Source organism: Bubalus kerabau, chromosome 1 (genome assembly GCF_029407905.1).
Source record: "Bubalus kerabau isolate K-KA32 ecotype Philippines breed swamp buffalo chromosome 1, PCC_UOA_SB_1v2, whole genome shotgun sequence".
In the NCBI taxonomy this organism is placed as follows: Eukaryota; Metazoa; Chordata; class Mammalia; order Artiodactyla; family Bovidae; genus Bubalus; species Bubalus kerabau.
In genome coordinates, this window is record NC_073624.1 from 67926366 (window position 1) to 68070544 (window position 144179).

General features: G+C 40.1%; 1 protein-coding gene and 1 long non-coding RNA gene across 3 annotated transcripts; one reads left to right on the plus strand and one right to left on the minus strand.

Moving 5' to 3' along the window:
- Nucleotides 1–22307: 22307 nt before the first annotated feature.
- Nucleotides 22308–73239, minus strand: LRIG3 (leucine rich repeats and immunoglobulin like domains 3). 2 transcript variants are annotated; one of them, XM_055579007.1, is made up of 19 exons: nt 72749–73239; nt 66834–66905; nt 66466–66540; nt 42709–42840; nt 42081–42224; nt 40911–41054; nt 40462–40605; nt 39888–40031; nt 38571–38651; nt 37170–37241; nt 34908–34979; nt 34236–34399; nt 31336–31656; nt 29080–29361; nt 27452–27904; nt 26316–26474; nt 24546–24689; nt 24179–24454; nt 22308–22965 (listed from the first exon to the last, which is right to left on the minus strand). In XM_055579007.1, exons 1-19 carry the CDS (start codon nt 72982–72984, stop codon nt 22721–22723), a joined length of 3360 nt encoding a protein of 1119 aa, XP_055434982.1. In that variant the 5' UTR covers nt 72985–73239; the 3' UTR covers nt 22308–22720. The 2 variants fall into 2 exon arrangements, with proteins under 2 accessions (XP_055434982.1, XP_055434991.1); XM_055579016.1 differs by lacking the exon at nt 72749–73239 and adding an exon at nt 68317–68355.
- A 100-nt stretch (nt 73240–73339) lies between these two features.
- Nucleotides 73340–74695, plus strand: LOC129650485 (uncharacterized). Its single transcript, XR_008713793.1, has 2 exons — nt 73340–73553; nt 74168–74695. It is a non-coding gene; the product is annotated as an uncharacterized LOC129650485 (long non-coding RNA).
- Nucleotides 74696–144179: the final 69484 nt, after the last annotated feature.

Consider the following 144179-nt stretch of genomic DNA (forward strand, 5'->3'; position numbering starts at 1 on the left):
AAGAGAGAGATGGCTAGTTGTTTGGACATTGATGCAGATAGATGTAGTGGTGGAGTTTGTGAAAATTCTGTTTGCTTCTATTTTCTCAGTAAAGCTAGCTGAGTTGAGAACAGGAGATCAGGAGGTTTGGGAGTCTTGTGGACAAAAGAAGTTAAAATGATCATTTAGGAGAATGGGAGGACTTGTTCTGTCCATAAAAGCTTCCTGGGGAAGGGGATCTTGAAACTGAGACCTTAAGAATTATCTGGAGTCAACAGAACAGACAGAGGACTTAAATTCTAAAAAAGCGAATATAGAATGTGCTAAGACCTAGGGACTAGGAAAAGCATAGTACAGTTGGATGTAAATATTGCTGAGTGTAACACATGATGAGGAAAAAATAAGAGTTTGTTGAAATAGATAGGTGGAAGATTTACTCTTCCTTCCTTATATTTCATGGGATTATATAGATAATATCCACAATAAGGAAATATTAAAATATATTAACAAATAGATAATTATTCTTAACTCCTTAATCACTCAAATGGGTAGGGATTTGGTCTTGTCTGACATTGGTAATAAAAATACTTGGTGAATTAGGATCCTTGAAGTGCAAGTCAAGAGTTAAGGAATTTATAAATACTTAAGAAATTTAGATACACTGGGAATTACTGATATCCTGAATTAAAGTCATAGTTAGTCTCATGAATGGAAAAGTAAGTATGACTGTGAAATACAAATATGAAAAGTATTAATCACTTCACAGACAGTAGACTTTGAAAAACTTGGCTTAAAGCTCAGCATTCAGAAAACTAAGATCATGGCATCTGATCCCATCACTTCATGGGAAATAGATGGGGAAACAGTGGAAACAGTGTCAGACTTTATTTTGGGGGGCTCCAAAATCACTGCAGATGGTTATTGCAGCCATGAAATTAAAAGACGTTTACTCCTTGGAAGGAAAGTTATGACCAACCTAGATAGCATATTGAAAAGCAGAGACATTACTTTGCCAACAAAGGTCAGTCTAGTCAAGGCTATGGTTTTTCCAGTGGTCATGTATGGATGTGAGAGTTGGACTGTGAAGAAAGCTGAGCACCGAAGAATTGATGCTTTTGAACTGTGGTGTTGGAGAAGACTCTTGAGAGTCCCTTGGACTGCAAGGAGGTCCAACCAGTGCATCCTAAGGGAGACCAGTCCTGGGTGTTCGTTGGAAGGACTGATGTTGAAGCTGAAACTCCAGTACTTTGTCCACCTCATGCGAAGAGTTGACTAATTGGAAAAGACTCTGATGCTGGGAGGGATTGGGGGCAGAAGGAGAAGGGGACAACAGAGGAGGAGATGGCTGGATGGCATCACTGACTCAATAGATGTGAGTCTGAGTGAACTCCAGGAGTTGGTGATGGACAGGGAGGCCTGGCATGCTCCAATTCATGGGGTCGCAAAGAGTCAGACACGACTGAGCAACTGAACTGAACTGAACTGAGACTATATTATCTTCAGCTCTGTAATATCTTTATAGCTATTACATCAGAGAGGAATTTAGTGGTATACTTGTAATATTTAGTATCATTAGTAGAAGTATCCTAAGAGCATACTCAGAATTCCACAAACACACATCTAGCAGATAGATAAGTTTGGCAGGGAACCTACATAAAATATGAAATGGAAGACCATTAAAAAAAAACCAATTACAATCTTGGCTATAGAGTTATTTTGCTCTACTTAGGCATCTCTGAAAATAAGAGTATGCATTAACATCAATTCAGATAGTAATATGTTTTGATACTTATATCTCTAAAAGTGTTTTATTCTTCTCATAAATAATCAAAATATACTCGGACATAATGACATCTAAAACTATAAAGAATTAAGATCAAATCTGACAGAATAATGAGACTCAGGCAGTTTAAAAAAGTCATGCTTGGGGTATGTTCAAATTTTAGGTGTTCAACTAAACTTGCTAACACTGCCCTACTTATCTTGGGTGTCCTGAAATAATGCATCTTTGAGGACACTCCTTTCATTTTATTAATTATTCCTTGTAGTATTTTTGTGTCTACTATGCACTCAACTTGTGTCGTGCTTAGTCCTGTTTGACTCTTTGTGACCCTGTGGATTATAGCCTGCCAGGCTCCTCTATACATGGGATTTTTCAGGCAAGAATAAATACTGGAGTGGGTTGCCATGTCCTCCTCCAGGGGATCTTCCCGACCCAGGGATCGAACCAGCGTCTCCTGGGTCTCCTGCACTGGCAGGCAGATTCTTTACCACTGAGCCACCTGATAAGTCCCTATGAACTCAGAGTTATAATGGCAAATACTAAAAGAAGTATCTACCCTTGGGGAGGTTCACAGAGAAAATAGGTGAGAACTACCATTCTCCCTCTATCCTCCATTCAGATAAGTTGATTGGCTTAAATCCATGAGGCCTCTCCAAGTGGACGAAGGGTCAGGTATGACCACATGAATCATGCGTGTGTTTATCATTAGCCATTAAAACACAGTGGAAAATTTTAGTCACAGAATGCATGATATGCTGTGGTCCACAGAGGGGGAGAAATGGTGTGCCTCCTTTAATTATTCCCATGGAAATAAGCATATGTCTAGCCATGGTCTTTTCTTTTACTATTTTTCAAATAATGAGTCCTCTGATTGCTTCAGCTGGAGCAGCCTTGCTCATTTTAGTACTTGGCTGGCAGTGCTCTTTTCCTTTCTTTCTCCCTCTATTCTCCACGCACATTCTCCTCTCCCTCTCCCCCGCCCTTTTTTGCTCTGAATTTGAGGAAGGTCTGGTTTTTACCCCCTGAAAGTTTAAGTGGTTCAATTAAATCACAACTTGCTTTGGTTAATCATTGAGGGAGCTCTTTAGGAATTGGGGAAACATTTTATTTATGACTCAGCTTTCCACGTGTGCTGACACGGCATGGAATTTACAGCTATATTGAAAGCATTATAACCAGTACCTCAGAAATTCCACATTCTCTTGAGCTGCATTATTATGAAACATTTGTCAGGCAGCCAATTGCTGTGTCAGCCCCTAACTGATTTATATTAGCATCTGTAGGAAGGAGGTGGAGTGAGGGTCTGGGGGAGCCTGGGTCCACTTCAGATTACCCAAGTCCTGAATTTCCTGTGGACATGAGAGGTTTGCAAACAAAATTGAACATAGCCACCGTGTTTCTCTGTTTTATTTTTACACGACATGTTTAAAATTATAGGCATTAACCAAGCCAGTATAAACTTTTATAACTTTGTAAACAGTTGATGGAGCTTAGCCTCTTCCTGCCATGCTATCACTTCACTGAAAAGAACACCTGGTCCTAAAAGGTGGGCTTCATTTTTCCCTGAGGGGTGAGGATAAAGAAACCAAGAAATTCCTTCAAAATGTTTTCCTCTGACAGACTTCATTTACCAAAAAAAAAAAAAAAAAAAAAAAGAGTAGTTAGTTTTAATAGCTCTTTTTTATACTTAGATTCCACTCTTCCTGGATTAGAAACATAAATCTATATTACTCATTTAGAAACACCTGGTCTGAGGTTGGGTCCAAGTTGAGAGCAGCTGGAGAAATCAGACAAAGGGGATCGTGGTGAGAATGCCCATGGCATTCTACTCATTGCGACACTTGTTTCTTGGGCGCACACTGTTTGTATAAGAGCTCCCAAATAGTGCAGTCTCCAGACTGTCTTGGTCAACAAGGCTTTAGCTGCTTGCATCCTTGATGGACACCAGAGTCCTTCCCACAGCCTAATGTATCTTATCTGGCTCAAGCACACATTTAGGTTATGTGCCTGGACTCTGTTGGTATGTGAGTTTGCAATGATTTATACACCTTTCCTGGAGAAGGAAGTGGCAACCCACTCCGGTGTTCTTGCCTGGAGAATCCCAGGGACAGGGGAGCCTGGTGGGCTACCGTCTATGGGGTCACACAGAGTCGGACACGACTGGAGCAACTTAGCAGCATAGCATACACCTTTCCAGGTGGTGAGAGTGGTAAAGAACCCGCCTGCCAAAGCAGGAGATGTAAGAGACAGGGGTTCAATCCCTGGGTCAGGAAGATCCCCTGGAGAAAGGCATGGCAAGCCAGTCCAGTATTCTTGCCTGGAGAATCCCATGGACAGATGAGCCTGGTGGGCTATGGTCCATAGGGTCACAAAGAGTCGGAAAGGACTGAAGTGACCTAGCACATACCCACACAAACACTGCCATCTTGAAACTTCTGCAGGAGATGCATTTCAGGGGGTGGGGATGAAAGGAGATAGGTATGGCACGAGTGTGGAGACTCAACAGCTCTATGATGGAAGAAAGAAGCTACTTGGGTTTACCTGGGCCTCTAGCTGGGTGGCAGCCACAGATGAGAGTAACTTTACAGAAGGGCCCTCTTTCTGCTGCTCCCAGGGAACTACTGGCTGGTCAATGGGGTCCTGGTGGCAGGCTGGGTGGAACCAAAATAGCTCAGTTGGGAGACCGTTAGACTGAAGACCTTAAGGTCCCTGGTTCAATCCTGGGTTTTGCCAGTCAAACACCTTCTGGGGCTTCCCTGTTGGCTCAATTGATAAAGAATCTGCCTGCAATGTGGGAGACCTAGGTTCAATTCCTGGGCTGGGAAGATCCCCTAAAGGAGGGCATGGCAACCCACTCCAGTATTCTTGCCAGGATAATCCCATGGAGAGAGGAGTCTGGTGGGCTACAGCCCATGGGGTCACAAAGAGTCGGACAAGACTGAGTGACCGAGAACAGCACAGGTGGCAGGCTGGGAGCACAGTGGTCCTGAGTCACAGAACTTCTGGGCCACAGCAAATTGGGGTTACAGTGTCATTTGATCCCCATGTGCCTGGGTTACACTGGGAACACTTTGTTCACAGTATCCTGGGTCACAGTGCACCTTGGGTACCGTGTACTTTGATTGCCAACTTGCTTCAGTTACAGATGCCTTAGACCTGCCATATCTTTAGTCAGAATGCATTTTTTTTGGTCATTCTGGGCTTGGGCTACGGTGCTTTTGGTCCTCATAGGACTTGGTCCTAGCATATTGGCACAGAGCTCCTCTGACATGGTACGTCTTTGTAATGGCACCAGTGTGCTTTGGTTGTACCATATTTTGGCCACAGTAGGCTTGCTTTCTCATGCAGGTATCTATGTGGATGGGGCTCACTGGCCTTGGTTATTGAGGGCTTCTGTCTCCATGTACTTGAGTTACAGAGTGACTAGCATGCCTTGGTCACTGCTTACACGATGGTCACCATGTACCTGGGTCACTATGTGCCCAAATCATAGGTCATCTGGGTCACAGCATGATATGGCTACTATGTGACTTCTGTTTGCAAAGTAATGGTGAAAAGTGAAAGTGGCTCAGTCAAAAAAAAAAAAAATCAGCTCAAATACAATAAGAACATGAAATCCATTTTAAACTGTGGGGTCCTGAGCCCTTATACTCAACCTTTATATAGGGCACCATAGTCTGAGTGTTTCCAGATATATCATTTTCCTAATCTCCATGGCATTCCTGTGATAAATACTAATTTTAAAAACAACATTTAAAAAGTGAGGAAATGAAAACTAGTTCCCCCAAACACTCAAAGTCGTTTCAGGTCAAATGGAGAACCGACTCTTTGGGACCCCATGGACTATAGCCAGCCAGGCTCCTCTGTCCATGGAATTTTCCAGGTAAGAATACTGGAGTGGGTAGCCATTCCCTTCTCTAAGGGATCTTCCTGACCCAGGGATTGAACCCAAGTCTCCTGCACTTCAGGCAGATTCTTTACTATTTGGCCATTAGAGAAACAAAGTAATGGTAATTACAAATAATCTCTTTCTTAGAGCATGGAGGTGAAGTACGATTCCAGAAGTGACAGAGATGTCATATAGCCAAGAAGATAGATCTGACTTAAAATCAGATTGCAATACATAGTGAGAGATATGTAGTATCTAAGTTGATACATAGTGAAAGAATTTGTGTGCATAATGTTAAAATGGGCACTTTGGAAATATGTCTGCATATACCCAGAAGCAATGGCACCCCACTCCAGTACTCTTGCCTGGAAAATCCCATGGACGGAGGATCCTGGCAGGCTGCAGTCCAGGGGGTCACTAAGAGTCGGACACAACTGAGCGACTTCACTTTCACTTTTCACTTTCATGCATTGGAGAAGGAAATGGCAACCCACTCCAGTGTTCTTGCCTGGAGAATCCCAGCGATGGGGGAGCCTGGTGGGCTGCCGTCTATGGGGTCGCACAGAGTCGGACACGACTGAAGTGACTTAGCAGCAGCATACCCAGAAGACAGATGCAAGATTTACACCTAAATGGTAACAATTAGTTCTCTGGGGAGTAGTATCACCTCTTTTATTTTTTATTCTTTCTCAACTTTTTCTTTTTAAAATCCTTGTAATTAATTTACTTTTAGGAAAATAAATCCTTTTATTCTTCAAGACCACCTCCAGTGTGACCATCACTGGAAAATCCTGCCAGATGGTTACCAGTCAGAATCAATCTCTTCTCCTTTTGGCTTCCAGACACTGGCTCTGCCATTGTCATGGATCACACTGAGGCAGTGGTGGAGATGGGCAGGAATCTGTCCCTTTGTCTTATTCATCACTGAAAGTGAAATCACTCAGTCATGTCTGACTCTTTGTGACCCCATGGACTGTAGGCCATGGAATTCTCCATGGCCAGAATACTGGAGTGGGTAGACTTTCCCATCTCCAGAGGATTTTCCCAACCCAGGGATCGAACCCAGGTCTCTTGCCTTGTGGGCGGGTTCTTTACCAGCTGAGCAACAAGGGAAGCTCAAGAATACTGGAGTGGGTACCCTATCCCTTCTCCAGTGGATCTTCCTGACTCAGGAATCAACCCGGGGTCTCCAGCATTGCAGGCGGATTCTTTACCAACTGAGCTATTCATCATTATCTCTTAAAAAAATCCACCTTTCCTTTGCCAACAGAATGTGACAACACATTTCTATTCACAAAGCACTCAGTGAATCTTTGTTAAATTATCTGGAGCTCACTCCACTCTCTGCATTCCTGTATAAATTCTATAAAGCTTACAATAAAAGTATAGAGATCTTTTCCTCATTTTTCTTCCTTCATGTTGAAATGAGACTAAAGCCTTCTAGAGAGCACACTTAATGGTTAGTCCATTGGACTAACATTACTTAGTCCATTACAGTTGAAAAAAGCTTTTCACATCCAACCCTGGGTCCTGTTCTCCAGTGGATGCCTTAACTGACCCTAAGAGCAATGAAAGGATCTGCCTCAAAATCATTCAAAAAAATATTAGCTCAGGGACTTCCCTTCTGGTCCAGGGGTTAAGACCCTGTGCCACCAAAGAAGGGGGCACAGGTTCAATTCCTGGTCAGGGAACTAAGATCCCACATACCAAAAAAATTTTAAAAGTATATCAGTTTAAACATAATGAGAACATGGAATCCATTTTCAGCAGTGGGTCCTGGGCCTTTACACTCACCCTTTATATAGGGCACCATAGTCTGAGTGCTTTCAAATATGTCATTTCCCTGATCTCCACAACATCTCTGTGATAAATACTTTACACATTTTATTCTTTTATTTATTTTTGTTTGTTTGTTTGTTTTTAATATTTTATTTTATTTTTTAACTTTACAATATTGTATTGGTTTTGCCATATATCAACAGGCATCCGCCACAGGTATACATGTGTTCCCCATCCTGAACCCTTAAGCATTTTAAAAACCATATTTTAAAAGTGAGGAAATAAAAGATAGTTCCCAGAAACACTCAGTATAAAGTGTTAGTTGCTCGGTTATGTCCGACTCTGCGACCCCATGATTTTATGTAGCCCACCAGGCTTCTCTGTCCGTGGAATCCTCCAGGAAAGAATACTGGAGTGGGTTGCCATTTCCTTCTCCAGGGTACCTTCCCAACACAGGGATCAAACCCAGGTCTCTTGCATTGCAGGTAGGTTTTTTACCATCTGAGCCACCAGGGAATGTATAGTTTCAGGTCAAATGGAGAACCCAAATCTCTGTCTCAAACATAGGGTTTTTCACTTACATCTACAATTTCAGAGTGAGATAAGTATAGGAGCAGGTGTTTTTTCTTTCTTTCCACAACAGAGAATTTGTCCAAGATTTTCACTGACAGAAATGAAGCCAGGTTTCCTATCTGCTCTATGTTGTTCAATAATAGTAAGAGTAAAATGAATAATAATAGTAGATATTTTTATTTAACCAGGTGCTTGGAACTATATTCTTTTGTATTACTTATAGCCTTCACAGAAACTCTAGAAAGTAGGTGTTATCACCAGATGACATATAGGGAAACTGAGGCTTGGAAATGTTAATTTCCATCTTAGGTAATTAGACCAGGGATGTCTGACTCCTGAATTTAGGACTTCACTAAACTGACATGTCCCATTTAATTATGAATACTTGTTTTATTTCTATAATAGTCTTACTGCTTGTTCCACAAATAAGTACAAGTCACTGATGAGGTTAAATCTAATTTATTTGTATAGAAAGTTTCTCTCTTATTCTCACCCCTTTCACACACTTATCACTCATTCAACAGTGAATCTGGCCAACATATCAGTATTTTTTTCCCAAAAATATGGCCTCCCTGAAAATAAATTGAACGTGAATACTAAAACATTAGGTAGGTTTCATCCATACATTTCTTTCCAAATTTTCCCTCAGAAAGTTGTTGAGATTTGATTATGGAAACATAATTTGATTATGAGACCACATTGTTCATACTGCTTTTCAGGTCGACTATATCTTTCTAATTTCCTGTCTACTCATCCTATTAATTTTTGAGAGTTTGCTACTGAAACTCCAACTAAAAATCTCAATTTATCGAAATAAAAAATAATTTTAATATATAGTGGAACTATATGTAACTTTGCTTTGTATTTTCCAAGTCTCCTGTAAATGTATTATCATACTTTCATAATTTAAAAAATAAAAAAATAATTTGACCACATTTACCAATATACTAAACTGGTCACAAAATAGTAATTTAATTATACAACAATTACATCTTTAAAGAGTTAGCATACCCTCTCACTCATGAAGCTTTAAAATGTGGTCAAGCGGAATCCAGTTTATAAGCCATCACTTCAGGTTCTTAAAAAGTGTTGTGTTGGTATACATGTATTGTCTGAGATCAAATTGGTCTCTAACACCTCCTTTATTTCAATCTCAGCCAACTCCTTGTTCACTGAGAAGTTAGAAGATATCAAAAGAGAACTCCCACTATCTTCCACCACCATGTACCCACCTTCCAGTATCAGTGTCCACATGGTCCACCTTCCCTCCTGATACCAGTCTGAAACTGTCACCCATGCTCATTGTTAAGGCTGCCCACTGGTCCAGTGAACTCTGATCCTGAGATTCTCTCTATCGCCCTCTCTCTTTTGTGCATTAGCAATTTTTAATTCTCCACTAGCAATTTTTAATTCTCATTAGCATAAAATGTACTGGGACAACATCAACCATATTATAAAACAAAATCAAACAAATAAAACTCTCTTCCTGGCTTTTCTCTTGAAGTAGTTGCCCTACTTATCTTCCTATTACAGAAGGACACCCTGGAATAATAATTTATGCTTTCTATGTCTAAATTCTTTCTTTCCATTCTCTCTTGAATCTACTCTAATCGAGTTTTCACATACATGACTCCACCAGAACAGTTACTGTCAAGGTTACAAATGATCCCCATGTTACCAAATCCAATGATAAATTCTCAGTCCTGCTCTTTCTTGATCTGTGTTAGTAGATTTTACATGGTCAGCTATTCTCTTTCCCTTGACATAGATTTTACATGGTCAGCTATTCCTCCCTTTTGGAGAGGTGGGAGGGCTTGGCTTCCAAAGACACCGTCTTTGTCTCTTTTCCTCCTACTTAACTATTGGTTTCTTCTTAATTGGCACATATGGATTCTTCTTATCTCCCAGACCGCATTATTGGAGAAATCCAGAGCTCAGCCTTGGACCTCCTCTCTATCTATGCTTACTCCTTAGGTGAACTGCTTTGGTCCAAAACCTTTAAATGCTATCTCTAGGTTAATTAATTCTGAATTTGTAAATTCGTCCAAGACTCATTTTCAACTCCCAACCTGACATTTCCACTTAGTCACTCAGAGTTCATGGATCTACACAAGCCCCAGCTGATAGTCTCTAGCCTGATCTACCCACAGTCTGAGAAAAGAAAATTCCATCCCTCAGTTGTTTTCACCAAAGTCCTTATGGTCATCTTTGTTTCCCCTTTTTCCTCTCACATGTCACATCCAACCCACCAGCAATTCTGTTGACTCCAAATTCACAATATATAAACAATATTATCCTTACTTCCTTCACACTACAACTTTAGCCCAAAGGACTACCACATCTTGTCTGGATTAATAAAATGGTCACATCATTAGTCTCTTTACTTCCAACATGCCCTCTTTAGTCAATTATCAACACAGCCCTGAGAGCAGTCTGTTAACATAGAAGGCTTTCCTCTGATCAAGGCTCTTTGAGGTCTTTGCCTGCTCCACTGAGAAAAGACCAAAGTCCTTGAAATGGCCTTGTGATCTGAGCCATGTGTTACCTCCCCAGCATCATCTCCTACTCTTTTCTCCCTTTCCCCTCTATCCCTACTCATCACCCCAAAGTCTCCTGCTTCAACACCTTTGTACTTTCAGTCTTTCTGCTCTGAGTGGTCTGCTCTGACCCAAGATATCAACATGGTTGGATCCCTCACTTTTTAAGACAACTCAAATGATAGTGAATTTTCTTCGGCCACCCAATATAAGGGCTTCCCAGGTGGTGCTAATGGTAAAGAAACTGCCTGCCAATCTAGGAGAGGTAAGATATGCAGATTAGATCCCTGGGTTGGGAAGACCCCTGGAGGAGGGCACGGCAATCCACTCAAATGTTCTTGCCTGGAAAATACCATGGACAGAGGAGCCTGTCTGGCTACAGTCTGCTACTGCTGCTGCTAAGTCGCTTCAGTCGTGTCCGACTCTGTGCGACCCCATAGACGGCAGCCTACCAGGCTCCTCTGTCCATGGGATTCTCCAGGCAAGAACACTGGAGTGGGTTGCCATTTCCTCCTCCAATGCACGAAAGTAAAAAGTCAAAGTGAAGTCGCTCAGTCGTGTCCGACTCTTAGCGACCCCATGGACTGCAGCCTACCAGGCTCCTCTGTCCATGGGATTTCCCAGGCAAGAGTACTGGAGTGGGGTGCCATTGCCTTAGGTTGCAAAAAGTTGGACATGAACGAAATGACTTCTCATTCTCACCCCATGACAAATATTAGCCCCCATCCTTGATTCTGCTAAATACATTTGCTTCATTTTTCTTTTTAGTATTTTCACTATGTAACATAGTGTATATTTAACTTATTTTGCTTATTGTCTGTCCGTCACATTAAGTTCAATGAGGGCAGCGACTTTCATTTATTTTGTTTGTCCTCATATTCCCTGCAAGTAGAATAATGCTTGACATACAAAATTAGTCAATACACGCTTGTTAAATAAATGAATGAATATTGGCAATTAATGCATTTTAGGTCTCCTCTTTCTCCTTTATTTTTCTTTCATCTTTGTGAAAACTCTTCCCAGGCTTCATTGCTAATTCCACTTCATTGATTTGTTCCCTATAATTTTGGCTGTCTTATCTACTCACCCTATTAGCTTTCTTGGTCTCATCACCTCTCAGGGCTGAGACTAACTCATGTGATAATGATTCACACTTCTAAATTAGGAGCATTTTTCAGATTGATTATATTATTTGCAACCAAAGATGGAGAAGTTCTATAGAGTCAGCAAAAACAAGACCGGGAGCTGACTGTGGCTCAGATCATGAACTCCTTATTGCAAAATTCAGACTTACATTGAAGAAAGTAGGGAAAACCATTAACCATTCAGGTATGACCTAAATCAAATCCCTTATGATTATACAGGAGAAGTGAGAAATAGATTCAAGGGATTAGATCTGGTATACAGAGTGCCTGAAGAACTATGGATGGCAGTTCGTGACCTTGTACAGGAGACATGGATCAAGATGATCCCCAAGAAAAAGAAATGAAAAAAAGCAAAATGGTTGTCTGAGGAGGCCTTACAAATAGCTGAAAAAAGAAGAGAAGTGAAAAGCAAAGGAGAAAAGGAAAGATATACCCTTGTGAATGCAGAGTTCTAAAGAATAGCAAGGAGAGATAAGAAAGCCTTCCTCAGTGATCAGTGCAAAGAAATAGAGGAAAACAACAGAATGGGAAATACTAGAGATCTTTTCAAGAAAATCAGAGATACCAAGGGAAAATTTCATGCAAAGATGGGCACAATAAAGGACAGAAATGGTATGGCCTTAACAAGCAGAAGATATTAAGAAGAAGTGGCAAGAATACACAGAAGAACTACACAAAAAAGATCTTCATGACCCAGATAACCACGATGGTATGACCACTCTCCTAGAACCAGACATCCTGGAATGTGAAGTCAAGTGGGCCATAGGAAGCATCACTACAAACAAAGCTAGTGGAGGTGATGGAATTTCAGTTCAGCTATTTCAAATCCTAACAGATGATGCTGTGAAAGTGCTGCAATCAATATGCCAGAAAGTTTGGAAAACTCAGCAGGGGCCACAGGACTGGAAAATGTGTTTTCATTCCAATCCCAAAGAAAGGCAATGCCAAAGAATGCTCAAACTACCGCACAATTGCACTCATCTCACATGCTAGTAAAGTAATGCTCAAAATTCTCCAAGCCAGGCTTCAACAGTATGTGAACAGTGAAATTCCAAATGTTCAAGCTGGATTTAGAAAAGGCAGAGGAACCAGAGATCAAATTGCCAACATCTGTTGGATCATCGAAAAAGCAAGAGAGTTCCAGAAAAACAACTACTTCTGTTTTATTGACTATGCCAAAGCCTTTTACTTCGTGGATCATAACAAACTGTGGAGAATTCTGAAAGAGATGGGAATACCAGACCACCTGACCTGCCTCTTGAGAAATGTGTATGTAGGTCAGGAAGCAACAGTTAGAACTGGACATGGAACAACAGACTGGTTCCAAATCGGGAAAGGAGTACATCAAGGCTGTATATTGTCACCCTGCTTATTTAACTTATACGCAGAGTACCTCATGAGAAATGCTGGGCTGGAAGAAGCACAAGCTGGAATCAAGATTGCTGGGAGAAATATCAATAACCTCAGATATGCAGATGACATCACCCTTATGGCAGAAAGCGAAGAGAAACTAAATAGCCTCTTGATGAAAGTGAAAGAGGAGAGTGAAAAAGTTGGCTCAAAACTCAACATTCAGAAAACTAATATCATGGCATTTGGTCCCATCACTTCATGTGAAATTGATGGAAAAACAGTGGAAACAGTGACAGACTATTTTTTGGGGCTCCAAAATCACTGCAGATGGTGATTGCAGCCATGAAATTAAAAGATGCTTGCTCCTTGGAAAAAATGTTATAACCAACCTAGACAGTATATTAAAAAGCAGAGACATTACTTTGCCAACAAAGGTCCTTGTAGTCAAAGCTATGGTTTTTCCAGTGGTCATGTATGGATGTGAGAGTTGGACTATAAAGAAAGCTGAGCACCAAAGAATTGATGCTTTTGAACTATGGTGTTGGAGAAGACTTTTGAGAGTCCCTTGGACTGCAAGGAGATCCAACAACTCCATCCTAAAGGAAATCAGTCTGAATATTCATTGGAAGGACTGATGCTGAAGCTGAAACTCCAATACTTTGGCACTTGATGTGAAGAACTGACTAATTGGAAAAGACCCTGATGCTGGGAAAGATTGAGGGCAGGAGGAGAAGGGGACGGCAGAGGTTGAGATGGTTGGATGGCATCACCGACTCAATGGACATGAGTTTGAGTAAACTTTGGGAGCTGGTGATGTTTTGGGAGGCCAAGCAGGCTGCAGTCCATGGGGTCGCAAAGAGTTGGACATGACTGAGCGACTGAACTGAACTTCACTCTCCTGAGCTATATGGTCTTTCGAACAGCCTCTTGAAGTTTTCACTTGTTTTTCTGGTTAAGTTCCACCAAATAGTATAAAAGAAAACTCATTACCTTCTCTCTCCAAACTTCCCACAGTCTGTATCTTGGTTAACTGTGCTTTGTTGTGTTCAGTTGCTTAGTCTCGTCTGCCTCTTTGTGAACCCATGAACTGCAGCACACCAGGCTTCCCTGTCCTTCACTGTCTCCCAAGGTTTGCTCAAATTCATATCCACTGAGTTGGTGATGCTATTTAACAATCTCATCCTCTGCTGCCCTCTTCTCCTTTTGCCTTCAAATGGACAAGATACACCATTATTTTATTTTTACAAATAAAAAATGTAATTGGTGTAGTCTAGACAGATTGACATTAGGTCCTCCAATCAGGTCAAGCCTGAGTAGCATTTTTTTTTTTCCTTTAAAAAAAAAACACACTTTAAATTTTATATTGGAATATATCCGATTGACAATGTTGTGATAGTTTGTGGACAGCAAAGGGACTCATCCATACATACAAATTTCCTTTTAAACAGGAGCCTTTCTTTTTTATCTTGAATCTCCTAGACATTTAGCCCATGCAGTACAAAGTTCTGTGAAGAGTGACGAGGAGAGAGTAAGATGCTCAACGTCACTTATTATTAGAGAAATGCAAATCAAAACTACAGTAAGGTATCACCTTGCACTGGTCAGAATGGCTATCATCACAAAATCTACAAATAACAAATGCTGGAGCGGGTGTGGAGAAAAGGGAACCCTCTTGCACTGTTGGTGGGTATGTCTATTGGTACAGCTACTATGGAAAATAATATGGAGATTTCTTAAAAAACTAGGAATAAAACTACCATATGGCCCAGCACTGATTTTTAAGGAGTGGGTCAAGAGAGAAGATTCAGTGAAAGAGACCAAGAAAAACTGATCAGCAAAACACATGTAGAACTAGAAGAATGTAGTGATTCAGAAAGGAAGAAGCATACAACAATACATTGGTCTGGTCAATAAGGACTGTAAAGAAGATATCAAATTTGGAAGTTGGGGTATTGGTGATCTCGGCAAAGGCAAATTCAATTAAAGATAAGCAAATTCCTATCTCCCAAGTCAAACAGGAATTCTGATTTTGAGAAGTTTGAGGGAAAATAGGAGAGAGGACTACCTAGAGGTGAGGTTAAGAAAGATGAATATTGTTTTATAATAGGACTCATGTAACTATAGGTTGAGAATGAACAGATCAAGTTGGTAGCCCTTTTCAGCTACCTCTCATTAGGCCCCCACATAAATCACATTCTCTTTAACATGAGGCCTCGCACTGGTCCCTGAATAACCTTATACCTTCACCTCTTTTTGATACTGGTTAGTTTCCAGAGCCTTGAATTTCCTTCCCTCTTTTGCCAGTTCTAACCTACTCCATTTATTCTTGCCTGGAAAATTCCATGGTCAGAGGAGCAGAGTGGGCTCAAGTCCACAGGATCGCAAACATCTGGACATGACTGAACACATACACACACCTACCCCTCTAGACTCAGCTCAAATATGCCCTCCTCTGGTAAACTTCTGACCTCTCATAAGGGAAAAAAAAAAATCCTCCTTCTATTGTATCCATTAAGTTGGTAAAAAGGGTCCATTTTTCTATAGCAATGTAAGATATTGTTTATAGATGGGATAGGAAACATCCTATCTATTATGTTTATGTGTCATTTCTAGATATGCTTCAAGCCATGGATTTCCCACCTTATAATGAGTCATATTTTCCTGCTTCTTTGTATGCCTGGTAAGATTTTATTGTATATCAAATAGCATGAATTTGACCATGTTCAGTGCTGGATATATTTCTGAATTCCTGTAAATATTCTTGAGCTTTGTTTTAAAATACACAAAAGTTCCTTGGAAATAGGTTGATCCTTTCAAGGCTTGCTCTTGAAGCATTTTTAGGTTGAACAAGAGCAGTCTTCAGCCTAGGGTTAATTGGGTCCCACTCCTGATGCAATGTCCTTAGTACTCAACTTGCTGCCCATTGAACCATGAGATTTTCCACTCTGGTCAGTGGGAACAACTACTGCCCCTGTGGGAGCTTCAATTGTTTCTTTTAATCCTTTCAGATGGTTCTTCTTTCCCTGGTAATAGGTAGTTGCCTCACATACAGATTCTGATTGGAATTCAACCAAATACTCAAGGGAGACCCTCCACAGACCTCTGGGATTGCCTATCTGTGCAGTTCTCTCTTTTGTCGTGCCGTAGTGGCTCTGGCCTTCTCAGACTCCAGCTCTGCCTCCTTGACTCAAGATAGTTTTTTCCTCTTCCCTGTGCTACACCCTGGTACATGGGGTTCACCTGGTATCAAGGGCTCATCTCATTTGTTTCCCTTTTCTTGGGTATCACTGCCCTGTGATGCCTGATGTATAAAATCTGAAAACAATTGTTTCAGCTGTTTTAATAATTACATTTTAATGAGGAATATCAGTGGAGGTCTAGGAGTTGTTTTCAGATAATAAAAAATGTCAATTATAAAGTAAAGTTATAAATATATAAAGTTTAAATATTATGGAGAAAATTCTAACTTTTGATCACAAGGAGATTTTGCAGATTAATGGTTTTTCTTTTCCTATACTGCTGTTACTACAATCAGAGTCGAGTTTCTTAGATATTAGTATCCATGAAATACATGTGAATTATAAGGCTACTTAAAGGAACTATGCTGTGTGGGCAACAGCACTTTTAATTTTTACTGTTTTTTGGGTAGTGATCAGTTGTGTCATAAGAAAGGCAAATCACAATCACTAATTGTTGTTTAGTTGCTAAGTGGTGTCAGACTCTGCAACATCCACTAATAAACTGATTATATCAGTATCTTTACTATATTCATATCTGGCTCTAATACTTTGGCCACCTGATGTGAAGGCCTGACTCACTGGAAAAGACCCTAATGTTGGGAAAGCTTGGCAAAAGGAGAAGAGGGTGACAGAAGATGAGATGGTTGGATGGCATCACTGACTCAATGGACATGAATTTGAACAAACTCCAGGAGATAGTGAAGGACAGAGGGAAGCCTGATATGCTGCAGTCCATGGGATCGCAAAAAGTAGCACATGACTTAGTGACTGAACAACAACATCATCTTTTATTGTGAAAATACAGCTGTTCAGTAGACCTTTAGTAGATTGAATGTAAGTTGATTTTCCTGCTGAGTGATAGACCAAAATACCTTGTGATTTTTTTTGAAAAATATCCACTGATCTTTCCTTTCTTCCTAGAAAATGTCCTATTGACAGACAAGTTAGCTGTTCTTAGTATTTCCCATACAATGACATCACAGTTGGCTCTGTAATTAACAGCTTCCCTGTGGTTTTATCAGGATGGTTCATAGAAAGTCCTAAGGGAGTAAGTTGCTATGCTTGGGATGAAAGGAAATGCTTGGTTTGGGAAAGGAGCTGGATTCTGCCAGATAAGAGAGAAAACATTTCAAGGTGGTAATTTTGCCATCTGTCTAGGAGCTTCTTGGGAGAAGAGTTTGTTTTAATGGTGTTACATACAGCTCAAGCATCTAAGACAGAGCCTCGTGTAGTAGCCACTTAAAATTGCTGAACCAAAGATAAAATATGCACAAGGACAACTGATAATTGTCTAAATTGTATTGTTACTAAATTCCAAATCTGAGCTGTACAGATGTCAAAATAAAGCCACAGAGGGGCATGGGGGCTAGTCACAGGTATGTACTGTACAAAAATTGGGAGTGGGGAGGAGTCACGGTTTGACAGGTGGGCTGGGATCAATGTGTAAAAGGTCTTATACATTGTGACTAGGATTGAAAGTTTAGCCATCAGAGGTTTATAAACAGGAAAGTGACGCTTTCAGATCTATTTTAGAAAAATACTTCTGATAACAGTGAAACAATGAATTGGCTAAGAGAGAGACAAGGGACAAGAGGACACTGCTGCAAGAGACAGATAAGGGTCTGAACTTGGCTGTGGCAATGGCATAAGAGGGAAGATATATACACAGCCTTGAGAAAATTCAGGTGTGAGACAACAGGAATGACGACTGAAGATTAAACAAGAAGAAAGAGTATGGGATCTGCAGCTGTTCTGGGACGCAGGTGGAAAAACCCAGTAATCAGCTTGTTCTGTGGCGCTGAGACTGCAGGTAACGTGTTGCAGTAGCTCAGTTAGAATTAGTCAGTGCCTGTGCCAGGTGTCCTGCTAACCCACAGCATTCAACAGCATTCAACACACTGAATTGTAAGGATGTATTTATGAATCTGCTTCCTGTCCCACAGGTAATTAGGACGAGGATCATTTTTATCATTTTATATCACCTGTGCAAAATATACAGCTAAATATGTTAAAAAAAAGTTTGACAGTTAATACTGCATTGTTACCAAATTTCAACTCTTTGAGTTGTAGATAGGTCCAAATAAAGCTATATGCAGGGGTGGAGGAGGAATAAATTAGGAATTTGGGATTAACATATACACACTACTATAGATAACCAACAAGGAACTATGATATAGCACAGGAAACTATACTCAATATTTTATAATAATGGGAAAAGAATATATGTGAATATAATATGAAATAAACATATGTATGAGTAAATCACTTGCTATACACTTGAAACTAACACAACACTGTAAGTTAACTATGCTGCTGCTAAATCGCTTCAATCGTGTCCGACTCTGTGCGATCCCATAGACGGCCGCCCACCAGGCTCCCCCATCCCTGGGATTCTCCAGGCAGGAACACTATAGTGGGTTGCCATTTCCTTCTCCAATAAAAAATTAACTATACTTCAATTAAAAACATTTTTTAAGAAGATGGAGTTATAAATGATACATTAGAAAATATGGATACATAAATCTATTATATGTTGTTTTACTCTGTACTATTATTTATATAAAAATACAGATAGAAGATATAATGAGTGGAGGGAAAGCCATATGCAGAGATACTATAAAACCACCACCAAATCAATGACAATACTCTCATGAAAGCAGTAGGTGTTATATTCAAACATGCTTTAAGAGAAAAGGTAAACTTATTTTTTAAAAGCCAGAATCAACCATGAAGCCCAATAAAGACAGAAGAGAAAAATCATTGGAGAAGAAATCCAATAATGAAATTGTATACATTATGCTTTAAAATGTACTCAAAATTCTTTAATTAAAAAATAATCCTAATAAAAAGCTACATATGAATATTAGTTATAATTTCTGTGTTCACAGGTATCATACATCATTGCATGGAAAGATATGAAATTCAGGATATAGAATTCAGATCCTTGATACTAAATAGAACAGAAATGGGAAACAGAATTTGCAATTTTTGCAATAGTAAGAATGTATTTGATAAGATATATACAAAAAATTTAAAACATTAAAAAAACTAAGATCATGGCATCTGGTTGCATTACTTCACGGCAAGGGGAAGGGGAAAAAGTGGAAGCAGTGACAGGTTTTATTTTCTTGGGCTCCCAAAATCACTGCTGACAGTGACTGCAGCCATGAAACTAAGACGTTTGCTCCTTGGAAGGAAAGCTATGACAAACTTGGTGGTGGTTTAGTTGCTAAGTCAAGTCCAACTCTTGTGACCCCATGGACTGTAGCCTGCCAGGCTCCTCTTTCCATAGCATTTTCCAGGCAAGAATACTAGAGTGGGTTGTCATTTTCTTCTCAAGGGGATCTTCCTGATCCAGGGATTGAAACCAGGTCTCCTGCATTGCAGGCAAATTCTTTACAGACTGAGCTACCAGGGAAACCCTAGTGACAAACCTAGAGAGTGTTATTAAAAAGCAGAGACATCACTTTGCTGTTGTGGTTTTTCCAGTAGTCATGTATGGATGTGAGAGTTGGACCATAAAGAAGGCTGAGCGCCGAAAAATTGATGCTTAATTGTGATACTGAGGAAGACTCTTCTGAGTCCCTTGCACTGCAAGATCAAACCAGTCTAACCTAAAGGAAATCAACCCTGAATATCCATTGGAAGGACTGATGCTGAAGCTGAAGCTCCAATACCTTGACCACCTTATGTGAAAAGATGACTCATTGGAAAAGACCCTGATGCTGGAAAAATTGAAGGCAAAGGAGAAGGGGGCGGCAGAGAATGATGGTTAGATAGCATCACCAACTCAATGGACATGAATTTGAGCAAACTGTGGTAGATACTGTAGGACAGGGAAGCCTGGGGTGCTTCATCCACTGCATACTCCAAGAGCAGGAGACAGAGCAGGCATTTTGCAATGACATTTGGTTCTCATTCTCTTCGAAAAATACCAGGATAATTCATCTATTGTTGTAATGTTGGTTATAAAGTACTTCCTATCACATTAAATCAAAAGGACTAGAACCCCCCCAAGTGTGTACAAATACCAAATCACTCTTTTTTCTATCAAGTTTTTCAAAGGGTACCTACCATTGGCTTTATTCTGAGAAGTAACTTTTGGTTTCTTTCTGTAGGAACACTGTGACAATAGATGGTGATGCTCCACAGGAATTTAGTATTTATAAATGTTCCTACCACAATTAAGGAATTTATCCCTCAGTATCTTAAAAAAAAAAAAAAGGTAAGATTATACCCAGTAACTGTCCTTTCATTTTGTGTCAAAGGTGGAACTGAGGTAAAATATACTAAAGTTGTGAGAGTATCTATAAAGATGTGTTATAAAAGAAATTAGTTTTGTATCAGAAAGCATGGAAAGATTAAACTGAAAATTTTAAGCATTCTCTCTCATAAATAAGGCAAGTGATTTGATATTTATATACATCCTCTAATGAAGTCTGTGTTTTCTTAGGATATCTTAATACCTACTAGATTCACTTTGTTAACTCAATCTGGAGTCTCAAAATTATATATATATATATATATATATATATATATATATAGTTTTTTTTTTTGCAAATGTCAAAGAGAAACTAAGCTTCTGCTGTTTCTCCAGACCACTAAGATTATATGTAATCCCTAAGTTAGCAGCATGCAAGAAGAGTAAGGAAAAAAAAAACAAATAATGTGAATGGAGAGTGAATCTAATTGTTGGATTTCAAGTGTGAATGATTTAACCTTTGCATTTAAGTCCAGAAAAAAGAAGTTCATAATCCTTGAGACCCCTTATTGCTGCTTGGATCACATCTCGTAATTATGAAGACAAATTAACAAGATTTTGAAAATTTGGCCATATGATAAAGCCAAAGCATACGAAATCACTTTTCTGCTCTTAGTCACTGGTTGTCCCAGGAAGGATCAACTTCCTGTCTTGGACTCTGGTGTCTAAATTAAAGGAGGGAAGATATTATTGCAGTCTGGGTTCCAGGCTTCTGGCTCACAAAAAACAAAACGCAAAACTCACTAAAGAGGGAAACTTCACCCCCAACATATCCTGTGAGATGAATCTGCTTTTCTAATATGTGTTTTTAAATTTAGTTCAAAGAACTGACAATGACAAAGTCATACCTTCAACAGGTTAGTAGACTTTAAAGTTTAATGTACTATATTAACTTCTTCAATGCCAATCTTAAGATTTGCTAAGGGGAAAAACAGTTTGATCATCTACATTATTAAACTTAATGCTTGTTTCAATTCCTTCAAACTACATTATTTAATTTTGGAAATGTGTAATTTTCTGTATGTGTGTGTATATATGACAGTTACATAACATTTTCACCTAAACACTGCTTAAAACAAGTATTTAAAATAATTGTATATGTTTAAGTAACAGATTCTATACTGAGTTTTTAACAAGTAGAGCCATGATGACCAAATTAGAAAAGTATTTTAATTCTTAAACAGTGTTGCTGGATAGCTGAAGAGTGCCTTTTCTGTAAGAACTGCTTGTCCAGCAGAAAATCAGTAAGAACAGGAAAGAATTCCACCAGCATCCCATTACAACCTGGAACAGACGATGAAACGCCACATCTGCTACAGACATTTTAACTCTAGAAATGGGCAATAAACCACTGTCTTGTTATAATTAAAGGGATGGGGTATGTGAAACTATCTGGAAACGCACAAAGCATTAGACCGCATAAAGTATTATGATAATTAAGGAAACATGGCTTGAGCAGTGATTTAAGCAATGGTGGTTGTACTATATAACACTGGACTGCAACAACATATCTTTTTGTTTGTAGAGTTAAGAAATAAATGCATATACCTCAAACCTTCGTAGCTCCCTCTCATTTTACAATGGGCTTTCACATACACTAATTTGATTTGAGTCTATAATACAACAACCCCAGGAGGTATGCAGAATGATCATTTGCTCATATTTTAATGTGCTGAATGTAATTTCCACCAATGTGAGACATGATAATATGAACTAATTATGCCTAAAATGTGCTGAAAACAATGAAGATTGTTATTGGATAGATGGGGTTTGGGATCAAAATGAGACATTTTATTAAGAACATGCAAAATAAAATGGAGTGACCGCTATTCAAAAAACGTACAAGACAGTTATTGTTTAAAATGCTTTAGTACTCATTTTCGATAAAAAGGAATCTGGCATTATAAAAATACATAAAATAGTCATGGATTTATACCATTAATTTACATTAAGATATTTTCTGCATAAAGCAAAGTTATAAAATAGTAAAGGTATTCCTATATGAAAGATACTCCCAGTATAAAATTTTTATGCCTTTTTGTAATTTTTGTCTATCTGTATAAATAAGACATTTTATCCTTTTAAAATTCATAGTTCCATTTAAAAACATAGGCTTCTCTCTCTCTTTAAATAAAAGTCCACTTGAGGTAGTATGTTAGAACTTGTCCTTGGTCTCATTAGTTTATGTGTCCAAGTCAAAAGACTGAAAATTTGAAGTCCTGTGGCTTTCTAAGGTCTGTTTATGGGTATATGTGTGATTTTCTTGCTGAAAATCTGTCCTTTCTTTCCCATCTTCCTCTGATTCATAGTCCAAGTTCGGGGAAGAACGAGCTTTCAAGTGAAAGGCTCTTGGCTGACAATCCGATGACTGCCCAGAGCTTGAAAAGGCATCCAGGTGAGGTCTCCTCAGAGGCTTTCCAAATGTTCCTGAAAAAAAGAAACCCCTTGAGCACAGGGCCCTTTTGGAGCAATCAACAGAATGCATTTCAAATGAAGGGGCATCTTTCCCTGTAAATATGGGCAGAACTTTCAAGTCCATGTTATGGGATTCAGGTAGATGGCTATATTCTTGTGCTATGGAGAGAGACCTTATAAAGTGGGGCTGAAGGCATGTGCACCCCTCTGACACATACATCCACTGAATACAAGCAGCCCTTCTTTTCCACTTTCATGACCTATAGTAATATTATCAGCAGCAAGTTCCCCGATAGAAGTTCCAAATCCTGTATTCACTAAAAGCCCACCATTCTCCACCATGTACAAGTAAACTGTGCCTCAGTATAGAAAGCTTCTCTCAAAATAACCCGTATGTCTTGCCCTTTCTTCCTCAGTAGCAAATAATAATTCTATTGACTCAAATTCTCTCCTAGGCCCTATAAAAATTATTATTCATTTTTTAAAAAAGGAATATAAATAATTATACCATGAGAAAACATGACATTTCTTAAAGTTGGGTAAAATCCTTAAAAATTCTATTTTTTTTTTTTTAGAAGTTGTGGTTCATTTTTCCATATTTCAATGCAGCAAAAAGATGATCTCAGTTCTTCCACTCAATCGTCCTCATGCACTAGACTAAAAACTTCAGAAATGAATCTCGGTGTCAGCCAGTGTCCACGGCCACCCCTGTGGGCTTTAGGATTCCAACAGCCTCCTCTGTAGGAGGCAGCCCAGCCTGGCTGACGAGCGGCTGTTGCCAGGTAGGACGCCGTCTGCACTCTGACTGTGGGTTTAGTTATAAGCCAGCAGACATCCCAAACCGCAGTCATGCCATGCACACAACTCCACCCCAGAGGCTGCTGTAGCCTAAAACCACGTTTTCCACATGACTGACAAACTGCGATCCTTAGTCACTTCCAAAACTCTTGTCTTCAAGGCGATGCCACACACAGAGTTGCCCAGAAAGTTCCTAAGGCTTAGTGTTGGATTAAATACCTAATCAAGTAAAATCCCCATGTCTGCCTCTGCTTTTAGAAACAAGGATACTAATTAATAGGATGTCACAACAGCACCATTAAAAAAGATACATATACACACCAGAAACTATTCTTCACGTCTGGCGTTTAAAACTCTCATGGCTCTCCCCTGTGCAACTTGCAATGTGGGTCTGGAGTCAAGGTATCTAATAATTTAATAAACTTACCCATGAAAGAATTACTCAAAGTAACTGATGGTGGCTCTGGACTTGGACTAAAATCTGCAGAAGACTTGTTCAGACATAAGTTGTTCATTCCAGGTCCTTCATGTTGAGAATAAGAAGAGCTGAGTAACTTCTTCGCATGAGAAGGCCATCCTGTATCACTGACGCTCTGCTCACAGGATTCCTCTGAAGGATGAGGACATGGGTAGCATTCCTTCTTCTTTACGTAACTGGGCTCATAGTGGTCCATTAAAGCTGATCTCAGGTCAGGACCACAACCTTTTAAAAATGGGGACAATATCGGGAGACAGAGTTAATGCTTCTAGAGGTCTCTCCAGGAAACAGAACTCAAGAAATGAAAACCACATACCTGTATGATAGGCTTCAAAAGGATCTGAGCCATACATGCTCCCCTTCAAATACATAGGGCCTGAGGGTCCCAAAAAGGGACAAAGGAACGGGTCTGTGGCAGCTTCCACATCGGCTTCACTGCTGTTGTCAACGTGGCATGTTCCTTTAAAACACATGTCTTAATCACTGAACCGGTTCAATTACCATTCAGCCGTCTCTTCACTTTTGACAGTTTCCATATTTATAGATGAAAAGTTCAGACAGAATATTATACAAAGGAAATACTGCAGAAATTTACAGAAGGGTTTTTTCAAAATTTAATGATGCCTATAGATTAGTGATTAAGTAAGTTTATGATATCTTACTAAAAGAGAACTTGATGAACCATTGAACTGGATGTGTTAACCTCATTGGTGACCCCACCCCCTGGTTTCCAAGAGAAACCGATCTATGCATGGACACTGCGGCTGAAGCAGCGATGGTTTGAGCCACATGATGCTACCAGCACTGCCTGCTTCCTCCACAAAGTCACTGATGACCAGGATGAGGTACTGGCACTTAAGCAATGACCTCTTAATGCCCGGCTCAAAGATGAAGTCAGCCAAAAAGAAAAAAACAAACAGAAACCTATCATGAGTTATCTGTGCTAAGCAACCCAGAAATGATATTCTGGTTAGCAGGGGACCCAGCAGCTGAAGGACAAGAGACATCATGAGGGTGAGAGATGCCACAATGGACCATGTACCCGGGCAGCAGGAACTGGGCAGTCCTTGTCGGGTGTGGTCTCAGCGAGAAGCAAATGTGTAGAACGTGATTCAATACCACTGGCCATCTCTAGGGCTATTCTGAGAGAGGCCTGACCTCCAGCCCCAGCACCCAGCAGACATGGCACTATCATGCTCCAGTTCTGTCCCTTTACTTTTTAAAATCCCTTTTCAGTAAACCTGGCTCTATTCAAGTGAGCTTGGGCTTCTGCTCTTTGCAAGCAAATGAGTCTAATCAGAACAACTGCTTTTATGCTTCAATCTTCTCTTCTATCTCTATGCTCTCTATCACTGCCTTGTCAAGCTCTTTGCAATTATTTGTTGAATTTTTTGTCTCACTGCTGACTAAACTGTAAAACTGGAAACATTCTTCCCTCCAAACTATGGAGTCCACCACAGAGCATGTACTCAATCAACACTTGTGAGAAAAGATGCTAAAATGTCAATAGCTTCTACTAAGCACTTAATATGTGCCAAGCACCATATACTATCATTTTATCTAGTGTTCACAACAACCTAATAGGGAAGAATTATAATTGCCCAAGGATACACAGGGAGTAAGTGTCAGAAGTGGGTCTTGAACCAAGCTGATGCTCTTATATTATGCAGCCTCCATTATAGTTGTTTATACAGTTCTTAAAGTGCGAGTCAGAATTATAAGTCTCTAACAGAATGATTTTAAATCATTTGACTTTTGAGACCATGCAAGACACCAGTTAGTGTCACTGAAGTAAGAAGAACATTCAGGGCCAAAGAACATTTATGACATAAAGGAAATACTACATTGCATGGAGGAATTAAATTTTACCTAAGCTACTTGTCTTCTTTTATTGCTAGAAAAAAAGATTTTTCTAGTATTTAAGAGAAGGGCTTAGAACTATTTAATATCAGCTTTGCTAGTGATTTTGGGCCAGGTCCTAAATATATGAGTGTATCAATTCCCTGTGGAAATTAACATTGTATTTGAACTTTTCAAAGGGTTATTTCAAAATGCCAATAGCCCATGTTCCATTTTAAACACGTACCATTACTATCGTGCTGTGGTAAGAAAAATCCGCCTCCAGAAGAAGTGACGAACTGGTGGTGGCTTCCGTTTTCCGAGGAGACGTACCCGTCCTGTCTGTCCGCTAATGTTCCCTGAGATGACAAGTAACTCGGGATATCAGCTGGCAAGTTGGTCTCATCTGTAATCAACAACAGTGTTCTATGAACCAAGAATGGTCACAACTGCCACACAGGCTTCCCTGATGAATGGTATATACCCTTTTGTTTTGTTTTCTGTTTAAATCAAATCAATCTACCCTTGCAAAACCGTCTTGATGGACAGCACACCAGGGCTCTGCTGCTCTGGGGCACCTCAGCTGATTTTCTGCTTTGTGGCCTGTGGGATCCTCCTCTCAAATTTACTTCTATTTTTATTTTTTTAAATTTTTGTCTGCACTGGGTTTTCGCTGCGGTGCACAGGCTCTTCGGCGCGTTGCCCAAGCTTCCCTAGTTGTGGCACACGGGCTTAGTGGCCCTGCGCAATGTGGGGATCTCAGTTCCCCGACCAGGAATCAAACCTGAGTCCCCTGCACTGGAAGATGGATTCTTAACCTCTGGACCACCAGGGAAGTCCCACTCCTCCCAACTTTCAAAGACAACAAATGCTTACAAAGATAAAAGATAATTTTCATGAGACAGTATTTTAGATACTATCTAAGCTTGATTTCTGCCATATTCCTGACTTTGTATTATTCAGTGATACAGGAGTTTGCCTATACAATCAAAGTCCCTTTCTCCTAGATGCCTGCACACACACACATGCACACGTGCTCACAAGGGCCAAGACAATGGCCGAGTGTAAGCCTCATGACTGAAGGCTGTTTCTGGCCCTCCACCACCATCTGAGGGTGTGCGCTACCCGAAGCTCTGCATGGTCTTTCACAGCCAACATGCTGTTCTGATGAGGTTCTGACAAAAAGCACTCATCTTTAACCATCAGCTTTATTCTGGGCTGGGGTGTTATTTTTAGCTAACCATAGTTGCCCAGCTTGAAACAAATGAGTCACCCTTGTGACGTGGCCTCAGATTGCGACAGACACACTCAGAAGCAAATCTCGGCGGGACCACAAACACACACACGCCTCCTGCGCCCCGTGCCAGGCTTCTGTGGACACACCTGTGTTGGTGATGCTGCAGTCTTCGTTCCTCCGCCGTGTGTGGTAGATGATGACCACCCACACGAGTGACGTGCCCACCACGCAGCAAACCACCGCGATGATCACGATGCCCACGGTGGCCCAGCCGTCGTCGTCCAGGGACGAGGCCGTCATCTGAGGGGAGTCGCAGGTTGGGGTGGGGATCACGCTGAGGCGCACGTGGCCTCTCTCGGTGCCCAGGGTGTTAGACATTTCACACGTGTACTTCCCGGCATCGCTGATGTCAGAGTCCACAATGATTAGTAGCTGGTTGCCTGCTGCAAAAAAGTGTCTTTCGGTGACCACCAAGGGGCTGTCATCCTTGGTCCAGTTCAGTCTCGGGGGAGGGCTCCCCCCTGCAATGCACTGCAGGACGGCCGTTTCCCCCTTGGTTACAGTTCGATCTAACAGGGGCCGTAAGAATGACGGTGTCTCTGAAATGACAAGTTATGCTTTTAATCTCTGACATGAAGTTAGGGTTTACACAGCATAAGACCTCGTGCTTCGATTTATTCAAAAGGGAGCTGAAACTGGATTCTCCCACAGCTTCACGCCCATGCCTCTTTAAAACCTTGAACATGGATATGACATCTGGGTTTTCATTTCATCACTTGGCTGTCATCTCCTTATAACACCAGTTAAGGATAATATTTACTGTTTCTCTCACCTAGTCTCCCTCATTCTTGGCAAGGTTGGGGAATGATGGAAGTCAGGCAAAGCAAAACATTTTAGACATATTTTAGAAATAGAAAATGCATAAAAATAATATTAAGCACAAGGGTGTGTTGATGGATGAAAAACATCAGAATGTTTAAATTTTTAAAGGGAAACTTCCTAGTGCTAAGATGTCCCCACCTGTATTAAAATTCTGAAAATAATTTACTTTTATTATTTGGTGTTCATAAGGTTACCCTGATTTACTCTTTCAAAGATATACATATATGATTAACATGCTCACATTTTTAGAAGGCATCTGTTTAGGTAAATGATCCTGATGCTGGGAAAGACTGAGAGCATGAAGAGATGGGGAAGACAGAAGATGAGATGGTTGGATGGCATCATCAACTCAATGGACATGAGTCTGAACAAACTCCAGGAGGTGGGGAAGGACAGGGAAGACTGACGTGCTGCAGCCCATGGGGTTGCAAAGAGCTGGACACAACTGAGTGACTGAATAACAACAAAGTAAATGATGAAGGATGAACTAATTTCCAGACTGGTATGGGAGGCTGAGAAAGAGAGGCCCCTCTGAATTTATTCAGATACTTATTTTTTTTTATATTCTTTATACTGTTAAGACTTTAAGTACAGATTGTATAATGGAAAGAGTAGAGAAAGGTAATTCCAGAAAAAAGGGAGAGCATCAAAGCATTACTCTTCCCCCTCCTCAGAAGGGAGGGGGCAGATTCATCTCACTGCCCACAGATCTGAAGGTGTGATGTATTCCCCGACCTGAAAGCTTCTGAGAAGCCAGTGTCACCCCCAGGAAAGGGCACTGTCCTACAGATTAGTCCTCACCTTCCTGAGTTCTGGCACTTCTTAGGGCCTTTGGGTGAGCTGGTATCCTAAGGACTAACATGCATCACAGAATCTGAAAGCACCCACTCACCGAGGACAGTCAGAGTTGCATTTGCGGAAATGCTGCCGGCACTGTTTTGGGCGGTGCAGCTGTACACCCCGATGTCCTCTATCTTCACATCCACAATGAAGAACACATCATCCTCAGGCATCACGTGCATGCGTCTCTCCCTCGCGGCCGGGAAGTCTGTGCCCCCGTCTTTCTGCCAGGCTATCTGAGGGGCTGGGTGTCCCAGCGCAGCGCACTCCAAGCGCGCCATGGCCCCGGCACGGATGGTGAGGTCCATGGGGGTTTTGGTGAACGAAGGAAGCACTGAAATAAGAAATACAACATGGGGGCATTAGCGTTCTGGAGTTAGGAGGTCCATTTTCATCCCCCCCTCCACCCCCGCTTTTTGGGGATACTTGCAAATGTCCCTGACATAGTAAGGCAGGGGTTGTTTCCAACTGCAAGAGATGGAGTGATCAAGAAGCTCCTCAAGGTTACACAGGTACAGAAATGACTGAGTCAGGATGAAACAGGTCACCTGAGCTTCACACTGATGGTCTTTCTGCTATTTTCCAGTCACTTTTTAGTTTCCTTAATAATTATCTATAAGACCTTAGGCAAATCAGTTCATCTGTCTATACCCTAGCCACTCTTTTTTTTTTTTTAAAGTTCCTCCTGGCTCTAACAGTCTATGACTTTAGACATGCGTTTTGCCCTATAATTTTCTGTTCTATGTGTCAGGCCTCAGCAGTTATTTGTGGAATGAACACATTAATGAGCCATATCTTCTACCACGGACAATAAAGACAATGAACTGATAAACTGCAAAACTGTCTACTTGCCACACAAGCACAGGCTGAGACACCTCATCAGCAGCAGCTAATTGCTTACTGCATCTACTGAGCACTTACTCTATTCCAGGAATTCTGCTGAGTCCTTTACACAAATTAGTTTATTTCACAAGTATACCTCTGTAAGGTAGGTATTATTATTCCTATTTGAAAGATGTAGAAATGGAGATACAGAGGGGTTAAGCAACTTGCAGAGAGTCCCACAGCTGACAGCAGGAGAGGCAGGACTCAAACAGAGATCTCTAAGCTAAAGGTGGTGTGTTCTGTTGATGGGAATGTAAACCGGTACAGCCACTACAGAACACAGTATGGAGGTTTCTTAAAAAACTAAAAACACAGTGACCTTATGACGACCCAGAAATTCCACTCCTTGGGCACATGCCTAGAAAAGACAAAAATTCGAATTCTGGGGAGGGAGGAGGGAGGAGGGTTCAGGATGGGGAACACATGTATACCTGTGGCGGATTCATTTTGATATTTGGCAAAACTAATACAATTATGTAAAGTTTAAAAATAAAATAAAAAATTTTTGAAAAAGTTAAAAAAAAATAAAATTGGGCAAAGCAAAAAAAAATAAAAAATAAAAGATACATGTACTCCAATGTTCACAGCAGTGCTATTTACAATAACAAAGACATAGAAACAAGCCAAGGGCCCTTCAGCAGATGATTTAAGAAGATGTGGTATATACATACAACGGAATAGGAGTCATAAAAAAGAAAGAAATGTCATTTGCAGCAACATGGGTGGGACCTAGAAATTCTCATACTGGTGAAGTAAGTCAGACAGAGACTATATCACCTACATCTGGAACCTAAACAAATAATACAAATTAATCCATGTATACAAAACAGACAGACTCACAAACACAGAAAACAAACTTATGGTTACCAAAGGGGAAAGGGGCTGAGAGATAAACTAGGAGAATGGGATTAACAGATACCAACAGCATAAAACAGATAAGCATCTAGGATTTCCCATAAAACACAGGGAACTATATTCAATATCGTGTAATAACCTATAATAGAAAATAATCTGAAAAAATATACATATAACTGAATCACTTTACTGCATACCTGAAACTAACACAATACTATAAATCAACTATATCTGAACTTAAAAAAAAGGTGATATCCTTTAACTGTTCTTCATGGTCTTCCTCATCAGACCAAGCACACCATGAACTCTCAAAGAACAAAAAGTGTCTGGTTTATCTGGGTTACCCACTATGCTAAGCATGGGGTCTTCAATACAAGAACAGCTAGCTCAGGCACACATACCAAGAATATTAATAATGTGGAGTGAGAGGTAGGGAAAGGCAGGGTTTAGGTGGAGGACTCTGAGAGCAGAGGACAGGGTTGGCAATAAGAGAAAGAGAAGAGACCAGGTACTTTCTGTTTCATAAAAACATATCTTTAAATGCAAGAGGAAAAGTCAGATCACATACTATTTACTGTGAGCTTGGCTTTGACAGAGTAGGATGAACCGAAGTGATTGGAGATGACACACTGGTATTTCCCTTCACTGGTAAATCCCACGTTACGGAGTCGAAGAATGGTGGTGTACTCCATCACCTCGCCGCCTTGGGCCCGGAGGTGTGCATAATTTTCCATTTCAGCATCGTGCAGTAGTTCATTGTCTTTTTTCCAAGCGAAAGTCATTGGGGAATCACTGCTGCTGGCAGCCGAGCAGATAAAACTCAAATTGGAACCTTTTATCGCCGACTGTGTTTCTGGCTGAACCGTGATCTGGGGTTTAGGAAAATCATCTGTTCAAAATGGAGAGGAAGAAACAAAACAGCTTTAAAGCTTGAGAGTCCAAATGCTACTCAGATTGGAACACCAAGAAACTCAAAACAAACAGTGGCTTAGGTTTTACACTTCGTGTATGTTTCACAGATGGACTAGCAGTCCCAGTGTTGAAACAACAGGCTGGGAGAGAGTGTATAAAGTCAGTCATTCATTCCAAATAGAAACTGAGACCTATTTGCACATCACTAACTGAGAGGAGACTGATATTTTGGAATACAGTTTACTCCAGATCTCCTGTCTTTTTTTTTTTTTTTTTCTTGCAGAAATACAAGAAGAAATTGGTTAAGACACGTTCAGGCTCATGGATCACCTTTAAATGCTACTATCAGGAACTGCATTTTCCCCCATGTTCTTCACAAATAAGAAGCAAAAAAATAAGAAATCTAATGTCAGTAATGATAATCTGTATCACTAAAGACAGCAATAAACATTTCATTTACCAAAACTAGAACTCTTATTAAGTGTTAGTCACTCAGTCGTGTCCAACTCTTTGAGACTCCATGGACTGCAGCCCGCCAGGCTCCTCTGTTCATGGAATTCACCAGGAAAGAATACTGAAGTGGGCAGCCAATCCTTTCTCCAGGGGATCTTCCTGACCCAGGGATAGAGTCTGGGTCTCCTGCATTGCTGGCAAATTCTTTACCATCTGAGCCACCAGGAAACCCAAAGAGCAGTCATTTTTAGGTAGAGCAGGAGAAAACAAACCTGCAGTGAAAGACAAAGCATCCCTCAAGCTCTCTGTGGGCCCCTGGTTCCAGCCTGGAGTTTAGGGTGGACAGTCCATCAGGCCACTGCGCTGCACTGTCAGAGCTATATTAGAATTACGGATAAGCAGCTCTGTCATTACAAACAGTTATATTTAGTTCTGTTCCTTTTTGGAAAAGTTACCTTTCTGAACTTCAGTTTCTCAGAGATGGTCTATACCCAGAAGGAAGCATCTTAAATCAACCAAATATATTATTTGGGTGCACTGAAAAAATGATGCACACGCACGTGTGTGTGTGTGTGTGTGTGTGTGTGTGTGTGTACGTGTGTGTATGAACAGGGTATGGAGAACCCTTTGACAACTCCAATGCAGCTAATTTCCAATGCCACACCTGCATGTTGTAACCAGGATGGTTTCTTTTTCTGTAGGACTGTTCTAGAATTCTCATCTGGTAAATCAAGGTTCAGATTCACAATGGAGGGAGTGAAAAATCCAGGGATGTGACACACACACAAACACACACCTACACCTATGTATTTCTCAAAGTAATCGAGAGTTGTATCTTGAGACTAGAGAACTCAGAAATAAAGACCACGGAAAAGGAATAGCTTAGGCCCTTACAAACGAATGCCAAATGATTATTTAGATCCAAAAGCTACATCAGATATTTTATTTGCAGAAACTGTTGGCACCACTTAATGAAGCAATGTAAAAAAAAATGTTTTTCTTGTACTTAACTAAACAATTGTAGGCAAAGCAGTTTTAAATAAAATTTAAAGGCAAATGAGTTGACTCATTGGAAAAGTCTCTGATGCTGGGAGGGATTGGAGGCAGGAGGAGAAGGGGACGACAGAGGATGAGATGGCTGGATGGCATCACTGACTTGATGGACCTGGGTCTGAGTGAACTCCAGGAGTTGGTGATGGACAGGGAGGCCTGGGGTGCTGCGATTCATGGGGTTGCTAAGAGTCGGACACGACTGAGCGACTGAACTGAACTGAACTGAACTGAATGCAGTAAACAGGAGACTGCACCAGAGAGACGGAAACCTGGGTATCTGAGCCAGATCTGCTAACTAGCTCTCTGAAGTTGGGTAAGCAGACATCTATGCTAAGAGGCTTAGATGTGTAATAAAACAATGGACCTTAAATTTATTTATAATAAACTCAAACTTTCTGTTACTTGTAATGTTTTACTCACCAACAGTAAAATTTTAGATAGCAACAGTGACTCAATGGACATGAATCTGAGCAATCTCTGGGAGACAGGTGAGGACAGAGGAGCCTGATATACTGCAGTCCATGGGGTTGCAAAGAGTTGGACTCAACTTAGCGGCTGAACAATGACAATAAAATTTTTAGTCGTCTATAAATCACTAGCTAATAATTGTCTCTTTCTATTCCCTGTAAACAGCATCTGCACAAGATTCAAGTCAGTCTCTTCACTGAACTCAAGAGAACCTCTCAACAACCCCTGGATCTGGGGAGGGCAGACAGCAATATTCCCATTTCACAGATTAGAAGACTGAGATTTAGGGCCTTGCAATTACATAGCAGGACTGCTGCTATCCTCCAATTCTCTCAAGATAACGTCACTCTCTTTCCACCAGACCACCCTGATGCCAACACAAAGAGGAAGAAATTACAGAAAAAAAATATTTTCATCAGTAAAAACTGCAATCATCAGCAAACTACAGATCCACTCTCATCTGCCTCAGCAGAAATAAGAGCTCATTTAGGGTATATAAATTTATGCAAATCCATTCTTTGGACAAATGGGAGAAAAAAAAAAGAAAAATGAATAAAAGGCAAAGACCACAGTTCCACTCACCACACACAAAGCCATCTGGACTAACAGCAAAAATACTTCTTCCCTTCAACAGCTGAGGATGGGCACAACTGGCATTTACGAAGCTCTGAAAGTTGTTTTCCGCCACCCACTGTGGGAGCCATTTCAGTTGGCAATCGCACAAAAGGCTTGATGTATTTAAGTGCCTGAGGAGAGTAATTACATTCAATCTGTTTTGTATGAAATGCAGATTTCTACAAGTAAACTAAATTCAAGTAAATATTAACAAAGCATTGAATGGAGAAACCAAATACACACATCCCATGGAATAAATATTCTATAGTGCATCTTAAAATGCAAGACAGGGAACTAGCACCATTTTGTTGTTGGTGGTGGTGGTGTTCTTATTGATGGGAGAGACAGAAGTATAGCAATGCTGAAAATATCTCAGTACTGAAAACTGGTTACAATGATGAGGCATTGCCCTATACTGGGTCTCACAAATTTAAATCGTGTATCTAAGAAAAAGAAACTCCTCTTTGCAACAAATGGAACAAAAACCCCACTCCTCCTGCTTTCTGGTAATAAAAGTTAAGTAATGTGATGAACGTGCCACATGCTTTCTACAAATACATAATCCAGGATGCCCCATCCCTTGACAGTCGGCCCCTCAATGCTTTATGTGAAACTCTTGGAAAGAAAAGAAATGCTTACAGTTGTTGAAGCTTCTTCATTTGTGAAAAAGCATTGCCTTGTAATGACATGATTGCGTTGTCACTCAGGTCTCTGAAAAAGCCACCAAATCAAATACATTAGAGGAAATTACAGTTGCTGTGTGCCTGCAGGCACAGGTTGGGCCCATGTTGCCTACCCCCAACCCACCCCCAAAATACTCTATGTGCTGAAATGCACAGATAGGGTGATCTGAGGACTCATCAGGAGGCTTGTGCTCAAGAACAAGGATATCTGATTCAGAGGCAGATTCCGTTACGGTGAGAGAGATTTTATATCACCATATACAGATTTTTTGACTCTTAAGGGCCTAACCTGTTCTGCCGTGTTATTTTCTTGTATTTCTCATTATTCAAATTAGTAAACTTTAGAAACTTAAATACACATTTAAAATTCCTCATAATTATGCTTTTAAAAAACCATCATGTATAGAATATCTTCTATGACATGCAACCATGTTAAGTGATTTTTGTTTACACATTATTACATTTTATTCCTCACAGCAACACAAAAAAGAAGATGGTATAAACCACCTTGGCTCGGCATGAAAGGGGCAGATAAGATTTGAACTCAATTATTTTCAATTTCAAAACGGATGCTCTTAGTCACTAGCCTCTCCTGATACATAACAACTTACTAATGGGGAGACAGGTAGGTGTTCAGACAAGAGGTACTTACTAAAACAAACAAACCAACAACCAACCACTTCAGGCAGGACATTCATAAAATGAGAGAATATTCTGGGCTGATTTTTTTCCCACTGGTGCTAACAAGCAGTCTGAATTAAAGTCCTCCCCGCCTGTACTACTCTGTTTTCCTTTACAGGATTCAGAGTGGACAAAGGGGATTCTGAATGAGATGAGGGGCAAGAGAAGACAGAACCAAGGTCCCAAACGTGGGCAAAGAAAGACGCTGGGAGAGTTATGAAGATTTAGGAAACTGAAGGAGAAGTTAATGCTCCACAGATCCACTAATTTCACTTTCCCAAAAGTGCAAGGCTCAGATGACAAACCCTTTTGGCTAGTTTCCCTTTGAAAATAACTTGTTTCAGGAAGCCCAGCAATACTGGCCCGCCCTTCCAAATTTTGCTCTGCACAGTCACCCCACTGTAACCTGGACTGTGGCACTGCTGCCATGGCTGGCCGTCCAGAGCTTTCTGCAACCCAGGGCTCAGGGGGAAGATGACAAGAAAGCGGTGCAGATAATAACTATGCACACAGCACCAGTGACGGTACAAACCAATTGTGTATTTTAAATGATAACGTCTACTGTCCAGGTTAATAGATAATAAAACCTTCGGCTATAAACATTAAAAGTCGGGCTGGACACACTGTATACTGCTCCAGACTCCCACTGTACATATCAATATATACATTCACCCATGGTTATCAGAAGCTGGCTGGCTCTGTGCTCCTGCAGGTGCTGACTCCCACTGAGGCTGGCTGGCTTCCGCTCTTCGTACCTGAAAACACCTGAGTCCCTAACTGTCATTTCAGAAATGTGTGCCTCCAGCTCCCGGGCAGGCAGAGGTTGTGAAGGAGACAGCTGCTGTGATGGGAGAGGCTGCCCTGGTTTCAGCCCTGCTCCTGCCAGCTGCGAACTTAGAGGTCAGTAGCAAAAGAGAATGAGAAAGAATAAAAGGAGGAAAAACAGGCTGCATGCTTTTTATAATTAAACAACAGCAACAACAAACAAAAGTTCTCCAAGTAGTGTTACAACTCTCCAGTCACTCGCAGGAACTGGGGCTGGGGGGGTGGGAATCGTCTTTATTGATCTTGCAAGTCACCCTCTTAACTCTTCAATTTAAGCAAGGAACTCTTAGAACCTCCATGTCTTAACTTAAAAATTGAAATAACAATAGCTATTAAATAGTTTCTCGTGAGGATTGAGAAATATAAATAAATACCTGACATAATGCTTGAAGTGCAGTGGGTACATAAGAAATAGTAGTTTTTAAAAAAAAATTAAATACGCCACTGCTTGAGAAACATAACTAAAGAAAACTCCAAAATGATGGAAAGAAACACCCTAAAATGCAAAAGAAACATGTATCTGTGCACTTACACTTTCATGCAGGTATAGACAGACAAGTAGGTAGGTAGATAGACAAAGGATGGATAGATGTGTACATTTTATGAGAGGATACCAACAAAATTACATTCTAGTTTGTGTTATCTTCCATGACAAATAAGGGGATAACCATTGCAGACTATCTTTTAAGGTAACTAAACTCCTGCTACTCACAGATGTTCTAATGCATCCAAACCAGTGAAGGCTTTTTTGGTAATAGATCGAATCCGGTTTCCCTGGAGTATTCTTTAAAAAAAAAAAAAAAAGTTATAATAGAACAGTTAATAAAAAGCCATTTTGGAGTGCAATTCTCATGAAAAGAACTGCTTTTTAAACCATTTGTGAATATTCTATTTTCTTCAATTAAACAATACATCCTTAAAAAACATATCCATGACACTGATTTCAGTTCAGCATGGTTGCAAAGCATTTGACAGAGAATACGAGACAGCAAAAGAGACACTGATGTATAGAACAGTCTTACGGACTCTGTGGGAGAGGGAGAGGGTGGGAAGATTTGGGAGAATGGCATTGAAACATGTAAAATATCATGTATGAAATGAGTTGCCAGTCCAGGTTCGATGCACGATACTGGATGCTTGGGGCTGGTGCACTGGGACGACCCAGAGGGATGGAATGGGGAGGGAGGAGGGAGGAGGGTTCAGGATGGGGAACACATGTAAACCTGTGGCGGATTCATTTTGATATTTGGCAAATCTAATACAGTTATGTAAAGTTTAAAAATAAAATAAAATAAAAAAAAAAAAAAAAAAATTACTCTGACGGGTAAACCAGTGATTTTTTTCAAAGAGGCAGAAACCTATTCCAAGTAAAATGTCTCGGAACACTCATAAATAAAGCAGGTAACAGTGCAGACTGTCTCCTTACCCACCCACTCCATGGATACCTTCATCACTCACAGAAGTTTAGAACTAAATGGATGTCAACTTGAAAGTTACTCATTTAAAACACAGAATTTGCCCATCTGCAAGGCCATTTTGTGGCCAAATAGAAACATGTTTTTATCCTGTACTGCTTGGAATCCACTGATGACCCACCAATGATCACTGGTCACTGGATCACCTCGTTTAAACATTCCTGTGACATTTCAAATTCTGAAGTTAGTAAGTGCACTAACCTTTACACAACAGTAATCCCAAGAGTCTAAGCTCTCAAGACAATTGAAAATTCTTATCTGGATATTAAAATCAGCGGCAATGACCCAGTTTCAGAGTAAAAGCACTATAATCAAGGAAGAAAACCTAATTGATACACTTCCTGTGTAACAGTGGTCATTTGGGGAAATGATAAAAGGTAGCAACCAGATTAAGCACCTTTTTTCACAACTCTTTAAAGATGTCAACTTGTATGTGGAACTGAGTTTGATTAAGATAAAATGTTTAGGGAACACCCTGGTGGTCCAGTGGTTGGACTCAGGGCTTCAAATGCTGTGACCCCGGGCTCAATTCCTGGTTGGAGAACTAAGATCCCTCAAGCCATGTAGCATGGCCAAAAACAAAAAACAAAATGTTTGGGTCAAAGAGTGACACAAATTATGAAGCAAATCATACTCACAGGCGCTTCAGTTTGTCAAGCCCAGAGAAAGCACCATTCATGTCCTCAATGGTCCAGGAAATTTCATTATTCTTCAGATCTCTAGTTAAAAAGGAACGATACTGAAACTGGTACCAGATATGTAACAAAAGATACAGGCCTTTTTTTTTTTTTTTTTTTAATCAAAGTGGCCCAGATGAGATTGGGTTTTTTATTTATGTAATTAATTAATTAATTTACAGTTGCACCGGGTAGGTCTTCACTGCTGTGTCTGGGCTTTCTCTAGGGTGTGTGGGCTTCAGCAGTTGTGGTCCTTGGGCTCTGGAGTATGGGCCCAGTTGTTGTGGCTCATGGGCTTAGTTGCTCTGTGGCATGTGAAATCTGCCCGGATAAGGGATCAAACCAGTGTCTCCTGCATTGCCAGGTGGATTTTAAACCACTGTGCCACCAAGGAAGCATTCCCTATTAGAGATACGTTAGGAAAGCTAAGATCATGTAATTTCTAATAAATCCCTCATAACTCCCCATATCATCTCTGCCCCTTTCAAAACAATAGAAAACTCTTTTTCTCCTCAACATACTTCTTACCTCCTCCCTCAACAACATTTTACACTTTTGCCTGAAATTAGGATAGTTGACTCTGGTCCTATGAACTCCTCTATCAAGATGACTAAATTCTGAAAGACTTGAATAGCCTGAAAAATACGGTGAACTTTAAAACCACCGTTCCAACCACACAAGGAGCAGGTTGCCAAAGCATACAACATACTTTTCAATTATGTAATGCTTCAAATAGTGTACAGAGCAAAAGTTTCTGACAGTGCAAAAACCCAGAGCCCATTGCACAACATTCAAATGAATATTTGAGAGCTTTTTCAAAGGTCAATTAATCCCACTCTCTCTTCCTTCTCTTGGGACAGAGATCAAGTCTGGATAGAACTGGTCTCACAAACAGGCATCTTCCTTTGCTGCCCTTTATATATCTTTCGTGCTCTGGGTAATTTTTAATCTGCATTTTTATGAAGAAAAAATTAGTGGATTTAAAATTGTTTGCCTCTTGAGCAGTTACCAACTTCCTGGAGATCCTGAGAAGGCTAACTGTAATCACCTCACCAATCTGATCACTGTTCCTTCTAATCCCTCTAAGAAGCACATATGGATGAAATGGACTGATTTTAATCAAACTGATCTGGGAAAGATTAAAACACTTCTTCTGAGGTTGTACACATTTCCTTCACAACAAAGGAAATCTGCTTGGAGAAAAGTAGGTATGCTTAGGAACCAATTAGCTTCATGCACAGAGAGCAAAATGTGTAACTTGCAAAATGTGTAACTTACAAAGTCTTCAAGCTGGAAAGCCCCCGGAAGGCACAATCAGCAATGTAGTTGACTCTGTTATTCCCAATGTGCAATGTATTTAGCAAGCTTAGGCCCAGGAAGCTTGAATCATCCAACCTTGATAAGTGATTGTACGTTAGGTCCCTATAAAGAGAAAATGAACAACCACAAAAAATCAACAATAGCTTTTATTTTCTAATTCAAAGCAGTGATTTGTAGAAAAAAACAAAACAGGTAATATATATTACCACAATAATCCTTATTTTAAAACTCCTCCTTCTTAATAATACTCAGATAAACATTATTTCTAATCCTAGTAATTAAAATTTTTTTATTTGAAAATCACCACCATTGCTTTAGCCCCTGTGCCACAGAACTGAAACAGCAGTTGCTGAAGTTGAAGCTAGCTTCAACTTCTCACAAGAAAACTATGCCTAGGTTGCATGTGAACAAAAAAGAAAAAAGCTGTCACCTTGGAAACTCTGTTATGAAAATTTCACAGATCAGTGGTAAGAAGCTCATGCTCTGGCATGATTCCTGCTCTCAAACCTGAGGAGAATAGCAGGCTACTCACAGCTCACTGAGTTTCTGGCAGAACTCCCAGGCATCAGGGCTGATCCTGCTGATGGCATTCTGACTGAGATGAAGTTCCTGCAGCATCAGCAAGCCGTAAAGCCAGCCTTTGGTAATCTCTGTTAGGTTGTTATGGTCCAGCTGCCTACATTGACAACGAGAGTCAAAAGCAAGATCCTAAGTTTATTATCGAGACTCTTCAAAGGGGACATGATTACAACCTATTACATATGCCTATTGGGGTGTGTAGCTTTTGTTATACAGAGATATCACCACAAAATACTATGCTTCTACATTCCCAGTCACAACATCTGAAACAAAACTAAAAATTATATTATAAAATTATCAATGATGAGGCTGTAACACAGGATTTCAAAGAAAATCTGCTGAAAGCTTACTGAGCATTTCAGGATCACACTGCCTGAGCAGGAACTGACCACCCACACTTACAAGATTTCCATGTTGCTCAGCCCCCAGAAAGCTCCATCCATAAGTCTTGTCACTCCGTTTCTTTGCATTTTCAGAGACTTCAGAGCACCAAGCCCTTGGAAAGTGAGCCCATCTACGTTTTTAATCTTGTTTCGGTTGAGTTCACTGCATTGGATGTTAAACAGTTAGCTTATATGACAAGTTCTGGAGGCAGTAATAAAATGTGACATACGACAATACAGTTAAACTAGCCTGCATTAAATTACAGAAGATACTTTAAATTTCTAAACATTTTTATTGAGAAGAATTTTGATTTATTAGGAGTGAACAAATTTCCTTCCGACACATGGGATGCATTTTCAGAATGATAAAACATGGACACCAGACAGCAGTTGAGTTTCTAAACTGTTGTCCATTAAGTGTAGAACTAAACATATTAATATCGGTTTTTAAAGTTATCCAGAATGGGAGTACTGAATATCATGTTAAAACACGAGGTCTATTCAGGAGCAGGATCGTCAAGCTTATCCTGTTCAACTGCTTACAAAAGTTGATTCCCCTCTGTCACGATTTGCCCTGTGTTTAATGCTTTCTCTTTGAGGCAGTTATTCTTAATCTTGTTGGCACCCTGGAAATACCTGGGGAGTTTTAAAAAATTATTGAAGCCTGGATCCTACTCCCAGAGGTTCTAATGTAATTGCTGTAGGGTGTGGCCTGGGCACTGGGATTTTTAAAAGCTCCCCAAGTGTCTGTAATGTGCAGCCAAGGCTGAAACCACTATATTGTAGGAGCCTGTTCGGAGGGCTTCACCGTTACTAATGAGACAGTTCTTTGTAGCTCCTTCAGCTACCAGGGCCCCTGCAGTCAGTTGCTGGTATTATCCTTGCCATCTGCAGCTCCGTGGAGAGTCACATCTTCACTGCCAACATGATGTCTTTGTATGGAGGTTGTTCAATGACTACACTCTCCACTCTTAGGAACACCCAACGTGCCTTCTCAGGCAGAAGAATGCATTGGGTGACTTCTAAGACTCTTTCTGATTCAGATTCTACACCTCCAGCTCTCAGAGAAAAGGTAGCTAGCTACATCCTTGCTTCTGAACTCCTTCTGCCACGTGGTGGATTTTAGGGGGGAGATGCCAAGGGTTTAGAGGAGGTGAGGACACCATATCTAAGAGAACATTTTACTTACAGGTGTTGCAGTTGGGGCAGTTTAAACATCTTGGGTGGAAGAGCTGAGATTCGGTTCCTGTTCAGCTTCAACACCAGGAGTGTGCTAGCCAAATTGTCAAAATACCCGGGTTCCATGGATGTGACTCGGTTGCTGTTGATATACCTGTTGAAAGTCTGATGCTGAGTTTCTCTTGGGGAAATTAAAGTACATGCGTACTCTGTACAGAAACACTTGTTCAGAGGGCTGAGCCATTATTTGTTACAATGGACATTAAAATAATTAACTCTTTAGGTCGCTGAAGGCCAATATCAACTATGATTCACATATTTCTAGGGAAAGAGTGAATAAAACATTTGAAGATTACAAACATCTGTTACAGATGCTTATCTAATTTTTGTGAAATTCATTTATTAATAAAACACACCAGTGGCTTACTTTCGATTAATTTTTTAAAGAAGCATTTGGTTCCTCTAAGTAGTCAAAAGAGATCTTGTTTTTTTGCAATCCAAAAGTGTAAAAAGTAAATGAAGACAGTGGTTAAAAAAAAAGTCTCTATCTGGCCTCTATCATAAAAGTTGTTTCTTTTTTAATGTAGCACAATATTTTCATCACAGGTGAAAATTTTGTTAAAAACAACTTGACTTACAGATACTTGAGTTGTAGGGGTGGAAGTGCAGTTTTAAGTTCTGAAATATTGTTGCCACTCAGGTCCAAAGTTTCAAGGGACTGAAATTGTCTCAGATGTTCAGGTAATATTTCCACAATTTTGTTTCCAGCTCTGGATTTAAAGAATGGCACAGATAACAGGATGAATGGTACAACAATCTGAAAGGTGAAAAATACTATTTCTAACTTGTTCTTCACAAATACGGAAAACTGATTGCTCTAAAGAGCACTTTTAAAACAGCAACTCTTTGGTCACTTCAATGTTTTGCTAAATAATAGATCATAAAGTTAGAAATATGAAAAACATTCCTATATAAATCTGGGCGTGTTTAACAGCTGTGGGTATCTGAATGCAGTGCATTTAAACTGATTTTTTTCTTTCTGTTATTTTGTTAATGGTCTTTATTCCTTATCATTTTATGAAATGAGATGTGAAATGACTAGCACGACGTTGGCATTCTGGACACCGGTTTGTTAGTTCCCTATTAATCCATCTCTACTTCTTTTCTTGAAAAGTATACATACTATAGGGGCAAATGAACTTAAAATACTCATTAGATTGGGCTTTTTAAAAGCCATCATGGACAAATCTCTTTAAGAAACAACAAGTTTCAAAGCATTGCTGTATTCTTCAAAACCAGTGGATATACTCCAAGGTTTTGAATATTAGAAAAGTATTAGTTAAGAGCATGCCAATCTAAACAATCCCTGGGAACAAGGAGATTTTAAAAAAGCTTGACACTGTCTTAAACACCAGATCATGGTGTCCAGTATGGAAGCCACACAGCTACTATAACTCTTTACATTAAAATTAAAATTAAATGTTCAAGTTCAGTTCCATAGTCACAGTAGCCACGTCAGGTCCTGAATAGCCACTTTTGCCTGCTATCGGTCAAATGGATCACTACGCATACAGAACATCCCCACTATTGTGGAAAGTTCTACTGAAGATCACTACACACTAGACCACAAATGAAAAAACAAACATAAACAAGACAAAGGCCAAGTCAAAGCTATTAAACGGTCATCAATACAACAGTTTTCAAGGGGGAGATTCAACATTAAATGACAATCTTGCTAGGAAACAGGAACCAAACTGATGTGCAATACCATCTTAACTGTCATATCAGACCAGGCAGCTTGGGCTTCTTAGATTATCTACTAGGCAAGAGAAAATAAAATGTCAAGGGAGAGAGGCTTGGATGACGGCAGAGTGTAACTAAACAGAAGGGTCTTTTCTTCACAGCCCAAGGACGACGAAACAATCTGAAGGCTCTAAGTGGAACTTTGTATGTCATATAAGTCACGTGCTGCCATTTCTAGGCATTCAGTTCAGTTCAGTCGCACAGTCACGTCCGACTCTTTGCGACCCCATGGACTGCAGCACGCCAGGCCTCCCTGTCCATTACCAACTCCCGGAGTTTACTCAAATTCACGTCCATTGAGTCGGTGATGCCATCCAACCATCTCATCCTCTGTCGTCCCCTTCTCCTGCCTTCAATCTTTCCCAGCAACAGGGTCTTTTCAAATGAGTCAGTTCTTTGCATCAGGTGGCCAAAGTATTGGGGTTTCAGCTTCAGCATCAGTCCTTCCAATGAATATTCAGGACTAATTTCCTTTAGGATTGACTGGTTGGATCTCCTTGTAGTCCAAGGGACTCTCAAGAGTCTTCTCCAACACCACAGTTCAAAAACATCAATTCTTTGGTGCTCAAGCTTTCTTTACAGTCCAACTCTCACATCCATACATGACTACTGGAAAAACCACAGATTTGACTAGACGGACCTTTGTTGGCAAAGTAATGTCTCTGGTTTTTAACATGCTGTCTAGATTGGTCACAGCTTTTTTCCCAAGGAGCAAGCGTCTTTTAATTTCAGGCTGTAGTCTAAAATTAAATCACCATCTGCAGTGATTTTGGAGCCCCCAAAAATAAAGTTTCTCACTATTTCTATTGTTTTCCATGTATTTGCCATGAGTGATGGGACTGGATGCCATGATCTTAGTTTTCTGAATGTTGAGTTTTAAGCCAGCTTTTTTGCTCTCCTCTTTCACCTTCATCAAGAAGCTCTTTAGTTCCTCTTTGCTTTCTGCCGTAAGGGTGGTGTCATCTGTGTATCTCTAAACATAGTCTTAGGTAAACCTCATTTAAGAGGAAAATTTAGACATGAGATTGTATGTGTATCTTTGTTACCAATAGCCACATTCGTAGAGTGCTTTGAGTTCATTAATATATTTCTGACCAGAGGATTCTTGCAAATACTAATGCCCGAGGCCAGAGATTTGTTAATACTGAAACACTCCATTCAATAATGTTCAGGTAACAAAAGATGCATTAAAATGTTTCTGGGTCTGTAAGTTGTTAGGTTCTTTTGCATTACTATGATTCCTGTGCCTCTCACCACAGGAGCACCTCTTGTGTATTTCCACAAAATCCTCTGCTGCATCTGACACAGCACTTTTTATGCTGTTGGTCTCTTCTGCCATACTGTGAGCTCCTTTGAAACTGTGTCTCTACCCCTCAGTTTTGGAATGTGCATGTGTGCGTGCTAAGTCACTTCAGTCCTGTCCGACTCTTTGAGACCCTATGGACTGCAGCCCACCAGGATCCTCTGTCCATGGGATTGTCCACGCAAGAATACTGCAGTGGGTTGCCATGCCCTCCCCTTCAGGGGATCTTCCCAACCCAGGGATCGAATCTGTGTCTCTTACATCTTCTGTGTTTGCAGGCAGGATGGGAAGCCCATTTTAGAATATATAAGGAATCTAGTAACACTGAGGACATATTAAAAGCCAAGACCTATGCTAGACATTTTTCATATATTATGCCATTTAATCATAACAACATCTCTCTGGTGTTTAAATTAGGAAACTATAGCTTTTAACCTATGAAGTCTAAGCTCTCCCACCTCACAGAGTAACTCCCTATTGGTCCCGTAGCACTCCCTGAAGGCTGTTTCATTGAATACAAACATAGTTTGGTATGAAAGTGCTTACATGAAGATGCACCTCCAGAAGGGCCTGCAACTTCTCACACTAGCAAAATGCTGAACTACTGATTCCAAACTCCTCTGGGGGTGCACACCAGCTCACTGAGCCATCATCATGCCAACACTGTGTGCTCAGTCACTCAGTTGTGTCTGACTCTTTGTGACCCCACGGACTGTAGCCTGCCAGCCTCCTCTGTCCATGGGATTCTCCAGGCAAGAATACTGGAGTGGGCTGCCATTTCCTTCTCCAATGCCAACACTAAGGAGGCCCTTTAAAATGGGGTCTCACCCCAGGTGGATTAAGAGGAACCCAGGAGTTTGCATGTGTTTGGCACCCAACAGAGTAGAAGGCCTGCTTCCCAAATACCTGCAAATGCCAGGTGCTGCTTTTCCCAGTAAGGGGAGAAAACAAGCCATACATTCTAAACCTATTCCAATAACAAAGAACGAACAAAACTCTCAAAACAGGTTGAAAAACCTCCATGTGTTACCTCTAAGGACTATCAGGGAATTGTCTTTTTTAACCCAAGTCATCTGAAAATCTAATGCCATTTTAAAAATAATCCTACATAAGGCAACAGGCATGGGTGATTTATATCCTAATAGCTGAACTCTGTGAAAATAGTAACGTTAAGCAAAAGGCGGGGGGATTAGCAGTCCCATGTATAAGTTACAATTATCAAGCTCTTGAGATTCCCATAAAGTCTTAACAGACTTTGTTTAGAGTTAAGTCAGCCACGACCTCTGATTCTGACCATTTCCCGCATCTGGATTCATCATCATGTAAACCCCTTGATCTAGCTGTGAGGTACAGGGTAAGGCAAGTGAGACAATTAGTCAGTTTCTACATCCCGGAGATGGATTCAGTCCAACAGACAAGCCACAGGGCCACAGGGTCAGGGTGTGTGGGTTTTAAAAAAAAACCACATTTTGGGGGACAAAAACGTTCTCTTAAATGCATTTAGCCCAAATGTTTGCATTACCAGGATGTTCCCTCCACCAAACAGCATAGTAACCCTGAAGCACCCCCTCTCATCTCCTTCCCTCCCTGTCTGGTCTGTAGGCACTGCCTCCCATCAAACTCTGCATCTGGTTTTGGTCCCCAGGTTGTTTGGGGCTAGCTAGCAGAGCTATGCTTCTATTTAACAACAAGAAGAAATAGCCATAGGTTCGCAATAAATGGAGCAAACTAGTAATTGGTGGGAGGGAGAGGGAGACCCACAGGTGTCTATCACGTTGCTCAAAGAAGGCTACAAGTTAGATAACAGGCCACACAATCTTTGGTTTGTGTATTCGTTTGTTTATAAGGTAATTATGAACAAGGTATTAAAACTGCCAATTACTTGAGTGACGAATAAAATTTTCCTTGCAGTTAAAGTGTGCTCCGGCCAAAGCCGGCAATTTCCTGAGCTGCACACCTCCTAAATTGCAGTGTGAAAGTGCTCAGTTATAAATGGAGCCTGTACAGTGCGTCTTTGTCAGCGCTATGTCCCAGTACAAAAATCCCTCACAACTGCCAGGATAATGGGCCCTGTATCACAAAATTTTAACTCTGTTCTAATGGAACTGAATTAAATCCAAATACCAGTTTCATATTAGCTCTCAGATTAACTGGCAAATAACCACCTGATATGTACCAGTTTAAAAAAACAAACAAACTTGTTCTCTACCAAACAAGAAGGGTTTTCAAAAAAGACAACTACACTAAAAAAATGAGTTTAAAAAATCTTTTTAATCACTTAAAATCCTCAAAATAAATGTATTTAATAACAGAGTGGGGTCACAAATAACCACTTCTAGGAGACAAAGATTCAATTCAACTCTAAGTTTCAATTTTTCTCCAAATATGGATAAATGCCAAAATTAATGAACAGATTAAAAGCACTGCAGCTAAATAATATTTTTGGCAGAAGATGTACAATCTTTTAACAAATAACAAAACTGTGTATTTTTTTCCATTACTGAAGTTAATGTGGAAATGCCATCCTTCCATTGAACAAAAACCTGTACTCTTAGCAATGGAAGGCATCTCAGCCTTGTGCAAATCCATCTTAAGGACTACGAATATTTTGGTTATTTATGCTTGTTGATAGTACAAGGCGTTCCTTGGTCACATCACTGCTGAGGTCAAGTATAATCAGTCCCTTGTGGACAAATACAGACTTGGGGGCTGGGTCAGTTGGAATGCAGATGGTGGCCTTAGGCTGCTCAGAGGCCCCGGAAAAACTGGAGGCCCAGGTATTTCAGCCTTGGCTTCTCAGGTCCAACAATAATGGTTTCACTCTGTCGCTAACTTCATTTTTCAGCCTACTTTGCCAAATACCTTTAAGCAGAACCAAACCCAACTTACCACTTTTATATGGTGGTATTTGCTCTGAGTGTGCTGATGGCCTGGCAGAGAACAAGAGGGATGTCATCCCTGACCTCACAGCACTGCAATTCTAGTTGGGGGAACAGGCAGGCAAGAGGAAGCAGCCACCACAGGGACACATGAAGACGAAAGGACAGACTCCTAAAAAGCGGTGGAAGGAGTGTGGGCACCAGCAAACTTCCCCTGGCAAAGGGGAGGCCAGTACTCCTGCCTGGAAAATCCCATGGATGGAGGAGCCTGGTAGGCTGCAGTCCATGGGGTCCCTAAAGTCAGGCACAACTAAGCGACTTCACTTTCACTTTTCACTTTCATGCATTGGAGAAGGAAATGGCAACCCACTGCAGTATTCTTGCCTGGAGAATCTCAGGGACAGAGGAGCCTAGTGGGCTGCCGTCTATGGGGTCGCACAGAGTCGGACACAACTGAAGCAACTTAGCAGCAGCAGCAGTGCTCTGAGCAGAAGCAAGGGACCTAGGGACTGTCAACAGAGTGAAATAAGTCAGAAGGAGAAAAATAAATATCGTATATTAATGCATGTGGGCGGAATCTAGCAAAATGGTATAGATGATTTTATTTGCAAAACAGAAACAGAGTCACAGAACCAGAGAACAAACATGGATACCAAAGGGGAAGGGGAGGTGGAACAAATTGGGAGACTGGGTTGACATATTTACAGTACTATGTATAAAACAGATGACTAATGATAATCTACTGTATAGCACAGGGAACCCTACTCAATGCTCTGTGGTGACCTAAATGGGAAGGAAATCCAAAGGGGAGGGACTATATGTATACGTACAGCTGATTCGCTTTGCTGTACAGTAGAAACCAACTCAACACTGCATACTCCAATAAAAATTAATTTAAAATAAAAGATAAACAAAAGGGAATATTAAAAAAAAGGAAGTGAGAGCAAGGCAAAGCGTTTTCCCCTTCAAGAAATGGAACAAAGCCTTGATGGTGGGAGGTCCTGAGTGGAGACAGGAGAAACAGGAAGCACAAGAGTGAGGAGCTGGGAGGAAATGAGAGTAGGTCAAGTGGGACCCTGTAAAACCACGTTAGTCATTTGGCCTTTATCTCAAGATCACTCATGCAGAGGGGGGAGGACAGAGGACTTCACATGGTGGCTGACAACAGCTGACGGACATGTTGGAGAGGCTACTCTGGCAGCAGTGGGGAGAAAGATGGGCTTGGGGACAGGCAGGAGGAGGTGCAGAGGAGGGATGTTGGGGAACAGCAATGGTCTGCCTGGACACCCATTTTGTGGGGGATAGCCCCATTCTTCCTCTGGTTTGCAGGGCTCAGGCTGTGCTTTCTCCTCCACTGACATACGGGCTCAGGTTTCAAGTTCTGCAGCCTCTGGACACTGGGACCCAGTTCCCCTCCACGTGACTCGCTGCCCCTGTGTGTTGTCTTGTGTATATGAGAGTCCTCAGGGGGTCCCCTTCGAAAGCAAACTAGGGCCCCCTCTTGCTCAGATGTAAGATGCCACTGACCAGAATAGCCCAGTTCTGGCATTTCCATGTCTGCAATCCCTAGGAACATGGCAAAATGTGTAATTCTCATGTGTGAGAAATGTGTTCGTTTGTTCTCATACTCTGAACCCTGCAAAGAATGTAAAGGTGTGAAAACTGTTCGTCACTCAGTTGTGTCTAATTCTTTTCAGACTCCATGGATTGTAGCCCACCAGGCTCCTCTGTCGATGGGATTTTCCAGGCAAGAATACTGGAGGGGGTTACCATTTCCTTCTCCGGGGGATCTTCCCAACCCAGGGATTGAACCTGTGTCTCCCATGTTGGCAGGCAGATTCTTTAGCACTGAGCCACCTGGGAAGCCCTCATGCAGTCTTAAGTGGATATAAACTGTGTTAGTTTATTTCCAAAGTTGGAGAGCAGAGTCCCAGAGTGGAAGACTCTTCGTGAGGAACCAGAATATCAAGTTTTATCACACTGGAATGCCTGAAACCAATTAATCCTGAAACCAATTAAACTGTAGCTTCTTGGTGAATAAGAGATATCTGTCAATGGTCTCAACTGTCTCCTGCCTGTTAGACAACATAAAGGCAGCTGAAGGTTCTGCAGTTTGTTGTGTAAAGTCATGCAAGCTTGGCTGTTTAGAGAAGGTATGCACATGTGGCATTTTCCTTTTAGAGAGGATATGTGCAGTGAAATTTAATCTGAAACCATTTTTTTTTTTAACATGCTGCAATGCCCTCTTTTCTTAGAATACATTACTTTGACCACATCCATGAAGTCTAGTTCAGTTATTGCAGCCAACAAATTCCTGAGTCCATGGTCATTCCATACAACCAGGGAGCAAGCACATTAACTGTACGAACTGGGACAATCGGCCAGGCCCCAAGGAAATGCTGATTGCTATATATAACTTGTAAGTCACCAGTTTAACACCATTTATAAAGGTATTACAAGTTGTAAAAGAAAACATTACATTTGCAAATACATTAAAGGTCATTTGTATTTCCAAAAATAACCTCTCTTTTCTCCCCATTCCCACCAAAAAAAAAAAAAAGCTTCCTTGAAAACTACCTTGGCTGGAATAACGAACCCTGTAATATTAGGCTTCTTTTAGCAAAGAGACTTGGCAAGCAAAGAACCTCTCCCGTGCAGATAAAAATAAACTGTCTCTGCTCATCTTTTTTCTAAAAAGATAATTAAGAAGTTTCATTAAAAGAACACATGTTTAGACTGGTCCACTGGGTCCTGTAGCATCAAAGGATAAAGCCAATTGAGGAAGCTTCTGCAAGGAAACAGATTCCTGATGAAGCATTAGTGATGTGTAAGGAGCACAGAATCCATTCTTTCAGCTAAAAGCCAGTTCAACAGAAAAATATAATTATCTTTGGGATCAAGAACACGATAAAGATGCCCATAAAATTTTAATACAGAGATCCTCCAATAATGAGGGCCCGGGTGGCTCCAACAGTAAAGAATCTGCCTGCAATGCAGGAGATCCGGGTTCAGTCCCTGGGTTAGGAAGATCCCCTGGAAGAGGAAATGGCAACCCACTCCAGTATTCTTGCCTGGAGAATTCCATGGACAGAGGAGCCTGGCAGGCTGTAGTTCATGGGGTCACAAGAGTTGGACAAGACTAAGCAACTAACACTTTCACTTTCACAAGCACGAAAAAAGAATATAGGTAGAAAATGCCCTTGTGCCACACACAAAACAATCCTTTTTTTGATCCCCCAAATATACATTCTATTCAGTCCTTTCATGTAAACAAAATTTAAGGACAGGTCCTAGAAGACACCAGGATCCTAAACAATATACTTACTGAACAATTGTTTGAATTTGAAATAATTGAATTATATACGATAAAAATTAACTCTAGTAAGTTAAAATTTTTTTCCCTACCTCTCTTTTGAGGCAGGGTCTTCCACAGTCATTTTCACAGGTCAGACCACTGCTGTGACTAATCTGTGAGTTTGTCTTCCCACAAGCTTGTGGTTTACTTGTGATAGAAGAAAATCTCTGATTCATCTTTGGTTCTCAAAACTCAAGAATTAAATAAATGGGTTCAAGACCATGAAGTGACCAAATAAATCTTGATCAGTCTTAAAACCCTAGATCAAGCTTTAGATTGGCCAGTAAGGATGTACCTAAACTGTGGTTCAAGATGCATATGGACATCAGAAAGCAGTATCACCACTACAGCTTCCAGCCAGAAAAAGTAAACATACACTGGGATTCCACACGTCAGTCAACCTGCCAAAAGTAGGGTCTCTTTGAAGCAGCAGATCATAGCACAGTTACCCAGCAAGGAGATTCTGATTCTGTTCCCACTTGTGTGTCTTGATCTACCATACAGTGTGAACTGATCTTCTCACTGTCAGTGGGAGGAAATGGAAGGAAAAGTCCTCTTCCAGCTCTAAGGAGTTGTGGATTGGGATGACAAATTCTGCAAATGACCAGATTTGCTGCAGAGGCTTCACACAACCATCCTATAAAACCGTAGCCTCTTACAGAACCTGGTCTCACTTTGGCAGGGGACTTCTTTCCTGTGGGAGTCCCACTGCCTGGTTGCCCAGTCTTTCTTGGTTTATTCTCATTTTCCTGAAGTATATCCTTCACTAGCTTTCTAAAAAATCAAGTGCAGAGACACGTTCTTTTTTCATACTTGGTAATGTCTTTATTGACAGCTGGCTGTGGACAGAGCTGAGACGAGAAATCCTGTTCCTTAGGATTCTGAAGACTGTTTTACTCTGTCACAACACTCAAGGATGTTAAGTCTGGGGAGCAGAAGAAACACAGCTTCTCAACAGCAGTATTCTTAAACTGCAGCAGGCATCAGAACTGGGGCAGAGGCCTGCTGAGGTGCTGATTGTTGAGCCCCACACTCAGTGTTTCTGTGTTAGTAGGTCTGAGGGTGACCTGAGAATCTGCATTTCTACCAAGTTCCCAGGTGACACTGATGCTGGGAGGCTCACACTGGGAGGACCACTGCTGATCCTTACAGGTGACCTGCTTTGCATTTTAATTTTCCTCCTCACAGAGCTTCTCCTTAATCGTGATATTCTAAAATTGCACAGGAAGATTCCCTCAGTATATGTCATTTTAAAAATTTCATTTGCAGGCACTCAGTATGGTCTCTCAAGTTAGAAATGTATGTTCTTTGGCTCTGGGAAATTTTTTTGTCTCTTTGATAATTTCCTCTTTTCTATTTCCATAGATGTCTCTTTGTGAATTCTACCGATTTCCTAGTTCATCCTCTAAGTTTCTTATTTTTTCCTCTCCTGTTTTCCATCTTTCTGTCTTTTGGTTCTTCTTTTAGAGAGTTTTTCAACCTTCTTCCAACATTTCTATTATCTTTTTAAAGTGTCTGTTATACTTACTTTTTAAAAAATAATTTCCATTTCCTCCTCAGTTTCAGTCTGCTATTACATTTAAGAGTCCCGTTCTTCTTTTCTGAAATATTTATTATTATTTACCATACTTTTCTTGTTTAGTGGATATAACATGCTCTCTCTTCTTTCTAGAGATACAGGTTGTTTCGAAGTTCCCAACTCCCTCCATTGTCCCTGGTTCCCTTTTCCCATGTATTTCAGACTCTGCCTCTACTTGTAAGAATTCTATCAATGATTACCACGTATAAAGTAGATAACTAAGGAGAACCTACTGCATACCTCAGGGAACTCTACTCAATGTTCTGTGATGACCTAAACGGGAAGGAAATCCAAAAGGCAGGGGATATATATACATATAGCTGATTCATTGTGCTGCGCAGTGGAAACTAACACCACATTGTAAAGCAACTATACTCCAATAAAAATTAATATTAAAAAAAAAGCCAGTGGTCACTGGCTATCTGCTCATATTTAGTGAAAAGCAGCCCCCAAAAGCTGGCTGAGCAGGGTCGGTTTCACAATGGATCCATACACATCTGTCTGATGGCTCAAGCCCTCCAGCCTCAAGGCTGGTGTAATAAGCCTGAAGGCTAGTCTCTAGGAAGGTGAACAGAAATGTATGCTAAGAGGAGGACTGTCACCCTCATATTCAGACTGGACTTAACTTCCCTGATTGCAGAAGATGCTATCCTCAAGCCTCACCCTTAGCCCCAGCTGGGCCTGTGCCGCATATCCCCAAGAAGTTTTCTTAACTCTCTAGAAAGTAAACTTCCAGTTTTCTGCCTCCATTAAAGGAAGGGCAGTCACTTGGCTTTAAGTTCTGGAGGGGGAATCTGGAGGTCCATTTCACCAAACCCCCATTTTCAGTCCTATTCTGCACCCCTTTCTTGACCAGCTTTGAATTCATGAAGCATTCGCAGAAGCATTTTTGCAGCAAGAAAAGTGTTTATTTTGGGATCCACTCTCACTAAGCCATTTACAATTGGTGCTCTTGCTTGAAAAATTGTTGTGGCATCTTTTGTTTGGACTCTCTCTCCTCCTATTTGTCTTTATTCCTGTCTGTGTGCACTTTAGTCCTTTATTTTCATTTTAAGGGGATTCTTGATTACAGTAGAGTGAAGCAGAAGTGCTCAGTCCACCAGGCCTTATAGGATGTCTTCAATAGTCATCTGATCATTGAATAAAACCAGCTTTTCTCTTAGATATTCTAACAAAAATATTAGCCTATGTAAATTTTACCTTAAGATGATACTATGAACCAGAAAACACAGCATCATTATTCTGAACGTCAAATTAGTAAAGAGCTATCATACAGAGGATTCATCCTGTATGAACACATCAGATGAAATGAAAGTCATTTAATTTTTTCTGATACAGTCCACAGACCAATGGACTAGGAAGGAACATCACAGAATGTTTTGGTTTAATAAAGTATTTAACTTGTCCTTGTGAACAAGAGAAAGTACACGTGGTGGTGATGATCCTACAGGCAAGCGAGTTCGCACGCTGAGTCTTCAGTCACAGACTGGCACAGACCTTTGAGGAAGATGCTAAGTGGCTGCTGCTAAGTCTGCTGTCCATGTTTGTATGAATGCAGATAGAGATGTGAACAATCAAGTGCACACACAAGAGGACTGCAAGTGTCATGATCCCAAGCCCTTCAACAGACTAAAATGATAGTCTAGAAGCAACTAGCGAAATTAAACTGGGGAAAGGCAGTGTTTCAAATTTTTAATCAAGCATTTATAAAGGCCTACTTGGAGGCAGTTCTTAGGAGAATGACAACAGATTTGGGGATCTTGGCTGACCACAACTCAATATGCGCCAACAATACATCACAGTCCTTAGAAAGCTAATTTAATCGTACACTTCATTAACATCCCATATTCTGGTCAAGAGACACGGTCCACCATATTCTGCATTAGACCACACCTCAGGTATTTTGCTCTGAGCACTGGGTTTTAGCATCATACGAGAGGATGAGTGTGAGGGGAAGACTTTCAGAGTCTAGATCTGCACTAGCCAGCGTAATAGCCACAGGCCACGTGTGGCTCTTCACATAAAATTTAAAATTCCATTCCTCAGTCACACCAGTCACATTTCACACGTGCAGTCTCCATGTGTGCAGCAGGGACACATGGAGGCCACACCATGGTGGACCACACGTTTCCATTATCACAGAAAGTGCTCCTGGACCGCACTGGTCTAGACCCCATGTCATCTAGAAAATGGGAATTGGAACTTGTGCTAGAAGAGAAAGCTTTAAGCTGCCCTGATAAGTTAAGACTTCTAAGTGCTTGAATGCAGAAAATAGACTGGAGTTGTTCTCCCCAGTGCACAGAACTAGGAGAAGAGGCAGAAGCTGTTGAGAGAAAGAGCCCAGCTTAACAAATAAAGATTCCCAACAATTAAAACTATTCCAAATAGAATGGCTCCTCACGCAGGAGTGGGCTTTTGTCCCTGAAAGTGCTGAAGAGGAGGCTGGATAATCTCTCTTCCAGAGATGTCTCCACAGGGAGAAATGTCTCTTCTAATGCAAAGTTACAAGGACTGCATGCAAACACTCAAGACACGGGTTCTGACGGATTATATAATCTAGCAAAGCATTTCCCTCACCTTTTTACTGATGTTTACATATGGACAGTGATGAAGTGAAAGCAAGACAGATAGGAGGAGAATAAAAGAAAAGAGGGATTTATATGGTGAACTGACGAGTGTCGTAATTCTGTAAACATGCACTTGTCTTTAAAGAGTACTGCCCTCGCTCCCAGGTCCTTGTGCAGGACATCACGGCCATCAGTGATGAAATACAAAAGCATCTTACTTTTTCTAAAAAAGTTATGCTCATTTTTATTCTAACTCTATATGTTCATTTTGTTATAAAACCATTTAAAATTGCTTACCCACAGTAAACCTAACAGTCCAAGAATGTATACCAGGTTTATCCTGTGCTAGATGGTACTTGCCGTGAATATTACCTTCCTATTTTACGATGCCTTCCATCTCACTCTAGAGACTACTCTATCAGCTAAAGGTTTCTGGAGAGGGAAGGAGAAGCAAGGCAGTTTCTTGGAAGTGCTAGAAAGGAGGTGCTAATATTTATAACTGCCCTTTTATCATGTCTTAAATTTAGTACTTAAGCAACTTACAGACAGAGAGAGAAAGGGAGGTGCTGGTTAGAGCCCTGTGTCATTGTTCTGGTCTCTTTAACCAACAATGAGAGCCTGAACCTCTTGACTATGGAAGACAGCACAGATTGTGAAAGAAGGAAGAGAAGGAGGAAAAGTAACGAGGCCAAGATACAGACACATGTTCAGTCTTGCCTCCCCAAACATGCAAAGCAACTGGTTGTAATTTTTTGTTTTGTCTGTCTTGGCAGCACAAGCCTCATTCAGCAGAGAGAGATCTCTGGCAGGAGTTGCATTTGATACTTCAAAGCAGCCAACAAAAGGCTAATGTAAAATTGAGGAAAAGGATGAGAAAATGGTATAGGTTCAGGATAAACACTGGTAATACAGGAGCTCTTGCAGCAAGCTATACTGGAAAATCAAGTTTGAGGGCTAGCGGGTCAATTTTATGGGCTCCTAAACTACCATTGAAGAAAGGTGCCCAATGGGCCACCAAGTCAAGTCTAAGAATGTTGTCACTTTGGAAATAAATTCTGTTAATAAAAACAATTTTAAGTGTGTGCAGAGACGTAAGAACAAAAAGGTTTACTGACTAGTTTCTTTTGCAATTAACTATATGTTAATTTGGACTGGGAAACTGATTCAGTCATTCATTCAACAAACATGGACTGTTTACCATATGCCAGGCACTGAGCTCCATAGCAGGGTAACAATAGGGATGAAGAAAGACAAGATCTCAGCTTTTATAAGGTTTCACTCTGATGGGGGAAATGGATATGAAAGAATCACAAATATACAACAGGAAAAAAAAGAGACTGAATATATAACAAGGTAGATACTATAAACAGAGCAGATATAACAATGTGGAAGGTGGACTTAGCAAAAGCTGGGGGAGGGTGAATATTCCAGGTAAAGGGATTCCTAGAAGTGAGGAATGATTCTAGAGAAGGCTCAGTGGGAAAAGAAGACTCAGGTCACGCAAAGCATTGCTTATCTTGAGAATTTTTGCTCATGACCTAAGAGCAATGGGAAATTCCTAAAGGGTTTAAAGAGCCACAACATGATCACATATTTATGTTTCAAACACAGCCATTGTAAATCAAAATTCAAAAACCTAGCAAACGTGTATTCTGGGGATCAGTTTATGACTAAAAGTGAGGATACACTTAAGATTATTACACATATGACTCTGTGTACAGTAAGCTCTCTTGTGTGCAAAATAACATATAAACATTTTCAAATCTAATAAAAGATTACAACTTCTCATATTAAGATGCTTATGTGTTTGTTTTGTAGGACTTGGGCTTAGGGAGCTCATTGCCACAAAATACAATAATGTCTGGTTTGTTTGGACTGGTGAAGGTGGTGGTCCTCGAATGCAATGTCCTTCACGTATGAAGACACTAGTCCTTTTTATTCTCATATGGAGAGCATACGTTTGGGGATAAATTTTCCAGTTAAGGTGCAAATTCCTTAGGCTTATCTACACCCACATGTGGGTAAAGATGGGATACAGTTTGTGTCTACTTTATTAGAAGCCTGATTCCCCAGAAATTTAAGTCCTAATTTTGGCTGAAGTTTCTCCAAAATTTCCCTTAATTTATATGATGACCTCGTTTCAAATACTAACTTATACAGACTTTGATTAAACAAACCAATAAAAACCTGTTTTTACCTTTGAGCTTTCACCTCATGGTTATAAAATTACTTAGTTACACCATCACTTGAAACCATATAAAAATGCTTGTCTTTCCCACATGCAGCTTTGTTTCTGAGCTGTGGGCTATTAAAATATCAATATACTTTAAGAGTTATAAACTGAATGTGAGGAATCATTTAAATAAACTCTGTGCCAAGAAACCAGGCAATAGTCTCTTAAGTCTCCCAAACTGATTTTTCATTAATCTGATTTTGGGAATATAATAAGAAATGCACGCTCATGGACAGAATTCCCACTTGATACAGTTCTGGATTCAATACACAGATAACGTCATACTGCATTATTTGACTTCTAGTCATTAGTTCAACTCTACTCCTTTTAGCATACAGAAGTCAAGGCTCACATGATTCCCACTCCATGTCAATTTCCTTTCGTGGAAAACTAGAAGTGTGGCCCTAGCACACAGCAGGGCTCAGGGGACAGACAGCCCTAAAGGTGGATGGATAACAGGCATTTGGCAAATCATAACTGTTAATTATCAAAGCTTTGTTATTGAGTTGACGATGGCCCTTGACTCTGAATATGAACACTGCTTAATGACTACTTGAAAAACAGTAGAGAAGCAGAATCTGTGCTAAATTGAACTGTAGTGATTTCATTCCCCTGCTTCAAAAAAAAGTCAACTACTCCCCAAACCTGTAAAACACTTGAGCCGATCCCTGTCAAAGTACCCAATCTCCTTTCAGGTCCAGACCTCACTCACCCTTTCACTCTACACACTGAAAGGACAGCCTTCCTCTGCTTCTATCATCCAGGGTATCTCCTCCTTGGAGATGTCTTTATTCTTTACTGTGTCTGCCCATTATATTTATTTAAAGCCCCTGGACAGCAGAGGCCAAGTTTTCCTTTGTTCTCCAGCATTAAGAACATAGAGCTTCCTCAGAAGCTCAGAGGTAAAGAATTCACCTGCTAATGCAGGAGACACAGGTTTTATCCCTGGGTCAGGAAGATCCCCTACAGAAGGAAATGGCAACCCACTCCAGTATTCTTGCCTAGAAAATCCCATGGACAGAGGATCCTGGTAGGCTACAGTCCATGGGGTCACAAAGAGTCAGGCACGACTAACCCGCTAAACAACAACGCGGCACATCGGAGTGCTCTGAACCCATCTTACAGTTATATAAACCTTCAGGCTGGGAATGTTGTTCAATTATTAATTGTAGTTGAGTGGTGGCCTTGGATTAGTCATTAAGTCATGTCCAACTCTTGTGACCCCATGAACTATAGCCTGCCAGGCTTCTCTGTCCATGGGATTTCCCAGGCAAGAATACTAGAGTAGTTGCCATTTCCTCCTCCAGAGGATCTTCCCAACCCAGGGATCAGACCTGAATCTACTGCATTGCAGGAAAATTCTTTACCAACTAAGCCACCAGGGAGGCCCTTATTTGAGTGGTCACTGATTGTTTTTAACCATTTGAAGAGAGCAAAAGTTTTCCTTGACCACTCATCCCAAATGCCAAGCTCTCTTCCTCCCTCATCTATTGCCTCCAGGATAATGTTTCTAAATTCTTCCTTCCTCCTGTGACCCTCCTGTTTTAGACTCCACGGCGCATGGGCCCCCTCCCTGCTCCCCAGTGCACTCTGACTGTATCAGCAGCAGCTGCGGCCACTCACACTGTTCTGAGTCCTTTCATGTACAACCTGACACTTGATCCTTCACCGGAACCACACGAGGTGGACTGGCAGACATCTACACTGCTCCTCCTGATAAACAAAGCAGAGTTCATTAGTTCTGTTTCAGGTCAGGTGGGTCATTAGCGTGAGTCAAAGGAAACCTGGGGGCCCCATTCCTTGCTCAGATCTCTACTTCCGCACAAGGGCCCGAAATCTCTCGTCCACTGAGATGTTTAATCAGAACCTCCTATGTGGCAGAGAATGGACTGGGCTGCTGAGGGAACAGACATGAGTCCTACCCTGGAGTGAGACGGGTGACAAATGCCAAGGGAGAACCACACAGACTGCGTTGGTGGGAGTTTCATATCTGAAGAAAGAAAGGTCATCACCCTTCTCCAAAGTCTACAAGAACTAACTGTTCATGCCACATGAATTGCTAAGACTCCCTATTAGCCCAGATTATTGTCTGTAGCATATAAATCTGACCAGACCTCTGAGGGAAGGCAGGACTCTCATACCTTCTTGCATCCCAAAGCATCTCCCATGCAGGAGGACAGGCAGCATCAGGTTCTGAAGCCTGGGGTGGGGGGGAATCATCTATCATTGATATACTCGTGAAGCCTTATCCAAGTAATCCAACCCAATTGAAAAACACCATATGCTTGTGCATGCGTGTGCCAACTCCCTTTGGTCACATCAACTCTTTGTGACCTTATGGACTGTAGCCTGTCAGGCTCCCCTATCCATTTTATTTATTCAAGAATACTGGATTCTCCAGGCAAGAATACTGGAGTAGGTTGCCATGGCCTTCTCCAGGGGATCTTCCTGACCCAGATATTGAACCTGTCTCTTACATCTTCTGCATTGGCAGGCAGGTTCTAGCATCACCACCATGTGCTCAGTTGTATTCAACTCTTTGTGACCCCAAGGACTGTAGCCTGCAAGGCTCCTCTGTCCATGGAATTTTCCAGGCAAGAATATTGGAATGGGTTGCCATTTCCTACTTCAGGGGATCATCCCAACTCAGGGATCAAACTCTCTTCTCCTGTGTCTCCTACATTGCAGGTGGATTCTTTACCACTGAGCCACTGGGGAAGCCCTTGAACCCTTGAAACGCCAGCAAACGTATTTTTATGCAGACATGTATCCTGTCTCTCTCACTAATTCCTGTAGGGCCAGTTTTCCCTGTGGTGTTTGGACAGATCAATTATGTGTTTTATGGTTTTGTATTCGAATTTTTAGATCAGGACCTGATGAAATAGTTCATTCACATGCATTTCAGGCCCAATGGGCTAGAAAACACCTCTATTTCTGAAGACCAAGTCAGCCTCCGTGGGCTGAGACAAACTTTGAAAGACAAACACAAAGGGAGCTTTTATCTACTGCACACTTTCATTTCACACATACTCCAGGACATGTGATCACCATGTAAGATTGGTGAGTTGAATCCTTTGGCTACTTAAATTACTTCTCTTGTGTTTTTCTTTCCTTTAATCATTATTGTTATGGTTGTTATCATTTATTTTATTCATTGCCAAGCATGCATAACTGAACACCAGTAAGATACAGGTATGCTTTTTCTCCACTGTAAATTTTTAGCCTTTGCTATGGACTAAGTCTCTAGGAGATTTGTTTGAATAATACTAAGTATAGGGGCTGTTCCAAAAATACTCAATTCAATTCATATATTAATTAAACACTGATTGTATGCCATAGGGGATTCCCAGGTGGCACTAGTGGTAAAGAACCTGCCTGCCTACTCAGAAAACATGAGAGGCAGATTCGATCCCTAGGTTCGGAAGATCCTCTGGAGGAGGGCATGGCAACCCACTCCAGTGTTCTTGCCTGGAGAATTCCCATGGACAGGAGCCTGGCAGGCTGCAGTCCATAGGGTCACAAAGAGTTGGACACGACTGAAGCGACTGAGCACGCAGGCATGCATGTATGTATATATGTACGCCATGAAGTGAAGTCACTCAGTCGTGTCCAACTCTTTGCGACCCTGTGGACTGTAGCCTACCAGGCTTCTCGGTCCATGGGATTCTCCAGGCAAGAATACTGGAGTGGGTTACCATTTCCTTCTCCAGGGGATCTTCCCGTCCCAGGGATCGAACCCAGGTCTCCCGCATTAGAGGCAGACGCTTTAACCTCTGAGCCATAAAACCTGCATTAAATGCTAGGGAAAATGAGTCAAACCCAGAGGCGTCATGATAGAGGAGGAAAATAAGACAAAATCATTTTATGGCCACGTCACAGGTGAATATACAAGGCAAGAAAGGACTGGAACAGGACAGGGGAGGCTTAAGGACAGGACCCCTTCCTCCCCCCACAAACCACTCAGGACACTTCTCATGACTCCCTCCCTCACCTGCAGGCTCTGAATCAAGTGTTACCTTCCCAGTGAGCCGCTCCCTTCAAGCCCATTTAAAACTGTAAACCCCCCTCCTCGTCTACCACACACACTCCTTTACATCCCCTCTCCCTGGCACTTAGCATCTTCTGACCACGTCTTCCACTTATTTTATTTCCTTTCTCTTTCCCTGAGAAGGTCAGCCCCAAGATGGCACAACTTCTGATGTGTTCAGTGTTGAACCTCCGTCTTCGAACAGCACCGAGCACAGAGCAGGTCTTGGAAATCTTCAAAAATCAGCCTTCCCGACCACCCTAAAGGGCAGCTGACCTAGCTCTCTATCCCTCTGCCCTTTCTTTTTCTTCACAGCCATTATCGAAGAACTGAAGTTATCTTTTAGAGTTTACTCATTTTCTCTCATCCCGCCACTTGGATGACAGCTTCATGATAAGAGGAATTTTTTCTACTTTGCTCATTGTTGTGTCCCAGGCACACTAAACAGAAGCTGGCACCATTTGTTTCTTCCATAAATTCTGGCTGAATTAATGGTGGCTCATTTCCACCGAGCACTCAGTCTATGGCAGGCGGGTTTCACTGTATTCTCTCCCCCAGTCTTCACAACAATCCAATGAAGTGGGCACTATTATTTTCCTCATTTTACAGAGTAGGAAGTACAGACTATACCCTGCCCAAGGTTGCAAACTGGCAGAGAGAAGAGCTGGCAATTAACTGCAAGCCATTCAACTCGAGTCTGGCTTCTAGCACTGTTCTGCTGAGTTGATGGCTGCTGCACTGCAGGAGAACGGCGCCACCATCGCTCCGGGGCGGCTGTGGTGCTTCACCATCTGGCTCCTTGAAGCCCCTCTCCCGGCCATTGCCATTCTCCACACTCGAGTCTGAGTGATAGTTTCCAATGGCAAAACTGATCATCTCACTCTTCTTTAAATCTCTTCAATGGCAGTCCATCATCCATAGATCACACATGTTGAGGTCCCACTGGCAAAGTGATCAATATTTATGATAACTTCCCTAGAAGGATGATACTGCCTTCTCTGGAAAAATGACAGGTTATGAAGAAAAGGATGGACTTCAGAGAAATGATCCACTTTTGGGGTGATAATGAGAAAAGGCTTGTTTGGTCATGATAAGCTGACTCTATCAGTAATTTAGATATATCTATGTAATAGCAGAGTCTCAGCAAGGTAGATGTCTTAAAATGAATCTACTTGGGCCCCACCAAAAAGCATTAATCTAGGTACATCTTTGACATTCCTTGATTTAAATCTTTTCAGGTCTTAAGATACCAGGCAAAGCATCTGCATTTTGGACAGTATCATATAAACCATCAGTCAAGATAAGACCCAACTAGCTCTACTGAATGACCAATAAGGCCTCTTTGGTTCAACAGTAATGCTACATAACTTACAGATTCCCATCTGCCCTAACTCAAGCCACAGGTTTCAAAAATGTCCAATGTGTGGCTTCCCTGGCAGCCCGGGGGTCAAGACTGCCACAACGTCCAGCGCAAGGGGCATGGGTTTGATCTCTGATAGGCGAACTAATAAGATCTCACATGTCTGCTCCCCCCAAAAAGAGAAAAACAAAAATGTCCAATGCTTGGGCAGCTTATGCCACATGACAAAAAGCCAGAAGAACGATTACATCTGATAAAATCACCTTGCTTATGCCAGGTCAACAGTTTTAGTACAGAATATGCTCATTCCAAAAATTATTCCATTTCTTCCCTTAAAATATACCATCCTGCCATGTATGGCTAGGAAATGAGGAAAAGTAAACACAAAACACAAACCACATTTTGCTCCTAGCATGTCAGACTTTTGAACTAGTGCTTTGTGGGATTCAGAGGAAAGCAAACCTATTCAGGTCTCTCACATCCTGAAAGTTCCCTAATATGGTCAGAGATGAGCTTTGCTAGTGGGGAAGCTCAATGCTCATCCACCCATCATCCCAAGATGCTGGCATTTTACCAGGCTTCCTTGACATTACCAGAACTGGTCCCTGATTGAAATCATCTCTGGCCAAGGGGTGACAGTTGACCCAATATTAGCTGTTGGCTCTTGCGGCTGAGAGGAGAGGAGGGTCTTACCAGGCACAGTCTTCCCTGCATCCAACCTCTCCAGCCAGGAGTCCCCACCACATAGAGCAGCAAGTGTATGGGCACTGACATTAAACCTCAGGCTCAGGCTTCCCTGGTGGTCCAGCGGTTAAGTATCTGCCTGCCAATGCAGGAGACATGGGTTCAATTCCTGGTCAGTGAAGATCCCACGTGCCATAGGGCAACTAAGGCCACGTGCCACAACTACTGAAGTCTGAACACTCTAGAGCTCGAAGCCACCACAAGGAGAAGCCCGAGCACCACAACTCGAGGGTCGTCCCTGCTCACTGCAATTAGGCAAAGCCCATGTGCAGTAACGAGACCCAGTGAAGCCAAAAAATTAATAAATGAAAATTTTAAAAAATCTTATGCTCAAGACTACAAATGAGTTTTTTTTTTAACACATCTTCAAATTATTTAACTTGCACAAATTACCCAGAAAAATGTTTTCCCTCACAAAAGGTTTTTTAAAAATCTCAATAGAAGTCAAACAGTCTGGGGACCTACCGAAAAGATACGGGATTTAATGGTGGTGCCAAAGCAAATTTCTAATCTGAGCCACGTTATGGAGTTTAACAATTTTCTTTTTTTTTTTTTGAAATTTCAGAAACCTATTTAAGTACTGCCTTTCAGCTCTGGTTATTTTTCAAGTGCATCTATATAAACTAAAACAGTCTACCCTACACCAGACAGAAATTAACAGTGCTTTAGAAACAATGACCGTGTATTACAAAATCCAAAAAAAAAAAGCCTAGAGAAGAAAACAAAACATTTATAGAGAACAGCCAGGAAGGTAAATTTTTCAAGACACTTCGTAGGTATAAAAACAATTTTTACTATGCACATTGAATTAGCAGGCCCATGAGGTAAATTACTGTTTACAGAGTCTATGTAATCTAGGTAATAAACAGGATCTACCATTTTATTAGAGGAACAAAGCAATTCCTGGTTAGATGCACTACAACAAATTAAGGGAAAAGAAAGTGAGATTATTCAAATTCAGGAAAGATTACTCAGCATTCACTAAAGTGAAAGGCAAACAAAAACATGAAGAGCGCAAATATTGAAGGTTTCTAATTTTCCAGATGTCATTTCAGTTTTCTAATTACAAAATTATAGCTTTAAAATGTAAAACCACCAGGTTACTTACTTCTGATAGAACTTTATAATTTCCTTACAAGTTCTTTCGCTTTCAACTCTATACCATGTGCAAAAGAATACTGTTTTCTCCTCAACCCACCCAGATTCTAAAACCCCACTGCAGACCCTCTCAACCATGAAGCGTGCAACGACCCTCAAGACCCTTTCAACATGCTGACAGGATCTGCCAATACACAGGGCAAGGACAGCGGGGCGAGGAAGTGTCATTCCCTGGGATTTAAATAGGCCCCCTTGGTCAAATGAGAACAGCGAGATATTAAAGATACCAAAAGCAGTGCTCCATTCAGACGCCAACATTTTAAGCAATTGGGAAAGACAAAACAGGTATGAACACTAGCATAAAAATCTTTCTTTAAATTCGGTGTTTATTTGTCAAATACCAACTTTTTCTTTTATTCCTTTCTGTTTCTGATCTTTGGAAAAACCACATCAGTATCAAATGTCACTCAGTTCTTATTCAAACAGAGGAAAGCAGACACAGCGGCTGCACCCGTGACTTAGCTGACCTGGGCTCTCAGTAAAAACAAACCTCTATAAATCACCAGATGTAAGCAATTGGGTAGTGATCACTTTAATTAATTGAACAGCTTTCCTGAAATTTACTGTATAATTTCAACCCTCCCAACACCTTTCCCAGATGCAACTAACAATGGTGGTTTTTTTCCCTTAAGTTGTTTAAAGGAGGAAAACATTTTTAACTTCGGGGGCTTAAATGTATTTTTAAATTAATCAAGATGGATGTGGTAAACTACTTCATTTTAGAAATCAAACCATGCTCCTTCGAAATGACTTTCAAGGCTGAAAGTCAAAATTATTCTAAAACATCTCCAATGTGTAAATATAAACACATCATCTGACCTAATAATACAGAAAAATGTAACACAATTTTAATCTTATTTGAAAACTCAGATATGCAAAAGGACATGCAATGATATTTCTAACTTCAATCATCTATTGAATTTTAACTGTATTAAGTGAATAGTTTGATGTTTCTCAACTAGATTTCCACTGCAGGTGCCACACTTAAAAGAGGATACCCCAATGCTTTCTTTTCAACTCCATTTCTCCTCCCCAATAGCTTATTCTCCATGGAACTATATAACACTGGATTCATAGATCCCATGCCAACCATTGAGTGATACCAGAATTTAAGTCCTAGTCTACCATAATCAAATCTTCTCTGTCGTGTGAAGGTGGCTTCTCTGAATCTTGGAGGTCACAGCAGCAAAGAATGGCAATGTATAAAGCATCCTTGCTGCAATGATACTCAAAATTTAAGAGCGAAAAAGAGAGAGAGGCTAGGAAGCAAGTTAACCAGTTTAAAGGAAGCATATTGTGCTTGTAAGATCTGTAGTCTAGCCCATATGAAACTGCTCCCCATGGTCCATGCAAACACACATGTGAAATCTTTCTAACATCCACTTACAAGGACAGAAGTGTAATATTTGCTGTAACTGGTCCTAAATTTGGAATGGTCTCCAATTCATTGTTGTTCAGTTTCCTATAAATGCCAAAGAGAGAGAGAGAGAGAGAGAAGCTGATTATACAATCTGTATTCCGTAAAGGTGAAAACGTTATAAATTCATTTAAAGATCCCTCTCCCAAGTTAAAGGTTTTAAATATCAGGTTGGCCAAAAAGTTCACTCCAGTTTTTCCGTAAGATGGTATGGAAAAACCTGAATGAACTTTTTGGTCAACCCAATAATTATTGTAACCCAAATGCTCTTTACAATCAAATTCTGTGATGGGTAATATATTTGATTCAAATCTCCAACAGGAAAGAGCTGAACTCACACTTCTCGAAGGCAGTGAAGGTGGCTCAAGGAACTTGCCTTGATGAAAGACAATCTGTTGTGACTTAAGTCCCTGTGGAAAAAAAAAAAACAACAAAAATAAAATTGTAAGTAGTTTCCAAAAATCACTAACAGTGCTTAATGATGTGCAAGACAGAGTGGATTTACGAACTCTTTCTCAACACCAGCTACAACATGAGAAATAATTGGTCTATCCTGTCCATAAACTAGAGGGCAAAATCCAAAATACAAACTCTTGAGGACAAAATTAGTTTAGGAGGCTGGCAGATTCAAATGCTCCAAGCCCGCAAATGTTTTAGGAGATGGTTTTTGGCCCAGGGTGAACAGATCTTTGTGAACTGGTTGTTTTGCTTCACCCTCCCCACCCCCTGCCATCTCCTCACTTCCAACTTGATATGATGAAGTCATAGCTTATGAAAAGTGGCTAATTAGGCAGGTTGCTGAAACTCAAATGTCTAAAGAAACCTTTTTATTATTGTAAAACGAAGTATCAAAGTCCTTATTACTGTCAAAGAAAGTAGAAATTGCTTTTCATACATATTTGTTTCCCTGGATTAAGGCACCAAATTATTTAAAGTACTGGGGGGGTGTGTGTGTGTGTGTTGAGAGGGCAGGAAACAACCCAACTTCTGTGTGTGCACGTGCATGTGTGTGTGTGTACTGCAAGGGTAGGAAACAACCCAACCTTTGCTTTCCTGATTTCCCCAAATCTCAATATCTCAATATAATGTGTAATTTAAAGCACATCAACCACCTAACACAGTTAAGCCGACTGTTCAGAACCCGTGATCAGGTTTCTTTTCAATCATTAAAATAAAACTGCTTCTAACTCAGAGATTCCTTATAACTTAGTAACATTTCTACAGGACATCAGTATTTAAAAGAAAGCAAAACCAAACTCCTACATGTTCAGTGTTCTAGGACAGGCTATCAGCTCAGCACTCAAGAGTCAAAATGTGAAACAAAATCTGGCAAAATACTTGGTTATACTGACTATGTGCCTTCAAACTGGTCTAAAGAAAATGACATGGCTCAACATCTACTGAAGACCAGCCTGACAAACAGGATGGGCGAAAGCTCTCCCACTGAAAAATGTGTACCCAATCCTACCAGATTAATTTCTTCAGTGTTTAAAAGTGAAGATTTTAAAATAACCCAAGTTAGAGATAACCAAGCTTGACTGGAGAAGAGCAGGAACCATGTGCTATATGCCACTCCCCCTGCCTGCCCCCTGCCAAAAAAAAAAAAAAAAAAAAAAAATGCAGAGAAAATCACATTCAGAGAAGCCCAGTGTTACTCTGTGTACATCCATTAAGTAGCAATTAGAAATCAGAGATCCTTTTTCAGTCTTTGCATTTTTTGTTTTGAGAATAAACCTGGATCTATTTCACCTAAAAGGAAAAAAAAGTAATTTTTTTTTTTTATAAAGGTTTTATTTGAAACATGTTTGCCCAAAGACCTACCAGACAGTAACAGACATGAGTAGATTTGTTCTGGTAGAGTTATAACATGAAGGGAAAAAAAAAACAAAAAAAAAACCTGGCACAGTCTTTAAACTATAAAAGTCCAGCAATTACAACCACTGCCGTGCATGCTCCCCACGCTGGAGCCAGACACTTTCCCTCACGGCCCAGCTCGAGTCCATCTGGAGTTCATCAAGGAAACCGTGAGCCCAACGACTCACGTTCGGATTCAGACAAAAACCTGTGTGCTTTTAGCACCACAGATAGTCACAGATTTCCCACGGGCTTTAAAAAAACAACCAAGGAAAAGAGGCCTTCACCTGGGAGGTAGCCTGAATCAACAGAAAGGCTCATTTGGACTCACTTAACTAAAGAACCACTCAGCCTATTGGGCTGCATCCCTATTGTTCAGAGGAAAGGGGGCACCCATCTGGCATTTCCAGCTCACACAGGTGATTTCCTTTCTAATGAGAAAAAACCAAAAATTCCACTCTTTCATTTTTCTCAGGGCCACGCTGTGAGAAAAATAAAAGTTAAAAAAGATGGAGCGCTTCAACTTTTTTCCTCTTCCCTACCAGCAGTGGAATGAAATCTCCAACAAAAGACCTTTAAAAAGAGAAACTGCCTTCAGAGAACAGGGCACATGCTGGGGACCCTTCATTTCTGATCCATAAGCAGGAGTAGGCAGCCTGAAATAGTTCAGTTACTGCAACACACTTCCATTCCTGAGTTTTGCGTACTATTAAAACCACAGTATATGTGGGAGAGAAAAAGAAACACCCCTGAAGTGACTCTTATTGCTAAATACTTGAAGCCTTGAAACTTTTAATGCACTTAAATTTAGGTTTCATACAGTTTATGTTTCAGAAATGATCCAAGGATGTCACATTTTGTAAATCGTCCCTTGCATTGTTTTTTATGGCTAGATCACTAAAAATACCACTAAAAACAGATTCAACTTATACAATGTCAATGTTTTCTGAAATCCCATTACAGTCAGTAAGGCAGGCAGATTCTTTGTTTTTAGAGTTCCAGTAATGAACATCCTCCCCAGGAAACCTTTTCTAAAAAAACTTTTTGTAATGAGGTTAATAAATGGGAAAGGTGGTGAGGCAGAGAGGTGTTAACTATTTACCCAAAACTCAGCTGGCCAAACACCTGAAATCCAAACTCTACACAGGAGAGAGAAGTCTCTCTTCTTGCATATTAGCAAGCGGGTAAATATATATGAAAATAATTCATTTACAACATTTGGTCCCAGCTCTCATTTTCTTCCTTTTAGCATTTGGAAATCTGACTTCCAAGTCAAATTTTAAAATGCAAATCCCCGGCACAGCTTCTTAATCAATCCCACTGGGGCCTGTAGAGCTGCTAATTCAGCAGAAATCTGCAAAGCTGAAAAACAAAAAGCCAGGCTGTAGCTGTTTTAAGACACTGATCCAAAGTGACTCATAAATCAGCCTGCTATGTTCAAGTTTTCGTCTGGAAAATACAGAAAAACAGCTGTGAAAACCAGAAGGACTATTACCCCCCAACCCCAGCCCCAGTTCTGGTACGGACCAGAGGATTTATAACAGGCAGACACTAAAGAAGTCACACCAGCAGAAAGTACCTTCCAGACTTTTTTTTTTTTTTTTTTTGGCCTGAGCTCAGCTAAGCCAAACCTTTCTATTGTGATAAGACAAATAATTCTGAAATTCCAGTGAGGTTTTAAAACTACTTGAAGCTCTTATTGACAACTGGGCAACGTTCCCCCTCCTTTGGCTAAGTAAACATATTCTAACTAGCCTTCCTCTTTGGGTTCAGAACTCCTTGCAAGCACACAGTCTAGATGTAAACTCAAGTCTGCCTTTAAAGACAGTTGTAAGGATCGCTTCAAATAGTGACCATTTTAAGAGCCATTTTCATTAAAGTTTTAGAAGTTCCTTTACAAAAAAAAGACAACTGTGATATTATTATTTTACAGCTCAAACAATTCTAAATCACAACTGAATCAAGTGGAAAAAATACATACACACGTGTATTGAAGAGATTAAATTTTTAACTTGCCAATTCAACAAATGAAACAAAAGCTATGCGCCAAACTTTTTCTGAAGAATGCTCTCATGAACTATTCCTAAGGCAAACTTTTACTTTCTTAATTACCTGAGGAAAAGGAAGTTAAGATATAGGGAAGAACAACATGCATTTTGCTACGTATGTCTAAACTCGGGGCCAGTCTACCGAAAAGCTTTTCTAATTAAGTAAAATTTAAGCAGCAGCTATCTTATCTCCTGTTCCAAACACCAAATAACAGAGAAGTTAAAGCTCAATTCTATGCATTTTGCTGCTCATTTCAAAGGTGGAGAGAGGAGACCTCTAGAGCTTTAGGCACAAACAAAAGAAACATTTACAATAAAGAGACCTGGACCACGTGGTTTGGCGACAACTACAAAGTTGGGTAAAAGCCACACATGTACAAGAACCAGAGCTGTCCAGTGAGTGACCACGGTGGGGCTTCTGACAACACACCTAGCGCTTATTTGCACAAGTGGAACTTATTTTCACATACATTTAAGGAATGTGGACTTGCATTGAGACAATTTACTGCTGGCGGAAATGTAATTAAAGATTGTGTTAACCAAATAAACTGTAATTTGTTTTTAGTGTGCCACCAAATTATCTGGAAAACAAAATCCTAATTAGGTCAACTCCTTTTAAGACAACGTTTAAACAGGTATCAAACCCCTTTTGGTTTAACTCAACTTCTAATCAAGAGCACTACAGTTTTTTTGTTTTTTTTTTTAAGACGTCCAATTTTTTAAAGACATTCACACAAAAATATATTGCACACTGGCATGATCCAACAGGCCACTTAACTCGGAGAGACTCCTGAAAGTTAGAGCACGTGAACGATCTGAGCCATTCTAAACACACCCCAGGAAGCACTATGTTCATTCTTTCTCAACCCTCTATTATTTATAAGTGTTCACCTCCAGTCATTCAAATGTTCAGTTCCACATGTTGTCAATAGAGCCATTCACATCTCATGAATAAGGCAGCATGACCTCCACAAGAGGCAATTGAACAGAATTAGCCACAACTAATTGAAAGTCTCCCTGTTTTAGGTTAAAGTCCTTATCTCCTTCTTCAATTGTAATAAAAACTACTAAACAAGACATCCCATGATAAGAGATTATATATCAATCTAAAACTCTTAACTTTTTAAAAAATTAAGGCACATCAACACAAAGCATATGCTTTCCCACAGTTGACAATTCTATATTCCACAAAAAAAGAGTTTGGTGAGCATAGAGATTTAAAAACACAGTTTTTTAAACAACCTGTCCAAACTTTCTACCACTACTATTTGAAATGTTAGGATAGTTGACTGTAAGTTTCAAGAGTTTCAAACCTCCACTACTACTCTGTTAGGCCCAAATCTGAGTATTAACGATGGACTGCACTTTTGCTTTTTTTCAACAGGATAGCTACTTAAAAGGAAATAAAGAAATACAAGTTTTGACTGTTAACATTTTGCACCAGCCCTCCAATTTTAACAAAACGAGGGCTCGGAGAGAACAAGACATTTGGAAAAAATTAGCCTTTCCAACTAAACGACATTTTCTTCCTTGTTCTTTCACGCAGTTGGCAGTGATTTCAGGTTTTTCAGACTTCATACCTAGCATCCAAAAACTTGCATAACAGCACCCAGCGCTCTCTCCTAAACCGCCTGGTCGCGCTGAGAAGCCACAGAAATCACACCTTCGGTTCTGAAAAAACTCTAGTTCCTTCCCTTCCATATCTACTGCTCAGTCTTGCCAACTTCTTACCGGAATGGGGATGTGCTACAGTTTGGTCGAAGAGGGGAATTTATGGAATTTACTAACGCGAAATTAAGCGAGGGTAAAGTACAACAAAATGATGTCTACCATTGCTTGGTTAAGGGACCTAATTGTTGAAAGGGCTTCCCAAACGAAAGGGTGCGCTCGATTACTATAGTGTTGTGAACGCAAAAGGTGACTTGAACCTGTTAGAAACTATAGTTGCGCCGCGGGATCATACTGGTAAAGTGAGAACAGAGAATTGAGGGCGGCCGAAGGGTGTCAGCTCTCCCGCCCCGGACTGGCAAGGCGCGCATCTGAGCCCCCTAGGCGAGCTCCGCACAGGACGCGGATTCTGTCCCCGGGAGTTGTCAGTGGCTCCATCCCGTCACCTAAGTGCGGCCGGGTGGGGCAGGCCAGGGCCCACCTGCGCGGTCCACCAAGCGCCGGGGGATGGAGAGGGACTGAGGCCCGGTCAGCTCCTTTTCCATCCCCGCGGGGCGCCGCTCGAGGCCTGGGCCAAGAGGAGGTGCCCCGGAAAAAGCTGCTGCGCGCCTAGCATCCTGGCCCCTAGCCTGCAGTCCCGAAACTCAAGCGGTTCCCCCTCCGCCCGTTGGAAGAATACTTACAGCCGAGCGATCCAGGACGGAAGCGGCTCGGGAAGGTGCGCCAGCCGCTGGCGACTGCAGTCCAGGAGGTCCCCGAGGCAGCGGCACGGAGCCGGACACTGGTGCTCAGCGCCGACCCCAGAAGGCGGCCCCAGCGCCTCGAGGCCGCCGCCCTCGGCCGGGCCCGCGTGCCCCAGCACCTCGCACAGCAGCAGCCCCAGCGCCGCCGCGAGCGCGCGGACCCTTGGCGCGCCCATCGTGGTCCCGCAGCTTCTCGCTCGGCCCGGGTCTCCGCAGGCGGCAGACACTCGGGGCCCGGCACCAACTTCCAGCCGGTAGTGGACGCCGGCGCTCGGGACCGCGGGCGCGCGTCCACCTCTCGCGCTCGCAGGTAAGCCCCTTTTTTCTCAGTCCAGGCAGCAGAGCTCTTTCGTGCCCCGGGGCAGCCACAGGGAAACCGAAAACAACGGCCAGCTGTGGCAGAGTTGCAGTGGGAGCAGCGTCCGCGCACCGAGGCCCTTCTTGCCGGCAAAAGAAACTTTTTCGCTTCCTCCTTGCCGCGGAGCGCCAAGTCCCCGTGCCCCGGAGCCGAGGGGCGGTGCTGCCCAGACCCGCGCGCGCCCATTGGCCAGCCCGGCCTGTAGCCCTCGCGGCCACGTGACAATAACAAGGTTCCCGCCCCCGGCCGGAGCGCGGGAGAAAGTGGAGCTGAGATTGTAGGAAATTCGGAGTTGTATTTTCCAGCTTCTCGGGCCACAAGTCTCCACTACGTCCTGGGAAACATATATCAAATGGAGTTGAAGAGAAAAAAGGAGTGAGCAAACAAGTGAGCACATTTTAGGCCAGCTTTCGGAGTAGGAGGTATTTCGGGGCACTTCAGGGGAGCAAAGTTAAGTTCTATTATTAGGAGACTTTGCATTCCAAATTTTAAAAAGAAGTATAAATTATCTTACCATTCACACAGGAAACAATGGTTTAAATAAAAATACAGTTTTGTTTTTTTTTATCTTAAACACTGGTTGGGTTTCCCCCCATATGTCAGCTCCAATAGTAAAACGAATTATAAAATGTAAAAGTCATGGTATTAGAAACGGTATCCTGAGTTACATACAAATAGCCAGCCTTAGTGCATTGGCTAAAGCTGGGCGGAAAGTGTGGGAAATGACCTCGTATACTGCAGTGGGAATCATAGATTGCATGCAATAAGTAAAAAAATAAATAAAAGTAGTCACCATAATGTTTTAAAGCTAAATGAAATCAAGGGACCTTGGAGGAATAATTAATATATGCACCATGGTTCACCTGTGCCTTGAGTGATGACAAATTATGATTGAGAATGCTCCCAGGCTAGAAGTAGTACTTGCCTGTTCCCTCTGCTGGGGGACGATTCAGGCCTACAGGACTTACCATTGAAGTCTGTACTTTGACTTACCCTTGCAGGTGACTTCGGCCACAGGAAATGATGGAGACCTCAGAGACCAAATGGGAATGCCCTCCTCCTCTGGGTGAGGAGATACAGCCATGGAAAGTAACTAACTTCTTTGTAGCAAAAACTGAAAACTTACTTTAAACTTTCAGGAATTCCCTGGCAGTCCAGTGGTTACCACACCTTGGGCTTCCACTGCAGGGGGCACAGGTTTGATCCCAAGTCAGGGAACTAAGATCCTGCAAGCTGTGTGGCCATGGTCAAAAAATAATAAAGTACCACCAAATCAGCAGAGTTCACCATGTGGACTTCCCTGGCAATGCAGTGGTTGACTCCACATTTTCAATGCAGGGAGGCGGGCATCAGACTGATCCCTCGTCAGGGAAATAATATCCTACCTGCTGTTTGATACAATCAAAAGCTAAAGAATTAAAAAAAAAACCCAAAAACTGTTCACCTCCACACACTGTTTCTTGAGTGTCATCTGCCAAAGCATCCCTTGGGGCTGCTTAAACTGCTCATTACTGAGGAGTGGAAGCTGCTGGGAGAGGTGAGTTTAACTGCAACTCACATTCATTGATTTCCACTGTAGCCAGTTACCAGAATGAACACTCATATTCATGAGGGTGGGGAAAGATTCATCTCAGAAGTTGAAAGCCACCAGTTTAGATGTGACATCCCATTCTCTTCTTTCCAGCTACCATTGACATCCAGCCCACCACTTTTTTTTTTTTTTTTTGATGAGTTCAATTAGAAAATATTTATAATGAAGGCACTTCAGTCTTGAGTGATTATTTTGCCTACTTGGGTGTGGTCAAGGCATATCCCAGTTATGGTATAGATTTTCCAGCTCAGTCACTCTCGTCTATATTATATATGGGAAATCAGGCTTAGTGAATTGAACTGAAATTTTAAAAAGAAGAAAGATGCCATTATACACATGCCATTAGGTGTAGGCATGGTGCCACCAGTATGGTGGCTTGCTCATTGATGTGTCACGCTTGTGATAGATAGCTATCTCTTGAGGGTGGGTTGGCTCGTTTTCCTTCTGCATTCTCTACTCCTTATATTATTTCATCTTCTTTTGTGGAATTCCATTTACATCCACATGCTGATGTTTACCACATCCATATTTGTAGCCCAGATCTTTCTCCTAAACTCCAGACCCATATAGTCAACCACTCATAAGGTGTCTCAAATTGGATATTCAAATATAACAACATTTCTACAATTGAATTTCACCACCCTTGAAGCTTATTCCTTTTCCTCCTGAATTGACTATCTCAAGGAAGGATACCTACCTCCATTCAGATGACTACCGCCCTTTAGATTTCCTCATTCTCACCACCACCCCTGCAATCAATCAATTAGCAAGTCCTAATGAAACTAGCAGCTAAATACATCTCCTATCTCCATAGACATTATGCAAACTGAGCCCCTCATCAGCTCTTGCTTGGTTGACTGCCACACTCTTTCCCATCTGGCACTCCAGTCCTTTCTCCACAGTGCAGTCAAGTGATATCACAAAAGCTCAAATCTGCTCCTGTAATTCCACTTCCTGGTTCCTTTCTCAGGCTCCCATTGTCCTCAAAGTAAAGTTTAAATTCCCTAGAGTGACTTATCAGAGAAGGCAATGGCACCCCACTCCAGTACTCTTGCCTGGAAAATCCCATGGACGGAGGAGCCTGGTGGGCTGCAGTCCATGGAGTCTCTAAGAGTCGGACACGACTGAGCGACTTCACTTTCACTTTTCACTTTCATGCATTAGAGAAGGAAATGGCAACCCACTCCAGTATTCTTGCCTGGAGAATCCCAGGGACGGAGGAGCCTGGTGGGCTGCCGTCTATGGGGTTGCACAGAGTCGGACACGACTAAAGTGACTTAGCAGCAGCAGAGTGACTTATGGAGTATTCGAGTGTGCTTGGCCTCTGCTTGCCTCTTTAACTCATTTAATTTGCTCATCTCTCTTTTACTGCAGGACCTACTTGCAGTTCTCTTCCATGCTGTGCTCTTTGCCTTTGGCCTTCCTTCACATACTGGTCCCTCTGTCCAGATCACTCTCTGCCCCTGTTCTGTCTGATTGGTTGGCCCTTCAACTTAAGCATCCTTCTTTTGGAGATGGTTTCCATGAGTCCTGTTTTGGCTATCCCTCTAATGCATTTCCAGAACATCCAGTATTCACTGGAATGTAACTGGCCATTTCTACTCTAGTACTTCCTAACTAATGCTTAGAATTATTTCCACATAACCATGCTTTCTGTATATCCTTTAAGGGTTTACCAAGTATGTGCTGTTGATTAAGTTACTTAAATTTTCAGTACCTCAGTTTCTTCATCTGTAAGTTGGGAATACAATAAACACTCTCTTATTACCTGATTTCCATTCATCAGTTTACTGCATTAGCTGTCATTCTCTGCCTTCCTCTAAGATTTATGGACTAATGCCCAAGAAAAGCGGAAATCCAGTGGCTACCAGCCCCTCCCCAGTACTCTATTTGCATGTTTTCTCCTACTCATTGTAATTCCAGACTTGTTCATATCTATAATTACTCAATTAAATTAAATATTGCATCAACCACATACAAGTGCAACCAGAAAGTAACTTCATTTCTATGATAATGAATTTGAAGCTTGGGAAAGATTCTTTACAGATAATAACTAATACCCAGTGCTATCAGATTAGATTTGCATGAGACAATTGTAAAAACTGGGGAGAAATTGGAAATCTAGATTTCTTCACACAGATTGCTTTGCAAGCATCTTTAAGTTCTTGTTCCACTTTAAATTTTAAATTGGGAATCAATTAGCAGGGGGTGTTTTATGGGTGTGATTTGTGCTTATTCAGAACCTCACGTGGTTTTTGAGAAAGTGGACTATGATGATATGGAATGGATGTGTTTCACATTAAATATGGTTATTCTCCATCTCAATGGGCTTCCCAGGTGGCTCAGGGGTAAAGAATCTGCCTGCAATGTAGGAGACTTGGATTTGATCATAGGGTCAGGAAGGTTCCCTAGAGAAGGAAATGGCAACCCGCTCCAGTATTCTCACCTGGAAAATCCCATGGACAGAGGAACCACAGAGGAATCCCACGAACAGAGTCCATGGGATCACAAAAGAGTCAGATACAACATAGCGACTGAGCAGGAACACCATCCCAGTATATCCTGAGCCATGCAGTCAATAGAAAGAGGAACTAGTCCTATGTGGGAACTTTATTTTATTTTATTTTTTTTTAGTGGAGTGCAGTTTATTACACCAGCGGGCCCAAGGCCAAGGACCCCGACCAGCATTTGTGAAAATCTTTTATACCCATGTGAACATGTCTGAAGCCACCACTCCTTTAAATCAATGTAATGTTTTCACCAACTTCCCAAACCCTTCACAAAGTACAAGGCAGAACCTCCATGGCTTGTCTCCCTGAGCATAGATTGTTTTTGAGGTCTCTCACAGCCCTGTGTAGTTTCCTTTAGTATTGATATCTGAACAATGGGGATGAAGGCACAGCGCCAAGAAAAATGGTCTGTACTGGAGGGAAAAAAGAAACATAAAATTTTGTATAATTTCCCAAAATTTATCAGTGAATAGCAATGATCCCCAAAACACCCTTTATGTGTCACTGAATTCTCTGACCCTCTCATGGTGGTGTTATTCTGTACACACACACACACACACACACACAGAGTATTGTAGTATCAAATGGCAATTCTCAGCTCCTGTGTCTAATCTTTCATAAATAAGGATTTACTGTGAGGTGATCAGATTCATTTTGAATGTAGGTCTTTTAACATTTGGATTAAAACGCTCAAGTGTTGAATGTCTCTACTCCTTAGAGGTTTATACTGGTTAACTGGGCAGTTGAAAATTGACTCTCCATTGGAAATGACCTAAATCACACCAGACAGTTTCTCATTTATAACTTTGTCCTGGAGAATGGCAAGGCCCATCCATTTTCAAAACAGCCTCCTACCGTCCATTCTGTGGTTAGCACAACTCAGCCCCAGTGCTCTTTTCAGTTTTCCTGTTGTTTTTTTCTCTCCCTCTGGCAAGTGTGAGACTTTCTTATCTTGAGTGCTGGCAAGGGCAATGACTCACCGATAAAAAGTAATAGAGGTGCTAAGCTGTCAGTTTTAACATCCAAGGACAAGAATGAAAGCTAAACACTCAGTACTTGCTTTATCATTACAATGAATGACACAGTTTGTGTAAGTGTGAACTGTGAAAAGGGAAAAGAGATAAGGCAGAGGAGGAAGAAAAGCACAAAAATCCCCAGATAATGATGCCAAGAAGCAAATGTTGCTGTACTCTGTAACCTAAACCATATCTTTTCCCATTCATTAAGGCATTTTAGAAGAAATAGATAACCCTCTTTTCTCACCAAAAAATGCCATGCTTCGCTTAAAGAGCAGGAGAATAAAATCTTACTTTGCATAACCCCTCCGAAGAACATGTCTGGACTCTTTAGAAAATATTTAGAAAAATGAAGATAGCCACCCATCTGTTTCTCTCAGTTGGCCAACTGTATGATGTTGCTTGAATTGAAAACAAACAGTGTTATCTGCATGTTCACTCAACTATAAATTAAACATATGCTGGCTTTTATTTTACTTATTTCTCAAGTCACCCTCTAGAATAATATATGCTCTGAGGAAAACTCCTGTGGTGGATGAAGCTGGGGTTCCCTGGAAATCACCTCAGTGGATGCTAGATCTACGGGGAGCTGGGAGCCCTGGAATGGGGGTGGGGGATGGGTGAAGGCTCAGGGCAACTGTGACCCTCAGATTTTCTTCAATGGTGAGTGTCCTTCCCCAGCTCAGACCTTTCTGCTCTTTAAGTTTCTCCACTCATTTAAGAACCTCAGGATATTTTCTCTTCTTCTTCCAAACATGTTCCATGTTTTTCTCTAGCTGATAGCAATAAGACTTCCCGGAGAATCTCAACACATAGGTAATAACCCACCCTGTCAGAAGTGCAGAAATCCAAATGCTTGGGAATTTGTTACCGAGGATACAAGGTGGTCCGCAGTCTGACACTGAGGTCAGAAACCCTATAATCTTGGTTGACTGAACAACTCTATATTTCATTTTCTTTACCTGTAAAACAGGGTGAAGAATGACACGTGCTACACTATAAAGTCCATGGTAGATTCTAGTTCCTATTACTTAACTCTCAAATTGCTGTTTTCTTTTCATTATTCAGGGAGATAAAGTGAGTTAACCACAGAAACATTCTCCTGCTGGGATTATTGACGGATGGAATGTTGAAATTAAATAAACCCTCAAGTATTTGTCCTAAAGTAACAGGAAAAGAATGAATGCTAAGATGGAAAAAAAAAAAAAAGCATTTTATAACTTTTATATCAGACCTTTAATCTGTGCATTAAAACAGCATACTATACAGATCCTGAGATTTCTTAACAGGAATTTTATGCCATCTCAAAGTTAATAACTCAATTTGTTATGATTTATGCCATGAGGTCAAAAAGAATGATGAGGCATATTTACTAAAAATATTCCCTTCTCCCAGGAACTTTTCTGCAGAATATTTTTCTCCCACTTAGATGAACAGTTGGCCTACATACTCTTCTAAGAATTAATTTGCATTTCCAAACCAGGAAAGGGCTCATAAATGAGGTTCTTATTGCTTTTATTTATTGTTTCATTCTCTTACACGTTGGATATTTATGCAGACCTGATTATCAAATTGTTAAGGTCACTTTGTCGTGAATAATCTCACAATCAGGTCCCTTGCGTTGAAAATTTTGCTTCTGTTCCTAAATCTCAGGATCACTATCAAATGACAGAATTCACAATATCATTCTGCCTGAGTATTTTCAGGTACAGAATGAGAAGGATTTTTGGCTATATGGGGTTTGTTTCAATGTGACATGTACTTCTGTTACACTGAAGGCAGAAAGAATACTTTCCTGCTAAAATCTCAAGTTTTTAGCCCAGAGCTTTACATGTTTCTATTATATTTAAACACACATACAAAAAAAATTTCCAGGGAAATACTGACACAGAGCGTGAAGAAGCTTTCAAGGGCACCTTGCTTATCTGCTTGCCCCGGGCACAACCATGTCCGCAGCAGGCAGCCTCCTCCACTCCCACAGCAGTGATTTCAGACTTGAACAACTTTTTCAGTCTGAGCATTCCTCTTTAGAGCCCAGTGAAATGAATTCCTCCTGCTCTTTTGCTGCCATTTGAGCTTTTCTACTTCTAGGAAAAACAGAAATGATTGCCAGAAATATTCCTTAGCTTTTTTTCTCTGCAGGTTAAATAATTGCAGTTTTTTAAATTTAATTTTTATACAATTGTATATTGGAATGTAGTTAATTGACAATGTTGTATTAGTTTCAGGTGTACAGCAAAGTGATTCAATTATACATATACTTGAATCTATTATTTTTCAAATTATTTTCCCATTTGGGTTATTATAGAATATTGAGCAGAATATTCCCTGTGTTATATAGTAGGTCCTTGTTATCTATTTTAAATATAGCAGTGTGTATACGTCAACCCAAAACCCAATCTTTCCCTACCCCCGCTTCTCTCCTGTTAACCATAAAATCATTCTCTAATTCTGTGAGTCTGTTTCTGTTTTGTAAATAAGTTCATTTGTATCACTTTTGGTAGATTCTGCATGTAAGTGATATCATATGATGTTTGTTTTTCTCTGTCTTAGTTCACTTAGTATGATAATGTCCAGGTCCATCCATGTTGTGCAAATGACATTATTTCATTCTTTTTAATGGCCGAGTAATGTTCCATTATATATACATACCACATCTTCTTTATCCATTCATCTGTTGATGGACATTTAAGTTGCTTCCATGTCTTGGATATTGTAATCAGCATTGCAGTTTTGTCTGGATATATGCTCAGAGGTAGGATTGCTGGATCATATGGTAGCTCTATTTTTTTTTTTTAAAGGACCCTCGATACTCTTCTCCATGGTGGCAGTACCAATTTACATTCCCACCAACAGTGCAGGAGGGTTCACTTTTCTCCACATGCTTTCCAGGGTTTCTGATGATAGCCATTCTGACCAGTGTGAGGTGATACCTCATTGTAGTTTTGATTTGTATTTCTCTAATAATTAGTGATGTTGAGCATCTTTTCATGTATATGTCTTGGCCATCTGTATGTCTTCTTTGGAGAAATGTCTAGTTAGGTCTTCTAGTTGCAGTTCTTCTTAATTCTTTCTCCCAAGTACTACTCATCCTCTAGAACCCTCATGAGGATCAGTAACATCCTCTTTCTGTTTATTTGCCGTGTATGGTGGAGTGGAGGTAAGAGGTGCTTGCAGTTCCACAGATGGGGATGTTCAGTATTTGTCAAGCTCTCACTATTCTTGCTGCCTGCCAAGTCGCTTCAGTCGTGTCTGACTCTCTGCGACCCCATGGACTGCAGCCTACCAGGCTTCTCTGTCCATGGGATTCTCCAGGCAAGAACACTGGAGTGGGTTGCCATTTCCTTCTCCAATGCATGAAAGTGGAAAGTGAAAGTGAAGTCACTCAGTCGTGTCTGACTCTTAGCGACCCCATGGACTGCAGCCCACCAGGCTCCTCCATCCATGGGATTTTCCAGGCAACAGTACTGGAGTGGGGTGCCATTGCCTTCTCCCCTCACCATTCTTACTATTGTCTAAATATTTCATATGTATTAACTCAGTTATTTCCTACAACTATCATGTAAGGCATCATCTCTATGTTACCAGATAAGGAAATTGAGGTATGGAGATGGAATTTGCCTGTGGTAGAGGGGGATTTGAACCCAGTCAATCCGACTTCACAGTGCACCCTCTTAACCACCGTGCACACTGTTTTTCAGGGCTTCCCTGGTGGCTCAGTGGTAAAGAATCTGCCTGTTAGTGCGGGAGATGTAGGTTCAGTCCCTGGGTTGGAAAGATCCCCTGGAGAAGGAAATGACAACCCACTCCAATATTCTCGCCTGGAGAATTCCATGGACAGAGGAGCCTGGCGGGCTACAATCCATGGGGTTGCAAAGAGTCGGGCACGACTGAGCACGCACACACACTGCTTTTCATTGGCATCAGAAGAAGCAAGGGTCTTCCTTAGTGCTCAAGACAAGCAGGGAAACCTGCCTAGCAATTCTTGAAGTTGATCAATTGCAGTCACTCCCTCTCCTTTCCTTCATTCCTTTTTCCTTCCTTTCTTCATTGATCCAAGTTTCAGATGTATAGATTAGTCTTTATACAGATGTGTGAATTAGTCACTTAAGGTTCTGATTTGTAAAGATTGATATCCCTGCCTGGTTGTCAGTGTGATGCTTGAGATCTCAATGTTAGAGATTAACTGTATGTACGCAGGCATGGCTGTTTCCCTAAACTTCTCTTCTGTAATGTCGATACATCCCTACTTCCAGGTATATTGCATAAAGTGGCATTGGCATTTAGGGTCAGTGTTCTCTAAAACTATATATGGCTTGTGGGAGACTATGTGTGGTTAGTAGTCAGAAGAGGAGAAAAGATGTATAAAGGGAAACAGGCTTTCTTTACAATTTTGTCTGCTGCTGCTAAGTCGCTTCAGTCATGTCCAACTCTGTGCGACCCCATAGACGGCAGCCCACCAGGCTCCCCGGTCCCTGGGATTCTCCAGGCAAGAACACTGGAGTGGGTTGCCATTGCTTTCTCCAATGCATGAAAGTGAAAAGTGAAAGTGAAGCTGCTCAGTTGTGTCTGACTCTTAGCGACCCCATGGACTGCAGCCCACCAGGCTCCTCCGTCCATGGGATTTTCCAGGCAAGAGTACTGGAGTGGGGTGCCATTGCCTTCTCCGACAATTTTGTCTAGTGCTGTACAAATTAGGGGAATCATGAATGCAATACATGTGATCCAAGAAAGCCAGAGAAATAAAATGTTGATACTAGAGATTACGGTTTAATTGTTGAGATACAATTGTTCTGCTACATGTGGTAGCAGAATTCTCCCTAGTTTTTGGTTTATTAGCTAATGCTAATTATTATGCTCTTCTAACAACTCTTGTACGGGATAAGGAGAAAAATTTTTTTAATGTCTCAAATTGGCTAGTTTTGAATTCTAGTTTTCCAGACAGCCTTTTGAAAAAAGGCTACCCTTTAAAATCCATTGCTCCAGGATAACTCAGTCTTCCTTTCTTTAGGGGACTCTGCCCAAGCCCTTTCACTGCTGACTGAGTTAGCAAGTTTCTCACAGTCAAAGACCCAATTCAAGTTATAAGGTAGTAACTTTTTACTATCTTAATTTATACTTATTAAGCCATCTATCACCATGACAAATGATTTTATTATAAATAATATAGTAGCATGAAAATGAACTTACTGATGTTCTGATAAAAATCTAAATTTTCTAATATTGTAAGAGAAAATACTAGAGATACAAGATACCCAGTGTTAAAAGTTGTGAATTAATTTTTTTAATGATTTAAGGGGTCTCATGCATAATTTTATGAGATGGTACACAAAAATAATTTATTTGAAGTATGTTGAGTTTTTCAAATATTTCTTAAATATGTTATTAAAACTAAAGTTTATCTGAGTAGTTTGTCCTAGAACATTAAATTATTTAGTGTAGTGGTAAAAATTTTTAAAAGCCAAGATATATCTTACCAAGAGAATTTTGGACAAAACTTTTATTTCATCTAATAAAAGTACACATAGGAAGTTAATGGAAACATAGTAAATGAGATTAAGTACTAATGGGTCTGTTTCAAAAGGATTCTATAGCATTAGAAGTTGATGACCATTTTCAATGAAGTGTGTGATTATTCATTGAAAGTCCTATGCATGTGAAGAGAACAATAAAATGCAGTGTATCTTTTTCCTTGTTACTTTGGATCTTTTCCTATAGTGTTAGTGAGAGTACTGTGTTAAATGTCTCAAGGGGAAGGTAGAATTCTCCATCTTGTTAGTTATTATACTTGACTTATTGTGATCCAAAATGAAATGTTAAAAACACAATTATGCATAATATGAACATACTGATTGCAGTCACAAAAGCTCCTCCTTTAAGTTTCCCCTAGGCAAAAAAAAAAAATTATTTAAAAAAATCAGTTTTTATAAAATCACTCAAATGTAGCATGCTTGACTCCGTTAAAAATGATGAAATATCCTAATATAATCTATGTTTGGGAACTCAGATGTGTTTTATATGTGTAGGTCTGAAGTTAAGGGCATTCAGCTTCTTGAAATTCTGGTATTTAAATGAATAAAAAGAGGTTTGGGTCATAGAATCTTTAAAATATCATCTTTTATTTTCATTAGCTCTAAAACTTTATATTGAATGTGATTCATCTGTCTACCATATAGAAGGCATAGGGTTCAATGTAACAATGAATAGATAATAGTGTTTTTTTCCAAAGATGATCAGTGTAACTCTAGCATCAGATAGAGGGGAGGCTTATTAACATAAGGACTGTTTGGACCTTTCCCAACTTATTGGGCTTCCCTGGTGGCTCAGACAGTAAAGAATCCAACCGCAGTGCAGGAAACCTGGGTTCAATCCCTGGGTTGGGAAGATCCCCTGGAGAAGGGAATAGCTACCCACTCTAGTATTCTTGCCTGGAGAACTCCATGGACAGAGGAGCCTGGTAGGCTACATCTAGTCCATGGGGTCACAGAGAGTCAAACAGGACTGAGCGACTTTCACTCTCACTTTCAACTTATTTAATCAGAAGTTCTACAGATGGGTTCTGTTCTCTCTTCCTACTCTCCTCTGTCAAATGTAGACGAATCTTTTTTTTTTTTAAATCGGAGGATAATTTCTTTACAATATTGCGTTGGTTTCTGCCATAGATCAATATGAATCAGCCATAAACATACATATGTTCCCTCCTTTTTTTAATATAAATTCATTTATTTTAATTGGAGGTTAATTACTTTACAATATTTTGTACTGTACATTGTTTTGCTGTACATCAACTCCTTCTTGAACCTCCCTCCCACCATATCCCACCCCTCCAGGTAGTCATGGAGCACCAGGTTTGAGCTCTCTGCATCATACAGCAAATTCCCACCAAGTATCTTAAGGAGTACAGACAATATGATTCTATTCTGAGTGATCAAATTTGCCTTGGACTAGTATGAAAATTTGGGAAAAAGAGGTATACTTTTCCATATGTTACATGGATAAGGAGAATACATTCTGTAGTGCCAAGCAATAGATATTTAGATGATAGAGAATAATAAAGAATACACTGCTATACAAATTTGTATGATTAGCCAGGACTGGAATACCAGATATCCCAACAGGCCACGCTATTCAGTTGTCCATGCTAATGACAAATCAAGAAGTGCTTAAATGAAAGTTACGGAAAATCCAGAGATCAGGAAATTTCTGAGTGTATTTCTACCACAAAACTTGTCAGAGGATATGTGACTCTGTGTGTGTGTGTTGGCTTCTTCCCCATGATGGGAGCTCCTTGAGTCTTTGAGGCCCTAGACAGAGTGATGGTGATCCCGGAACACCCATCTTAGCTGGTAGCACAACCTGCCCCCCAGCCGCTGACTCCTCCTAGACTCTTTCTCTGACATCTACAGCCTACCTCCCGCATCAGGAAGTCCCGTCAGCTGTGTTTTCAGGATGTGTGTGCTTCTCCCTAGTCTCAGTGCCTCCACTCCCACTCGCCTATTCCAGCCATCATCCTCTCTCACCTGGATTCATGGAAGAGCTTCCTACTCATCTCTGATGCCACTCTTGCATTCCTATAATGAGTTCTCCACAAAGCAGCTCAAATCTTCATTTTAAAAACATAAACAAAATTCCTGTCCTCTCTTGCTCAAAATCCTCTCATGGTTTTTCTCACACTTGGAATGAAATCCAGAGTTTTCACTGTGGTCCATGAGGTGCCACAGAATCTGCTTTTTTCTCCAACCTCCTCTCCCACCACTCTGCTGACTTTGTACCACTCTCCCTCTGGCAACACCATTCTTGCTTCATTCCCTTCCTTTCATTTCTGGAACACACCAAGGTTATTCTCAACTGAGGATGGTTTCAGCTGCTGTTCACTGGACCTGGAACATGCTTTCCTGATTACCCACTGGCTTGTTCTCTCCTCATTAAGGTCTCCACTCCAATTTCCCCTCCCAGAGAAACTTTTCTTACCACAGCTTCAAAATAGCTTCCCTCCCCTCTCCGCCCTCAGGTAACTCTAGTCCTTACTGGACCTATTTTTATTCTTTGAAATGACATAGTGTATATGTGTATGTATATATACATATATACACACACATTATATATAAATACATACATATATACATATACACATTATATATATATATACACGTATATATAGATATAGATATATATACTATTAGAAACTTTGTGTTTCTGGTTGCAAATATTTCCCTTGAGCAGAATGTGTTCCCTGCAGTTGAGTGCTCTTCCCGTCTGCCTCCTTGATCTTATCCTCCCATCGGAACACATTTCTTTTCTCCTGTTTAGATGAAAGACATCAAGGAGAAGGGTAGTTCCTATTAGCTAAAAAGCAATTTGGGACTTATTTTATCCTGTAAAATAATCTGAAAATTAATGTTGCCCAATGGAAGGATATAGAATGACATTTAGTTTATCATGAAACAAGTCAATATCAGAGATAAGATAACAAAGACTTAATAATGGGCATTTTTCATTTATTTCTCTTCTTATTCTATGTCATTGAGAACCCAAATACCCTATAAAAATCCACTTGGTGTTCTTCCTGGCACAATTTCAGATTTCTCATCAAGATTCTCAGAGGATACTGGTTTAGGTTTTAGAGTCTAATAGCCTCACTGTCACATTTCTAAACAGAAAGTCTTTATGGGACAAAAAAATCTTTAGAACAAGAGTAATTGAAAAGCAGAGGAATCTTGGGTGGTACAGTGATCTTATGAAAGGTGTCTTTCTGGTAATACTCTAAGAATTATCTTGAAGTTTTTATCTGCCATCACAGGGAGACGAGTATGGCCTTTGCGAGTCTTATCCAAAATATTTGGAAAGTGACATTAATGGTGAATGCAAATTAAATTTTAAAATGATGTTATAATTCTCCCATGTCCTTAGAATCAGTCTGAGGTTAAGTTCATACTGGTAGACAACTGCTTCCCACATGTGAAGTACGGTTAAATTATACCAGTGATGTCACTGACGTGGAAAAAAGTGCTGTGATTTTTAGTGATGGATATTTCACCACAGCTGTGAGCAATGTGTTCCATAAAGACTGGTATAATTCTCCCAGGAGCCATGTTAAAACCTTACTCTTGCAACTCTTTGGCAACATAATAATGATTAAAAATGAATGTGAAAGTCATTTACCCACAAGGTCAGTATTTTATGTATTTCCTAGTTAATAAGTAAGAAAAAAGGTTCCGATACTATTATACGCGTGATATATTAGGCTAAAGTCCAGCATATGCTTTATTATTACTCAAGTGTGCAAATTAAAATAAGAAGGTGATCAAATACAGTAAGAGTGACTTTCTGGTTTGAAGTAAAAGTATAAGCACACGGTGCCTTTGAACTTTAAATATTTGAAGAAAAATAGCCTGGGTCAAAGGTAGAACTAGATTTTTTATTTTTATTTATTTTTTTCTTTAAAAGCTTTAAGACTGCCTGTTCTTATTTTGGTTGGATTAAAGCAGATCTTTAGCATTACTGTAACCTGGGTCAGAGCCAGCCTGGGGGGGATGGCTGTGTGCCCAGCAGACCCACTCTGTGGGAACTGCCCTGGTGGCCCTCTTCACAGGTGTCCTCCATGGAGCACAGTTCTCTCCTTGTGGGGTCTCAGTGATTCACTATTGAATTTTCATTGAAGAAAGAGTTTCTCAAAATGGGAAAAGGAAAGCAGCACCCAGCAACTAAAAATGAGCAGCTGTATTTAGCACAGAGAAAGTGAAGTCATTCTTTGTATCTGTTGTCCTTCACCTGTATGCCCACGTCAGACGTGGTGTGACTTTGAACAGAAGCAAGCCTTTGCTCAAGACAACTATCTGTCTGGGTCCTACTTGGCCACGTTTTCAGAAGGACTATTTATTTGAGTCATTGTAGAAATAAAGACTCCTGGGTTGGAGTTGTCTGGGGAGCGACGGTTATCCAGGACGATTGAAGGCTCAAGAGTCAGTGTGGGTAATGGTTTTGCCGTCTGTGTTCTGAGTGCATGTATTGAGTTTGGAGAATGCACAAACCATTTCTGAATGATTTAGCACACTGAATCTAACCAAGTGCCTAGCACCTAGAACATTTATATTCTCAAAAAGAATGTATGTATGTGTATTAAAATGAATACAAGGACAATGAAGAAACTTATTAAGTGGGAAAGTGAAAATGATGCTGGGTATCAAGTCTGAAAAGTAGTATGTGACTATTCTCAGAGAACTATACAGAACTCTGAGCTGGAAGAACGAGGCTGTTGAGCACAGGAAAGATCAGTGTGGGTGATCAGGACTGAGATGTGAGGTTTACAGAGTATATTGGATGCTTTCTAGAAGGTCCTCATAGTGTGGAAACAAGGATGGCCTGACAGTTTATAGAAACCATGCACGACACCACAGATTCCCCAGTGGATGCGTTTCTTCCTGCAGTAAGTCCCACCCAGGAATCCCTGCCTCCCTGCACAGGGCACTTTTGCCTTGTGACACCCCCTCCTTCCGTTTTCCCCACCAGAGAGTACATAAATCTTCAGAACACCATGGATTGGCCTCCAGGCCTGGAAGATGTAAAATGGTTTCCAAAGACACTTAATTTGCAATCAGTAAGCAGCTCAGACATCCAGCTATTTTGGCTTAATTAAGAAAAAAAGATCTTTGACAGCTGCAAGTGGAAAGTTCTTGGGATGGGACAGTCTTTAACAGCCCCAGATTTGGCAACCTTCAAAAAAAAAAAAAAATACTGCCAGTTCTTAACTTTAAAACTAAGGATATATTTATGTAACATTTAAACAACTGGCTGATTCAGTGAAACTATCTCTCCAATTTATTTGGATGACATGTAGATGAACAGACCTTTGATTAATTCATCTTTCAATCACTTGTCAAGATGTTGCAAAAATAGGCTGATTTCTGTTTCACACAGCTGAGATTTATGATATCATTAAAGAGCTAAGATTCAGTGACTTTCAACTATGCTTGAATTATGACTTAAGACAATGTCTAATAATAATAATGGTAGGATATGAAGATTTGCTTTCAAACTAAGTGTGACTTTTTTGGCTTTTATTTTAGTGACATGTTTATCAAGGATAAGTAGGTGCTGAGTGCTCAAATATACTTTAACCATCCTTTTCTCTTATGCTTAGAAAACTACAACAGCCTCTTTATTTTGCATTTTATGATGCTGATCTCTTTCTTCCAATCTATCCTATACTGTTAAGGAAATTTCCTTAAATATTGTTTAATAGTATAATTTTCCTCCTCAAAAAACTTCAACACTGTGTGTGTGTGTGTGTACAAATTTCATTGTAGTCAATCTAAGTGAACATATGAAAAATAATAAAAGTATGGACAGATATACTTGAAAGTAATGAATATGGAACATTTGGTTGCATTTTAAAATTCTTGTTCCTTATCTGTGTTTTCTTTTTTTCTGCAGTGAGTGTATTGTGCCTATGCAAATTTTTTTAAAATTTCCGTTCATATTTTTAAAGTTTTAATAATACCCATTTCCTTGATTAAAAAAAGAAATAGGAAAAGTAGAAAAAGTGGAAAGTATATAAGAAAAATAAAGAAAAATCGAAATACATTAGTAATCATGATCAATATAAGTAAATTAAGCTCCCCCAAAACAAATATCAGATTGAATTTTAAAACAGAAAAATAATTAGCTATTTTCTACTCACAGGATATAAAACGTTTGTATAAAGACAAAGTCCGAGAACATAAAGTGTTTATCAATTCAGTGGTAAACAAAATTGATATTGTTATTTTATTATCATAAAAAGTAAACTGGAAGTCAAGAGGCATTGCTAGGGTTGAAGACTTTAAGTCATCCTTAAGATACAACAGTCTTGTTTTAAATGCACCTAATAATGTAGTCTGAAATTGTATTAATATTAGGAGATCTTATAATAGATTTCTCAGTGCTCAGGGCTCAGTGCTCAGTTTTATCCCACTCTTTGTGACCTGCCAGACTCCTCTGTCCTTGGAATTTTCCAGAACAGAATACTGGGGTGGGTTGCCATTTCCTCCTCTAGGGGATCTTTCTGACCCAGGAATTGCACCTGTGTTTCCTGAGTCTCCTGCATTGGCAGGCAGATTCTTTACTACTGTGGCACCTGGGAAGCCTTATACATTTCTCAGTAATTGATAGATCAGGCAAAATATAGAAGATCTGAACTGAACAATTAATAACTTTTATACTATTTAACAGTATCAGAGAACATTTTACTCTATAACTGAATTTTTTTAGGCACGCAAGAGCATTATGAAAACTGACTACATTCTAAAGCATAAGGATATTCTCAACAAGTGTCAAAAGTTTAATATCATATAGCTTATATTTCTTAAACACAATCCAGTGACGTTACAAATTGATAACAAGTTTGAATCTAAGTTTCAAGCTCTTAAAACATGTAAGACACTTAAAAACACATTTTCAAAGACCAGGAGCTGACTGTGGCTCAGATCATGAACTCCTTATTGCCAAATTCAGACTTAAATTGAAGAAAGTAGGAAAAACCACTAGACCATTCAGATATGACCTAAATCAAATCCCTTATGATTATCAGTGGAAGTGAGAAATAGATTTAAGGGACTAGATCTGATAGACAGAGTGCCTGATTAACTATGGACGGAGGTTCGTGACATTGTACAAGATACAAGGATCAAGATCATCCACATGGAAAAGAAATGTAAAAAAGCAAAATGGCTGTCTGAGGAGGCCTTACAAATAGCTGTGAAAAGAAGAGAAGCAAAAAGCAAAGGAGAAAAGGAAAGATATAAGCATCTGAATGAGAGTTCCAAAGAATAGCAAGGAGAGATAAGAAAGCCTTCCTCAGCGATCAATGAAAAGAAATAGAGGAAAACAACAGAATGGGAAAGACTAGAGATCTCTTCAAGAAAATTAGAGATATCAAGAGAACATTTCATGCAAAGATGGGCACAATAAAGGACAGAAATGGTATGGACCTAACAGAAGCAGATGATATTAAGAAGAGGTGGCAAGAATACACAGAAGAACTATACAAAAAAGATCTTCACGACCCAGATAATCACGATGGTGTGATCACTGACCTAGAGCCAGACATCCTGGAATGTGAAGTCAAGTGGGCCTTAGAAAGCATCACTATAAACAAAGCTATTGGAGGTGATGGAATTCCAGTTGAGCTATTTCAAATCCTGAAAGATGATGCTGTGAAAGTGCTTCACTCAATATGTCAGCAAATTTGGAAAACTCAGCAGTGGCCACAGGACTGGAAAAGGTCAGTTTTCATTCCAATTCCAAAGAAAGGCAATGCCAAAGAATGCTCAAACTACCACACAATTGCACTCATCTTACACGCTAGTAAAATAATGCTCAAAATTCTCCAAGCCAGGCTTCAGCAATACATGAACCATGAACTTCCAGATGTTCAAGCTGGTTTTAGAAAAGGCAGAGGAACCAGATCAAATTGCCAACATCCACTGGATCATCAAAAAAGCAAGAGAGTTCCAGAAAAACATCTATTTCTGCTTTATTGACTACGCCAAAGCCTTTGACTGTGTGGATCACAGTAAACTGTGGAAAATTCTGAAAGAGATGGGAATACCAGACCACCTGACCTGCCTCTTGAGAAAAACTATATGCAAGTCAGGAAGCACCAGTTAGAACAGGACATGGAACAACAGACTGGTTCCAAATAGGAAAAGGAGTACGTCAAGGCTACATATTGTCACCCTGCTTATTTAACTTGTATGCAGAGTACATCATGAGAAACGTTGGGCTGGAGGAAGCACAAGCTGGAATCAAGATTGCTGGGAGAAATGTCAATAACCTCAGATATGCAGATGACACCAGCCTTATGGCAGAAAGTGAAGAAGAACTAAAGAGCCTCTTGAGGAAAGTGAGAGAGGAGAGTGAAAGAGTTGACTTAAAGCTCAACATTCAGAAAATGAGGATCATGGCATCTGGTCCCATCACTTCATGGGAAATAGATGGGGACACAGTGGAAATAGTGTCAGACTTTATTTTTTTGGGCTCCAAAATCACTGCAGATGGTGATTGCAGCCATGAAATTAAAAGGCACGTACTCCTTTGAAGGAAAGTTATGACCAACCTAGATAGCATATTAAAAAGCGGAGACGTTACTTTGCCAACAAAAGTCCGTCTAGTCAAGGCTATGGTCATGCATGTATTTCCAGTGGTCATGTATGGATGTGAGAGTTGGACTGTGAAGAAAGCTGAGCGCCGAAGACTTGATGCTTTTGAACTGTGGTATTGGAGAAGACTCTTGAGAGTCCCTTGGACTGCAAGGAGATCCAACCAGTCCATTCTAAAGATTAGACCTGGGTGTTCATTGGAAGGACTGATGCTAAAGCTGAAACTCCAGTACTTTGGCCACCTCATGCGAAGAGTTGACTCATTGGAAAAAACCCTGATGCTGGGAGGGATTGGGGGCAGGAAGAGAAGGGGACGACAGAGGATGAGATGGCTGGATGGCATCACCGTCCCGATGGACATGAGTCTGAGTGAACTCCGGGAGTTGGTGATGGACAGGAAGGACTGGCATGCTGCGATTCATGGGGTCACAAAGAGTCGGAAACAACTGAGCGACTGAACTGAACTGAACCTGAAAAAGGTCATACATAGAAATGTACAGTAATTGTCATACTCAATGTGAAATGTAAGAACCGTTTTTTTTTTTAATAACCCAGAACAAGCCCAAGATGCCCAATATCATTGCCTATAACCAGTATTAAATCAGTGAATTTTGCAAGTTTGTTTAATATAAAAATAAAAACACAATTCTATATCCATGTACCTGTAAGAATCATGAAATGTAATTAAAATAAAATAGAAAAATACATTTTTTTCTAGTATCTCCCAAATCAGCAATAATAACTAATCTCTATCATCAAAAAACCTGTCAAAATATGCATACCTTTTCTGGAGAAAATTATAAGATTTTGTTGTAAGATATTAAACAAGACCTAAAGAGAAGGAAATGGCAATCCACTCCAGTATTCTTGTCTGGAGAATCCCATGGACAGAGAGGAGCCTGGCAGGCTACAGTCCGTGGGGTTGCAGAGTCGGACACAAAGAAAGCAACTTATCAAAGGCTTCCTAGGTGGTGCTAGTGGTAAAGAACCACCTGCCAATGCAGGAGACATTAAAAGACACGTTAGATCCCTGAGTCAGGAAGATCCCCTGGAGGAGGGCATGGCAACCTACACCAGTATTCTTGCCTAGAGAATCCCTTGGACAGAGGAGTCTGGAGAGCTATGGCCCATAGGGTAGCAGAGAGTCGGACGCAACTGAAGCAACTCAGCATGTATGCAAGCAGAAACATACATACTATGTTCTCAGGTCCTATATTGGGCTTCCCAGGTGGTTCAGTGGTAAAGAATCCACCTGCCAATGCAGAAGACACAGAGTATGTCAGTCAGAAATATCCCCTGGTGCAGGGAATGGCAACCACTCCTGTATTCTTGCCTGGAAAATTCTATGGACAGAGTAGCTTGGCAAGTCACAGAGTTGGTCATGACTGAGTAACTAAGTGCCTAGCAACAGGTCCCATATTGTAAAAAAGTGAATTGTCTCAGATTTTATCTAAAAATTCAAGGTAATTCTAATTTTATTTTTTATGGACTTGAATAAACTAATTCTGAAATATATATGGAAGATCTGAGATGATCAGTGTGGTGTTACTTGTTCAAACAGATGTTGACACAATGTGTATTTTCATAGAAAAAGACAATTAGACCAGTTGGAACAGGAAAGAAACTGGACAAATTCTTGTCTATTTGAAATTCAAGTTTTAGAACAGGCATTGTAAATTAATGGGAAAAGAAAGAACAATGTAATAAATAATGCTGGGAAAAGTGATAATCTCTGCAGAAAAAAATAAAATTGGAGCCCTATCTCATACACAAAAATTAATTCCAGGTGGATTAAATGAAATGTAGTATTTAAGCAACTACTTTGAGAAGACAGTGTAACAGAGTATCTTTATATTCTGATGTTTGAATATGGAAGCATCTTTTTTAAGATATTTAATATCAATTTAAATTAAGTACTTGTGTCTATCAAAAGATAATCTTAAATAAAAAGGGTAAAAGATAAGTTGAGGACTGGGACAAAATGTTTCCAACATTATGTCACTAAATATTATTACTAACTAGTATGTATAAGGGTGTCTCAGTGGTAAAGAATCCACCTGCTAATGCATAAGACTCAGGTTCAATGCCTGGGTAGGGAAGATCCCCTGGAGAAGGCAATGGCAACCCACTCCAGTATTCTGGCCTGGGAAGTCCCATGGACAGAGGAGCCTAGAGAGCTACAGTCCATGGGGTTGCAAAAGAGTCGACACGACTTAGCAACTAAACAACAACAGCAAGTATGTATAAAGAACTCTTATGGCTCAAAAAAGGCAGAGGGAAAACTCAACAAAAGTTATTAGAAAGTTGGCAAAAGGCATGAATAACATTTCACAGAAGAGGAAACAAGAAAAACTCATAAGCATATGAAAAGATGATAAACATCATTAGTAATTATGTTCAATTTGATATATGTACGTGTCAAACTACAGCAAGATATTTCATATGCATCAAATTGGCAAAGATTTTAAAAGTCAGAAAACACCAAATATTTACAGGGATATAGAATAGTGGTTGGCAAACTTTTTCTGTACAGGGTGGATAGTAAATATTTCAAACTGCACAGGCCAGGAGGTCTCTTGTAAGGACTCAACTCTGCCATTGTTTCACAAAAGCAGTTGCAGACAGTATGTAACCAGTTCCAGTCAAGCTTTATTTACCAAAAAAAAGAAAGAAAAAGTAGCAGACTTGATTTGTCCCATGGAGCCATAGATTTCACATCCTTGATGCACAGAAAAGATAAAACACATGGGGGTGTACATTTTTGTAAATCTTTTGGAATTATCTATCAGAGAAATCCATGCCCCATACACTCCCACATATGTTACTGTAGAGGTACTCCAGCATGTGTACACCAGAGGCCTCTGCAAAAATGTTCATAACAGGATATTCATGATAAGAAAATGTTCGAGTCCTCTCAGATGTGTATCACCAATAACATGGAGACACATTTTTAAATTGATTCAAAGAAATATAACAAGAATACAGATGAACAGAAGGCAGAAAAGGCAGAAACAGATGCATCTCAAAACATCGTGCTAAGAAAAAGGAGCAGGTCACTGAGGAATGAAAGAGGCAACACACACACACACACACACACACATACACACATATTTTTTTTTTTCTTTTAGAATGTCATTCTAGGTGGCAAAAGTAAATTGAGTAGCCATAGAATGCTCAATACAAAATGCAGGACTATGTTCCCTTCTTGAGGGAGGGACAGAATGTAATAATCTAGGAAGGTCATACAAGGGCTTTTAAGTTACTGGTGCTTTTCTCTTCTTCAGTCCAGCTGGTAGATTCTTTAAGATATCTCCCATTTTATTATTTAAATACTAAATATGTTTTCTAATAAAATATTATTATTTTATTATGTTGGACAATAAAGAAGGCTGAGCACCAAAGAATTGATGCTTTTAAACTGTGGTGTTGGAGAAGACTCTTGAGAGTCCCTTGGACTGCAAGGAGATCCAACCAGTCCATCCTAAAGGAAATCAGTCCTGAATATTCATTGGAAGAACTGATGGTGAAGCTGAAACTCCAATACTTTGGCCACATGATATGAAGAACTGACTCATTGGAAAAGACCCTGATGCTGGGAAAGATTGAAGACAAGAGGAGAAGGGGATGACAGAGGATGAGATGGTTGGATGACATCACCGACTCGATGGACATGAGTTTGAGTGAACTCCGGGAGTTGGTGATGGACAGGGAGGGAAGCCTGACATGCTACAGTCCACGGGGTCGCAAAGAGTTGGACAAGACTGAGCGACTGAGCTGAACTGAATGAAATATCAATTCAGCTACAGAGTGTGATCAAGTTGATGTTTTAAAAAATTTATTTTATGTTGAAGTAACATTGGTTTATCCCTTGAGTAGGACATGGTAACCCACTCCAGTATTCTTGCCTGGAGAATCCCCATGGACAGAGGAGCCTGGCAGGCTATAGTCCATGGGGGTCACAAAGAGCTGGACACGACTGAGTGACTAAGCACAGCACAGCACAACATTGCTTTATAATGTAAGTTTCACATGTACAACACTGTATTTCTACTTCTATATACCCTACAGTGTGCTCACCTCCCCCAAATTTAGTATCCATCCCTCACCATACAGTTCATCCTTTTTATCCATTTCACTCTACCCTCTGTACCTTCCTCTCTGTTTATCACTACTCTGTTCTTTGTACCTACATGTTTGTTTTTGTTTGGTTTGTTCATTGACATTTTTTTTTATATTCCACATATGAGTGAAAGCATAAAGTATTTGCCTTTCTCCATCTGACTTATTTCATTTAGCCTAATAACCTCAAGTTCCATCCATGTCGTCACAAGTGGCAGGATTTCATTTTGTCATGGCTAAGTAGTAGTCCACTGTGTATATCTTCCACCTCTTCTTTATTCATTCATCCATTGATAGGCACTGAGGTTTTTTACATATCTTGCTGTTATGTATAATGCCTAAATGAACATGGGGATGCATATATCTTTTTGCATTAGCATTTTTGTATTCTTTGGATAAATACCGAGAAGTGGGATTTCTGGATAATATAATAGTTCTGTTCTTAATTTTTTGTGGAATCTCTGTACTATTTTCTATAGTAGCTATGCTAATTTATATTCCCACCAAGAGTGTATGAGGGTTCCCTTTTCTCCACATCCTAGTTAACCCTTATTGTTTCTTTCATTTTTGATAAAGCCATTCTAACAGGTGTAGGTGATATCTCACTGTGGTTTTGGTTTGCATTTCCCTAATAATTAGTGATGCTGACATCTTTTCATGTGCCTATTGGCAATCTACTCATGTCTTCTTTGGAAAAATGTCTCTTAAGCTCCTCTCACTATTTAAAAATCAGACTTTGTTTTTCTGTTGAGTCGTATCAACTTATCTAATGTTTTAGAACAATTACCCTGATAGAGATATTCAGGACTAACCAGAGGTGCATAAAGACATACTCAGTTTAGTTTAATTCAGTTCAGTCACTCAGTCATGTCTGACTCTTTGCAACCCCTCGGACTGCAGCACACCAGGCCTCCCTGGCCATCACCAACTCTCAGAGCTTATTCAAACTCATGTCCATTGAGTTGATGATGCCATCCAACCATCTCATCCTCTGTGGTCCCCTTATCCTCCTGCCTTCAATCTTTCCCAGCATCAGAGTCTTTTCTGATGAGTAAGTTCTTCGCATCAGGTGGCCAAAGTATTGGAGTTTCAGCTTCAGCTTCAGTCCTTCCAAAGAATATTCAGGACTGATTTCGTTTAGGATGGACTGGTTGGATCTTCTTGCAGTCCAAGGGACTCTCAAGAGTCTTCTCCAACACGGCAGTTCAAAAGCATCAATTCTTCAGCACTCAGCTTTGTTTATACTCCAACTTTCACATCCATACATGACTACTGGAAAAACCATAGCTTTGACTAGATGGACCTTTTTTTGGCAAAGTAATGTCCCTGCTTTTTAATATTCTGTCTAGGTTGGCCATACCTTTTCTTCCAAGGAGCAAGTGTCTTTTAATTTCATGGCTGCACTCACCATCTGCAGTGATTTTGGAGCCCCAAAAAATAAAGTCTGTCACTGTTTCCACTGTTGCCCCATCTATTTGCCATGAAGTGATGGGACCAGATGCCATGATCTTTGTTTTCTGAATGTTGAGTTTTAAGCTAACGTTTTCACTGTCCTAAAGACATATTAAGCAGACTAATTAAGAGATTATTAGAGTACTCCATGTATAAGGAGGCTTGGCATGTAATTCAAGAGAGAAAAGTAAGTTCAGTCTAGTTAAGAATTCACTTTGCAGTGCAAGGGGTGCTGGTTCGGTCCTTGATCTGGGACGATTCCACATACCCTGGGGCAGCTAAGCCTGTGTGCCACAACTACTGAATCCCATGTGCCTAAAGCTTGTGCTCTGCAACAAGAGAAGCTGTAATGAGAAGCCTGCACATTGCAACTGGAGAGTAGCCTCCACTTGCCACAACTAGAGAAAGCCTACATGCAGCAATGAAGATTCAGCACAGCCAAAAATAAATACATAATTTAAAAAAAGGTTTTTGAGATACAGATATAGAGGTGGGAAGCTTGGAAAGTATGGATAAGCCTAGCAAACTTTTGTTGTTGATGATGTTGTTTGCATCTTTTATAGTATATTTTCTGAATGCTTGTTGAAGATGCTTAAGAAATGAGGGGAAAACCTATCAAAGAACTTTTGAGTGATCTAACAAGTAATTTTGCCCCCAGAAGAGCCTAAACGAAATGTTTACTGGAACAAACACAAAACAGGAAAAGCAAAACAAAGCTTCATTTAAAAAATTCCAAAGGGAAGTTGGACAGCATTTATTTTGACACAAAATGATGAAAGAATAGGTCATAGTAATATTATTTGATGAATAATAACCAAACACTTAGCACCATATATATAGTAGCTACTTTTAACATGAAAAGGTAGGAAAAAAATGAGATCAACTCACCATGGTGGTTAATTGTGTGTGTTCAAACCCTGAATGATCTCTGGCAGTGTATTTCATGTTTTTAAAAGTATGTAAAATGAGTGTAATGATACTATTTCATATAGTTTTTGTGGGACTTAATGTGCTTACTGCTTTTTAATGTGCTTACTTGTGGCTCAGACGTTAAACAATCTGCCTGCAATGCAGGAGACCCAGGTTCAATCCCTGCATTGGGAAGATCCCTCAGAAAATGGAATGGCTACCAACTCCAGTATTGTTGCCTGAAGAATTCCATGGACAGAGGAGCCTGGTGGGCTACTACAGTCCATAGGGTCACAAAGAGTCAGACATGACTGAACAACTAACACTTTCTTTTCATTTTTTACTTTATCACATGGCACATGATAAGAGTTCCAAAGAAAAGCAAAGAGAAATAAGAAAGCCTCGGTGATCAATGCAAAGAAATAGAGGAAAACAATAGAATGGGAAAGACTAGAGATCTCTTCAAGAAAATTAGAGATACAAGGGAACATTTCCTGCAAAGATGGGCACAATAAAGGACAGAAATGGTATGGACCTAACAGAAGCAGAGGATATTAAGAAGAGGTGGTAAGAATACACAGAAGAACTATACAAAAAAAATCTTCACGACCCAGATAATCATAATGGTGTGATCACTCACCTAGAGCCAGACATCCTGGAATGCAAAATCAAGTGGGTAGGCTGCAGTCCATGGGGTCGCTAAGAGTCGGACACAACTGAGCGACTTCACTTTCACTTCTCACTTTCATGCATTGGAGAAGGAAATGGCAACCCACTCCAGTGTTCTTGCCTGGAGAATCCCAGGGACAGGGGAGCCTGGTGGGCTGCCGTCTATGGGGTCGCACAGAATCAGACACGACTGAAGCGACTTAGCAGCAGCAGCAGCAGCTAGGAAGCATCACTATGATAAAAGCTAGTGGAGGTAATGGAATTCCAGTTGAGCTATTTCAAATCCTAAAAGATGATGCTGTGAAAGTGCTGCCCTCAATATGCCAGAAAATTTGGAAAACTCAGCAGTGGCCACAGGACTAGAAAAGGTCAGTTTTCATTCCAAACCCAAAGAAAAGCAATGCCAAAGAATGATCAAACTACCGCACAATTGTACTCATCTCACACGCTAGCAAAGTAATGCTCAAAATTCTCCAAGCCAAGCTTCAACAGTACATGAACTGTGAACTTCCAGATGTTCAATCTGGATTTAGAAAAGGCAGAGGAACCAGAGATCAAATTTCCAACATTTGTTAGATCATAGAGAAAGCAAGAGAATTTCAGAAAAAACATCTACTTCTGGTTTATTGACTATGCCAAAGCCTCTGACTGTGTGGATTACAATAAACTGTGGAAAATTCTTAGAGAGATGGGAATACCAGACCACCTGGCCTACCTCTTGAGAAATCTGTATACAGGTCAGGAAGCACCAGTTAGAAATGGACAGGGAACAACAGACTGGTTCCAAATCGGAAAAGGAGTGCATCAAGGCTGTATATTGTCACCCTGCTTATTTAACCTATATGCAGAGTATATCATGAGAAATGCTGGGCTGGAAGAAGCACAAGCTGGAATCAAGATTGTGGGGAGAAATATCAATAACCTCAGATATGCAGATGATACCACCCTTATGGCAGAAAGTGAAGAACTAATCTTGATGAAAGTGAAAGAGGAGAGTGAAAAAGTTGACTTAAAATTCAACATTCAGAAAACTAAAATCATGGCATCTGGTCCCATCACTTCATGGCAAATAGATTGGGGAAACAGTGGAAACTGTGACAGACTTTATTTTTCTGGGCTCCCAAATCACTGCAGATGGTGACTGCAAACATGAAATTAATAGATGGTTGCTCCTTGGAAGAAATGGTATGACCAACCTAGGCAGCGTATTAAAAAGCAGAGACATTACTTTGCCAAAAAAGGTCTGTCTAGTCAAAGCTATGGTTTTTCCAGTAGTCTCATGTATGGATATGAGAGTTGGACTATAAAGAAAGCTGCTGCTGCTGCTGCTAAGTCACTTCAGTCGTGTCCGATTCTGTGTGATCCCATAGACGCAGCCCACCAGGCTCCCCCGTCCCTGGGATTCTCCAGGCAAGAACACCGGAGTGGGTTGCCATTGCCTTCTCCAATGCGTGAAAGTGAAAAGTGAAAGTGAAGTCGCTCAGTCATGTCCAACTCTTAGCGACCCCATGGACTGCAGCCTACCAGGCTCCTCCGTCCATGGGATTTTCCAGGCAAGAGTACTGGAGTGCAGCTGAGCGCCGAACAATTGATGCCTTTGAACTGTGGTGTTGGAGAAGACTCTTGAGAGTCCCTTGGATTGCAAGGAGATCCAACTAGTCCATCCTCAAGGAAATCAGTCCTGAATATTCATTGGAAGAACTGATGCTGAAGCTGAAACTCCAATAGTTTGGCCACCTGGTGTGAAGAACTGACTCATTTGAAAAGACCCTGATGCTGGGAAAGATTGAAGGCGGGAGGAGAAGGGGACGACAGAGGATGAGATGGTTGGATGGCATCACCGACTCAGTGGACAGGAGTTTGAGTAAACTCCAGAAGTTGGTGATGGGCAGGGAGGCCTGGCGTGCAGCAGTCCATGGGGTTGCAAAGCATCAAACACGATTGAGCAGCTGAACTGAACTGAACATGATAAAAGCTTGGTAAATGACAAACAACAAAAGTACAATGATATAAAACATAATTAGGAAAATGTGTGTCTTTTAAAGAAATAGCTGGTAAGATAATTTTCCTAACATTATGCTGACCTGTTTATAGTAATGTTTTTACAAGTGGAATCATTTGTTGCTTTGCTCTTGTTGCTCTTTTCCTCCAACACTGAAAAATTGCTGCATGATATAGTGGATTTGTTTTAGCTCATATTAAATATTTGATACCTTTACTTTTCTTTCAGTTCCTTTGGAAAGGGAAAATCCATTGATAAGAGTAGTTATGATTTCACAAAACATATCTCATACTCCTGTGCTTTGGAGTGAATCCTTTAAGAAAAAATGTTGAACATATGCAGCTCACTCCTAGCCATCTGCAAGAGATAAATGGGTAAAACCTGGGCTTACATGGGGAACTTCTTTGGTGGTCTAGTGGCTAAGACTCTGTGCTCCCAAAGCAGGGGGCCTGGGTTCTATGCCCGCTCAGGGAACTATTAATAGTCCCCACAAATTGCATTTAAGAGTTCACATCCTGCAGCTGAAGATCTCATATGCTTCAATGAAGACCCAGTGCAGCCAAATGTTGATAAATGAATGAATATTTTTAAAAAATTGCAGACAAATCCTTTTTTTTTTTTTTAAATAGCTTGGCTTACATGCACTGAAATTCTGAACTCCTCTTTCCTGTGGGAAACTCAGTTATAATAAGTAGAGTGGGTGAAAGAAAGGAAAGTGAGAACCCTTGCCCAAGAAGGGTGACCGTCTCTGGAGTGAATGATTTACATCAACTGCCTCTACAACTGAAATTGCACTGATAATAGTTGAAATTTCCTGGTTTATTTTTTTATTGGGGTACATTCAACCTTTAATAAATGACTCAAAACGTTTTTTCCCTCATACAATACTAAGAACAATAAAGTCATATCTTAACTACATGAATGGGGATTACTTGAGGATTTTAAATATATGCATTGCCTTGGGAGAAAAATATACAACCTTCAAGGTGAAATGTGAAATATTGCCTTTAAATTATTAACTATATTTTATAGAGATACTATTTCAATTTTACTTGGCTTTTGAATTTGATTGTTTAATGCTTGGGGCTATATATAGCTACTGTAAGAAATTAACTTCAGAAACAGTTTGAAAGAAAATAAAGAGAAAGAAAATGAAAACTTGTCTTTTGATAAATGAAACCCTGAATACTCTTTCTAGTAAATTTTCTTAAACTGATCGAGTGGGTGGTCTGTTAATTGTTATGTCTGTAATGTTTCAATAAGAAGTTACTAATCATTTCTTTCAGCAATACTCATATCAGATAAAGTAGACTTTAAAACAAAGACTGTGAAAAGAGACAAAGATGGTCACTACATAATGATCAAAGAATCAATCCAAGAAGAAGATATAACAATTATAAATATATATGCACCCAACACGGGAGCACCGCAGTATGTAAGACAAATGCTAACAAGTATGAAAGGAGAAATTAACAATAACACAATAATAGTGGGAGACTTTAATACCCCACTCACACCTATGGATAGATCAACTAAACAGAAAATTAACAAGGAAACACAAACTTTAAACGATACAATAGACCAGTTAGACCTAATTGATATCTATAGGACATTTCATCCCAAAACAATGAATTTCACCTTTTTCTCAAGTGCACATGGAACCTTCTCCAGGATAGATCACATCCTGGGCCATAAAGCTAGCTTTGGTAAATTAAAAAAAATAGAAATCATTCCAAGCATCTTTTCTGACCACAATGCAGTAAGATTAGATCTCAATTACAAGAGAAAAACTATTAAAAATTCCAACATATGGAGGCTGAACAACACGCTGCTGAATAACCAACAAATCACAGAAGAAATCAAAAAAGAAATCAAAATTTGCATAGAAATGAATGAAAATGAAAACACAACAACCCCAAACCTGTGGGACACAGTAAAAGCAGTCCTAAGGGGAAAGTTCATAGCAATACAGGCACACCTCAAGAAACAAGAAAAAAGTCAAATAAATAACCTAACTCTACACCTAAAGCAACTAGAAAAGGAAGAAATGAAGAACCCCAGGGTTAGTAGAAGGAAAGAAATCTTAAAACTTAGAGCAGAAATAAATGCAAAAGAAACAAAAGAGATCATAGCAAAAATCAACAAAACCAAAAGCTGGTTTTTTGAAAGGATAAATAAAATTGACAAACCATTAGCCAGACTCATCAAGAAACAAAGGGAGAAAAATCAAATCAATAAAATTAGAAATGAAAATGGAGAGATCACAACAGACAACACAGAAATACAAAGGATCATAAGAGAGTACTATCAACAATCATATGCCAATAAAATGGACAACGTGGAAGAAATGGACAAATTCTTAGAAAAGTACAACTTTCCAAAACTCGATCAGGAAGAAATAGAAAATCTTAACAGACCCATCACAAGCACGGAAATTGAAACTGTAATCAAAAATCTTCCAGCAAACAAAAGCCCAGGTCCAGATGGTTTCACAGCTGAATTCTACCAAAAATTTAGAGAAGAGCTAACACCTATCCTGCTCAAACTCTTCCAGAAAATTGCAGAGGATGGTAAACTTCCAAACTCATTCTATGAGGCCACCATCACCCTAATACCAAAACCTGACAAAGATCCCACAAAAAAAGAACACTACAGGCCAATATCACTGATGAACATAGATGCAAAAATCCTTAACAAAATTCTAGCAATCAGAATCCAACAACACATGAAAAAGATCATACACCATGACCAAGTGGGCTTTATCCCAGGGATGCAAGGATTCTTCAATATCCGCAAATCAATCAATGTAATACACCACATTAATAAATTGAAAAATAAAAACCATATGATTATCTCAATAGATGCAGAGAAAGCCTTTGACAAAATTCAACATCCATTTATGATAAAAACTCTCCAGAAAGCAGGAATAGAAGGAACATTCCTCAACATAATCAAAGCTGTATATGACAAACCCACAGCAAACATTATCCTCAATGGTGAAAAAATTGAAAGCATTTCCTCTAAAGTCAGGAACAAGACAAGGGTGCCCACTTTCACCATTACTATTCAACATAGTTTTGGAAGTTTTGGCCACAGCAATCAGAGCAGAAAAAGAAATAAAAGGAATCCAAATTGGAAAAGAAGAAGTAAAGCTCTCACTGTTTGCAGATGACATGATCCTCTACATAGAAAACCCTAAAGACTCCACCAGAAAATTACTAGAACTAATCAATGACTATAGTAAAGTTGCAGGATATAAAATCAACACACAGAAATCCCTTGCATTCCTATACACCAATAATGAGAAAACAGAAAGAGAAATTAAGGAAACAATTCCATTCACCATTGCAACGGAAAGAATAAAATACTTAGGAATATATCTACCTAAAGAAACTAAAGACCTATATATATAAAACTATAAAACACTGGTGAAAGAAATCAAAGAGGACACTAACAGATGGAGAAATATACCATGTTCATGGATTGGAAGAATCAATATAGTGAAAATGAGTATACTACCCAAAGCAATCTATAGATTCAATGCAATCCCTATCAAGCTACCAACAGTATTCTGCACAGAGCTAGAACAAATAATTTCACAATTTGTATGGAAATACAAAAAACCTCGAATAGCCAAAGTGATCTTGAGAAAGAAGAATGGAACTGGAGGAATCAACCTACCTGACTTCAGGCTCTACTACAAAGCCACAGTTATCAAGACAGTATGGTACTGGCACAAAGACAGAAATATAGATCAATGGAACAAAATAGAAATCCCAGAGATAAATCCACGCACCTATGGACACCTTATCTTTGACAAAGGAGGCAAGAATATACAATGGATTAAAGACAATCTCTTTAACAAGTGGTGCTGGGAAAACTGGTCAACCACTTGTAAAAGAATGAAACTAGAACACTTTCTAACACCATACACAAAAATAAACTCAAAATGGATTAAAGATCTCAATGTAAGACCGGAAACTATAAAACTCCTAGAGGAGAACATAGGCAAAACTCTCCCTGACATACATCACAGCAGGATCCTCTATGACCCACCTCCCAGAATATTGGAAATAAAAGCAAAAATAAACAAATGGGACCTAATTAAACGTAAAAGCTTCTGCACATCAAAGGAAACTATTAGCAAGGTGAAAAGACAGCCTTCAGAATGGGAGAAGATAATAGCAAATGAAGCAACTGACAAACAACTAATCTCGAGAATATACAAGCAACTCCTACAGCTCAACTCCAGAAAAATAAATGACCCAATCAAAAAATGGGCCAAAGAACTAAATAGACATTTCTCCAAAGAAGACATACAGATGGCTAAGAAACACATGAAAAGATGCTCAACATCACTCATTATCAGAGAAATGCAAATCAAAACCACTATAAGGTACCATTTCACACCAGTCAGAATGGCTGTGATCCAAAAGTCTACAAGCAATAAATGCTGGAGAGGGTGTGGAGAAAAGGGAACCCTCTTCCACTGTTGGTGGGAATGCAAACTAGTACAGCCACTATGGAGAACAGTGTGGAGATTCCTTAAAAAACTGGAAATAGACCTGCCTTATGATCCAGCAATCCCACTGCTGGGCATACACACTGAGGAAACCAGAAGGGAAAGAGACACGTGTACCCCAATGTTCATCGCAGCACTGTTTATAATAGCCAGGACATGGAAGCAACCTAGATATCCATCAGCAGATCAATGGATAAGAAAGCAATGGTACATATACACAATGGAGTATTACTCAGCCATTAAAAAGAATACATTTGAATCAGTTCTAAAGAGGTGGATGAAACTGGAGCCTATTATACAGAGTGAAGTAAGCCAGAAAGAAAAACACCAAAACAGTATACTAACGCATATATATGGAATTTAGAAAGATGGTAACAATAACCCTGTGTACGAGACAGCAAAAGAGACACTGATGTATAGAACAGTCTTATGGACTCTGAGAGAGAGGGAGAGGGTGGGAAGATTTGGGAGAATGGCATTGAAACTTGTAAAATATCATGCATGAAACGAGTTGCCAGTCCAGGTTCGATGCACGATACTGGATGCTTGGGGTTGGTGCACTGGGACGACCCAGAGGGATGGAATGGGGAGGGAGGAGGGTTCAGGATGGGGAACACCTGTATACCTGTGGCGGATTCATTTTGATATTTGGCAAAACTAATACAATTATGTAAAGTTTAAAAATAAAATAAAATTAAAAAAAAAGAAGTTACTAATCAGCAAAGTAATATGTATATAGTGCCTAATTTCAAATGGTTTTGGTATATTTTACATAAAAGTTAGATTTTCCAGTTGTAGCTAGTCTTTGTGATTTGGAGAGCTGGGCTGGGGAGGTAGGTTGGTCACTTTTAAGTATAATTTGTTTTTATTCACTTGCTCTTCTTTAGTAGGTTTTCACACACCAATTTAAGTAAATGATAAAAAAGGAAAAGATCAGATAAATACACAGGGAACATCAGAGGTATTCTTGACCAGAAACTCATTCATTAGAAAAATGTAGTAATAGTATTTCACAACTTTCTTTACAACTAGTAGAAATAAAGCACTGTTTATGTAGGTTAAAAGCATGGATGCCTTCAATCATACCAATCAATAACACTTTTCAGTCTGTAAAATCCAAAGTAACTTCTTGTAACATCTTAAAATAATAAATTATCTGAATGGATGTTTTGCTTTTTGAAAGTTGTGTACAGAGGAGCCAATCTCAATGTTAGTTTTGTAGGATATGCTTCATCATCGCAGTGAATCAAGTGGTTACAGTGCCCACAGCTCTCTCTGATGGGTATTGCGAGGTATGATAGCCATGAATGGAATTGGAATCTCTGTTTGCTCAGGCTGTTGGATGTCTCAGTTATGAAGGATGAAGGAATATGACCGGCAGTAAAACTCAAGTGTGTGTTATTAAATAAAGTGAAAAATGAGGGTTAGGCTCAGGCCTATTAATTCCACAGCAACAAGAACACATATGGTAGAGTGTAAACTTTCCTCTACAAGATTGGGAAATGATTATAATGGCCAGTACTTTTCAGTACTTGTGGTACACAAGACACTTGACTAAGAACTTCACATATCTTATGCCATCTGTTGATTCTTGATCCTCTTGACAACACTGTGTAGTAATTATTGTTGTTATCACCATGTTATGAAGAGGAAGCTGAGGCCAAGGAAAGCAAAATGAATTGGATTGAAGTCACACACTAAGTAAATAACCGAATTAGGTTTTGAACTTAGGTCTCTGACTTCAGAGCCCGTGTTTTAAACCCATTATTGTGGTTTGGGGTAGTGAAAGTGAAAGTCACTCAGTCGTGTCCAACTATTTGTGACCCTATAGACTGTATAGTCCATGGAATTCTCCAGATAAGAATACTGGAGTTGGTAGCCTTTCGCTTCTCCAGGGGATCTTCCCAACCCAGGTGTCAAACCCAGGTCTTCCACATTGCAGGTGGATTCCTTACCAGCTGAGCCATAAGGGAACCCTGTGGTTTGGGGTAAGGGGAGACTAAATGACTCCCAGTGTGAGACCAGGACTAAGTGTTCACTCAGTACTAACATTCTTGATCAGTTTGATTTGAGGATCTACTAACAATACTATGCCCTTTGGGTGACTAGTGGTAAATATGAAAGGTCTGAAAGTTAAATAAAATAAAAAAAAGAAATACTGCCTGTTATCTGTCATAAAAATGTCTACAAATAATAAATGCTAGAGAGGGTATGGAGAAAAAGGAGCCCTTGTACACTGCTGGTGAGAATGTATATTGATGCAGTCACTATGGAAAACAGTATGGGGTTCCTTAAGATAACTAAAAATAGAACTATTTGTGTTGGCCAATAAGTTCATTCTAGTTTTTCCATAATATGTAACAGAAAAACCCAGATGAAGTTTCTGGTCAACCCAATATCATATGATCTAGCAGTCTTACTTCTGGGCATATATCTAGAAAAGAAAGCTCTAATTAAAAAAGCATTGCATCCCAATGTTCATAGCAGCACTATTTACACTAGTCAAGACATGGAAACAACCCAAGTGCCCATTAACAGATGATTGGTTTAAGAATATGTGATATACATGAGTGTGCAAGCGTACATCCCTATGCACACACACACACATACACACAATGGAATATTGTGTGTACTAAGTCACTTCAATCATGTCTGACCCTTTGTGATCCTATGGACTGCAGCCCGCCAGTCTCCTCTAGCCATGGCATTCTCCAGGCAAGAATACTAAAGTGGGTTGCCATGCCCTCCTTCATGGCATCTTTCCAACCCAGGGATTGAACCTGCCTCTCTTATGTCTCCTTCATTGGCAGACAGGTTTTTTACCACTATCACCACCTGGGAAGCCCCAGTGGAATATTACTCAGCCATAAGAAGAATGAACCATTGCCATTTGAAGCAACATGGATGGACCTAGAGAATATCATACCAAGTTAAGTAAGTCAAAGTAAGATGAATATTATATACCACTTACATGTGGAATCCAAAAACAATACAAATGAGTCTATGTGCGTAGCAAACACATAGACATAAGAAAGGGAGGGAGGAATAAATTAGGAGTAAGGGATTAACAGATACAAACCACACATAAAATACATAAGCAACAAAGATTTATCATATAATAAGTACATGTGTGCTCAGTCATGTCTGACTGTATGTGGCCCCATGGACTGTAACCTGCCAGGCTCTTCTGTCCATGGGATTTTTCAGGCAAGAATACTGGAGTGGGTGGCCATTTCCTTCTCCAGGGAATCTTCCTATTCCAGTGATTGAACCCGTATCTCCTGCATCTCCTTCATTGGCAGGAGGATTCTTTACCACTGAACCACCTGGAAAGCCCCCTTATGTATAATACAGAGAACTATATTCAGTATCTTGTAATAATCTATAATGAAAAATAATCTGAATAATGTGATTCAGGCAACTGAATCACTTGGCTGTACACCTGAAACTAACACAACATTGTAAATCAATTATACTTCCAATAAAAAGCAATAAATCATTGAAACAAATGCAAAAAAAAATAAATTTTGCCTGTTGTAATTTAGATAAGCTGAAGAAATCATTCTTTGAAAGCTCCACCTGTTTTTTTAGACATTTCCTTATGAATATCTGTCAAGTTTCCAAGTGGCTATCGAGGTTCAGCAAGGGTGTCACTATAAAGATGTCTCCACAGAGTTTGTTTTGGGGAAGTTGTGAAATAAATGTGGGAAAGTGCACTAGATTAATTACTGCAGCCATTTAAGATGATAATTTAAAGTCTATATAGCAACCCAAAGAAAAATGAAAATACTAGTTGGCCTAATATAGAGTGTAAATTGTATGTACCTTATAATTATGGCTGTATTATAAACTACCCAGAAATACACTAAATGCTAACAGATGAGTCCATCAAGTTGGTGGGATTTTTCTCTAATTATGAGTTGTAGATAATGTAAATTGTTGTCATAATAGAAAATAATGAATAAATAGAAAACCAGAACAGAAAAATAAGAGCATATTTGAAAGAGACATTCAAGTCTTGTGATCCGTGGGATTTCTTGACCAGTGGCTGATGATGAAGAAGGAGGAACTGAAGATCATGATTTCTAGTTTTTCTGAAGAGTGAAATGCATTCCTCAATGTAAAGAAAAGGAGCAGGCTGAGAGGAAGATAACTGAGTTCAGTTTAGACATTATAGAGTGTTGCGGTTACCACGAGTACTGATGCAGGAGTAGGAGGAGATTTTGGAGGAGGAAAATTTGCTGAGTTTTTGTACATTTATTATATGCTGACTATCCACCAGACAAATAGTAACTATATACTGGTGTTTGAACAGAGATGGAAAAAGTGAAGTGAAAGTGGAAGTTGCTCAGTCATGTCCAACTCTTTGCGACCCCATGGACTATATAGTCCATGGAATTCTCTAGGCCAGAATACTGGAGTGGGTACCCTTTCTCTTCTCCAGGGGATCTTCCCAACCCAGGGATCGAACCCAGGTCTTCCGCCTTGCAGGCAGATTCTTTACCAGCTGAGCCACAAGGGAAGCCTAAAAACACTGGACTGGGTAGCCTATCCCTTCTCCAGAGGATCTTCCCGACCCAGGAATTAAACTAGTGTCTCCTGCACTGCAGGTGGATTCTTTACCAACTGAGCTACCAGGAATCCCTGAACAGAGATTAGAAGTAGCTAGAGATTATGATAGGGGGGCCACCAATGAATGCATAATAACTACAATTCTGAAAGTGTCTAAAATTGTCCAGAAAATGATCCCAGAGAGAAACAGAGCCAAGGACAGAACCTTGAGAGACTAAGATGAGAGGAATGGAGCAGCTGCGACTGGGGACATGGAGTCTGTTTTAGAGGCTAGTACTGTTGTACATATCTTCTGTGAATTATTGAAGGCATTGGGAATGGACTCAGGTGCTGAAAGTGAAAAGTATTTAAATATAAATCTGACTTATAGAAGTGATGAAGAGAGGAAATGAGGATAACTTCCAGGTAACTCTTGGTCTGAGTGACTGACTGAATGGTGGTGTCACCAGCTGATTACTTGAATGAAGAGGATTAGTAGATTTAGCAAAAATTCATGGATGTAGGTTTTGAGTCCCAAATGTCTATGGTACATCTGAGGAGAAATAGCCAGTCAGCAGGTAGATCTGATTGGAGCTCATGGATGAATTTGGGGCCAGCAATAAAGACCAGTATGGAGATGGTGGTGAAAACCCTGGCTATGGGTACAATATCCCAGAAAGAATAGGTTAGACAACATCTAACGTTGCAGAGAGGATCAGGACAAGGAGTGAGATGGGGCCACTGATTTGGCTGTGGGAGTGTCATTGGTACTTTGGTCAGGGTATAGGATCAAGAGTGCTGTTGCTGTGTTTTGAGTAATGAATACGCAGGACAGAGTTACAACAGCAAAGCCAGACCATTCTCTTAAAATGTTGGTAGTACAAGGTACTGAGTCTTTATACTGGGAAAAAGATGCACAGCATGTTTTTAGAATGTAGAAAATGAGCCAGAGGGACTTCCCTGATGGTCCAGTGGTTAAGATTTCACCTTCCAATGCGGGGAATGTGGATTCAATCCCTGGTTAGAGAAATAAGATTCCACATGCCTCTAGACCAAAAGAAAAACAACTGTAGAAGACAGAAGTAATTTTGTAACAAGCTTAATAAAGACTTAAAAAAAGGTCCACATTAAAAAAATATATATTGAAAATGAGCCAGAGAGGAAAGAAGGGTTGAAAACACTTCGATATGGAGACAATGGATAAAGTAGGTCCTAGAGAAATTCTCAGGGGGTCAAGTGGGAGTGAACTTGCCATGGAATGGATGGGAATACCTACTGCTTTGAGAACCCCCTGTGAAGTGCTTTGCAAACACACCTTAAAGCAGTAATTTTCACCCTCTCTCAGTCTGTGCCAACCTAAATCCATATTACAACTGGACTGGCAATCTTCAGATTAGTAAATCCTGACCACTCCTCAACCTTGTGCTAGCTATTAGAGTTACCCAAGTAAGAGCAGTTCCATTACTAATCAACTCCTGAAATATGGATCCTCTGCCCTTTTGACTTTGAAATCACCATTTATTTCCTCTCCATCCTTTGGCAATGGAGACTCTTTGAAATGCCATTAGATCTCAACATGAACATTCCATGGAACTTATGGTGGTGGTGATTTAGTTGCTCAGTCGTGTCCGACTCTTTTGGGGCCCCATGGACTGTAGCCTGCTAAGCTCCTTTGTCCATGGGATTTTCCAGGCAAGAATACTGGAGTGGGTAGCTTATCCCTTCTCCAGGGGATCTTCTAGACCCAAGGATTGAACCTGGGTCTCCTGCATTGCATGCAGATTCATTACCAACTGACCTTATATGTTAAGTCAGATAATCCCAAGATGTCCACTAAATTCAGTAAAAATTCACCTAACTGTTTTTTGTTTCGGTTCATGAGGCAGCAAATGAGAAAACAATTAAGCATGCATTATATATTTTGCATATTTTGCATCAAACCATCATTTCCAGAATGAAGGGAAAAACTAAGATCTGAAGGAATGAAGTAACTTGTTCAATAACTTGTGGTGACAGAGCATGAGCTATAACAGGCTTCCTGCCTTGAATTCTCGTGCTACATCCTGCAGCATACATTTCGAACTTTTTGTTACAAAACACATGGGCTTCCCTGATGGTTCATCAGGTTAAGAATCTGCCTGCAATACAGGAGACTTGGGTTCAATCCCTGGGTGGGAAGATCACCTGGAGGAGGCAACCTACTGCAGTTTCCTTGCCTGGAAAATCCCCTGGACAGAGGAACCTGGGGGCTATGGCCTATAGGGTCACAAAGAGTCAGACATGACTGAAGTGACTTAGCACGCATGCACATGTTATTAAACATGGGGTTGCCTTTTCCTTCTTTCACTTCTTTTTCTTTAACAGTATATCTGTACTTCATTGCATTTGCCCTCAAGCAGTAGGTTCATCCTCTTATTCCTGCAGTTGAGCAATCCGGATCTGTTTGAAAGTTTTGCTACCTGTGTATGTGACAGAATCAGGTTGCCAAATAAATAAAATATTGTTTTCCTTGGTCTCCACTGTGGTCTTATAAACCAGCTATAATTGGTTTATTTTGTAATTATCCCCTTTGTCAAGAGAATTGGTTTGAGGGACTTCTTCAGCTTTCACATTTGCATGTTACAATGTACCATGTCTTGAGTAGTACATGAGTAATAAAAAAATAAAAATGGAAACAAACCTGTCGTAGAATTGTTATTTTCCCCTGCATTTGGTTGGTTCTAGTTTTATAGATTTAAATATAAAACGTATGAAAAATTTCTTTTGAAATTGAGCCTTTGAGCTTTTCTGAGAAAAGGCGGTTCTGCATGTGTCAATTGAATTAAACATGACATGGGATTCCCAGAGTGGAAATCTGAGCTCTTCAGAAAGTTTTGGGTGGTTGGACTGAAGGGACAAATAAATCAGAGATTTAGAAAGCTTATAGGTCTTATCAAATCTTATTTACACTCTTGAGGTGGGCAGCATGTAAAACAAATTAAGATGTGTTATTATTGGTATCTAAATTCCATGGTAGTTTTTCAACTCTTTTCTGTGGCAGTGGTCCTACTTATTTAGTTTGGGTTAATGCCATTTGATTTCAGAATTGGAAGTTCTTTTCTCTTCCATGGATTTTTTTCTTTAATTCGAATGGTATTTTTTGACAGTAGAGCCAGAGTACCACTAAACAAAACAAACCAATCCCCATTGGTGACTATGTTATATTTAAGGGTATTCCTTCAAAGACAAGACATAAATAAAATGCATCAATTAGGAGTGGGTTGGTCTCACTTTAACAATTATGTGGGCAGAAAGAGGCTTAAATTATAGCTTGGCAGTTGGGGAAACCCTTCTTATTCTAAGAAACTGCAGTCAGTAACTTGAAAATAACACTAGTGTGCTAGAAATTCAGAGTGTGACATGTGTTCTTTATTTGCAGTGGGAATCACTATAATACATACACTTTGGCATTTCAAGGTTTGAAAATTGTCATAGCAATATTTTTTTCATATCTAACATCAGGTGATTTCATTTATTTTTAAATTTTAAAAGCCTTGCATACATCTCTTCCCAAATTTATGAAAAACAGAAAAATATAAATAGAAACAGCCTCTTATTAAACCTACAGTGTAGATAGAGATAGCAACTATAAAAATTTGGGTTTTCCTTTCTCCCAGATTAAAAAAAATTATTATTAATAATAAATAATGATAATATTAAAAATAAAAATAATTATAACAATAAGGAAGAGGAACTAAAGAGCCTCTTGATGAAAGTGAAAGAGGAGAGTGAAGAAGTTGGCTTAAAGCTCAACATTCAGAAAACAAAGATCATGGCATCTGGTCCCATCACTTCATGGCAAATAGATGGGGAAACCGTGGAAACAGTGTCAGACTTTATTTTTTTGGGCTCCAAAATCACTGCAGGTGGTGATTGCAGCCAAGAAATTAAAAGACACATACTCCTTGGAAGGAAAGTTATGACCAACCTAGATAGCATATTGAAAAGCAGAGACATTACTTTTCCAACAAAGGTCCGTCTAGTCAAGGCTATGGTTTTTCCAGTAGTCATGTATGGATGTTAGAGTTGGACTGTGAAGAAAGCTTAGCACCGAAGAATTGATGCTGTTGAATTGTGGTGTTGGAGAAGACTCTTGCGAGTCCCTTGGACTGCAAGGAGATCCAATCAGTCCATTCTAAAGGAGATCGGCCCTGGGATTTCTTTGGAAGGAATGATGCTAAAGCTGAAACTCCAGTACTTTGGCCACCTCATGTGAACAGTTAACTCATTGGAAAAAAATCTGATGCTAGGAGGGATTGGGGGCAGGAGGCGAAGGGGACGACAGAGGATGAGATGGCTGGATGGCATCACCGACTCATTGGAGATGAGTTTGTGTGAACTCCGGGAGTTGGTGTTGGACATGGAGGCCTGGCGTGCTGCAGTTCATGGGGTCGCAAAGAGTCGAACACAACTGAGCGACTGAACTGAACTGAACGAACATTTATTGAGGATTGGGCACCAGTAAATTTATAGTTTATTTATTGAGCCTATTAAATGAGGAAATTTATATAAAGGACCTCTGTGTGTGTGTGTGTGTGTGTGTGTGCTCAGATGCTCAGTCATGTCCGGCTCTGTGATCCTATGGACTGCAGCCCATCAGGCTCCTCTGTCCATGGGATTTCTCAGGCAAGAATACTGGAGTTGAGTGCCATTTCTTTCTCCAGGGGATCTTCCACTCTGCATGCTCTTAGGCACAAGCTACTTAACCTCTCTGTATTTCAGTCCCCTGTAATCTGAAGACTAATCTACCCACCCCATAATATCTTTGTGAGGATCAAATGAAGAAAATTAAAACACATAGAATGTATATAAAGCCATAGTCTACATAGGGCAAAGTGGTGCGGTGTTTGAATACAAATTCAAACAGTTTAAGCCCAGAAGTCTGAATATTTAACTATCACTCTCTGCTGCTTCATATACATGCTCATTTATATTTGATTTAGATCATTCTTTAGAAACAATGTAACATTTTCCTTTTCCCACAGCCTTATTACCATAAGGATTCCCCCGTGTTAATTCCATGTTAATTATAATTTAGTCACAAGACATCATTTTATGCCTATATCTTATGTATGTAATTATTTCCTTTATTGAGCCATTTAGATTGTTTGCAGATTTTTGATATTATAAATAATGCTATGATGATGTTATTTTTCCATAGGTCTTAGCATTTCTGATCCATTTGGATAGATTTCTAGAAGTAGAATTGTTGCTAGGAAGATCTTTTAAGGTCACACTTTTATAAATTATAATGAGTACAAGTCAATTAAAGAAAAACCCACTTCTACAAATAAACTCCAAATCTTCTTTAAAAGTTAATTAATGGGAGTGTCTAAGTTTTAGAAGCTTTTATGATGTGATGAGAGAAGGCAGGGGGCTAAGCAGTGGGGAGACCATTCTCTAACTCAAGCCTGACCTTTGCTCATTAATAAACCATGGCGTTATCCTTGTATGCAACCCCTGGAGCTAATCCACTTGTGGATTGCCCATTGATTGTGAATAAGCTGTGTTTTTAGAACAGCTAAATAGGGGGCCACAGCAAGAAGAGAAATTAGGCCAAAGATTGCAAAGCATGTACAGAGGCTTAATGTTGTTTTTAATCATCATTCTTTGTATGACAAATAAAAAATCAAATCAAATTCTGTTCTAAAATAGCATTCAGCATGAATATGAGAATTTCAAGATACATTGTGAAATAAAGCAGGGTGAGTTCTCTGCAAATATCTTTATTCTCAAAGCAGAAGGCAGTACCAGAGAACTGAGTAGATCTTTAGTGGTGGTCCTGTGACTCAATAGCTGAAATAGTATAGCTTCTTTTGGTCACCCACCTGCTCTCTGCTATTTTCTTGTTCAGTGCTTCACTTCTATCTTTAGTCCTGCCCTAGTCAATTTTATCTCCAAACCTCAATCTTATTTATTCATCATGCTGCTCTTGTCTTCCCCCTGGTAGATTATCTTAATTTTTTTTTTCAATCTTGCTATTTATCTTTCCCTGGACTCCAAAAGAAAACCGTGTGCTTGACTTTATCTATGTTTTATATAGACATTTGCATGGGGCTTCCCAGGTGGCTCAGTGGTGAAGAATCTGCCTGCCAATGCAGGAGACACAGGTTCCATTTCTGGGTTGGGAAGATCCCCTGGAGAAGGAAATGGCAACTCACTCTAATATCCTTGCCTGAAAAATCCCATGGACAGAGGAACCCGGTGGGCTATAGTCCATAGGGTCACACAGAGTCGGACACAATGGAGCTATGTACACTTGTGTGTGTATATATACACACACACATGAACATGTACATATATTTGGGTATATTTTAACTATATTTTGTCTTCATTAACCAATAGGCTTGACCCTAGGTGAAAATGTAAATTATTATTCAAGTCCTCTCTTTATTCTTTGTCTTTTCTCAGTGTTTTCTGACTGTCCTGTGTCCCAGGCAGGTCCACTGGCCCAAATTTGTCATGACTATTTTCTGAAAAATGACAGCTGAGTAATTGAATGAGCAGACTCAAGCTAAACAAAAAGGGCATGTTCCTGGCTCTGGTAAAGGGACAGATGAAAGCAAGAGGATTAAATATAAAGTGATTACAGTTTTGTTCAGTTGCTCAGTCGTGTTCGACTCTTTGCGACCCCATGGCTCCAGCACACCAGGCTTCCCTGTTCTTCACCATCTCCAGGAGCTTTCTCAGACTCATGTCCATGGAGTCTGTAATGCCATCCAACCCTCTCATCCTCTGTCATCCCCTTCTCCTCCCGCCTTCATTCTTTCCCAGCATCAGGGTCATTTCCAGTTAGTCAGTTCTTTGCATCAGGTGGCCAAAGTATTGGAGTTTCAGCTTTAGCATCAGTCCTTCCAATGAATATTCAGGATTGATTTCCTTTAGGATTGACTGGTTTGATCTCCTTGCAGTCCAAAGGACTCTCAAGAGTCTTCTCCAACACCACAGTTTGAAAGCATCAATTTGATGCTCAGCCTTCTTTATGGCCCAACTCTCACATCCATACATGACTACTGGAAAAACCAGTGATTACAGTGAGAACACATAAATATGTAATTGCATTTAGGGCTAGCTAGGAGATTATGTTCTTTTAGTAATACCTAGCCTTAAATAACACACAAATGCTCCTTTTCCAATGCTCCCTCAGGGAAGGTAGAACTATGTATAATGTTACCTTTTATAAAGAATCTATTGGTTCTTTATTCAGAAGCTTAGGTTTAAATTCTTGACTTTCAAGGAACACTGTATAAAGAACTCCCCCCTCAGTGAGCCTCTAATGCTAAAGAGCAGTGGCTCTCAAATTTGGCTGCATGTTTGAATCACCTGGGGAGATTTATAAAAATGCAATTGGGCCTGGGAATTTATGTTTTCCAAAAGTTCTCCAAGTAATTTTGTTGCTCAGCAAGGTTTGAGGGCTCCTGTTCAAGAAATTGCTTGAATATTAGCTAAGTTGACTTTTGTGCCTTTAGAAGGTATTCAGTAGGTGGTTAGCAGTTATTGAGCATGAAAGCTCTGCCAATCCTCATGACCTTTTATAGTTGAGGAAGTTTGTCTAGGTTTGTGAGTGGCAGAGATTGAGTTCAAAACAAACCTCTGAGTGCTTATTCTTATGGAACCTTTCAACAAAGGTTGATTAAGGCACACAAAATAATAAGGAACAGGCTCAAGTTAAGAATTTACTCCCTCATTCTTATATCTTAATCAGTTTCTTCATCACAAAATGGAAATGATATCTTTGTAGGATATTTTTTACTTAAATTTGTTCTAAAATGGTTTTACTCTTAGAGAAGTTTTGTGAAGCTAGCACAGAGGTTTTCTATACACCCTTCACCCAGCTTCCTATAATGTCAACATCTTATGTAATATAATATCTAGCATAAACATTTCATAGAACCATGGTATATTTATCAAAACTAAGAAATTAACATTTTGGTTTCCCCAGTTTTTCCACTAATAAATTATTTTGTTCCAGTGTTCAGTCCACTGTACTACATTGCATTTAGTCATCATTTCTCCGCCAATGTAATAGATTCTTGGCTTTCCTTGTCTTTCATGACTTTGACACTTTTAAAAACCAGTGACCAGGTATTTTTAGAATGTCCTTCATTTTGGGTTTATTCAAATTTTTTTTCAATGATTAGACCAATGTATGAATTTGGCTTAAGTATACCACCACCACCACACCACAGAAGTCATACAAGCCTTCTCATTGCATTGCAATAGGGCTTTTATAAGATTTTTAATAGTGGACTCCGTGTGTTCCCTCCCAGTGGAAGCATTTAAGCAAAAGCTAGATGATTGTTGGCAATGCTAAAGAAATCCCTGTATTAGACAAGATCTTTAAAACCCCTTTCAACTCTAAAAGTCAAAAACTAGTAAGTGAACAAAAGAAAAGTCACATATACAAGACAAATATGAGATCTGGCTAGAGCTCAAAGAACAGAAAGTATCAGCTTTCCAAATACTGACCTCCATCCTGTTTTCCTACATGGTGGCTGAATTCAGAATGTGACATCTTCATTATACTGGGGACTTTTCCCAACACTGCAGCCCCAAAGAGGCATCTGTGAGTGTTTGCTCTGGGTAATTGAAGCCACTGGGTTGCTCTTGTGGTTTTCCTCTGTGTTACTGAAAATTAAATTGATGTGTAGTTAATTAGAAAGCAATCTAATTTGAAAGAAAGCAGTGACCTGACTCTTAACTATAACTCTGTGGTTTGGATATTTTAAATAACCTTTTTTTGCCTTAATTTCTCTAACTGTGAGTTATAATTATTACTGACATAGATTGACTTATATTGAACTTAGAACATGTCTCCAGGAATATAATACCTAACCTTTCAACCTTGGGATGAAACATGATTAACCTAGAAGAGTTAATTCTGTATTTCACATATGTCTTATAAAGGTGCTTCATTACAGTATATAATTTTAAAAAAGAAGACACCTAGAAAACTAGAAAAGTGGAGGAACAACTGTAATGTTGCAAATGCTATCTTGGAACTCTGAATGCATAACTTGGGAAGACTAGGGTGCCTGGAAATGGCCTTGGAAATGAGAATGCCTGGTTTAGTGCCACGGCTGCAGCTACCTACCACACATATGACCCCCAACAAATCATTTAACCTTACCATTTAGTTTCTGTTCTGTTAGAGAATAAGACACAATTTTTAAAACTAGTTTCTAATTTCTGTAGTTCTTTGATTTTGAGGGGAGAGTCATCCTTCATGTCTTATACAACCATTGATTCTGTATGCTAATATACCATTTGTAAATATATTGTGCTGCTATTCATTTGAAAGTTCAGGAAATGCTTGGTTCTACATTTTTCCAGCTTGGCAAAAAACAAAGAAAACTTGTAAATGTCTCACAGTATTTAATCATTTCTTTGAAAAATTGATACATTTTTGTTTCTGTATTTTGTAACTAGATAAAATCACTGCTTTAATCCCAAAGGAGAGATAGTTTCATTATGAGATCTGAATATTTGAAATAGAAAATTACCTCATCATAAATGAATACATATACAATCTAATGAATAAAGTGTCTATCTGCCCAAGATGTTCCAAGTTATTTTACTGGCACAAAAATTGTAAAGTGTTTGGAAAAACAGTTTCATTGTGATAAGTGTAATCAACACATTTCCTGTACTCTAGTTGCAGACCTGTTCATAAACAACGTTAAAAGAAAAATAGAGTGACATAATGTCTGGGAAAGAATTCTCTAATAGAAACAGACTCAAGTCCAGGGTTGTGGTTTTGCAAGTACACAATTCCTTCTGGGAGGCCCTCTTGACAGATTTGCCCTCATCTGAAAAGGAGTGTCACTGAGCTTGACACAGAGGTGGTTCCCACCAGTGTGGTCTGGCTCATTCTGTTATCCTTGCTGACCAAAGAGGGAGTAGCAAATAACCCAAACTGCAAACTAGCTCCTTTCTTCTGGAATTTTTGCCAATTCTAACTGACCCTTTAAGGTCCAAGGTGAGATAACTTTTGGGGGTCTTCCATGACACCTTCAGTGGATTATACTGAGAGGCAAATGGGCTTTGTGATGGGTCAGATGTGTCTTGAATAAGCACACATGTCACTTCAATTAGATTCTGGCCTGGGACCAATCCCAAGTTGAAAGTTCATTGTTTTTCAAAATAACAGGGAATCGAGCTCTTTATTAATGATTTTCCAGAATGGTTTTGATGGCTTATAATGAACCATGTTCAAATAAACTTGTGGATTGCTTTGGTAAATACTTCCAAAGTCAAAATATTTATAATCAACATAGAAAATAGCAAAATCAAACACTTTTTAACGATGTCGCTAAAGTGTGTCTGCACATTGACGATATGGATACTATACTTTATACTCAGCTGTGTGGTAAATGTTTAACAGTTGGCCCTCTGGAGAAGGCTGTGATTTTTTTATAGTTTGCCCATGTCCATGGCGTCAGTATTCCCACCATGGCCAATATGCCAATATCAAGCTCCCCAAGGCTCCTGTGTGTGGAGCTGGGGAGAGAGGCACACAGTCAGCCCTTGGGAGCTGAGATGAGCAAGCTCTAGCGCAGCCCTGATTGTACCCAGGACATGAATGAAGAGGAAGACCGGGTGGCAAACTCAGAGCATAAACACGCAGGAAAATGCCTGCTCCCAAGTGCAGTCAGGCAAACCCAGCAATTTCACAGACATACCTGTCTACTTCAGAACATTAAAAATAACATTCTGTACAAAAGTGATTAGGATTGAGATGTTATTCCTTTTTGCTAAGACTTTTTACTACTGTTTTCAAAATTGGACCCCTACGGATTGTGAAATTTTGTTCCAAAATTTTGATTCAGTTGACATATGGAAGGGCTCTCCCTGCCTGGAATTGGAGAGTGGTTTTGGACAGTTGGGGCTTCCCAGGTGGCACTAGTGGTAAAGAACCCCCTGCCAGTGAAGGAGGTGTAAGAGACGTGGGTTTTTACCTGGGTTGGGAAGATATCCTGGGGTGGACACAGCAACCCACTTCAGTATTCTTGCCTGGAAAATCCCATGGCTAGAGAAGCCTGGCAGGCTACAGTCCATAGGGTTGCAAAGAGTTGGGCATGACTGAAGCAACAGCATGCATGCACACTTGGACAGTTTGGCAAGGCCGCACAGGAGAAACCACATGGAAGAGTGAGTGTCCTGTTTTCCATGCCTGAAGACAGTTTCGCAGATCTTAACCTATTCAGTTTCTTATAACTTTGAACAGAAGAAATTTGAGGGCTAGAACTTTGCTCCTATGGTCTGTGCAGTGTGACCTGGGTACATTTTGTGGTAATCTTTAGTCAAATCCTTTTTTCTAGGATTAATTCTTATTCTTTTTTATTTGAGTATAATTGCTTTACAATGTTGTCTTAGTTTCTGCTATTCAATATGTGAATCACTATATCTATATATATCTATATATCTATCTATCTATCTATATATATATATATATTCCCTCCCTCTTGTACCTCCCTGCTACTGCCCCCTTGCATCCCATCCTTCTAGGTCATCACAGAGTACCAGGCTGTGCTAGACAGCAGCTTCCCACTAGCCATCTAGTTTACACGTGTTGGTATATACATGTCAATGCTACTCTCTCACTCCATCCCACCCTCCTTTTCTCCCCACGCTGCCCTGTGTACACGTCTGTTCTCTTTGTCTGTGTCTCTATTCTTGCCCTGCAAAAAAAACACAAATCCTTTTTCTTATTCTTTGGTCCTAATTACATCTTATTTCTATATGCATAAGTAAAGAACCACTGAAACTTTTCTTTTAGCATTTGATGGTAAAAAGACTCTAAAGATAAACTTGATGGATGGTGACTTAATAGTCTTATTTATGAGCATAGTCACTTAAGTGTTTTATGATGTTTCCTATAATCAAAACACATATAAGCCTCTCACCTCCTTTGAATGCTGCGATTTCTTAAATGTCTGCTTAAAATACCCCTTCCTCAGGCTAAGGACTTCCAGCCGCCCCCCATCCCCCGCCTCCACCCGTGGGTGAGAATGATCATTTAAATGTCAGCTTCACAAATCTTTTGAATACTTTCTCCTTTTCTCCTGTCTCCTTCCCACTTTTTCTTTCTCTCTCCTTTCTATCCTCTCTCTCTCCTCCCCCCATAACCCTCTCCTTAACCTCTTTTTGGAATGAGGAGAATCAATCCAGAAAATGAATTACAATTGAAATACAAATACAGGAAATTCCAGGCTTAAGCTTCATATGGCAGAGTGAACTTGGCCATCCATGTGTTGCATTTTATATTTTTCTCATGTACTGACTACGTTAGGATAAGGTAACCAGATGTCCTGCATTAGGGAAGACAGTGTCTTAGGTTTCAGCTTTTTTTTTTCCCTCTTGACAATGTTTCTGCTCAAGAATTTCTACCAGACCATTTTTGCTGAGTTTCTTATTTTGATTCCAGAAATGCTAAAAGCCTCCCTGGCCAAAATCATCTTTTGGAGTTCTTGAAAGGGGGCATTTGGTCCAAGATGAGCTCCTACAGGGCTCCAGAGCAGCAGAGAACAGAATAGTTCAATAGGATCTGTCCCTCTGATGACCAAATGCCCGCTTCTTATCTTGTGGCAGAGAGTACAGCCCTTGTAGCAATGGGCCAGGAATTTGTTCTCTAGAGGAGGGAAGTAAAGAGTCTTTGCTTGAATGGTTTAGGGCAGATAGCAATGTTAGGCCAGAGAAGAGGAAGGCTAGACACAGGAGGAAGAAACTACCTAAAGGAGAGGTGAAGGAGGGGCTTTCCAGTTGGCTCCAGGGTAAAGAATCCCCCTGCAACACAGGAGCCACAGGAAATACGAGTTTGATCCCTGGGTTGGGAAGATCCTCTGCAGGAGGAAATGGTAACCCACTCCAATATTCTTGCCTGGAGAATCCTGTGGACAGAGGAGCCTGGAGGGCTACCGTCCATAGGGTCACATAGAGTCAGACACAACTGAATGACTGAGCACGGACTCATTGGGTGAAGGAAGGAGGAAAAGCAAGAGGCATTTCTGACTGACCCTTGATTCTCAGAAACCCCTCCTCTGTGAGCTAATCTTCCTGTTATTCATCCTTCCCCTTTAAAAAAAACTGATTGGCTTTTTCTGCACTGTTTAAATTTGCTGATGAATAGAGCAGTTATTTCTTTAATTTCCACAAAGAATTTCCTAACAGAAGCAGAAGATATTAAGAAGAGGTGGTAAGAACACAGAAGAACTATACAAAAAAAGATCTTCATGACCCAGATAATCACGATGGTGTGGTCACTCACCAAGAGCCAGACATCCTGGAATGTAAAGTCAAGTGGGCCTTAGGAAGCATCACAACAAACACAGCTAGTGGAGGTGATGGAATTCCAGTTGAGCTATTTTGAATCCTAAAAGATGATGCTGTGAAAGTGCTGCACTCAGTATGTCAGCAATTTTGGAAAACTCAGCAGTGGCCACAGGACTGGAAACAGTCAGTTTTCATTCCAATCCCAAAGAAAGGCAGTGCCAAGGAATGCTCAAACTACTGCACAATTGCACTCATCTCATACGCTAGTAAAGTAATGCTCAAAATTCTTCCAGCCAGGCTTCAGCAATATGTGAACTATGAACTCCTAGATGTTCAATCTGGTTTTAGAAAAGGCAGAGGAACCAGAGATCAAATTGCCAACATCTGCTGGATTATTGAAAAAGCAAAAGAGTTCCAGAAAAGTATCTATTTCTGCTTTATTGACTATGCCAAAGCTTTGAACTGTGTGAATCACAACAAACAGTGGAAAATTCTGAAAGAGATGGGAATACCAGACCACCTGATCTGCCTCTTGAGAAATCTGTATGCAGGTCAGGAAGCAACAGTTAGAACTGGACATGGAACAACAGACTGTTTCCAAATTGGGAAAGGAGTGTGTCAAGGCAATATTGTCACCCTGCTTGTTTAACTTACATGCAGAGTACATCATGAGAAACGCTGGGCTGGAGGAAGCACAAGTTGGAATCAAGATTGCTAGGAGAAATATCAATAACCTCAGATATGCAGATGACACCACCCTTATGGCAGAAAGCAAAGAAGAACTAAAGAGCCTCTTGGTATAAGTGAAAGAGAAGAGTTAAAAAGTTGGCTTAAAGCTCAACATTCAGAAAACAAAGATCATGGCATCTGGTCCCATCACTTCATGGCAGATAGATGGGGAAACAATGGAAACAGTGGCAGACTTTATTTTTGGGGACACCAAAATCACTGAAGATGGTGACTGCAGCCATGTAATTAAAAGACGCTTACTCTTTGGAAGGAAAATTATGACCAACCTAGACAGCATATTTAAAAAGCAGAGACATTACTTTGCCAAAAAAGGTCAGTGTAGTCAAGGCTATGGTTTTTCCAGTAGTCATGTATGGATGTGAGAGTTGGACTATAAAGAAAGCTGAGCACCAAAAAATTGATGCTTTTGAATGGTGGTGTTGGAGAAGACTCTTGAGAGTCCCTTGGACTGCAAGGAGGTCCAACCAGTCCATCCTAAAGGAGATCAGTCCTGGATGTTCACTGGAAGGACTAATGTTGAAGCTGAAACTCTTAATACTTTGGCCACCTGATGTGAAGAACTGACTCATTTGAAAAGACCCTGATGCTGGGAAAGATTGAGGGCAGGAGGAAAAGGGAACAACAGAGGATGAGATGGTTGGATGGCATCACCAACTCAATGGATGTGAGTTTGGGTAAACTCTGGGCCTTGCTGATGGACAGGGAGGCCTGGTATGCTGTGGTCCATGGGATTGCAAAGAGTCGGACACGACTGAGTGACTGAACTGAACTGAGAGCAGTTATTTCTTTAATTTCCTCAAAGAAGTGAAAAACCTATCCACCTGACTATGTTCTTTGATGATGCTCATTGACTGACTTTACACATCCTTCCTAAGATAGATTTCTTCACCAAGAATATGGTTAGCATGGCAGTGAGCACACATCCTACAGCTATGCTAGCAATCTTTGTATTTGAAATCACACCTAAACACATTCAGTTCAGTTCAGTCATTCATCCATGTTCGATTCTCTGCGACCGCATGGACTGCAGCACACCAGGCTTCCCTGTCCATCACCAACTCCCAAAGCTTATTCAGACTCATGTCCATTGAGTTTGTGATGCCATCTGACCATCTCATCCTCTGTCGTTCTCTTCTCCTCCCGCCTTCAATCTTTCCCAGCATCAGGGTCTTTTACAATGAGTTAGTTCTTCGCATCAAGTGGCCAAAGTATTGGAGTTTCAGCTTCAACATTGGTCCTTCCAACGAATATTTAGGACTGATTTCCTTTAGGATGGACTGGTTGGATCTCCTTGCAGTCCAAAGGACTCTCAAGAGTCTTCTCCAACACCCCAGTTCAAAAGCATCAATTCTTTGTGATTTGACAAAACTGCCATGAGGTACCACATTAGACCAGTCGGAAAGACCATCATTAGAACATCTACAAGTAACAAATGCTAGAGAGGATATGGAGAAAAGGGAACCTTCGTACACTGTTGGTGGGAACGGAACTTGGTGTAGCCACTGTGGAAAAAAGTATGACAGTTCCACAGAAAACTAAAAATAGAATTGCCGTATGATCCAGCAATGCCGCTCCTGGGCATACACCCAGACAAAACTCTAATTCAAGAAGGTAAGTGCACACTATGTTCATAGCAACACTTCACAGTAGTCACAACATGGAAACAACCTAAATGTCCATCAACAGACGAATGGATAAAGAAGATTTAGTACATATATATTCAATGAAATACTACTCAACCATACAAAAGGAAAAAATAATGACATTTGCAGCAACATGGATGCAATTAGAGATTATCATACTGAGTGCAGTGAGTCAGAAAGGGAAAGACAAATACCGTATGCTATCACTTACAAGTGGAATCTAAAATATGGCACAAATTAACCTGTCTTCAAAACAGAAACAGACCCACAGATGCAGAGAGCAGATTTGTGGTTGCCAAAGGGGAGGGGGGAGGAAAAGCGATGGAAAGGGAATTGGGGGTTGGTGGATGCACAGTATTACATTTAGAATGGATAAACAATGAGGTCCTCCTGTGCAGCACTGGGAACTATAATCCAATCTCCTGGGGTAAACAGTAGTGGAAAAGAATATAGAAAATAATGCATGTTAGTATAAAACTGAGTCACTTTGCTTTATAGCACAGATCAGTACAACATTGTAAATCAGCTACACTTCAACAAAAAAGCATACTTGTATATGGTGATTTGATGCTAGTGAGGGAACTCTAGATTCACATTTGTGCATCACACAGTCAAGTAAATACAGTAGAGTCAAAGCCTGTATTGTAATCCTGGAATATGGGAGGTTTCCATGAGCTAACTCACTCTTGTATTTCTAGATTGACCTCCTGTCATTACCTGCCATTCCTCAACATTTTCTCCTAACAGTATAGTTTGATCATCAACTATGAGGATGTGGCTTCCTGTTTTTCTGTTTCTGCAGATTTTTCTTTTTGCTAGAATGTACTATGCTCAGTGTCCCTATTTTTTTTTTTCACATCTGCTTGAAATATATGTACCTTTTCATAATTAGGAAGATAAAGTATGATTTCTACTAGAACTAGATAAGAGTATGCTGAGTATTATTTAGTACAAAGGCAAAAAAAAAAGGAGGTAGAAAATTTTTGAAAAGGAGTGGTAATGGGGTGTGTGTGTGCTAAGTCTCTTCAGTCATATCTGTATCTTTGCAGCTTATGAATTATAGCCCTCCAGGCTCCTCTGTCCATGGGATTCTCCAGGCAAGAATACTGGAGTGGGTTGCCATGCCCTCCTCCAGGGGATCTTCCTGATCTAGGGATTGAACCCGAGTCTCTTCCGATTCCTTCTTTGGTTCTTTAACACTAATGTCACCTAGGAAGTCTCCAGTAATGGGGTAGTAGTAGTAAATAGCCTACTAGGTATCAATCAGATTATCAGGTATTAAAATGGAAATTAAATGAATACAGTTAAATCAGTTAATTAAAGTGAATTTTAAAAGGCTTAGCAAAGTAGAGCTAAATAAACAAAGAGACAATGATCATGGATAAGAAGACTAAATCATAAAAAAAATTGTGAATTCTCCCCAAATTAGTATCTAAATAGTATTGATATTATAATTTCAAAATTATTTTTCATGCAGATTAACAAACTAAATCTTATATAAAAGACAATATATCTCAGAATAGGCATTTTTTAAAGGAGAAAACAAGAGAGGTACTTGCCTTATCCATACAAAAACATATAAAAAGAGTAAATTGTAATTAAAACAGTGTGGAGTTAGACAAATGAATTAATGGTATTTCAAACCCTAAAATGATAATGCTGTTAAAGTGTTGTACTCAGTATGTCATAAAATTGGAAAACTCAGCAGTGGCCACAGGACTGGAAAAGATCAGTTTTCATTCCAATCCCAAAAAAAGACAATGCCAAAGGATGCTCAGACTACCGCACAGTTGCATTCATCTCACATGCTAGCAAAGGAATGCTCTAAATTCTCTAAGCCAGGCTTCTACAGTACCTGAACCGTGAACTTCCAGATGTTCAAGCTGGATTTAGAAAAGGCAGAGGAACCAGATCAAATTGCCAACATCCACTGGATCATCGAAAAAGCAAGAGTTCCAGGAAAACATTTACTTCTGCTTTGTTGACTATGCCAAAGCCTTTGACTGTGTGGAGCACAACAAACTGTGGAAAATTCTTAAAGAGATTGAAATACCAGACCACCTGACCTGCCTCTTGAGAAATCTGTATGTAGGTCAGGAAGCAACAGTTAGAACTGGACATGGAACAACAGACTGGTTCCAAATCAGGAAAGGAGTACATCAAGGCTGTGTATTGTCACCCTGCTTATTTAACTTATATGCAGAGTCCTTCATGAGAAATGCTGGGCTAGATGAAGCACAAGCTAGAATCAAGATTGCTGGGAGAAATATCAGTAACCTCAGATATGCAGATGACACCACCCTTATGGCAGAAAGCAAAGAAGAAATAAAGAGCCTCTTGCTGTAAGTGAAAGAGGAGAGTGAAAAAGTTGGGTTAAAGCTCAACATTCAGAAAACTAAAATCATGGCACCTGGTCCTATCACTTCATGGCAAATAAATGGGGAAACAATTGAAACAGTGAGAGACTTTTATTTTTTTGGGTTCCGAAATCACTGCAGATGGTGATTGCAGCCATGAAATTAAAAGACATTTGCTCCTTGGAAGAAAAGTTTTGACCAACCTAGACAGCATATTAAAAAGCAGAGACATTACTGTGCCAACAAAGGTCCATTTAGTCCAAGCTATGGTTTTTCCAGTAGTCATGTATGGATGTGAGTGTTGGACTATAAAGTAAGCTGAGCGGTGAAGAACTGATGCTTTTGAACTCTGGTGTTGTTGGAGACTCTTGAGAGTCCCTTGGATGGCGAGGAGATCCAACCAGTCTGTCCTCAAGGAAATCAGTCCTGAATATTTATTGGAAGGTCTGATGCTGACGCCGAAACTCCAGTACTTTGGCCACCTGATGCAAAGAACAGACTCATTGGAAAAGACACTGATGCTGGGAAAGAGTGAAAGTGAGAGGAGAAGAGGACGACAGAGGATGAGATGGTTGGATAGCATCACTGACTTAATGGATGTGAGTTTGAGTAAACTCTGGGAGTTGGTGATGGACAGGGAGGACTGGTGTGCTGCAGTCCATGGGGTTGCAAAGAGTCGGACATGACTGAGCTACTGAACTGAACTGAACTTAAAATTTAAAAAACAACTGAATGTCTAGAAAATTAGCACATATAACAAAATATTGCTATCTATATTTGTCCATTTTTAAAAAGTCTTTACTGAGTTTGTTACAATATTGCTTCTGTTTTATGCTTTGGATTTTTGGCCATTAGGGCATGGGGGGGTGGGTCTTAGTTCTCCAACCAGAGATTGAACCAGCATCCCTGTGTTAGAAGACAAAGTGTTTACCACTGGACTTCTAGGGAAAACTCTATATTTTACATTTTAAAAACTCCTGAATTTAAATAAGAAAAAAAGTGCCAGGTATATAAACAGTCAATGTATATAAAAAGCAGTACAGATAGGTTACTCTATGTAAAGACAAATGTTTTACTTTATTAATAATCAAGAGAAATGCAAAAGTTAAGTGCTACTTTTTAACCACCAATTGGGCAAGCTTTAACTATTTGCCAAGTGGATATTTGGACCAGTGTGTGGGAAATAAACACATCCAGCACAGCTGAGAGCCATGTAGATAGATCTATTACTATTTAAAATGCTTGTAAGCTTTGAGCTACCAGTATACTTCTCAGCAGACATCAGAGAAATGAGCACAAGGAAGCCTCTGCAGGGACTTCCCTGGTGGTCCAGTGGCTAAGACTGTGCTCCCAATGCCAAGGGCATGAGTTTGATCCCTGGTCAGGGAACTAGATCCCACATGCCATAACTAAGATCCTGTTCGCTGCTACCAAGATCCTGCATGCTGCAACTAACATGATCCTGTGTCCCAAAACTTAAGACTTGGTGGAGCCAAAAAAAAAAGTTTAAAAAAGGAAGCCTCTGCAAAGTTATTCACTGAAGCGTTTGAACGATTGAGAAACGGCTTTGGTTTTATCAGTAGGGGAGTGTCTAAACAGAAAGAAATTGTAGAATAATGTAGACATGCAATTACAGCTATGATATAGTCGGTGAAAAGAGTACATTTAGGAATAAATAATCTATAATATTTGTTGAAAATGAATGTATATTCTCTATGATTTTATATTTGCATGCAAATGTATAGAAAAAAAATTTGGAAGGATTCACACCAAGTGGCTGTTTTAGGGTATGTGCTATGGATTGGAAAGGTATATGGTCAAGAGGGATTTCAGCTTCATCAGATGTTAGCAGAAACCTGATTTTTGTAGTAGAAAATGTTACAGCCTCTCTTATTTATCAGTGGGCCTACTGTTTAATTTGGGGAGTGCTCAATGCACCTGTGAGAGAGATGCATCCTATTGTATTCACTGGAATACTTAGTATTTGATACACAAAATAGTAGGGTTTTCCCAGGTGTCTCAGTGGTTAAGAATCCACTTGCAATGCAGGAGACTCCAGTTCGATCCCTGGGTCTGAAAGATCACCTGGAGGAGGACATGGTGACCCACTCCAGTATTCTTGCCTGGAGAATCCCATGGACAGAGGAGCCTGGTGGGCTGCAGTCCATAGGGTCACAGAGTTGGACACAACTGAAGCGACTGAGCTCGCATGCACACAAAATAGTATCATGTGATATATGTATGTTCATATATGTATGTTCATTATAAATTATATCAGGACCAGATTATATATGATGTTAAAGATGCTTAATTATGATAGTCTCAAATAATTTAAGTTTTAAGAATGGGCTGATCACAGCAAGGGCCCCACAAGATCCAGAGTAAATTGATATACATGAAGTGAGAATAGCCCCTTCCTTATTTCTTTTGTTGAGTTTTACAACTGACTCGCTGAAGGTTAAAAATTTGGAAATGAAAATATTTTTCTGTGCCTTGATTTATCATAAACATCAGTGACTTCCTCATCTTTATGTTGACAGTTCAGTTCAGTTCAGTCACTCAGTCGTGTCTGACTCTGTGACCCCATGGACTCCAGCACACCAGGCTTCCCTGTCTATCACCAACTCCCAAAGTTTACTCAAACTCATGTCCATTGAGTCGGTGATGCCATTCAGCCATCTCACCCTCTGTTTTCCCCTTATTCTCCCACCTTCAATCTTTCCCAGCATCAGAGTCTTTTCCAATGAGTCAGCTCTTCACATCAGGTGGCCAGAGTATTGGAGTTTCAGCTTCAACATCAGTCCTTCCAATGAACACCCAGGACTGATCTCCTTTAGGATGGACTGGTTGGATCTTCTTGCTGTCCAAGGGACTCTCAAGAGTCTTCTCCAAAACCACAGTTCAAAAGCATCAGTTTTTTGGCTCTCAGGTTTCTTTATAGTCCAACTCTCACATCCATACATGACTACTAGAAAAACCATAGCTTTGACTAGATGGACCTTTGTTGGCAAAGTAATGTCTCTGCTTTTTAAAACGCTGTCTAGATTGGTCATAATTTTTCTTCCAAGGAGCATGTTGACAGTAGCTTGTTTCTATTGTATTTTTCTTTCTCCTATAATTTCATCTCACTTTGCTTGGGCTTTTAATATATAGTACTTAGGAGTGGATGGTGTACAGAAAGAACATGAACTTTGGTATTAGGGAGACTGAACTTCAAAGCCTAGCTCTGCCACTTAGTAGTTTACGTGTGTGACCTTGGAAAAATGTCTTAACCTCTTCATTTAATAATGACCTGTATTGAGAGGACTTTATGATAATTAGAGAAAATTCTATGCATGCACTCATGTATCACAAACACACATATATGTAACCTAGATATATATGTAAACACATGTATATCTTAAGTGTTATGAGACCTGAAATCTAAAGCTTATACATGAAGATGCTTGTGAATTCATTTTCAAAATAAAACACTTTGATGTAATAGCAATTTTTTTCCTTTTCTAAAAACAAAGAATTCCTTTTTTTAATCTTATAATCCCCAGCTTCCTTTTAAAATTTTTGAGCCAGATCAAGGGCTTGGAAATCAAATAAATGACAAGAAAACACAATGCCCAGATCTACTCTGGAGGGAGCCTCAACCACCTTTGCACCCAAATGTTTGCAATTTTTCAGCCTTGCTTCATCTGTAAGTGATTCCGTTTCAGAGACCAGGAAGAGAGAAGTTAAAGGTCAAGGGAATCCAGTTCACTAAGGTAGTTTGTAACAATCAGTAGAACACAGAAAGCTGAGTGAAGTCGATGGTCTTCCTGTCCTGGCTACGTGCACCATATGGAAACCAAAAGGCGCTGGGAGGGTGTAGGGAAGAAGCTAAGGAAAAATAAATTCAGTTTGAAATTGTAATAAGAAAAAGGAAAATGTAAGGCTGACAAATACCAATAATAATTTACATCTGCCCCCAACTCAATGTTTTGAACCTTCCAACTATTTAAGCAAGGGTGTTTTTTAGGCCAGTCTTCTAATGCTCTTTATTTATTTATTTTTTTACTAAAGACCTCATTGATGTGAACATTCACCCACCAGGGATAATTTGTGGCAATCCTGGCAGCTTCATTTGCCTGAGTAACCCCACATCAAGGTTATGTTACTGTGCTGAGTTTACAAGACCACACTAGTGAGAAGGGCAAGGCTGTGGTGGGCTGTGTGCATGAAAACGGCAAAGTCCCAGCAGTACTGAATATCTGTGTATTTTTTATATATATATTTTTTGTTAATTTGATCGTTCAGTTGTGTCCAACTCTTTGCAACGCCATGGACTGCACCATGCCAGGCTTCCCTGTCCTTCACTCTCTCCAGAAGTTTGCTCAAACTCACATCCATTGAGTCAGTGATGCCATCCAACTATCTCATTTTCTGTTGCCCTCTTCTCCTGCCCTCAGTCTTTCCCAGCATCAGAGTCTTTTCCAGTGAATTGGTTCTTCTCATCAGGTGGCCAAAGGATTGAAGCTGCTATTTCAGCATCAGTCCTTCCAGTGACTAATCAAAGTTGATTTCCTTTTGGATTGACTGGTTTGATCTTACAGTCCAAGGAACTCTCAAGAGTTTTATTCAGCACTTCAGTTTGAAAGCATCAAGTCTTTGATGCTCAGCCTCCTTTATGGTCTAACTCTCACATCTTTACATGATTTCTGGAAAAACCATAGCTTTGACTGTATGGACCTTTGTCAGCAAAGTGATGTCTCTGGTTTTTAATATGCTGTCTAGATTTGTCATAGCTTTTCTTCTAAGGAGCAAGTGTCCTTTAATTTCATGGCTGCAGTCACTGTCTGCAGTGATTTTTGGAGCCCAAGAGAATAAAGTCTGTCACTGTTTCCATTACACACACACACACACACACACACACTTCAGTTCAGTTCAGTTCAGTTGCTCAGTTGTGTCCGACTCTTTGCGACCCCATGAATCGCAGCACGCCAGGCCTCCCTGTCCATCACCAACTCCCGGAGTTCACTCAGACTCACGTCCATTGAGTCAGTGATGCCATCAAGCTATCTCATCCTCTGTCATCCCCTTCTCCTCCTGCCCCCAATCCCTCCCAGCATCAGAGTATTTTCCAATGAGTCAACTCTCTGCATTAAGTGGCCAAAGTACTGGAGTTTCAGCACATATACTTACATGAAATATAGTATATTGTATATATTAGATGTAAACATGAAATAAAATAATCTTTAAAGTATTGTTAAATTTTCCAGGGCAAATATTCCTTTTCCAAAATATAACTTCCATAATGTAGAAATGAGACATAAAAGTCAAGAACTATATATTTCATTCATTCATTTAGTGATTTTTGAGTACTTACTAGGAAAGTAACATGTTGTACTAGAGAAGTAACACTGAACAAGCAGGGACTTCACACAGCTGATACTTTAGCAGAGAAAGGTGGAAATAATAAGAATGATAATAATAGAAATAACAATATTATTAATAATAATGAATTATAATCAACATTTTAGAATTATACCCAGGGTACTGAAATCCATCTAACAGGGGAAAGATAGAAGACTTTGTTGAGAAAAAATTGTTAAAAAAATTTTTGTTTTGCTTTGAAAACTTGCAAATAGCCAAAGAATATGATCAAATTTGTGCTTTGTAAGAGCCTCCCATGGAGAATGAATTGGATTTGGGGGTGGAGTAACACAGGATGAAGGTAGAACTTTTCCCAGTTCTTTGGGAGGAGTCTTCTAGAAGGCCTGATCCTTTCAAACAGGTGAAAACACATTAGGGAACTGGGAAATCCATTCCAGGACTGGATGCACATGTGTCAGCTTGCATGTGAGCATGTGAGAAGCAGGATGGTTATCAGGCCTGGTTCATCCTGGGCCCGGGGAGAGACGTTGGTTCACTGGTAGGCAGGTCGATGGAGGAGGCCCTCCTTTCTGAGTGCCAAGTGGGCAAGGGCCCACGTTCCCCTTGTGTTCTTCTCCCTGCAGGCAGGGTGCCTTTTCCAACTTGCCCATGTTTTGACTTGTGATCAGTGTAGACCTTCATTTGGCAAACAGAACTCTTATTCCATAGGAGATATTGCTATTCTGTTGTCTTGGCTCGTGACTCCTAGTTCTCTGAGCAGGTCTGCACTGTGTTTTCACAGCTGTAGAAATTTTCCTTCCTAAAATTGACTTTCTAAATGAAGCCTCAAGAGTTATAAGATATGGACAAACTGCAATATAGCTCAGAAAATCTTAAGAGTTATTTAAAATCAAAATCAAAACAATACCCCCTTTTTTTATTGTCAGAAATCTAGAAGTTAATAAGTAAAATAATCTCACTAGTTATTCTCACCCCACCCCTAATTTCAAATCCACATTTATCTTGTAAATTCTGTATTATGTTGTCATTGAACCTGATTAGACAATATGGGTTAACTGCAGATGAACTGCTGCAATGCAGGTGGGTGATACATCTTCTTGGGACCAAAGCATATGCATGACCAGACAGCTGTTGCATGACTTCATGTCTAATCCTCGACATGTGGATCGTGAAAAAAATAACACAGAGGGAGCAGAAGGCCACTTCATCCCAGGAATATCTGAATCCTTCCAGCTAGAAGCTATCATTGAGCAAAATGAGTCGCTGCTAGTCTTAAAATGGAACAGAATTTGAATATTCTGAAATTCAACTCTCAACATTAAGCCAGACTTAAGACTCATCATTGAGAGTGTACCAAGTGCTTGAAAGGTTCTTGCTTTGCTGTAGAGCGTTTGATGATCTCTGATACTCAGAATCACAAAGAATTACACTCTAAGTAGTCACAGATGTCCTTGGAGAGGATGGTTTCTCATGCATACTGATATAGTTACGTTTGACTGTTTCATTTTCCTTTTGGCATGATATACACCATAGTAATCAAATCCAAGCTCTAATTTTACTTGCTGTGTTTCCACATTTATTTTGTTGATGACTGATACATGATTTATGAACATGTGCACTTCTGTCTACATGTATGTGCTAGTATTTCCCTTCTTTAAAGTTTGAGTGTTAATTTCTTTAGTAAAAGAGCTATTTTTAGCTGACTTGCACTCCACATATTTAGAGTAAAGTTTATTCCCTTTGATAAACATTTGCAATTCCAGAAGTAAGTTATAAAGTTTTTATGGAATAACATTTGAAATTATGAGAGTTTTGAAAATTCAATCCTTGGTGAGAATCTTTATCTGATATAGACTGAATGATTTTATTAAAAGCAGACTTCTACTTGAATCTGTAAATCTATCTTATCATCTTCATATCTTAATTGACTCATTATTCCATGAAAAACTATCAGACTTCATTGTAATTTTTTGTCTTCAGTAGTCATAATTTGGGGCTTCCCAGGTAACTCTAGCTTCCCAGGTAGCGCTAGTGGTAAAGAACCTGCCTGCCAACGTAGGGGACATAAGAGATTCCGGTTCGATCTGTGGGTCGGGAAGGTCCCCTGAAGGAGGGCATGGGAACCTACTCCAGTATTCTTGCCTAGAGAATTCCATGGACAGAGGAGCCTGGTGGGCTGCAGTCCATGGGGTCACAAAGAGTTGGACATGACTAAAATGACTCAGCACACACACACACAGTCATAATTTGGTTTTGTAATAGTAAATGTAGTATATAGATTTTTTTGACATGATCCTCAGACAGTATTTTTAGACGGTGCAATAGATGCCTTTGGAAACGTAAGTGCATATCATTTTTAAAACATATAAAAGCATTTGTAAAATGTACTAGGGACACATTGAAAGCAATGCTACAGTAAATCCTTTTGCAAAGTAAAGAATATTCATACCATGAATACTGACCACCTTTTATATTTGTTTTATCTTTCTGGATTCTTCTACTTTAGGATGTCCCTAAACAGGGTTGTTTTGCTCTGTGAAAGGATTAGAGATAAAAGACTGTCCTCTCTCAGATCTAACTTCTTCAGTAGCATCTTTTCCTCACTTCAACATCTGGTAAAGCAGCCTGCAGACAAGAAAGAATCTCCTGCAGGGAATGCAATTTTTGGCCTCCTTTGTAAAGAGGATTTGAAATAAAACCAGGCCTGGTTATGAGCCACCCATCCATTTTAATATAGCCTTTGCCGATTTCGCTTGGAGTAATCCTTACAATCATTCGTAAAGGAATTGCAATCTGCTGTGTTCTGTTTGTGGTTTCTGAGAGTCATTTCTCTGTCTTCTACACTCTTCCCTTACGACGATTTTCTCTGAGCCAGCCTGTCTAGCCCAGTCCTGTGTATAAATAGATCCAAGTTCGGATTTCTTGAGCACTAATGCCCTGCTATTGCTGGGTTATGTGAAACCCTTTCTTATGTTGAACACAAGAAGCCCATGATTATTGGTCCCACAGATTCTCACATTCTTAATCAGTTCCACCTGGCCAATAAACAGTAAAGCCAGGACAGCTTCTCTTCTGTGTGGGTTTCCTACTTTATGGGTAATAAAACTGTCCTCAGTGTGATTTAGGAATCCCTTTGATGCCTGCTAGTTTACTGTATTGGTATTTCAGGGGTGTTGGCAGTCACTGGTGAGACTGCCCCACTGGCATCCCAGAACTGTGGCAGTGAGCTCACTCGGCTAAATAGTGGGGGAAACACAGCTGGCATCACATTTTCTTTTACTGAGATCCATCAGAGAAAAATTTAGAAATGGTTTTGTTGAAACAAGCAAGGTCAAGAGTGGTTAGATTTCTTTCAAACATAGAGAAAGGAAATAAAGAAGAGGGGATGGGGAGAGAAAGCAGGGATGAAGAAAAGGGACAAAGAAGATGGAATGTAATTTTATGATCCCCATGAAAATTCCATTTTTTTTTTTTTTTTGCAACGGTACTTTGTTAAAATCATGGCTGGAAATCAAACTCCTTGTCTGCAAGTTAAAGAAATAAAACTGGACTAATTATTAGCTTTTCTGTATTGAATGCGCTAGTAAGTAAAAGTGCTGTCTGCAAATTTCAGGAAAGAGAGGAGTATTAGCAACATTCTTTCTCAGTCCCTTTCCAGCTCCAAGTTTGAGGTCTTTTTATTTTCAGTGCATGGTTTTGGTAATATGTTGATGTTTCATGGGGGGTCGATTTTGTTTATCTTTTTATTTTTTTCTGACCAATTTGTTAGGATATTTGAAGTGGGAAAACTAAATGGTGCAGGAGGTTAACGCCTATCAGATCAAAAGAGACAAGAAACTGGGGAGTCTGGAAACAGTGAATGCTTTGCAAACTTTCAGAGCTCTCATTGGTTGGCACTATTTATTTTGAACTATTTCTTTTAACCATTCTAACCATTAACTTAAAAATTGGAACTCATTTGGACTTTGAAATAGTTTTGTTACATCGTGCCCTTCTTTGTATTAGCATTACATACCCTTGTCTTTAATTATTTGGTCACCGCTTGAATGAAATAAATGTCATCAGCCTTATCATTACTGTCATCATCACGTTTTAAAGATAAGTAATATTAATTGGCTATCATTTAAAGAGCTTAGGAGAAAGTTCTGTAATATATAAGAGAGAACTCTTCTGTGAGTGCCTAGTGCCCGAGAGTTACTTATCGAATACGTGATAATTATTGGCAACATCTGTGTATGCTTTTAAAGTTTTTTTTTTATGTGGGCCATTTTAAAAGTCTTTATTGAGTTTATTACAATATTGCTTCTGTTTCATATTTTTGATTTTCTGACTGCAAAGTATCTGGGATCTTATCTCCCCGATCAGGGACTGAACCTGTGCCCCCTGATTGGAAGACACAGTCTTAACCACTGGGCCACCAGGGAAGTCCCATCTGTATATAAAGATCCACAGTTTCTCCTAAAGTATCCTCCCCCAAAATCAGTTAATGTACCTTAATGAATATTTTTAAAATATTGCTATAGTTTTCTAAAACTCTCACTGTAAAGATTGACTGATCTATATTGCAGATGGTGAAATAAGTAGAGACAGTGCAGTGTGTTAACCATGAGCAGGATCTGTGTGTGTGTGTGTGTGAATGTGTTTAAGACTATTTAACAAACATGTACTGAGCACCTCTTATTCAGGTGTTGGGTACTGTAATAAGTGCCAGAACTATAAAAATAAATAAGACCTAGTCCCTATTCTTGAGAATTATATAGTATGATGCAGTGACAGATTTTCAAATAAATAATTATAATTGAAAGTGGTAGTACTAAAATAGAGGCTGACTTTGCCTGGGGGAATTGAGGAAGACTCCCCAAAGAGGTGCCTCTTGAACTGAGTCTTGAGTGACAAACTTGGGTTTGGTAAGAGCAGGACAGAGAAGAATATTTTGAAGGGAGAAGTCTGAAAAGGCATCAAGAAGTGAAGTACATAACCTGTCTGGAGTACGGAAAAAAGGGGCAAGAATTAAGCATTGAAAGTTCTTTTCTCTGCCTAAGTTTTACTTATTAGTTGCTCTGACAAAAAGTTTATGAGGGAGTAGGTTGACGCTTGTGAACAAATTCCACAAATGTAGAGAATTGGAAATATTATAGAATAAGAGTGAAAAATACAGCAATTTGAAACCAAAATGATGGAGTCTCTAGCCAGTACTTAATGACCACATATCAAATTCTTTCAGGATTATTATAAGTGCTTTTATTAGTTTTTTATGCATTCATTAATAATTCACATTTAGTCTTTTAAAAGGTATTTGAAACAATAAGGATTTTGATAGCTTTATATATTTGACCAAAGTTAAAAAAGTAATTTCTTACACTTATATAAAGTCAACATTTCTAGTTAACTTTAGAGCAGAAAACAATTTAAGCATTGAAAAAATTGGATTTCAGTAAATACTAAGGGTGAAGGGAAACAACTTTGTTTTATCTTGGTTTTTGTCTACATGAGTTAATATGTGTAATACTTTGTGTCATGTGTTTCCCATGGAAAAAGATTTACTCAAATAGTAATAAGTTTTTATGTCATCCTAACTGAAACTTGACAAGCAAGAGATGCTCAGTTAACTTGCTCCTTGCAGCAAGCCCACCTCTTTCACACTTGGGGCAGCCAAAGAGTGACATGGCAAAATATCGTTTGAAATGCTTACATTTCTAAACTTAAAATAACATAGAGTAAGACTTTGGCTTAGGAAGTGATGTGGGAAACCACTAAGGAATATGTTACTGGACTATAACAAGTTTTTTTTTTTTTCCCCCATGTGTAATTATAATTTCCTAAGGAAAATTTAAATATTTCTGCCTGTATTATAGAAAATTGCTTATTGAAAAAAAACAGGATATTATTTAGCCTTTAAAAAGAAGGAAATCTTATATGCTATAATACAGATAAACCTTGAGGATGTTATACTACATGAAATAAGGTGGTCATGAAAAACCAATATTGCATGATTCCATCTATGTGAGTTATCTAAAGTAGTTAAACTCATAAACAGAAGGTAGAATGGTGGTTGCTAGACATTGGGGGAAGCTGAAAATTGTTGTTCAGTAGTATAGAACTACTATTCTATAGTAGTATAGAATTTCAGTTTGACAAGATGCAAAATTCTAAAGATCTTGTGAATATATTAATAGTTTACTATACTGTATACTTAAAAATGGGGAAGATGGTAAATTTTATGTCCATATATTGTTTACTATGATTAAAAAAGCAACAAAGCATCCAAAGGTATTCATTCTACATGAAGATTCACATTAAAAGCAATACATTTCATGATACATCTGTTTAAATCTTTGTAATGTAGCATGAACATATTTTTGAGACTGGGCATATACATTTTTAATTTAAATCAGTTAAAATAACTGAAGATACAATGTGTAGGATTGTATAGGATATGAAACTGTCTGCTTTAATTGATGTTTTCATTCTACAGGTGAGTTTTTTTCTACTTGTAGATGTTATTCTTTGATAAAGGCAGTGTTTCATGCATGTGAGCAGAAAACCATTTCCTTCCCTTGAAATCACACTTCATTGTTACTCTATTTACTTCATACACAATAAAGGCTCATCCTGCCTCCTTTGCATTGCTGCCAATGGTGTGAGAAATCCTTGAGTGAGGAACTATTAATATAACAATATACCTAATATTGTTATACCTAAATAGACTCCTGCAGGGCACAAACAGAATCTTGTGTGCACCAGGACCCGGAGAAAGGAGCAGTGACCCCACAAGAAACTGACCCAGACTTGCGCGGGAGTGTCCAGGAGTCTCCAACAGAGCTGTGAGTCAGTGGTGGCCTGCTGCAGTGTTGGGGGCAGTGAGTATAGCAGTACATGCATGAGATCCTATCTCCATTACCTCCACTGTAGTTTGAAGTGAATTCGCTCACTCATGTCCGACTCTTTGCGACCCCATGTACTGTAGCCTACTACACTCCTCCATCCATGGGATTTTCCAGGCAAGAGTACTGGAGTAGGTTTGGGGGAACTTTTTGTACTGAGCATGGCCCCGCCCATCAGAACAAGACCCAGTTTCCCCCTCAGTCAGTCTCTCCCATCAGGAAGCTTCTATAAGCCTCTTATCCTTCTCCATCATGGGGCAGACAGACTGAAAACTATGGGCCCAAAGATGGGCCCAATAAAGGATAGAAATGGTACCTAACAGAAGCAGAAGATATTAAGAAGAGGTGGCAAGAATACACAGAACAACTATACAAAAAAGATCTTCATGACCCAGATAATCACGATGGTGTGATCACTCACCTAGAACCAGACATGCTGGAGTGAGAAGTCAAGTGGGCCTTAGGAAGCATCGCTATGAACAAAGCTAGTGGAGGTGATGAAATTCCAGTTGAGCTCTTTCAAATCCTAAAAGATGATGCTGTTAAAGTGCTGCACTCAGTATGTAAGCAAATTTGGAAAACTCAGCAGTGGCCACAGGACTGGAAAAGGTCAGTTTTCATTCCAATCCCAAAGAAAGGCAATGCCAAAGAATGCTCAAACTACCACACAATTGCACTCATCTCACATGCTAACAAAGTAATGCTCAAAATTCTCCAAGCCAGGCTTCAACAGTACATGCACTGTGGACTTCCAGATGTTCAAACTGGTTTTAGGAAAGGCAGAGGAGCCAGAGAACAAATTGCCAACATCCGTTGGATCATTGGAAAAGCAAGAGAGTTCCAGAAAAACATCTACTTCTGTTTTATTGACTATGCCAAAGCCTTTGACTGTGTGAATCACCACAAACTGTGGAAACTTCTTAAAGAAATGGGAATACCAGACCACCTGACCTACCTCTTGAGAAATCTGTATGCAGGTCAAGAAACACCAGTTAGAACTGGACATGGAACAACAGACTGGTTCCAAATAGGAAAAGGAGTACGTCAAGGCTGTGTATTGTCACCCTGCTTATTTAACTTATATGCAGAGTACATCATGAGAAATGCTGGGTTTGAAGAAGCACAAGCTGGAATCAAGATTGCCAGGAGAAATATCAATAACCTCAGATATGCTGATGATACCACCCTTATGGCAGAAAGTGAAGAACTAAAGAGCCTCTTGATGAAAGTGAAAGAGGAGAGTGAAAAAGTTGGGTTAAAGCTCAATGTTCAGAAAACTAAGATCATGGCATCTGGTCCCATCACTTCATGGCAAATAGATGGGGAAAAGGTGGAAACAGTGACAGACTTTATTTTTAGGGGCTCCAAAATCACTTCAGGTGGTGACTGCAGCCATGAAAATAAAAGACACTTGCTCCTTGGAAAAAAAGTTATGACCAACCTGAAAAGCATATTAAAAAGCAGAGACATTACTTTGCCAACAAAGTCTGTCTAGTCAAAGCTATGGTTTTTCAGTAGTCCTGTATGGATGTGAGAGTTGGACTGTAAAGAAAGCTGAGCACCAAAGAATTGATGCTTTTGAACTGTGGTGTTGGAGAAGACTTTGAGAGTCCCTTGGACTGCAAGGAGATCCAACTAGTCCATCCTCAAGGAAATCAGTCCTGAATATTCATTGGAAGGACTGATGCTGAAGCTGAAGCTCCAATACTTTGGCTACCTGATGTGAAGAACTGACTCATTGGAAAAGACCCTGATGCTAGGAAAGATATAAGGCAGGAGGAAAAGTGGATGACAGAGGATGAGATGGTTGGATGGCATCACAGACTCAATGAACATGAGTCTGAATAAACTCCGCGTGTTAGTGATGGACAGGGAAGCCTGGTGCGCTGTGTTCCATGGGATCACAAAGAGTCGGACATGACTGAGCGACTGATCTGAACTGAACTGATACCTAATATAATGACCCTGGGAGTTTGAGAAGCTCTGGGGCTGCTCTTGAGCAGTGCTTCTTACTGAAGGATTTTAGTCAGAGCCAGGAGGAACTGGGTGGACAGATAGTGATGAGACCATCCTGAAACACATTTCCTATTTTCGTTTGTTTCAGTTTTGGGCTGGTTGCAACCAGAGTTGTAGTTGTGATCGTGTTTCCTGAGTCATGGGATTTTCTAAGCCTCTGGCAGCATCCCTGGGGTATGTAGAGGCGATGACCCGCTTCTGGAGTTATCAGTCATCCATTTCTAAGACTATGAGATTACCTAGATTCTCTGGTTAACCTCAGATATGAATATTACCAAAGCAGGTAGAAACCTCACCTTCCATTTGTTGATGTGTCCACTAGCAAATCATTAAGAATTTTCACAGGAGTTTTAGGAAGGATACTGCTCTCTGCTTCTCTTCTTCCTCCTGTCGTTTCACTTATCATCTTATAACATATTGTATAATTTACTTATTTATTATGTTTTTATCTATGTTCCCTCCACCCATCTCCAGAAAGGCAGAGATCTTTCTGTTGCTTTTGTTCCCTGATGCATCCCACACATCAAGAATGGTGCCTGGCCTGAGTAGATATCCTCTAAATATTTTTGAAATGAGATAGTCACAGATTTAAACCTCAAAAGGATTAAACAATGTATGCTTTCCTTTGATTATGAATGCATACACCAGTGACGTCCAGATCTCTGCCTCTCTCTACCTCTCGTTAGAACTCCAGCTCAACCTTTAGGCTCTTGTAAACAATCACAGGGCTTCCCAGGTGGTACAGTGGAAAAGAGTGCCTGCCAATCCCAGAGATGCAGGAGATGCAGGAGATGACTGAGTCAGACATGACTGAGCACACACACACACACACACAGAGCCAGTTATTAAGCATTTCTGAAACTATTCTTGTAAGTGGTTGCTATGTACATGCTCAGTCGCTTAGTTGTATCTGACTTTTTGCAACCCCAAGGGGCTGTAGTGTGCCAGGCTCCTCCGTCCATGGGATTTCTCAAGCAAGGATACTGGAATGCCTTGCTGTTTCCTACTCCAGGGGATCTTCCTGGTCCAGGGACTGAACCTGAGTCTCCTGCATTGGTGGGTGGATTCTTTACCACTGTGCCACCTGGGAAGCACATAACTGACTGGTACTCTAGAATTCAAATGTAAGGTTTTATACTTAAGAGCAAGATCATGCTATCACAGCCGTGGTTCAGTTGAAGCCTAGTTATTGTGTAACTTTGGCTAAGT

Bases quoted from the DNA above. Each gene is read 5' to 3' on its own strand.
- LRIG3 (XM_055579007.1), bottom strand. From the start codon at position 72,984: ATGGGCGCGCCAAGGGTCCGCGCGCTCGCGGCGGCGCTGGGGCTGCTG. The intron at 42,841-66,465 runs GTAAGTGGATGT...CTTTAAATCCAG, and splicing joins AATATTACACTTCTGTCCTT to AGCTGGAAACAAAATTGTGG. The intron at 42,225-42,708 runs GTAAGTCAAGTT...GACTTTCAACAG, and splicing joins CCCCTACAACTCAAGTATCT to GTATATCAACAGCAACCGAG.